At 34.0% G+C, this 144,179-nt stretch overlaps 5 protein-coding genes and 1 long non-coding RNA gene across 20 annotated transcripts; 3 read left to right on the top strand and 3 right to left on the bottom strand.

Annotated features, from left to right (window-relative positions):
* The first annotated feature begins 57,094 nt into the window (after positions 1-57,094).
* LOC127856944 (uncharacterized) lies at positions 57,095-66,427 on the top strand. 2 transcript variants are annotated; one of them, XR_008038246.1, is made up of 5 exons: positions 57,095-57,381; positions 60,889-61,041; positions 62,779-62,958; positions 63,140-63,246; positions 66,340-66,427. It is a non-coding gene; the product is annotated as an uncharacterized LOC127856944 (long non-coding RNA). The 2 variants fall into 2 exon arrangements; XR_008038247.1 differs by having other exon boundaries at positions 57,096-57,263.
* A 763-nt stretch (positions 66,428-67,190) lies between these two features.
* On the bottom strand, positions 67,191-69,550 carry LOC127857389 (uncharacterized). The gene is made up of 3 exons (XM_052393784.1): positions 69,398-69,550; positions 68,579-68,977; positions 67,191-67,211 (listed from the first exon to the last, which is right to left on the bottom strand). The coding sequence occupies exons 1-3, from the start codon at positions 69,548-69,550 to the stop codon at positions 67,191-67,193; spliced, it is 573 nt and encodes a 190-aa protein (XP_052249744.1).
* A 1,819-nt stretch (positions 69,551-71,369) lies between these two features.
* LOC127856927 (uncharacterized) lies at positions 71,370-86,827 on the bottom strand. Of its 5 annotated transcripts, XM_052393132.1 has the most exons (14): positions 86,105-86,827; positions 84,662-84,773; positions 83,864-84,073; positions 83,539-83,625; positions 82,996-83,055; positions 81,521-81,543; positions 79,939-80,026; positions 77,534-77,611; positions 76,980-77,102; positions 76,362-76,574; positions 75,710-75,887; positions 75,380-75,481; positions 74,907-75,003; positions 71,370-72,578 (listed from the first exon to the last, which is right to left on the bottom strand). In XM_052393132.1, exons 1-10 carry the CDS (start codon positions 86,305-86,307, stop codon positions 76,449-76,451), a joined length of 1,110 nt encoding a protein of 369 aa, XP_052249092.1. In that variant the 5' UTR covers positions 86,308-86,827; the 3' UTR covers positions 71,370-72,578; positions 74,907-75,003; positions 75,380-75,481; positions 75,710-75,887; positions 76,362-76,448. The 5 variants fall into 5 exon arrangements, with proteins under 5 accessions (XP_052249092.1, XP_052249094.1, XP_052249093.1 ...); XM_052393134.1 differs by having other exon boundaries at positions 71,370-75,003; positions 84,662-84,892; positions 86,105-86,244; XM_052393133.1 differs by lacking the exons at positions 79,939-80,026; positions 81,521-81,543 and having other exon boundaries at positions 71,370-75,003; positions 86,105-86,825.
* Positions 86,828-90,088: 3,261 nt separating this feature from the next.
* Positions 90,089-93,349, top strand: LOC127857387 (uncharacterized). The gene is made up of 4 exons (XM_052393783.1): positions 90,089-90,161; positions 90,434-90,620; positions 91,182-91,315; positions 92,816-93,349. The coding sequence occupies exons 1-4, from the start codon at positions 90,089-90,091 to the stop codon at positions 93,085-93,087; spliced, it is 666 nt and encodes a 221-aa protein (XP_052249743.1). The 3' UTR covers positions 93,088-93,349.
* Positions 93,350-94,601: 1,252 nt separating this feature from the next.
* LOC127856937 (putative nuclease HARBI1) lies at positions 94,602-97,322 on the bottom strand. Its single transcript, XM_052393158.1, has 3 exons — positions 97,135-97,322; positions 96,011-96,149; positions 94,602-95,586 (listed from the first exon to the last, which is right to left on the bottom strand). Exons 2-3 carry the CDS (start codon positions 96,120-96,122, stop codon positions 94,949-94,951), a joined length of 750 nt encoding a protein of 249 aa, XP_052249118.1. The 5' UTR covers positions 96,123-96,149; positions 97,135-97,322; the 3' UTR covers positions 94,602-94,948.
* Positions 97,323-100,000: 2,678 nt separating this feature from the next.
* On the top strand, positions 100,001-129,694 carry LOC127856929 (galactoside 2-alpha-L-fucosyltransferase SEC1-like). Of its 10 annotated transcripts, none has more exons than XM_052393144.1 (2): positions 100,001-100,258; positions 128,337-129,694. In XM_052393144.1, exons 1-2 carry the CDS (start codon positions 100,216-100,218, stop codon positions 129,443-129,445), a joined length of 1,152 nt encoding a protein of 383 aa, XP_052249104.1. In that variant the 5' UTR covers positions 100,001-100,215; the 3' UTR covers positions 129,446-129,694. The 10 variants fall into 10 exon arrangements, with proteins under 10 accessions (XP_052249104.1, XP_052249103.1, XP_052249102.1 ...); XM_052393143.1 differs by lacking the exon at positions 100,001-100,258 and adding an exon at positions 102,429-102,686; XM_052393142.1 differs by lacking the exon at positions 100,001-100,258 and adding an exon at positions 104,843-105,100.
* Positions 129,695-144,179: the final 14,485 nt, after the last annotated feature.

Raw genomic sequence — 144,179 nt, 5'->3', positions numbered from 1 at the left:
TACACACACTAAATGTTGGCGTTAAGTACGCGATAAAACATATAATAATAAAAATTAATAATATAACAATTAATAAAAAAGATAACTATTGATTTCCTCAAGTGAAAATGTTTTCCAAAATAATCGCACCAATGCGGAATTTATTCACGACAGTTATATCGCATAAAACCTTATAACATAGGAAAGAGCTGTTTATCATTTGGAAGTCAGGTCCCAAAATGTGCTAAAATGGAAGTTAGTTCCAAAAAGGGGGGTTAACGCGTTATAATTCAGAATTAAATAAATTAAAAGACCTAAAACGCGTCGAGATAATAAAATAATCTTGATTTATTTAATAATGTCGCGTAAATCAGTATATGTTTTAATGAAATATTACAAGGCAATTAATGCAAACAATAGGAATATATTGACCCATTGAGAGAAAAAATACGTCAGATTACGACTTATGCATTGCAGTAGATGTATTTTTAAAGTGCCATACTACGATATTTGACAAGTACGTTTAAAAAATATTGGTGAGGCGGGGAAGGTGGAGGCGGGGCGTATATTAATAACCCGATAGGTAAATACATGGAAATTAATTACAAATGAAATTAAAATAAATGAAATTTAATTTTATTTAAACAAAATATTCAATTTTTAATTTAATGTGGTTTGCTTGATAAGTTTATGCAATTCTCGTTGATACCAATGTATTAATGAGAAAATTTATGTTGTACATTCTGTGTTAGTCTTATACACAGACCGGTACAGGTTTCTCTACTGAATATCTAATGAAATTCTACATTTAAATTGAGATAAACTTTGAAATATTTCAGGCCATGGTAAACTATCTTATTGAACAGTTCATATATGCCTTTGCCGTAATCTGAAATTGTTAGTATGTTTCTTAATCAAGTATCACTTTGAAATTGATACAAAAACTATAGGTTGAACAAAAATTAATTATTGATATTTAACTGTCCCTGTGATGTTCTCTCTATTCCTAAAGTTCCTAAAACTGATCTATTTGTTAATAAAATGTTCCAAATAAAATTTATAATTTTAAGATTGAACTGCAAACAGAACACACATATACTTATATGGCTTTCACTTATTATGGATAAATAATATATGAAAGACATTTTGAATTCAAATCTGCGATAGAGGCGCACACGCATTCTTTTCAAGGTGGAGATCCCCATTTGTTTATTAAAAGCGTTTACTGGTATACTTGTAACACCACATGCCGGCACATGTGTAGACAAGATTATAACGATAAGATTCGTCATCTTCATCACTTGACTGAAATAAACTGAAATGCCGCAATTACACAAATCTTTGTTGCAGCACGGTAAATATTATGTATAATCCAACGTGTACCGTGCTGCCCGGTTGTTCGCCAAAGAAATAATTGATCCAATTAGACCAGTGCGTGATGGCCAATGAAACCTTTATCATTTAATGTGCACTGGTGTGCAATTAATCAATTGTATTATGCATAAAACCGACAAAATTAAAACCTCATCTAAAAATAGTTGTCTACGCCCGCCTACTCGTTTAAGGCAGTGATTAACTCCGCCTTTTCATCCGTATTCCCTGCGGATATCGACTGCGCATGCGTAGAGATTAATTAATCGCTTGAAGAGATGAATTCATTCCTTTGGGAAGCGGACAACGACAACGAGCGAGGCATGGTATTGTAATGCGCATGGGGGGGGGGGGGTAAGAGGGTTAGGGTAAGGGTTTGGGTTAGGGGTCGGGTTAATCTTAACCCATACTAGGACTGCAACGGGTACCCGAACTATCCGATGATATCGGATCCAACTTCAGATTCACGGGTACGGATCCATCCCTGAAAATTTCGGTTCCGGATATTTATTTTCATAGTTGTATGTAACCTAGCGCTGTTTTCACAAGTATTGTTTTTTATACAGACTGGTTCTGTTTAAAAGAAAAATCATACGTTTAATAGTCGATATTTATTGACGAGTGACAGTCAAATAGCAGATCATTCGAGATCCTTCGGCTTTTATTGTCATTGGACATTCCGTCATGGGCCCCGAATGCAAAACTAATTCGAAATCATGGAGGATCTACACATTACAAATGCATTCCTAATGGCAATAAGTAATTAAGTTTTAATCCTTATTGTCTTTCTGAGTTGTATTAAAAACAACGGTATTGGATCCAGTGCGACTATAAGGTGATTCAGGTAAATTTTGCATAATTTCGCGACCTGTCAAATTGTGTTCCAGCATAATGTATTGTCTTGAAAGCATATTTGTTATATACAAAGATTAAATGCTATCTTGTGATGCAAGGAACCTCACTGCCCAGTGAGAGAATCTTCTCCAGAGCAGGAGACCCTGTCAGTGCTCAAAGGGCTTGCCTGGACCCGGGCAATGTTGATATGTTAATTTTTGTGAACACAAACATCAAACTTATGAACAGTAAAAAGTGTATTTTAACGAGCAAACTATTAAGAGAATAAGTGTTAAGGTTTCGTTTTATTTGGACATCACTGCAATGTTAAGCGAGAAATGTGTTATGTTTTTTTGTTAATACATGTTTAATGTTTTTAGTAAAATTATAATTCTTAAACATTGATTACTTTTATTTAGACAGAAAATTATAATTTTCTCTTATCTGAGGGATCCGGGTCCGAAAAACTGGAAGAAACCATATTTGGATTCGGATTCGGATTCGAACATTTTTTTTGGATTCGTTGCAGCCCTAACCCATATCTTAACCCTAACCCAACCCCTAATCCTAGCCTTAACCTAACCATAATCCAGGGTTATCTCCCCTATACAATGCCTCGCTCGTTGTAATTGTCCTTTTCCCTCATCCCTTGCGCTGAGTTGCGATTAATTCATCCCTTATAGGGCTTAATTCATCCCTTGCGATGAGTTCATCCCTTATAGAGCTTAATTCACCGTAATTTATCCTTAAAAGCCACTGGAAAAGGTTTAATACAGTTGAATTCGGATGAAACGGGGTGAAAACGGATTAATCCCTAAAATCGGTTGAAAAAGGGTTATTTTTTAGGGATTCTAAAGAGATTAATCCCGGAACAAAATCCCTAATCCCACTGTATTGTATTACAAGAAAAGAATTAAATGGTGTTGTTCTTGCCATTAAACACTGGCATCATTATTTGTATGGTCAGGAAATTATTGTTAGAACAGACCAGCAAGTCTGAAATGGTTAATGAATTTCAAGGACTTAGATGGACAGATGGTTGAATGTTCTTTCAAATTACAATTACAAAATTGTTTACCAGCCAGGGATATTGCACTCAAATTGTGATGCACTAAGTCGTAGACCTTGTTATGATAGTAACTGTTTGTACTGTGAAAGAATTGAATCAAGGTTAAAGCGGGTATATACGATTTTGTCAAATATTTATGGCTTTATATTAACTGTGTAAAAAACTTATTATATATATATTTCAACATAAATTAAAATAAAAGTTAAGAAGAACATGTGTCAAAAAATGCGAAATAGGCCAGATATTTAATTCTGAAATTGAAAACGGCTGTACAGCCGAATTCGCCAGCATGTATACCATACATGTACGATGTGCATTTAAACTTACGAGGGGTGTTCCAGAAGTTTGTGGATTTTCGCTATAACTTTCATTTGGTAACATAAATGGACAAACAAATAGCATGTTAAGAATATTTCGTCCTTTCCAAATATACTCTGCAAATATCATGGAAATACATAAAACAATAAATATAAATCAGAGATTTAAACATGTGCACAACGCGCACACCGACGCACGTGTAACGTTTCTGTTCAACGTCAATGACGTTATGAAGTTAACAACTGTCAAATCTTTTCCACATAATCGCCTCCAACGCGAATGCACTTTATATGTCGGGAAATCCACTTGTCAAAAGTGTCTCTATACCAGTCAGCGTCAAAAGACGACACGATTCGCTTTGCTGCAACTGTAAGTTCCTGTTTACTTGCAAAGCGAATACCGCGCAACTGTGATTTAACTTCCGGGAAGACGCGGAACTCCATAGGGGCCAAATCCGGGCTGTAAGGAGGACTTAGGCGCTGTAACGTGAAATTTGCCGTAAATTCTGTGTATCAACGACATTTAAACCAAATTTAAATTCGCGTAACGCTCATACTTATAATAAAATACACGCGTGCGCCGCATGTCGTTACTGAGGTCTCTATGGCAACGCGTTTCAAACGCGCTTTATGGAATTTATGCATTTTTAGCTTATATATAAAGTCCGTGATAATTGGTTTGTATAATATGTAAATTTCATTGACTTTTACCAGCAAACTAATAAGTTATAGCGAAAATCCACGAACTTCTGGAACACCCCTCGTAGTTTAACGGCTTATAATACAAAGACGAATGCTTCGATTATTGTAGGAAAATATGTACGTCACTATCGGCTCGGGGCGCTAATTTGTCTTTGCTGCATTTTATGAAATTCGGCTTTAATGTATAATTTTTCTTGCCTATTTTGTGTTTTTGTAATATATTTTATCAATATATTACAATTAAACACACATAAAAAATCGTATATACCCGCTTTAATGGAACAAGACAAGACTTGTGCTTGAATTAGCACACATTTAAAACCGAATGTGACTAAAAGTTATGTTGATTCCAAGACTAACGAGTTCGTTTTGCATAGCGTTAAGTCTTTTAGTGAGATAAAGTTGTTACCACTCATATTGGTAATATTGTGTTTGCTCATTTTGAGGAATCCGTTGGTTATGATGGTTGTGTGTATTTTTGCTTTGCTTGTAAGGAATGCTATAGAACCTAGTTCTGGTGATACAGAGACCAGTTTTGGGTCAGAGATACACCCCAAAGTTACACCAAAGCCAGACTTAGAACAGGTTAAGAGACAAAAGAAAGTGGAACACCCTGACAAGTATAAACAAAATTCATGCAGTGTTGTTGCAATGCAGGATTTATCAGATTTACAGCTGATTATATCACCAGAGTGTATTGATAACACATATTGCAAGAAAACCGATTCAAATGTGTGTAGTGTAAATGTCATCCCAGTAGAAAGTAGTAGTAATTGTAATGCACGTGAAACTATTTGTCAAACTGAATCAATTCAAGAGCATTCAGTCAATGAGAGATTTAATACTATTGACTTGGAGAATTTAGACCTAAAGGAATTGACAAGGCTACAAAAGGAGGATTCTATAGTCTGTGTTGTAAGAGACTGGTTAGTAGAGTGGTATTAAACCAGATTGGAATGATGTTAGTGATAAATGCCCTGATGTTAACTATCTGTGGTATAGATGGGATTCATTGTTCTTGGAAAATGAGTCGTTGTACAGAAAATTGGAACATCATGATAGTAGTTTGTTTGATTTACAAATAGTTGTTCCAAGTAGTTTCAAGAAATACATTTTGTATCAGTTACACGATAGTGTTACTGCAGGACATTTAGACGTTAAACGGAAACGTTTTTTTCTGGATATGATTGCGAAAAGATGTTGAAACGTGGTGTAAGAAATGTACAATTTGTGCAAGAAGGAAGTCCCCTCAAGTGAAAAATAAAGCCCCAATGAAACAGTTTAATTGCGGTGCTAGATGGGAAAGAATTTCTATAGATTTTGTTGGTCCTTTTGCACTTACGAAAAAAAGACATACAAATTTAATGGTTGTCGTTGACCAGTTTACAAAATGGACAGAATGTGTTCCATTACCAAATATAGAAACTGTTACTGTAGCAAATGCTTTGATAGAAAAGGTCTTACAAACTTTTGGTATGTCATTATCAATCATACCGACCAAGGTGTTCAGTTCGAGTCCAATTTATTTAAAAAATTGTGTAATCTCTTTGGTATTCAAAAAAACAGAACTACACCATATCGACCACAATCAAATGGTGGTACAGAAAGGACGAACAGAACGATAACTAGCATGTTGACTTCGTTTGTATCACAATTTTGTGATGATTGGGATCAATATGTACCTTTCTGCTTGATGCAATACAGGTCATCTGTTCACTGTGCTACTGGTCACACCCATATAAAATGATGTTCGGTGACGACATGAGATTGCCCATTGATCTTGTTTTTGGTCATCCTTCAGTTTCTGAAAATAGACTTAATGAAAATGACAACAAGTACATAGACAAATTAAAGGAAAGGCTCTATGATGTGCATAATTTTGCCAGAAATAAGCTCAAACTTTCAAGCGATGTAATGAAAAAGAACTACAATTTGTAAGTTAACTTACAAACATACGAAATTGGTGATAAATTTTGGTATTTTAACCCACAACGTAAAGTTGGTCTTAGTGGAAAACTGGCACAACAATGGACTGGACCATGTCTAGTTATTGAAAAAGTAAATTATGTTCTATATCGCAATCAAATTAACACAAAACCTAAAGTAGTTCACCAAGACAAGCTGAAAACGTATTTTGAAGGAAATTATTAATCAGACAATGTATCTTCAATATAGCTTTATCTTGTTCTCAATGTTTTTATTTATTTTTTTTACAGAAAAGTTATACCTGTCTGGTGTGTGCAGACATTTAGTTCCCAACCAGAATTAAGTGTTATAAACACGTCGTGGAGCAACATTCCGGCGTGTCATGGAAGTACATGAAATGCTGTAAAGTTTTTCATAGGAACACACCCAGCGATGGGCCATGCCACAACAAGAAGGAAGACTATATCCGGTTCGTCCAGACTACAGGCGCACGAGGAGCAGAAGCTGAAAAGGTCCCCAATGACTTTAAACTCAAGGTGCCTTCACTTATTAGGGGAACCGAATACGTAAGGCAGAAGAGGTCAGAAGATCTCGACGTGAAAACAGTGAAAAGGCAGTTCATTGAGGATCATGATCCAACGCGTCGGGTGGCTATGAGACCCACACCTGTAGAAAACCAGGATAACTGGAAACGAGCAAAAAAGAGCAGCTTATCGCTTTCATCCAGTTCTTCAAGTGCTGCTTTCGTCTCTTCCTCCTTCTCAGACGATTCATTCATTTCTCTGAAAGGGAAAGAACCCTGTGTTGAGATTCAGGAACCGGAAAAGGTAAAGGATCAACCAAAATAAACTACACAAGAAATTGAAGTTAGCAGGCAAGAAAAAATTGAATTTATCGAAATATATGTGGGAGGACAATTGTTTATTACAACAAAACCAACAGTTGAAAACTGTAACATCAAGTACTCGAGCTTTATTGATCGTGACCCAACTTACTTTGCCATTATTCTCAACCATCTTCGTTTCCAACAGCAAACATGCCACATCTCGTTGGATGTTCTCCCCAACACAAGGCGAGAATTGGCCTGCATCAGCCTTGAAGCAAAATTTTATGGGTTGAATTCGCTCGTAAAAATGTGCGAGGGAAAAAGGTCGAATTTGAAATTGTAATCAGTGTCAGTGGATGTTGAAAATGAAATTGAGTTGAATTTAAAGGACAGTTAATGTTTCCTTGTGTTTTTTAAGTTAATGTTGAAGAATATTTATAATATTATTAATGTATCTATAAAGTTATAATAGATCTGTCCCGGAATTAGCGCACTGGGTTTTTCCGACGTTAAGACACGTGACCCCGGTACAAATAGTCGCCATTTGTGAAATTGTGTAAACAATGAGCGTACAATTTTCGACCGATTCTGTGGCAAATTTACAGAAGTTTTTGCAGGATAGGGGTGTTGTGTTAAGTGGAGCTAGAAAACCCGCACTAGTTGAGCTGTTTGTGCTTCCCAATAGTTTGGGTTTAGAGCTAGACCCTGATGGTTTTAAGGAAGACCGAACTGAAGTGACCAGTGCTAAACTAACGTGTGAAACTGAAAGCCTGTGTTTACGAAATCCGGATCGGATTATTGAAACAGCTCACCTGTCGTTTGTGTCACATTTTTCTATTTCTGATATTTACAACTATCTTCTTGCGTTTAATGACTTCGACCATGCTAAACTGCGGGACTATCACCGTATGGAGGTTTACACCATGGCCATGGACGGTTACGTTGTGTATTTGGAATCTGTTCCGTATATACACATAGGTAGCATAATATCATACATTTTATTTTTCTTAAGATTGTACATTTATGTGTGTAACTTTGTAACACTCGATCTTTGCCTGGGACTCGAACCTGATGCATTTCAGTTTCTTTTCAGGTGTCATTTAATGAGTTATCCAGTACACTTTTACTTGTGTAGCACAAACTTAACATCATGTATCAGTGTATATGTTTCATGTGTATGTCTAGCTCCTTAAAACCACAATTAAAATGTATGTCCGTTTTAATTATATTTTATATCTGAATTGTATTAGTAAATAATCATCATTTCATTACCAATAATAATATGTTGACAAATTGTGGAGCTGTCATTACACATGTGATGTCATTCGTTACAGGTTATGTTTCCGTCAAGGCACATGTGAAACCCCGAACCAATTACAAGGACCCTGTTAATAAGAAGGGATATTACGCATGTTGTATAATCCTCAAAACATGTGATGAAGGATCCATTCATTCTGCATACTGTACATGCAAAGAAGGGTAAGAAAATGTATTTCAGCCTTTTCCTACATCATTAACAATAGTTGAGAAGGGTTATAGTAACATTTAAATTTAGAAAGTTACAAATGACTGTATTTGCATTAAAGTGCGCATACGCAGAATAATTATTAATTGCAAACTATTTAATAGTTTAATACACAATATTGGACATTCAGAAAATTCTGTGTTTAAACATGTAATAATCCTGTAGCAAACTACTGAAAACAAAATATCACCATTTATTAAATGCAAGCCTTTTTATACTGCCTCTGTGACTCAAAATATCTTACCCTTTCCCCCAAGCAAACTTTTCCAATTTATGGAACATTTTCCCAATCCAAAAAATAACAGCAGAAATTATTATTATATGGCATAAAGTAAAGTGAACAATTGCTTGGTCTGGTTTAAGGACAAGTGCCTTAAAATACTTAACACAAATGTTTGATACTGTATTCACAAACTGTTTTATTATATTTTTGGCTCATGTCTTATTTTTATACGCCCGTTTAAAAAAAAAAACGGGACGCATTATAGTTTCACCTTGGCGGCGGGCGGGCGGTCCGGCGGCGTCCACAGCAGTGTCCGCTCTCTAATTCAAATAGTTTTCATCCGATCTTCACCAAACTTGGTCAGAAGTTTTATCTAAACAATATCTAGGTCAAGTTCGAATATGGGTTATGCCGGGTCAAAAACTAGGTCACATGGTCACTTAGTGCATTTCAAGCATTTAGCATGGTATCCGCTCTCTAATTGAAGTAGTTTTCATCCGATCTTCACCAAACTTGGTCAAGAGTTGTATCTGGACAATATCTAGGTCAAATTCGAATATGGGTCATGCCGGGTCAAAAACTAGGTCAGGGGTCACTTAGTGCATTTCAAGCATTTAGCATGGTGTCCGCTCTGTAATAGAAGTAGTTTTCATCCGATAATCACCATACTTGGTTAGAAGTTGTATCTAGACAATATCTAGGTAAAGTTTGAATATGGGTCATGCAGGGTCAAAAACTAGGTCACAGGGTCACTTAGTGCATTTCAAGCATTTAGCATGGTATCCGCTCTCTAATTGAAGTACTTTTCATCCAATCTTCACCAAATTTGGTCAGAAGGTGTGTCTAGATGATATGTAGGTAACGTTCAAATATGGGTCACGCCGCCGTTGTGTCTCTAGGTCAAGTTCAAATATGGGTCATACCAGGTCAAAAACTAGATCACGAGGTCACTTAGTGCATTTCAAGCATTAAGCATGGTGTCCGCTCTCTAATTGAAGTAGTTTTCATCTGATCTTAACCAAATTTGGTCAGAAGTTGTGTCTAGATGATATGTAGGTCAAGTTCAAATATGGGTTACGGTAAAGTTATCAAGTTGTCCAAAACCTTCAAACGGGCGTATCTTGTGACAGTTTAGCACTCTTGTTTTAGAATAACATGATTGCATGTGAATTAATTTATTCCAGAATTGACGGATGCTGTAGACATATCGTAGCCACCCTATTTGAAGTACTAGATTCATTGAAGATTTTAAAAGCACCAGCTGTACATCAGGGCCGTGTTTGTGGGTACGCCGTGTATCTCAGGTGGATCAACTTGGGAAAGTTATATCTGCTGTTGAGATGGAAACTTCAGTTACTGTTAACTCAAGGTATTAAATAAAAAATGCTGGTTCAAATAAATATTTCTGATTAAGAGTATTACAAAAGAAGACATAAGCTTATTAAATAATTACATAAAAATACTAAGACCAAGCTTTAATATTAAGACCAAATTTTAATGTTTATGGCTGTTGTTTTGAATGATTTTGTTCACAAGGGTGTTCATTTACAAATTATAATGGAAATTTATTGCATGCATAAGAAACATAAAGAATACCCGGTATGAGTTGAATATAGGGAAGTTTATCTTGCAATGCTTGGATAAACTTCTCTATGTTAAACACTTATCGTTAAGAATAAGAAGTCTTTTTATCATTTTCTACGCTTTTGTCCAATTAAAGATAATAAAACACACTTAAGTCGAAAATCATTAAACGAGATTGCGACAAAAAACTTAATCACATTAATTATAATAATTATTATTATTGTTTACTTCCGGTGTAAACAGTAAGAACAACATGTAAAGCTTAACCTTAAATTATGTATGCAATCAGTGTGATAAGTGTGATTTGGAATATGGAAAGTGTAAAATTTGTGTAAATATAAAGGACTTAAAAACCTAAAAGAAGTACGTATGAAATTATGTGTAAAAAAATAAAAATTTGATAGACAGTATTGTTCAAAGCTAAATACACTGGGTGGGGTATCTTTTGCCCAAAGAATACTATTTTTGAGCCGGTTAGTGCAGGTTCAGCAAGTACCGCTCATCCACTCATCCGTCACGCTCTACGTGACAGAAAATCGTCACGCTTGAATTATTAGATTATAACTGCGAACTAAACAGTGCAACTAAATGTGTATGAGCTCCGGCATTTGCCGTTATTTATAATTATAAGCCTCAATTGACGCTCAATTCTGTAAAAATGAATACCGGTAAGCGGACACTTTCGTCTACGGCGAGCGAAACTTCTACTAATACAAGCTTACTGGAAACATCAACTAAAGGTGGCGGTCAAGGCAAAACTTCAAAGAAAAATTCAAAACCTGACTCCAAAAAACAAAAAACCATGAGTACATTCGTCACCAGTAAGCAACATGATACAGTCGATATAACAATCGAAAAACGATTGGACGAAATTAGCAGAAAGAAAAGAAAAATTCAAAACCTGAATCCAAAAAACAAAAAACCATGAGTACATTCGTCACCAGTAAGCAACATGATACAGTCGATATAACAATCGAAAAACGATTGGACGAAATTAGCAGAAATTAGCAGCAAACTTTCCCGCGTCCTTACAAAGGACGACTCAACCTTTATCAAAGACATGATAAAAGAAACCGTCGAACAGTTGAAAGAGAAGTTGTTGGGAAATGTTCTACATCGAATAGAAATTATAGAAAGCGACTTGTTTGAACAAAAACGTGAAATTACACTGCTCAAAAATGAAAACGTCGCAAAAACCAAAATAATTGAGGAGCTTAAACAGCAAAACGCGCTTTTAGAACAAAAGAAGACCAGTGATGCAGTAAACTACGATGAATTTGCCAACAACACCGAGCAATATAGTCGACGTAACAACCTGAGAATTGCTGGTGTTCCGGAAGACCAGGACCATCAATCCTCGGTTTGGGTGACTGATAAAGTCGCTGCTCTGGTCAATTCTCATCTGGGTATCTCCATCCAACCCACTGACATAGATATAGCCCATAGGCTGGGAAAATTCAAACCAGGTTCAAACCGACCAGTTATTGTTAGATTTATAAGACGTCAAACAAAGATAGACATTCTGCGTAAAGCTAAATTATTTAAAGGGTCAAGCATCTTTGCGAATGAAGACCTCACCAAACTAAACGCAGAGGTGCTGGCATCCGTCCGACTAAAGCAACCGAACGCCATTGAAAGAGCTTGGCCATTCGAGGGGAAAATATTTGCGGTTTTCAAAGGCAACGAACATGCTACGCAGATTAAATACCCCGAATTCAAAAGCTGGTTGGACAAGCCATGGCCCAAAAAGTCCTATTCTGAGACGGTAGGAAACCCTGCTCGTGCAAGAACCAGAGTGGCATCAAACAATTGAACATATTTTGTAAAAACAGTGTATATAAGAACATTTATTTCAATTACACGGCTGTACAAACTGCGCTAGTATTTTGTGTAAATGGCCATTTGTCTCTCAGCTTTCCTAACTTAAATCTTCCTTAATTAATACCTATTATAGCAATATTAATATATTCTAGACACCACTAATTAAAAAATAGAATAGTATGATATAAATGAAACACCACCTCTTCATATCAATATTCGTTAATTTTCCGGCTATGCTCATGGATTTGGAAGGTTTTCTTCTATCACGGTTACGTCCCTTTGATCAAATGCATCATTTATTCTCTACGTAAATACGACTGCATGTAGTATATCAATAATTAAATATAGCGTTTTATGTAAAATGGTTTCTCCATACAGAGGTTTGCTTTTGAACTATGATGTTGCCTATCCTTTTCATGTTTGTTATGTTTTGGCCTTGATCCTTTCAAGCTGGCTCACTAGAAATATTATTGTTTTTATGTGAAAATGTACACAAGTCTTACGATATGATTTTCATGTCAGTGTGCTCAAGTTTGTGTTTTTGTACATAGCCTGTAACACAACTCTAGTGCTTATTTAAATTTTCTTGTTTTCCCATACAGTACATTTTACTATAATATAGCTTCTTACCTTCTGTTTTTGTGTATACTTGTGTTTGCTGATGTTCATTAATATGCACATGAACTATTCACTTATGTTTGCCACTTTAATGCAAAATTAAATACTCTTTCTTCAATTCAGTTATTATTACTATAACCTAGTTGCTAACCTTCCGTTTTTGTATATTCTTGTGTATGCTAGTGATCATAAAATATTTAGTTTATGTCTGCAATTTAACAACTAAAATAACAAATTTTATGAAACTACTGTCATAATTTAACAAATAATTTATAGTTTTTTCAGATAAAAATGACCCTTCTTACAAATGTTGTATGTGTCTTCTAAAACAAATAGTACTCCTTTGTGCACATTTAAACCAACATGCACTTACTTTATATGCAAGAGAGTAGCAATAAATATATATTGATGCACTAATTTATGCATGCGTTCAAATTTAGTTTTAAATATATATGCATATAATATAATGGTTTTGTCTCCGTCCGTCCGTCCGTCACTTTTTTCTGGATCCTGCGATAACTTTAAAAGTTCTGAATATTTTTTCATGAAACTTGGAACATGGATAGATGACAATATGGACATTATGCACTTCATTTCATTTTGTTCCTACGTCAAAAATGATGGTTGCTATGGATGGTAACAAATAGACTAGAAATAGTGCGATAACTTTAAAAAGTTCCTAATATTATTTCATGAAACTTGGAACATGGATAGATGGCAATATGGACATTATGCACATCATTTCATTTTGTAAAAAATATTCTGAAAATGGTGAAATTTCTGACAATGGTGGAGCCGGTAGAAGACTTTCATTGACTTTTTTGCTAAGCAATAGACTTGTTTTACAGGTACCTGTTTTATATACATGGTAGCGGTACGATTTTATATTGATACATCACTGTATGTATGTAACATGAACATGATTAAGAATCTTTAATAGCAATAATAGTCTTTATACATGTTCTAACATATAAACAAAACTATTTATTGCTGTTTTTAATTGAAAACATGGTCATTCAGTGTTACACATTGCTAAATAATGTATCCACTAAGATACCTTCATTACATGATTTTTCTTTCTTATCTGTAAATGTTAAACAAGCTATAAATACATTTAAATAAAATATATTGTTGAAGATATTACAAGTGCTGAACTTAGGATTATCTATTTGTCTTCATTAACATTCTTAAGCTGTATTGTTTTTTTTTGTTTTTTTATGAAGGTGTTAACAGTGGAGGACTAAAATCATCCTTTTATTTTTCACTCAACACTTTATAAGTAACAATTCTTCAATAACATATTAACTCTTACTTCATTTTCGCTTTCATATGAAGTTTTTTTTAAGTGTTGAGTGAAATTTGGATGTAAAAGACAACTACACTGTCTGATTCAATATCACTGTCTTTGTAAGTATTCTCTTCCTCATATAGATCAATTACAATATTATTAAAAAAATATGCTTGTCAAATATATACCTCCCCTACATGCCGATTAAAATAAACTGATACTATAAATAAAAAAGGATTGAAAGTGATTATTTAAGTATATTTTTTCCATGTTTAATCTGAAAATATCTGGAAAAAAATCTTATTTGTTACCGCTTCTGATTGACATCTCTTGTTGCCTGCTTACTTTTAGGTAATTTTTTTAAGTATATTTTTTCCATGTTTAATCTGAAAATATCTGGAAAAAAATCTTATTTGTTACCACTTCGGATTAACATCTCTTGTTGCCTGCTTACTTGTACATAACTTAAACCATTTACATCGCCTGTTACCTACTTAATTGTACACTACTTAAACCTTTGACATCTCTTGTTGCCTACTTAATTGTACATAACTTAAACCATTGACATCTCTTGTTTCCTACCTTATTGTACATAACTTAAACCTTTGACATCTCTTGTTGCCTACTTAATTGTACATAACTTAAACCATTGACATCTCTTGTTTCCTACCTTATTGTACATAACTTAAACCAACAGTCGCATAACCACTGTTATCGATTTTTGTGTAATGCTACTATTATATGTATAATTTGTAAATAGTCAATTGTAAATGGCAATTATACGTTAATTTTTTTTTATCTTATGATCACATGAAATTAACAATAATCGTCCATAAGAACTCTAAAAGTGTTTCATTACGTGTGTTTTTTTGTTATATATAAAAACAAAATTATTTATTTCGTATTAACTTGATATTGGTTCATTTCTGCATTTAACAAATGCGTCCAATGAAATAGCATAATTTTAATACATTTTTGTTATTTTAAAAATAAATCAACTTAATAAATTTAAATAACATTATATTGATTGATATCTGCACTTAAAAATATAACAAAAAATACTTAATTTCAACATAACTGTTCGAAAGATAATGAAAAAATTTACTATCCACTTATTGCATATGTTCTTTTATTCTTTTTATCTTTGTAATGTTTAGCCAAGCTACCATTACATTCATTGTCATTTTCACCTTTATGTTTTTCTCTGTCTATTATGTTTGTTTTTTAGTTGGGACCAGTGGTTCATTGTTTTTCTTCTCACTTCTGTGATTATTTCTTTTCACTTCTTCATATCTATGGAATACATGTATTCATCTTTCGGTATCCCTATTTTTTGTTTCCTATTTTTGTTTATATGTAAGGACATCCTATGTCTTATAAGAGAAACAAACTGGATATGTTTTAAGATAGAAACTAACTGGACAAGCACACACAAACTATCATTAACATCACCCTCCACATTTTTTAAATGATTAAATTATGTACTTTTAATGTTAAAGGGCTAAACAACAAAGAAAAACGCATTAAAATCTTCAAATGGTTAGACGATAAAAAATATAGTATATGCCTTATACAAGAAAGTCACTTGACACATACTTTAGCACAAACCTCAAAAGATGAATGGGACGGAGAAATCTATCTCAGTGGAGAACATACTAATAAACAAGGCATTGCCTTTCTGATAAAAAATAATATAGGGGTCACAGCCGATAACTTAAAGGAAATAATAATTGGCAGACAAGCAAGTATAGATATCAAAATACACGAAACACAAATAACATTAATCAACGTCTACGGCCCTAACATAGACGATTCCACATTTTACGAAACATTACAATCCTTCATGATTAATAACCAAGATAAAAATATTATAATCGGTGGTGATTTCAATACTGTCCTGAACCCATTATTAGATAAAAAGAATGGAAACCTTTATACTCATACTAAAGATAGAAACATTTTAAATAACATAATTGAAAACTACAATATGATAGATATCTGGCGTACAATATACCCAAACGAAAGCAAATTCACCTGGCACTCAAACACAAAACCAACAATATTTTGTAGATTAGACTATTTTTTAATATCTGAATCTCTTAGCAATATAATTGACACATGCAACATAAAACCAGGATTCATGACTGACCACTCTCTAGTTGAACTTAAACTGCACAACATACAACCTGAAAGAGGCCCAGGATACTTTAAAATTAACAACAGCATCTTATTAGATACACAATATCAAACACAAATAAAACAGGAAATATTAAATACAGTTCAAAATAATAAAGATGCAAACCCAAACACCGTATGGGAAGTAATTAAAGGAAATATACGTAACACAACAATTAGATACACATCATTTAAACAAAAAGAAACACACACACTTGAAACTGAAACCATCAAAACCATTGAAACACTTGAAAAACAATTGCATCAAACAAACACAAATGATACCACCGACATTGAAAATGAAATAACATTAAAAAAACAAATATTAGATGGAATCTATCATACACATCTCAATGGAATGATACTAAGAGCGCGTGCACAGCATGTTGAACACAATGAAAAAAATACAAAATATTTCGCAAACATTGAAAAACGTAGAAGTGAACAAAAAACTGTACACAAATTAGTAGTCAATGGCAAAGACATAACAAACAGAACTCAAATACTAGAAGAACAACGTTTATTTTTCGAAACCCTCTATAAACGAAAAAATGTTGAAAATAACACCCTTTTTAAAAATACACATCACGCTTTAAACCAGAAGGAAACACAACTGTGCGACGGATTGCTTAATGAATATGAATGTGGATTAGCCCTAAAAGAAATGCAAAATAACAAAAGCCCAGGATCTGATGGCATCACAATCGAATTTTATAAAATATTCTGGAATGATATAAAAACACACCTAATTAATTCACTTAACTATTCATTTAACAACGAAAACTTAACTACGCTACAAAAACAAGGTATTATATCACTTATTCCAAAACCCGGAAAAAACTTAGAATCCTTATCAAACTGGCGCCGGATAAGTTTACTGAACAATGATTATAAAATTGGAACTAAAAGTATAGCAAACAGAATTAAAAAAATATTACCATCAATCATTTCAAAATCTCAATCTGGTATCATAAAAGGACGTTACATTGGTGAAAACGTTCGTCTTATCCAAGAATGCATAAACTATTTCAACGATTCAAATAATCCTGGTCTAATATTCTTTGCAGACTTTGAAAAGGCATTCGATTCGCTTGATCATTCATTTATGTTCTCTTGCTTAGAAAATATGAACTTTGGTGAAAGTCTCATTCAATGGGTCAAACTATTCTATACCGATATTAACAGTATAATCATTTACAATGGCCTTTTTTTCAAACAGTTTTTACATCGAACGAGGGGTTCGACAAGGATGTCAACTCTCATCATCGCTATTTATTATTTGCATCGAGTATCTATCACATCACATCCAATCAAATAAACACATAAAAGGCATATCACTAGAACCTGACGAAGAAATCAAACAATCCCTATTTGCTGACGATGCAACTTATTTTTTAAATGACAATTACGATTCTTTCCATTACCTAATAGAGTCGCTAACCCTTTACAGAATGACATCGGGTCTTAAACTAAACAAAAGTAAATGTACTGTGCTACGAGTAGGTAAATTAAAACAAAGTAATGTGTAATACAAAAAAGAAATGAAATTTAATTGGACATCCGATGAAGCCACAACGCTAGGAATTACTTTCACAAATAATGAAAAGGATACAATTCTTAAAAACATACTACCTAAATTAAAGAATTTTAAAAACTGCTTAAAATCATGGCATCATCGTAAACTTACACTTATCGGAAAAAACACAGTATTGTAAACGTTTGCACTTCCTAAAATCATATATGTTTTAACAGTTCTCCCAAATCCATCAAATGATGTTATTAACGATATAAAATCAGCAATATTTAATTTCATATGGGACGGTAAGCCTGATAAAATAAAAAGAACTCAAAGTTAATTCAATCTGTAGAAAATGGAGGCATCCAATTAACGAACATTGACTCATTCTTGAATGCAATCAAATGCAGCTGGGTTAAAAGATACCTAGATAATACCAATACGAGTAAATGGAAATTATTCTTCCAGAAAATCCTAAAAAAATATGGTGACTCCTTAATCTTTGAATGTAACATCAGCAATACTATCTTACATGAAATTGCAAACGAAAACATATTTCTGTCTGATGTTCTATCAGCGTGGAGTGATGTCACTCATAACTTAGAAACCCAAACCAGCAGTAAAACAATTTTATGGAACAATAAACACATTACTTCAAACAATAAGACCTTTTTCTATAAAGACTGGTTTGAACGAAGCATTAAATATGTCGACCAATTATATTACTACAGAATTAAGGATTTCTACTCTTTTGATAATATATGCTACAAATACGGAATACCTTCAAATAATTTTCTGAAGTACTACACACTAATCAAAAGCATACCCATACATATTAAATCTGAAATCAATACAAACAATACACCATGTACTCAAACAACATTTGTAGAAAACATACTTGGAAGAAAAAACAAAACAAATAAAATATTTTACACAATACAAATTAAAAACCCTACAGAAAACTCCAAAATCCAAAATAAATTGCAAGTCCTCTTTGGAGAAAATGAACTTAATTGAAAACACATATTTACCATGCCATATAAAGCAACTATTGAAAGCACACTGAGAAATTTTCAATATAAATACATCCATAGAATTATAGCTACAAATAAATATCTCTTTAAATGCAAATTATCTAACTCAAATCTGTGTGACTTCTGCAGTGAAAACATCGAAACTATAGAACATCTTTTTTGGGAGTGCAAACACATCCAGCCTATTTGGAATCAATTAATATCTTTTTTTGAACAACATCAACTAAACGTTAAACTATCTTTCTTAAATGTAAGTTTCGGAATTAACTCATTGAAATCAATAGACTGTAATAATATTGTGAATTTTATGGTCATATTGATGAAATATTTTATCTTAAACATGAAGTACAAAAAACAAGTACCAAATTTTAATTGCTTTGTCCATAGTCTTTAACTAAAAATCCAGATTGAGAAAGAAATAGCCCTCAGTAATGACACATTACAAATCTTTGAACAAAAATGGAATCGGATTAAATTCTCATAATGTTTTGTCCACTTATACACATTTTCACTCTAATGTTAGTTTATCTCTCTAAAATAGTTTTGTTTATTTTTTTAATTTTAAATTTTCAATCTGACAAGATCATTGTGAATATACAGCAAAACACACAAGTCCAGTATGCTTTCTTCCGACTTTATACAACTCATCATTTTTTCATAACTATTCCTCTGTCCTTCTTTTCTCTTCTCTCCAAAAAAAATATATATATATAAGCATATCTTGTAAAACATGTCTGAACTTTATTGCTTTGTACATTCACTATATGGTATGATCATATACATGTTTACAATGTATGTATGATAATGAATAAAAAAAAAACAAAAACAAACTTAATCACATAATTTTACTGCAAGTGTTTGCTTTATTCAACAGTGTGTATATAGCCCAGTTAATCCCATTTTGTCCAGGCTTTGTGAAGTTGGGAGGAAATATTGAATTAACTGTCAGTGACATTCTTGGTCCATTGCTGACTTTATAATTCAATGTACAACGTGCACAATTTTGTAGTCCAGGGATTTGTCATGAGAATTTGAGATGGTTGAGATCTAATATTTGTACATGTATCATAGAAAAAACTACTTTTTGGAAAAACCCACTAATCTGCTGGTACAAATAAAGCTGACCCATTTATAATCCTTTCAAAATCACACACTGTATCAACCGTTATGATTTAAAGTAAGCTGTAAGCTATCATTGGTTGATATAATGGACCAGCGTTGTTTGTACCGGGGTGATTAGTGGGTTTTTCTTAACTCGTGCTTTTCCGGGATAAGTCTATGAGCACAGTGTTTTAGCATCTTGAAGCAAAATAATATAATTTTACAGCCGAGGAACTCCAGCTCCCGTTTACTTGCCGCTACCTATGGACTTCCAAATTCCTGACCCTGATGTATTCTTCTACAAACTCAAGAAATTTTAACCTATGCATGTGCACTACGTGCCATATATGATTGCTCCAGTAGTTCCAGGCCACCACCACCACTTAAATGTGCAACTCCTACAGAGAAAGCTCGACAGTTTGTGAAGAATCATGAATGCGTTCACAGTTCTTGTAACTGTTCAACCATATTTGTTCACTACACGTTAATGTTCTCTTCTTTGGAGTGTGATGAAATTGAGAAGTCTACAAGAGGTCCGTTTCCGGGGAATAGAACCATAACTTTGTGTCTATGGGGTAAGATCTATAAAAAAAACGTGACCTCCCGATCGCTGAGGGAATACCATATCCACCTCGCCACGGGCCCATTTGAGAGGAAGTGTTCGTAAAGTTATGCTTGCAACTATCCCAAAGTTTTATGCGTTGTGCAGCTGGAAAAATCCAATAACAAAACATGTCAAAAGGGCAACAGTAGGTAATCCTGTATAGTGCAAACATTAAGAATCTTTATTTAAAATGTTGTTAATGAAATCATTATCTATAGTATTATCAGTTTGGCTACACTGGTGGTTAACAGAAGTTCCCACTGTCTTGATTAGTGAATGGTCTTGATCAGAAGCAACCAGATCATGGAAAAATGGCAAATTTTCCTGTTGGTTCAGATCATTACTGTCAGTCAAAGGTGCTGGTGGTGAGTGCTGAGCAAAATTTAATTTTGTCTTCTTGGTGGTCCCGCACTTGATTATTGGAGATGCTCTTTTAACTGGGCGCTTGCATGAAGATGATGTTGAATTAGATGCATACATGGCTGGAACAGGGTAAGTAGCACCAGGGGGAAAATGCTGAAACATAACTTAGTTAGGGCCAGGAAAACAACTAGCATTACTGGCCAATTAAGTACAGTTTAAGTTAAGTCTACAGTACAGTACAGGTTGCAGTTTATTTGTTCAAAAATTGATTACTTGTGACATACATGTAAAATAATAAAGGTTAAGAACAAGAACCATACATGTCAGTTAATGCCATGTTAGTAATTATTCATTTAAAAACATATTTACATTTACTGTAAACGTATAGAAATTCGTCGGTATGAAATTTCGTGGTTTAATAAAAAACAACTTATTCGTTGACACGTAATTTCGTGGATTTCAAATTTTCGGGGAAGATTGACAGTCATAATAATTAAACTTTTCTTAAAACAACCAGAGTAATAACGAAGAATAATCTGCTAATGTGTGTTGACAGCAAGGCTTGTGATTAATGTGCACTGAAGCATGAAAGTGTTGCCGATAATTGTCGATAAGAGCGAATAAGCGGCGATCTTGTTGGTCCCCGCTCGCTAATTGCCATAAATGTTGTTTTGACAAAATTTGCAATTCTCTGCTCAATCGGTCCCCTAGCAGTAACAATTGAGTAATAAGGCCCCCAAAATACAGTATGTGAAAACCGTTATGTCTCATTAAACTTTAATTGGCACTAATTGACATGTGTGATAAATCTGCAAACTGTTCAATTGACGACGTCAGGTAAAAGAGAACAATAGTTGATGTACAGTTTAAATTCCGTGCTTGATTTAAAAAGTATTATTACCCAAACACTTATCAAGAAAACAACATATTGTATTACCTAGCATATCTCAATCAAATATCTCAGATTACCGATAACAAAAGAGAATGTCGGCGATGACATTCGGAAAGGACCGATTTCGGATTAAAAATGTAAAAATAATCGTTGGTACTTGAATTCGTGGTTCAGCGGAACAACGAAATCCACGAAAATTCGTACCACACGAAATTTAATGGTTTTACAGTATTTTAAATTCAAATAAATGTAAATATATTGTTTAAATCCTTTAATTTCTGGTATTCAAAATTGTGTAGTTTTTTTCTACCAAAATCATAACTTTACTCTTCACAACAATAGGGTTTACATATATCTAGGTTCGAAAGCGCTTGGTACAAATACAGACATACAGAAGGCTGTAATATTTTATTTTAAATTCCGCTAAAATACAAATGACACAAATAAAACTAATTAAACTCGAACATACGAAGTGATGCGGACGAATCATGTCCACTGATAAATCTTCGTGTGGTCTGCCGCAGTTCTTGACCCACGGTTTGCATCGTTCGATGGACGTTTTTGGTTTGGGAAATGGATAGAAAAATACATCTTTCATATGTGGCCGGTTTTTTGTACCTAGTGTCACTTGTGCATTTTCCCCAGCTACATCGTTTGGTTACCATATTAAAATGGATGAGTCAGCGATTTGAAAAAAGTTAAGTGTATTAAACACTCAACAATTCGCGCCTCGCGTAGGTTTGATTGTATCGGGATCACGTGACCTTAATATTGGGAAAACCCAAATGCGGATTTCCGGGACTGACGTATTCATATGTCACAGACGCCGACAGTTCTTCTTAAAATGCTATTTGTCTTAATGGTCACTTGTGTTTATGTTTACATGTTATGAATTTATTCATTATTATATTCATATATAGTAAACTGTTTATGAAATTATTGCTTGCATGCGGATAAAAATTCGTTGTAGGAATAAGTGAAAATGCTTTAAATGAATAACCTTTTGATTTATTGGATAATTGTGCATGAATGATGAGTTTGAATGTGTGAGTGTGTTCTTTTAAACAAAGAAATGTGTCCATTGCATACAAAAAAAGCATTGCAGATGATATATTGTTTACTTACTATTCGTAGTTGATGATGATTGAAAAAAAAACATCTTCAAATAGCCGGGTTTCAATGGATATGTTGCAGCTGAAAATACTGTCGCCATTTTCTTTAAATTTGTAAAATGGAAATGCCGGAAACGGAAGTGAAAGTAGAGTAATTAACTCTAAGATGGACAATTAAAGAAAAGGTTCGGTTACATTCTATCATACAAATAGTACTTTCAACCTTCTAATTGGGAACCAATTCCTATAGAAGGGGGCAAAGCTATGACCTATGTCAAAGCCTATTATTACTTTTAAATAGTCGGTTACGATTTACACTGAGTACGAATGTCATTGTCATGAATAAATCATTGTTTATTCTATAATTATTAAATGTCATACTCTCATAATCAATATTATAATATATTGATAAGTTCTCTGCATATTTTTTATTAATTCATCATATTATAATGATTACCTTTGTCATAAATAACATTTTAGCTCCCAAGTATTTTGCGGTATTTCCTCTTTTCCGCCATTTAGTATGTTTATTATTATATGACGTCATTCATTGATTCATTGAAGATTTGCTTAGTCATGTGACGTAATTCATTGAAACATGCGTATGACGTCAGCTCACTACGAGTATAAATAAGGCCAAACTGTCGTTTGGCTTCAGATCAGTTTTGGCACTCATAGTGGAAAAGAATGGATAAAGAGGTTAGATGACTAGATTTATATTTTAGGATTAGATAATGAATAACATCAGATATGAAAATTGAGAAATGATTTTTATGTAAAAAAACACACGATATTTAATGTATGCAGTCTTTTATTTACTTTACTCAGTAGGATAATTTGTGATGTTGGCACCGTCTGAAGGCCACCAGACGGACCGGCATTACAATATCCTCTCCCAAGAGTGGATGACTGCATTGACGCACAAAGCGGTGTTAAGTTCTTCTCGTCAATGGATCTTAACAGCGGCTACTTGCAGGTAAGCATGAAAGATAGTGACAAAGAGAAGACTGCATTTGCAACGTCAATGGATTTGTTCCAGTTCACGGTCATGAGTTTTGGTCTCGCTAATGCTCCTTCTACATATGAGAGGCTGATCCTGATGTACTCAGAGGTCTGCAATGGGAAATATGTCGCTTGTACACGGATGTTAGTATTTTTCGATGCTCCAAAATATCCGATGGGCTAATTAGGTTAGAAAATGTCTTCAAGCGTCTTAAGCAAGCCAATTTGAAGCTTAAGCAATCAAAATGTATTTTCTTTCAAAAAGAAGTGAAGTTGTCCGAAGCTGGTATCCAAACAGACCCTGTAAAGATCACAGCTGTCAAGGACTGGCAAACATCCAGTACTGCAAAAGAAGTCAAGAGTTTCTTGGGTCTCTGTTCCTATAACAGACGTTTTGTCGCTATTACAAAACCCTTGAATAAGGCTTCTGATAAGTCCGTTTAAAGAAATGGGCCCCACTGAATGCGAAAGTACATTTCAAACTTTGAAATCTGCTCTTATTCCTTCTCCCATTCTTAGCTATCCCATACCAGGCGCAAAGTTCATTCTTGATATGATGCTAGTGATGTTACCACTGGAGCAGTTCTGTTTCAACTACAAAATAATGATGAAGTTGTTATTGTTTATTACAGCAAGTCTCTTAATAACCATAAACGCTCATATTGTGTTACACGCAAAGCACTTTTAGCTGTTGTATAAGCACTTAAATCGTTTCACTGTTATCTATATGTTCAGCCGACACTTTTGAGAACAGACAATGCTGCGGTCAGCTGGATGCGAAATCTCAAAAATCCGACTGGTCAAGTTGCGCGCTGGTTGGAATAGTTGGGCACATATGATTTGACAGTCACTCATCTTGCAGGTCTCACACACAGAAATGCAGACGCATTATCACGCTCCCCTTATTCTAAGTGTGATAAATAGAAAAGTAAAAAATCTGCAATAACATCCTCAATGAGTAAAAGCAGCGCCACTCACAATGATGGCATCAACCGATGTTTTAAATGGTCAATCCTGTATTCCAAGTAGAGTTGTTAAACAAGCTCCTGATTCTTCTAATTTTCTGTTGAAGTCAACTATTAGTAATAATCCAAACTGGTAAGCTGATCACATTCGAGAAAAACAACTCTTAAAACAGATCTTATAGTTATTATTCAGTTTTTAGAACAATCATCAGAGCAACCACCATGGCAAGCAGTCAGCGACAAATCATCTAACGTCAAAACAATGTGGCGCATGATGGATCGGTTGAGAACATCACAAGGTCTCCTTTGTTGTTAATGATTCGACAATTATGATTGCAAACTGAGATCATAGTTCCAAAAAGTATTTACACTGATGTTGAACATTGTTTCCAAGACATACCTTCAGGTGGTCATTTAGGTGCTGATAAAACAATTGCAAAAGTGCGTCAAATTTTATAATGGCCAGGTATGAAAGATTTTGTTTAAAAATAATGTCTGAAACGTACCAAATGTGCATCTCGTTAAACAAGCAAACCAACAACGTCGTCTCTTGGACACTCGGTAATATTGGCTCCATTCAAACGTGTTGCTGTGAATAGTTATGGGCCACTCACGAGATCAGAATCGGGTAATTCATATTTCCTTGTAATTTTTTATTGTTAACACGGTGGACGGAGGCTGTTGCATTACCCAATCAAGCAGCAGAGACAGTTTCAAAGACTTTGTAGATACGTATGTATCCAGATTTGGAGTTCCCTTGTCCAATCACTCCGACCAAGGCAATCATTTCGCTTCTTCTTTATTCAATGATATGTGTACATTACTTCACATTAATCACACGACTTCAACAGCTCTCCATAAACAATCCAATAGAATGGCTGAACGCTTTAATCCAGCACTTCGACCAATGTTAACCATTCAAATAAAGGGTCTTGACATTCTTTTCTTCCGCAGGTTATGACGGCGAACCGTTTATCAGTTAACTCCAGTACTAGACACACGCCAAATCGGATGGTTTTCGGTCGAGAAATTGTCTTTCTATTTCAAGCATGTATTTGGTCTGCTACCCCAGTGTGATGACTCGGATCAAAACTTTAAGATAATCTCACGACAAGTCAAATTTAACGAGAAAAGTTCTAAAGGGCAAATTCAGTATCGCAAGCGTTATTATGACTTACAAGCAAAAGCTATACCTTTTAATGCTGGTATGGTTCCATTATCCAACACGCCGTCCTGGTATATGCAGTAAACTGTCCCCTCTATGAAATGGTCCTTACTTAATCACTGAGTAGATGATCTAGTATACATGGTAAAATATCAGCTATGGCACCAGCTAAAGCAGTACATGTTGATCGATTTATGAGGTACAAAGGCATCCATTTACCTAAATGATGTCAGAGTTTTCAGTTACATGTCAAAGCAGAACTGTAACAGTTTATTGTTGATATCTACACACACGTGAAGATTTGTATTTGTACAGAACGTTTTTTGATGCCTTCAGACTTTATTGTAAAGAATATTGTTTTAGTTATTAGACGCCCCTATCATCGTCTGTATCAAAGTATGATAAACATACAAAAGATCGGACAAATAAGTAATATGTAATAAGTACGTATTCTAGTGTTTATCCCAGGAGGGCAAAGGGGCATGGTGCATTACTTTCAAAAAGGGCATTTTAGCGCGCAGTTTAGGCAAAAAAGGGCAAAAACGTTCCCTGAATACCTGAATTACGGGGCAACATGTAATCGCATCTGAAGCAGTTGTGGAAAAATAACATATCAACAAGCACATTTAATGGTAATTGATGTATTTAACTTACTATGATTTATATTAATATATTTACCTTGCAATGTACATTTAAGTTCCATGCTGTTTCAATAAACTGTACAGCACGACAAACATAATAGAGCAATAAATGCATATGAATCTGATTATACACAGATCCACTAACATATAAATGAAACCATGTTTGTCTTATCCCATTTTCTAACAATAATCTTGCCAGATGTTTCAAAATAACATTGCGAGTAAATTGATCGCTAACAATATGCAAACACTCGTTTCCGTGACATACATCCACCAAGTAGACGTTTTTGCTATCTAAAACAGTTTTATGCATAGTTGATTATCACAGACATTTCATTAATTCCTTCTAAATGTATAATCTCCATTGTTTATTCGATCGTTTATGACGTTATTTGCCATTTTTTCCGAGTCGCAATTTAATTCTGTATAGTCCGCCATGTTGTTCAAATGTCAAATGATGTAAGCGACAGGTGCGCATAGCAACTTTAAATCGTTTACGCGATTCGCACTTTGTTAAATTAGTATTCGTCTCAGTAATTATTTCAATAATAAGATCTAATTATCTTAAAGACGAAAGCGACGGTATTCGTGGTAGACGAGTTTGGTTCACGGTTGTCACATACAGGTGATGTACTTATTTTATATCATTGAAGGCGATCGTAATCGAGAGTTCTCTGGAGAGAATTAATTTGGCCTGATCACCCAGCTGCGATTTATTCTGTGTTGATTGTTTTTCTGCTAGAAACCAGATGTGCACCATACTTTATATCCATCAGCGCTTAGACGATATTTTGTATGTTTCAGAGTTCATCAAAGGTACCTGATGATGATGTTACTTGTCCTTTCTGCGTGTCAGACCAGGCCCGCGAATTTAAACGAGTTGGAGATCTCCGACATCATGTCAAGACGAAGCACCCAGCTGAAAAGGAGAATGCCCCAAGAGGCCTATTTTCTTCTAAAACCTGCTTTTCTTTTCCATCAATAACTGGAAGAACCCAAGACATCGAGGAGAGGACTTCCCAGTTGGAGGGAGTCCTAAGCAAACATTCTCAACGGCCAAATAAACACAACGCCACGGACTCTCTGTTCCTTTTAGCTATTGGCATCATTCTGGCCTCCATCAAGTTATTTGCCGAATCTGTTTCTGGAGTATTTCAAGTCTTGCCAGAAACATCTTCACTGATCGCCGCGCGATTGCTTATCTGAAGCAATCCCTTGTTAAGGATGCCATAGAACCAACCGACCAGTGGTCAACATTTCAAAACAATACAACCGTGTTAGAAGAATTTGTCTGTCTTCTTGGCATAAGATCGTCGTACACCCATTTCCATCCGAAAAAAGACATGGCTTATGATGAAGATGCAATATCCCTCCGTTCACTTTCTCCAATTTCTGTTTACCCTGATGAAATTACCAACACGACATTATCTTCATCCACTATCAACAAGCCACCTACAACTCGAACGTCAACACCTGTGCAAGAACCTTTCATCATTGTAAATGCTATAAAGCACAACAAGCTACTCATCCTTTACCATTATTTGCCGAACTTCTTACACCTGTTCCCGCACCCCCGTTTCAAACCGACACCTCTACTCTTCAAGATACTCAAGTATTGACACCAAACTACGCCCCACCTTCACCTCTTCAAGATGATCTCCGCAAAACATATTTTCATTCCAACATTCGACAAGATCTACCACCATCAACACCCGACTAAGAATTATACACCATTGCCACTCCCACTCCAGCTGACACGTACAAACCTTCTCCTTATGCAAAACATCTCAGATTAAAAGCAAGATACCTGCTCGTTGATGGTAACATGCCTCTATTTCCTGCTGCAAAACGTTACTGGGTAATTGTTGAAGAAGAGTCTGTATTTCTTCTTCCAAATCTTTTGTGGCCCCCACAGAACTGGAAAAGACACCCCAGACCAGCGTCTTCTATCTGTTAAATTTGCAAGCATGTCCCTCACCCCGAACGAAAGAAACTCCCTACTCCTTCTTCCACAGCGATAGTTGCTGATCAATAATTATCACTTCATGTGCTCCCTGGCTCGGCAGGCTTACCCTGAATAGCAAGGCTATTACCAGGATCTACACCTACCAGTCTCTTCTGGACATTGTCAATGGAAAGGACCAGTCCCCGTTTACTCACCAGGAAGATCTTCTCATTTCCCTAACTCCTCTATCCAAGGATTCATCAACGCAACTTGATCAAATTAATCATATCCTTGTAAGAATTTAATGTAATGTTAAAGTGAAAATTGATTGTATATGTAATTCATTTAATTGATGTAATTACATCAAGTTATTTTGTAAAACGTATTTAAATGTATTCATTACAATTAAGTTTGTACACACCAACAAGATTATACTTGCTTCGTTGGACATTTAAGTATGAAAACATAAAAAAGATACATAACTAGATAAGTACTTCAACACACTCACCATAAAATATAATATGAACATTTGTCATGAAATATGGACATTTTGTCAACAGTGGATATTGACTGGCAAAATATTAACACTATGAAGTAACTAATGATTGAATTATGTGCCATTAACTTTAAAGGTAATAATTTAAACATGGACTCTTTATGTGTAATATTGAATTGTGTTTCATGGACTTGTTTGCCTACCTTTCCACACATGGACACCAATATGAACTATTGAACGTGTTTCAATGATATTTTAATTTTAAATAATTAACATTAAAGTCTTGAAAAGTGCTTTCCATACCTGAAACAATTGTGAAAGAACAGCCTTATATTGAAACTAGGAAGCTAGTCCAACCGTCATCTTGCAATGATTCTATTGGTTATATTCATTTCATTTCAGTGACTTAACATTGTATAATTATAATAATACGACTACACGTTACTTAAAGACGCTATTTTATTGTCGTTAAATATTCATATGTGTTGTTGTTTGTGTACAATTGTCCATTCCTAAAAGCCCGTCTCAGCTGTTGCAATATTTCGGATATATTGTACCATTATATTTCTTCTGGTGTCATTATGCATTTTGTTTAGGTCAGAGAAAAATACTTATCTATTTGTTTATTGTTAGATGTAGAATCCATTGCTTATCCAAAGATATGCGTCTAAAATTTTATACTCAGTTTTGTATCTAGTAGGGATAAATATAAATTTACACAGAACAAGTTCCACTATTTTCTGACATATTTCGCCTAAATAGGTTTTTTCTAAATTTGTTTTAACAAATAAACTACTTTTTTTTCTATTTCTCAACACAGAAAAGTATGTAATGACGTCAAAAAACAAATAATCAATCAACAAACTTTGAAAAAGCCTATTAAGCCGAAATATATCAGAGAAGAGTGGAACTTGTTTTGTGTAAAATGTTTTTGTTCGTTAAAATAGTATGATATTGTTGAATGTTTGCCGCTAGAGAACTAGGATTCTTAGGGTTTAGGATTCATAAATGCATTTGATTGGTTTTTGCATTTCAAAGTCATTTTGGTTGGTTCACAGAATCCTAAGTGCTTAGCGACAGGTATAAATAGCGCCAATAAACAACTTTTGGCATCTCTCAAGATCAATTCAGATCGCTTATTAAACGTTCTCGTGAAATCTATTAATCTCTTTAGAAACCTTTAGGGCCTCATTTACCATTCCAAAGATGGTAAACGTTATTTAGTTTGACAAAATGAGTGTATCATTACGAACTCCAGAGAGCATTATGATGAAAGTTTATCGGCATTATATAAAATTATAAAACCGTGGAATGATATTTTATTTAAACGAGAACTGGTTCATATGAAATGATTTAAATATCGATTTAACATAGATTTTAAAACCTTGCAACTGTGTTATTCACATTATTGAAAGTGCCATCCTGACACGGGCACTTGGAAGACAATGAACAAATTAACATTTCCCGTGCCTAAGGGCGGGATGAACTACACTTTTTACCGATGTGGACGTTAAAATAGTTTTGCATCGGTAAATATTACTGTGAAGATTGACTTATAACTTTTCCTTAGTTGAAAGTTATTTTTCTTCTATTGGTTAATTTTAGAAACATGTTGAACAAACAGTCGTTTCAGGCAAAAACACATTTGTTCACAATGCATTATAGAAGTAAATAAAGTAAAATAATAGATTACTACTCTTAATTGTTTATCTAAAAATAACAATATAATTGGTTTCCCCTCCCACGACCGACGCATGAAAAATGAATCGATATTTTTAAGACAAATATTTTTTTAAGTAGGACGAGGATTCTCTTATGCAGAACTCGTCAAATTGTGTAATAGTATAACGAATCTCATGAATAACGCACCGAACACTGTTGAATAGCACTGAAAAAAGTGAACGAACAAATATCGAATCAAATACAGTAACGCCATATTTGTTGTAATAAAAATGCAACCAACGTACATCCACAAAATAATTATCACTGCAATGAAAGTACCGGTATTACATGTTGAATGGAAAAAAAGAAATAATAATAATGTACTGTTTCCCCTAGCTATTTGCCCTAATTAATTATGCACGGCAGTATCGGGTGTGTGTATGGGGAACAACACTACTATGACCTTATCTAAGTTGTAAAGATACATTTAAGTGACTATTTTATTCTTTTTATGTCCCCCACTATAGTAGTGGGGGACATATTGTTTTTGCCCCGTCTGTTGGTCTGTTGGTTGGTTGGTTGGTTTGCGCCAACTTTAACATTTGCAATAACTTTTGCAATATTGAAGATAGGAACTTGATATTTGGCATGCATATGTATTTCATGGAGCTGCACATTTTGAGTGATGAAAGGTCAAGGTCATCCTTCAAGGTCAAAGGTCAAATATATGGGTCAAAATCGCTCATTTAATGTAAACTTTTGCAGTATTTCAATATTCAGGATAGCAACTTTATATTTGGCATGCATGTGTATCTCATGGAGCTGCACAATTTGAGTGGTGAAAGGTCAAGGTCATCCTTCAAGGTCAGATGTCAAATATATGTGGCCAAAGTCGCTCATTTTATGAGTACTTTTGCAATATTGAAGATAGCAACTTGATATTTGGCATGCATGTGTATCTCATAGAGCTGCACATTTTGAGTGGTGAAAGGTCAAGGTCATCCTTTAAGGTCAGAGGTCAAATTTATGTGGCCCAAATCGCTAATTTTATGAATACTTTTGCAATATTGAAGATAGCAACTTGATATTTGGCATGTATGTGTATCTCTTGGAGCTGCACATTTTTAGTGGTGAAAGGTCAAGGTCATCCTTCAAGGTCAAATATATGGGTCAAAATTGCTCATGTAATGTCACTTCTGCAATATTGAAGCTAGCAATTTTAAATTTTAAATGCATGTGTATCTCATGGAGCTGCACATTTTGAGTGGTAAAGGGTCAAGGTCAAGGTCATCCTACAAGGTCAAACGTCATATAGGGGGACAAACACATCTTGTTTCTTTGTGTTGCAATAATGATATCATGTTCTATCGTTGGTTACTTTGTTGTAAAAGTACACACTTTTTCTGCCTATGGGAAATAGCCTTTTTTAATTACCCTTTTGAAAATCAAATACAAAAATCAATTAAAATGTTAATCAAATAAATTAATAATTAGACAAATCATGATATTAAAAGCAACAAAATAGTCAATCATTTCTCCATTATAACATGTTGTTATTTGCTGTTTTTGTCTGGATTTTGTTTATCTGCTTTCTAGGTCTGACTTGTAAAGGAAAATCGTCCAGTATATGACATTATGGTGTACTGATACCTTTGACGCTTTATACATTATGTCAAGATTGCCTAGGATTTCTCGAATACACGTTTTTTGTACATAGAGCCATTATACTATATAGGCGATACAATGAATGTAGACACATTGTCATAAAGGAAATTTACACATATATGATGCATTTCCTGGGATTCGCAACGAGAAACCTAGAAAAATTGATCAAATACATGTCCTTTGGGGTTTTACAAGTTTTTTAACCTCTTTTTTTTAAATAAATGTCAGCACGTGTGCCATTGTACATCATTGACTTATATGTCTTCTGTAATGCTTGTGAATATTACATTTGAAGTTGTTCATTCATTGCTTTTTAGAATTTCATGTTATGAAATATTGTTTAGCAGCATAATTTAATGCTGAAGAGTTTATCACGTGAGAGTCAAGATTGTGACGCCCATGCAGAGACAGATATTTTTGCGACTTTATACCCTTTATCACTATTGTATATTTAAAACCGATTTCGCTTGTGAACTTATTTGCTTAATATTAAAAAATCTGATTTATGCAAACAATTAGCCCTTATCAGTTTATCACTCTATCTCTTAGAAGTGTATTTTACGGTATTGCTAGTGAGCGGCGCTTATTCGTGTGTTGTATTATAAATGGTTACGAATGCGGGTAACAATTTTCACATTGCAGTGATAATTACCACATTTGGGAATCAATTGCTGTATCATTTTTTTTAAATAATTTAAACAGTCATAAAAAGTATAAGCACAATGTAAGCTATATATAAATATCTTACAGAAGTTATCTAGAACAACACAAAAATATTTTCACGAAAATGTCTCGCCTCATGAAAACTTAAACAGCTTTCTCTTATATCTGACTTATATTGCGCAACATTCCATATCGAGAATTTTCAAATAACTAAAATTCCCACTATTTACAACCTGCAACAATCAAATTCCATACAAGCAACCAATTAAATTCCACAAAAACACCCAAGTCCAAACAAGCTGTATAACTTTTTTTTCGACAATTAATTGACAGACCCCTGTCACTGGACTTTTAGCAAATATATTTAACAGTAAAATAACAATACTTTCTTTAAACAGAAATTAAAAAATATTTAACCTAAAGAACTTTTATAATGAAGGTTGTGCTCATCGTTAACCGATAATGCATTCCAATATAAAGAAGTGAAACTCCAGCTGCTGGAGCAGTATTGAATTCTCATTATAAACAATAAGTTGGTCCTTTATTTAAGTGACCGATTGCCCAAACAGAACAAAACAGCGCAATACAGCACAATACAAACCAACATAAACACAAAATATGAATAAAGCTGGAGTCACCGCCTTGGAACGGTCAATGCAAAGCATTGGGGGTTTAAACCGGTTATAGAGCGCTCAACCTCACACTTGGCCAAGCAATATTCATAATATATTTAAGTGTAAATAAAATTTAACGTCATAGCATTGTAACTCAAATTAAACAATAATCAAAGGGAATTAAAACGCATTCAATTTAATTACAATTTAATTGCTAAATGGCATTGAAGATACCAGAGCAACAGAATTACAACTTTTTGACGAACGATCAAACGAAACTACAAACAAGTGTCAACTACATTCCTTCTTTATAGAAAACAGATTTGAGAATATAGCGTCATTAAGTTAATATTTCAGATAATCATCGCGCAAATACAAGAAGAAGCAGCAATAATGGGTGTACAAATTCCATATTACATTGCTTGGTTGTTTATGTGACTGCTAAAAAATAAAATAATAATAATTAAATAAAACAAGAAACGCCTATCAGAGAGAAAATATAAATAAAATTGAACGTTATAAACCCAATGACCTATGCATGTAGATTACAACTGGAAAGTTTATCGTATGACGTCAAAAATCCATGTACCCAAGAACAGAGAAAGAGTTATGACGTAATTGACAAGCGAAGACACAATGACGTGAACAAAATCCAGGGGCAGTACTGTAAAGTAATAATACAAATATTAATGGGGGGGGGGGGGCTACTGCAAAATTGAACTACTAAGAAAACAAGTTTAGTTGATTAAATATTAAGAATTAAAAGTATAAAAATGGTAATTCCATTAAAGCGACATTATTGGAATCAAACAGTATAAAGGTGTTTTGACAACTGACGACAGAAATGATTTGATGTTCGATGTTAGACCAAATGTAGTTTTCATGCAGATTTGTGCATACGACACAAAGACACAATTTTGTTCAATAGTGAAAAATGCCTATAATATCACTAATGATTCCAAATTTTAAGAGAAGAAAGATATAGTGAATCGAAAACCATCACACACGTGTTTTTAAGTACATAAGCATCGTATCCTTTTGATAAAAACAAGTTAATTAAAATGAAAAGTTTAATAAGAACATTTCGTTTAACATATTTTAATTTGCGGACACGCTTCAAAACATCTCCATAAAATGATGGATGGGAAATTCCATTATTTAAATGCCATTTTAAAGAAACATTATATTTTGAAATTAAATCACCATATTTAGAGTAAAATTTAGCGAATTTACTTCTTAGGTTATGATACAAAAAGCCTTGTTTTAGCATTTTTTTTGTGTTAATATTAGATTACGATCATTAGAATCTTTAATACATGAACATGCTTTGGCACAACGTACCAACTGCGAAATGTAAAGACTTACGTCTTACTATTGTCGACAATAAAGTTTAAATCAGTCGAATATGGCAAACGCTATGATTTTAATTTCGATAATTTTACATTTCTCTATAGTAATATTCCTAGAGGTCCTTCTTATGACATTTTTTTTTCAAATTTAGTTTGATGCGCTTAAGTTTGTTAACGAGTTTCAATTAATGCATTCAGGCAATGACTATAACATTTTAAAGCAATGCTTCTTATAACGTGATCTTCGTAATATATTTGCCAAATTCTGAAAATTTGCACTAAATATTGCAGTTGATTGTTTTAAGGGTCCGTGTATATACCGTCTTTTCCATTTTCTTTTTGCATTAGACACAACAAAAAACAAAAATTAACGTATATTAGTTCATATTCCGATTGTCTTATAACCAGAACAAAAACAAAACAAGGGCTGTTTGTAAAACATGCATGCCCCCCTATATGGGCTGTGAGTTGTAGTGAGAGCTATTGTGTGAAGTCAGGTTTTGTCACTGAGAATTTGACGTTTGACCTAGTGACTTTGAAATCAGTAGGGGTTAAGTTATAGAGATATAAGAATAACACATAATAGAAGTATAAAATAAATGTATGTTAACGTATATGAAACTTAGTATTTGTCATAATTAAGGCCTGTGTTATGGTTATTTTAAAGGCTTTGAAAACGGCTTTGTGTTAAAGTTAATTATTTTTTATTGGTATTTCTTATATAAGCTTTATGTTAAATCATGGCTTTATTCGAATCTATAGCCTTAAATAAATTTTGTCTTTTTAACTTCAATAGTTCAGAATACATAACTCAGGTTTAAGTATGTGTGTACTATTTTTATTGTGCGCATGATCTTGCTGCATGCATATATTAACTTTTACTTTTTCATTTTCTCCTCATGAATTTTAACCTCTTTACGTGCGGTATTTTTTTCCCTTGGGATGGTCGTTACTTACATCGATGCATATGGGTCATCTTCCAGTTGATCAATGAACATATTAAGTGTCATGATCATAGGCGTATGTGTTTTTAATTATCAGTTGGAAACCATCTCGAGGATGGACTGATGGTTCACCATCAACGGATATGTGAAAAACATTATACACCCTCTTCTTTGAAGGGGGCATAAAAAGGGAAAAAGCGCAATATTGTTGTCTAGAACTATCTATTTGGCATACATTGAACCAATTGGACACAACATTCACTACTCATTCACTACTTAAAGGTTTTTTTAAATATGGGTTATCAGATGTATTGGTTATTTTGTCAATGACTGAATGTGAGCTTGAACTTAGATGTTCATTTATGGAAATCAATAGGGGTCACCTGTAGGTGATGATTAATGTGCCCATGAACTGTCATTTCTTGTGACAGCCATCTTGTTAATACGTTAGAGTATGATGGACAATTCAAAGAAGAATTGCTTACGTTACTTACTGGAGTTGCTAATGAGGGTCCGTTGGTTATTTGTTATAAACTTCAACCATATATTTTTCAGGTATCAAATAAGGACAAGTGTACATTTCTTTTTTTTAATGTAGATGCACGTAAAAGTGATCAGAAAAGTATGTAGGAAGGAATGTGTAACAGTTGTACATATTCTGAATGTCTTTCGGCAGGTAGACATGGTCAAGACAGGAGCCGTGGTTGTGGGTAGTTCCGGGATGAGTGAATTTGAATGTGAACTGCTGCATTAACTGTTTCAATGGCTGGCTTTCAGCGGCAAGAGCATCAACATTGAAATCTCCGAGAATGATCGTCTTATGCACGTTATCTATCGCTTTCAGTATTATCTGTAGGTCTCGAAGGAAATCTGCCATAGTAACTTTAGGCGGTTTGTAGATCACGATAAAAGTGAGTGTAGAATTTGGAATAATCAGTTCTACACCTAGCGTCTCTAAGGAGGTAACGTCTGGTACTGGTATTTCCCGACACTGCATGTTGCGCTTGATATAGCAGGCAAGACCATGACTGTTGTTTTTGTCTTGTGGTTGATGATATGTCGATATGTTGGTAATGAATACAGTTCTGTCTGGTTTTTGTATATATGAGATTTTGTAAAAAAAACATCTGTAGATTGTGTGAGAGGATCTGCTTGAACATCTTGGAAATGTAGCCTTAATGATCGTGCATTTAGAAGACAAATTTTCACTGTTTCACATGTTACAGGGTTGTGGAGGCAGCTGTACGGACTTGTTAATGGCATTTTTTGTTGAAGTCGACTCATTTCTTTCTTTACAAGTGAACTTTGGGTGATCTTATCAGGGGTGAAGTGAAGCAACTGTAGTCCCTGTAGTGTTCTGCAGCGACTGAGGCCAACATAAGCTTGTCCACCAGAAAATCTGTGCTCAAATGATGCAACTAGTTCATCAACTGATAACCCTTGCACTTTATGTATGGTACATGCAAAGGATAATCTGATTAGGAATTGTGTCCATGTTATTTCAAGGCCTTGTTTGTCCATAGATGTTGAGAATGAAACATCTACTCTTCCAATAGGAATGGTATCCTGAGGATATTTAGATATATTTAATGGAGAGGATGTTCTTGCTGCTTGACCAATTTTTCCTTTGTCAAATTGTACAAAAATACACTGAACATTGCTGGAGTTAGGTAAAAAGTCAATTATTTTTCCTTGGGCTCCGTTTACAAGGCCATCGTGAACATCTATATTTCTAATGATCATAATTGTAGCTCCTTTGCAGACTTCAAGTGTTTTTGAAAGTCCACCAGTATGTGTAGGGTTGTCAGAAACAACGTAATTCTTTAATGAAAGGGGTTTCTTTTCCCTTAGTGTAAGGGATATTATAGGCTGGCCCAATTCTTCAAGTCGTCTCTTATTATGTTCATCTGTTTGTTTGTTGATTTCAAATATGTGCAATGCTGTTCGTTTGTAATTTTGGTTTGAAGTGTTGACAGTTCTAGTTTGAAGAATGTTTATATCTTCATCTGTTTGATGTCCTAAACGAACTCTGTTCAGCAATGCAGCAAAATCTTCATCACCCTTTTGGCGCATTATTTGCTTTAACTCTAGTATGTGGAACAATGTTAGCCACAGTGATCCTGCTAGTCGTTGCATAACATTAGCAGGTGGTTCAAAGACGTATTTTGCAATAGGACGTAGCTGGTAGAGGTCACCAACAGCCATCACTGACACACCGCCAAATGGTTTAGTGGAATCCTTTATTTGTTGCAAACGTTGGTCAATGTAACTGAAAGCACTAGAGCTGACCATTGAAATTTCGTCAATAATAATTATATTGAGATGAGACAATTGAACTCTTAAGCGATTACAGACTGAATCTGAAAGTTTCCTGTATATGTCATTAAGTGTCTTCGGAAGTTGTAGAGCTGAATGAACTGTTGAACCATTTATATTGAATGCAGCTGTACCTGTTGGAGCCATTAACAGTATCTTTGTTTGTCCTGGGTCTTCACCGGGTTGTCTGACTTGTCTGTTCACCATGTTGTATATAGCAGTGATGAGATGGGATTTGCCTGTTCTCGCACCACCTGTCACAAATATGTACTGAGGATCTATGACTTTTGTTGCATGTGTTGTCTGTTTTGTACACCAGTTCAAAATATGTTGAAAGACTGATCTCTGGTCACAGTTTAAAGATTGAACTAAGGTTCTGTATTCTTGATCACTTAAAAGGTTTGTATTTGGATCTATGTGGGAAGTACATGAAGTTGCACCGGGTTGATCTGGATCAAGGAATAACGCGTTTTCATGAGTATCAGGATGAAGTATAGCAAAGTTCTCGTCTGAGTGGTAACCTTCTTCTATAAGGTCTGCTTCAGTGTGCTCTGTTTCTGGAGCTATGTCATCCCAAGCATGTCGTGGTGGACCCGATTTTTGGAATTGGGAGATAGCTTCTTTGACAATATCTTCATTTTTCATTAGAGTTGAGAAGGTTTGCTCTACAGCGTCTTTTTTACATTCATAGTGTTCAACATATGAGCTGAAGTTTGCCAGCAAGTTTAATTTGTTTAGCAGTCACATAAACAACCAAGCTATGTAATATGGAATTTTTACACCCATTATTGCTGCTTCTTCCTGTATTTGCGCGATGATTATCTGAGATAGTTTTATTTGATCGTTCGTCAAAAAGTTGTAATTCTGTTACTCTTGTATCTTCAATGCAATTGAGTAATTAAATAGTAATTAAATTGAATGCGTTTTAATTCCCTTTTATTATTGTTTAATTTGAGTTACAATGCTATGACGTTAAATTTTATTTACACTTGAATGTATTATGAATATTGCCGGGCCAAGTGTGAGTTTGAGCGCTCTATAACCAGGTTTAAACCCCCAATGCTTTGCATTGACCGTTCCAAGGCGGTGACCCCAGCTTTATTCATATTTTGTGTTTATGTTGGTTTGTATTGTGCTGTATTGTGCTGTTTTTTACTGTTTGGGCAATCGGTCACTTGCCTTAAATAAAGGACCAACTAATTGTTTTTAATGAAAATTCAATACTGCTCCAGCAGCTGGAGTTTCACTTCTTTATATTGTTGTTCATTTCTCCATGGCATGAACAGTAGCAACCGGTTATAAGAGTACAGTTCGGGATCTTTTTCTTGTGAGCATTGATGAGACCTTATAACAGCAGGTGACTGTCGTCGTTTCATTTTGCCACAGCCATTTAATGTTATGATTTCTTCAAAATTTTGGTCCTTAGACCTTTCTGGTGGTTGGTTGTGTGAGTCGTTTCCATCTCTTTGTTCATCAGCAATTCCTGAGGAATGATTTCCATCAACATTACTTTGTGGTATGTTTAGGGTGTAATTTAGCTGTATATTTGTATAGCTGGCATGTGAGTTTTTAGGAATGAACAGTTGTATCAGGATTTTGAAGGTCAGTGTTTGGCGGGAAAAAGTCATTGGAAGAAATATCATCATTGGTAGTAGAGACTTTTACTTTATACCACAGAACAAATTGGGCAAGGTACATTTCTGACAGTTGTAATGGTCTACCAGCATAGCGATCTATTATGTTTGTAGCAAAGATATTGTCATCTTCATCTTCAAGGGATTGTAGGAACTCCTTTGATTTCAGTATTCTGATTTTTTTTTCTGGAAATCCACTGGGTATCTATACTGTTGTGAAGTTTGAAACATGAAGGGGAAGGGATAGGATCCTGTATGCTGCTTCTTGTGCACTGACATTTCTTGCATTGGAAAATGCATTGGCGACTTTCTTCATTTGTTGACTCACATTTTGGTGTTGAATTTCTTTACTTACAGCTTGAAGAACAGTTCCTACCTCTCGTTCATCTATCGTTATGTAACTTGTGATGTATGCTATTGCTGCATATGGACTTGTCACACACTGGAGATCTGTATTAGCTTTCCATAATTTGAGAATAAATGGATTGTAATTGTTAAAACATGTTTCTGATGGATTTCGTTTCATGAAAACAGTTGGAGTTTTTGTAGCTTTTTTCAATGCTTCGTAGTTTACATCAGCGCTAATTTGACTCTTTTGAAGAAGGTCAGGAACACTAAGCATGTCATTTTTCGAATCGTCTTGTTGCAAACACTCCTTGACTTTGCTGAGGATTTTAATAGCTGCTTTTCGGGTTTAAGGATCATCATTATCGCTATCTAGTAGTGAGAGAATTATGTCCTCTGATATTGGTTTAGGGAAACCAAATCTGCATGCACCGCCTCGCTTTGTACAAGTTGCTGTATGTCTGTGTGTTTGTACTTCCTGTACAAGAGTACAAAGTTCTTCATCAGTTGATGGGAGGTTAGATTGGATGTATTTGCCAACAAAATTGCATATGTCTTCACTGGGATCATTTAACTGAGGTGCATTTTCTACCCTAAAAATAGCATGGACATGAGGGGAGCCGCGTTGTTGAAACTCTATCCGATAGAAGTAGTGAGTGATTTTTCTTAAGGGACAAGCTGGTGACAGAATAACATCTGTAAATAAAGACTGAACTCTGTGTTGAAAGTGCCTGGCAGCTGTTGTTGGATTGGATCTTAGTAAAGAACATCTGTCCTCACATGTCATTTTGTTGATTTCTTCATGTGAAAGATTCTTGCCCTGTTGCTTTGCTATTGCTTTCAATGTATCCTCCCATCTCATGTCAGCTGCAGAGAGTGTCAAGAACCAAGTAAATATTTTAAATTGCTTAATAGCAGCTAGTAGTTCGAACATGACCTTCTGCCAATATGGTGGACGTAGAAATCTGTAAGCATCATCTTTCATTAGCAATGGACGAACATTATCAGTGTTTTTGAAGTAGCCTGCAGTAAATGTTTCATCACAATTGCCAATCAGGGACTTGCGTAGTGCAATAGACATGGAAAAAATGATTTGTTGCCATTCAGATATGAACTGGGCGACAAAAAGATATTCAATATTTGAAGCAAAGTGATCACCCTTTGCAAGAATTCTTTTTTGGAAGTACTTCTTAGCTGAAAGTCGCACTTGTATGTCACATTTGTAGCCAAATTTTCCATATGGAAATAGTGTAGGAAAACTAAGCTCTTCAAAATTATTATCATGCAATATTGCAATTGGTTTTTTTGCCTTCTCACGGGGCTTTTGAAAGTACTCTGTTTGCATCAATGGACATATCAGTTGGTTGAACCCATGTTTCAAACTGGACGTTTTGAGACGGATCAGTAGAAATGGGTACAATACCTTCCTCATTGTCACTGTCTTCATCTGATGAAACGTTTTCAACTGTAGCATCTGGTGAAGTGCCTTCAACTGTAGTAGATTCAGGGTTATATTCTTCATGAATGGCATTTCCAATTAACTCATTCCATGTTTCAGTGTCATTTTCTACACAGTCTGCTTCCCATGTTCTGTTTAATTGAACATTTTTGTAAAGGGTATTATTTTCAATGAGCCAATGAAGTGCGCTTTAAATTCTGTCAGGTCTGATGTATTGGAAGGAATAGTGACCTTTATACTCAATCTTTCGTTTAAGTTTCATTGGAATGAATCCTGCTTGAGTAGGAGTTAACGGTTACTTTTCAGCAACAGTGTTTACTTGCACATGTATATTAACTACAGCTCCTTTGATAGCACTTTGTCTTCCTTTCGGTAGTGCCAGTAACTTCATGAAAGGATATCTCTGTGACAACAGTCGTTCTTCAAGAGTAGTCAAACCTTTCAATTCTTCAGGTGTAGGAGGTAATTTCAAATTGTTAGCATCTGCCTGTAGAGGCATCTTGTTTTGTTGCAAGTACCGTGCACATGTGTTACAAATCCATTCTGTGTTGTCAGCAGAAATAGTTTGCTGTTTGCAATGATTTAACATTTCGGTGTGTGTTGTCTTCAAAGTTAGAATTGGCACTACTGATTTTTTATACATCATTCTGCTGCAGCAGGTACATATATATTCGGGAAATTGATTTATGTTGTTAAAAAAATTGTTGGAAGCAGTTTGTAAGTTATGGCCTTTCTGGCGTAACTTGTGTTGTTCTTCTGCTCGTAAACGCTTTGTAGCCTTAATATCAGCCTGACTTTGTTTTTCTGTTGTGTTTGTTTTCTTCTTGCCGTGTCAGGATCTGTTTGTCTGTGTTTTTCACGGACATTTTTTTGCTCATCTGCTCTAACGCGTCGTGCTGCGTCAAGATCAGTTTGTCTGTGTTTCTCACGTACTTTTGTTTGCTCATCTGCTCTAACGCGTCGTGCTGCGTCAAGATCAGTTTGTCTGTGTTTATGCCTGACTTTGATTTTCTGTTGTGTTTGTTTTCATCTTGCCGTGTCAGGACCTGTTTGTATGTGTTTTTCACGGACATTTTTTGCTCATCTGCTCTAACGCGTCGTGCTGCGTCAAGATCAGTTTGTCTGTGTTTCTCACGTACTTTTGTTTACTCATCTGCTCTAACGCGTCGTGCTGCGTCAAGATCAGTTTGTCTGTGTTTATGCCTCACTTTGTTTTTCTGTTGTGTTTGTTTTATTCTTGCCGTGTCAGGATCTGTTTGTCTGTGTTTTTCACGGACATTTTTTGCTCATCTGCTCAAACGCGTCGTGCTGCGTCAAGATCAGTTTGTCTGTGTTTTTCACGTACTTTTGTTTGCTCATCTGCTCTAAGGCGTCGTGCTGCGTCATGATCAGTTTGTCTGTGTTTATGCCTGACTTTGTTTTTTTCTGTTGTGTTTGTTTTCTTCTTGCCGTGTCAGGATCTGTTTGTCTGTGTTTTTCACGGACTTTTTTTTGCACATCAGCTCTAACGCGTCTTGCTGCATCAAGATCAGTTTGTTTGTGTTTTTCACGTACTTTTGTTTGCTCATCTGCTCTAACTGCGTCAAGATCCATAAGTTTGTGTTTAGCTCTGACTGTTCTTTTGTGTTGTGTTTCTTTTTGTTTCACAGCGTTCAAGTCCATGCTTCATTGTATCGCTCTCCATTTTTGTTTTTTCTCCTTTTCTTTTTGTCTTTTAGTTTTTTTCTCATCTGCTGCGTGTTTTAGCGGACTTTCACACAAGTCAATTAACAGTTCTTTCTTACGAGCAGCTTTTTCTGCTTGATCTCGGAAATATTGTTTTTGCAACTCACTTGAATCTTTCATTGTTTCCAGAGTTCGCTGTAGTGTGGCACTGTCCAAATGTGATTGCGTATTTTCGTGTGGGAGTTGCATTTTTGTTCTTTTTGATGTAGCTTTCTCATTATGTGATTCGTTTTGATTATGTCTCATGTCACACATGACTTCTGCTTCCTTTTCACTCAAAGCACACAAGTTTATGCTTGCCTGTTTTTTTTTCAAACTGTATTTCATTGTTTGTGTCATTTGGAATCGGAGTTTGTATTTTAACTGCATTCTTTTCTGCATCTTTGTCAATGGGTTTCCAATTTTGCATGTGTGGGAAGACAGTGATTAAAACCGTTTTGTAAACACAGTTGTAGATGAGATCTTAATTGTCTTTGATTTATGACAATACATTCGGGATCCATTCCTTTTAGTAAAAAGTAGGCATTCGCAGCAGCAAATGCTCCACAATCAACAGTTGTACCCTGACTTTGAGCTACAATATATCTTCTTCTGTACTTTGAAATATCTCCATAAATATACTGTAGCTGTTTATGTAGTGACGACATTCTAGAAGAGTTGTAGAGGGAGTCATAGACATAAATAGTTTCACTTGATTTATAACTTACATTATAGTGGTTGTCAATGAAGTGTATTTGTAGTGAATTCTGATATCTTGGAATTACTTCTGCAACACCAACTTGTTGTGTTGATATTTGTTGCTGGTAAATAATGGAAGGTGGTGAAAGTCCGTACTGCAATCCTAAATGTGTTTTCAGTAACACGGAGTAGTAGTCTAATACTTACACATCTACAGAACCGTTTAGGACGTCATTTGGATCCAGTCCATAGAAAATGTCCTCATGTAAAGCAGAACAGCCAGAGTTAGGATGAACCTGCAAATTAAATAAATGCGTTAGTTCGGCATAAAATGGAATTATGCATATTATAAGGGACTCATGTGAAAGTTTGTTTTTTTTATCAAAGAGGTGGACACACTGAGGCAATACAAACACACATTTGTGAGGTAAGTAGTGACAGAAGTGTTGTACATGGTTTTTTGTCTTTAGTTTATTTTATGATTGCGTTAATGTGTGTAAATTACAAGGTTTGCTATGGAAACACTTATTATTTAATTGGTTTACATAAAAGTTGTCAGTGTATCTGTTTTTTGTTCAGACTTGCGAAATAAGTATAGGATTTGCATGAGTGGTTGTTTTGTATCGAATTTATAAAACAAGTTATGAAAATGAAAATGAAAACCAGGCTTGCTGTGGTTGTATGTTTAGTACACTTATTATTTAATTGGCTTTACATAAAAGTTGTCAGTGTATCTGTTTTTTGTTCATTCATGAAGACATGAGATTCAAGCAAGTGGGTTAAATCGAAAGACGTAAGCATTGTGCAATGAAATGCAAATTTGTCATTTACTTACTGACTCATGTACCTCTTCTCTTGTATTAACATCAGTGCAAATTGGATCACTTGTGTCAGTAATCAGTGGTATCTCTTCATCAGGCAGAGGAAGGTGTACAATCTGCAGTACAAGAAAAGAAATAAATTTAAGACTTGCGAAATAAGTATAGGATTTGCATAAGTGGTTGTTTTGTGTCGAATATATAAAACAAGTTATCAAAATGAAAATGAAAACCAGGCTTGCTGTGGTTGTATGTTTAGTTTGATGACAAGTGGCTCATGACAGTATATTTCAGATTGCTGACTCAAACTGCAGCCAAACTGCAGCAGTGGAACATTATAACAATATTTGAATACATCATGGTAAATTAAACATGTTTGACTTTCCCTACTTGATTTTGTGGTCCATTAATGAGTTATGGATTGGACAGAAAGAGCAACAAACAAACAAAGCGTATTATTACGTCTCTCTTTTCTTGTTAAGAGATATTCATGTAGAGTTTATTGGTATGAGCTGTTGTTTTTAAAGTTTTGAAAACATGAAACTGAACTTGAGAATACAGAAAAGTGTGCAGAGTGATGAAGAATTGTACCTTAAGGGCATTGGAAGAATGTACATCTGTTCCAACATTGTAGCTATGTATCACAGATGATTCTTTGGGGGGGGGGCTGCTTTGAATAGTCACAGGTGGCTGAAACAAATGAAATACAGACTGTTAAAATAGGACAAACCCTGAAAATGTACCATTGGAAGTGAAAATGTTGCTGTCATTAGTTAGAAATGCATGTTAATGCGAAGTTTATGAATTTAGGGTATCATTGAGTAGTATCTGATAATGATTACTGTCAGAAGGAAGCTGAAGGTCAAGTGTACACTTGTAATAAAAAAAATGACTTGGTGGTGCTTTAATGAGTTATGGATTGGACAGTAAGAGCAACAAACAAACAGAGCGTATTATTACCTCTCTCTTTTCTTGTTAAGATATTTTCATGTAGAGTTTATTAGTATGTGCTGTTGATTTTAAAGTTTTGAAAAAATGAAACTGAACTTGAGAATACAGAAAAGTGTGCAGAGTGATGAAGAATTGTACCTTAAGGGCATTGGAAGAATGTACATCTGTTCCAACATTGTAGCTATGTATCACAGATGATTCTTTGGGGGGCTGCTTTGAATAGTCACAGGTGGCTGAAACAAATGAAATACAGACTGTTAAAATATGAAAAACCCTGAAAATGTACCAATGGAAGTGAAAATGTTGCTGTCATTATTTAGAAATGCATGTTCATGCAACGTTTATGAATTAAGGGATCATTGAGTAGTATGGAATATTTTGAAAAATATTTAAAAATGATAATTATTACTGTTAGGAGGAAGCTGAAGGTCAAGTGTACACTTGTATTATATGATGTTATGAACTGTCAACCGAAGAAGGTAAAGAAAGGAAGTGAAATTCGTAACTAACATTTCTTCTTCGTTGCTTGACTTCTTGTCTGAGTGTCCTCAGTGACTTTCTTTTTGTTCTCGGCATGTTTCAATTACCAACATCTGGAATACAATTCATTATGTATTTAAGTGATGGCACCAGAAACGCCAATCAAAAGGAAATTAGGTACATGTTATTATACAGTGCTCCAGCTAGGCCATATTGAAGGCGAACTGCCCTACCCACCCTAACTTTTACCCTTTCTAGGGCCCCTTCTGTCCATAAAAAAGGAAGGTAATAAAGAAAATGTACATATGATTATTAGTAAATATTATATGACATTGTAATTAATATGTTTTTATGTGTATGTAATATTTATGAATGCTTTAATAATTATGGGAATAATGTATTCTAACAATGATTAAAAAGATATGAATTAACATGCAACAGAAAGCATTCCTGCATGGAACGACTGTCCGCTTGAAAGTGCCCTTTTGACAAAATACCGTGTATTGAAAGAGCCGTTTGGGCAAAGAAAACCCTGTGCCCATTGTAAAGCCCATTGTAAAGCCTAGTTAGTGCACTGAGCCACTGATAATAGTTGATATTAAAATAAACTGGAAAGTGACTCCTTTGGAATCACTAATTGCAGGTAATAGTAGAATAGCAATTCTGCTTTGGCGTGTTATCCATATTTCAAACAGAAAGACAAAATCATTCAGTCGCATGCGCACCTTGTTAAGGCATTTTTGTCATAACAGTATCATATACACCTAATTTGCTTAAGACCTAGGAAATATAACGACACTGAGTGAAAGGCATAGAGCGATTTGATGCAAAGTGACCATGTATTACTGTGTTTCAAGGAATTTCGCACCTCATGGTATGACAGTAAAGAACACAAAGATAAACAGTTAGTTAACATGGTATACGCGTTTTGAAGCGAGAAAATTAAAAAAGGCTCGTTTTTGACGCATCCCCTTTTTCTGCCGTGCCTCATTTTGACGCATCGAAAATTTGACCCGTGGGTCAATCGGTTAACATCTCGAGTTCCATGCTTATAAATCCCACTATGCTCCTAATTGAAATTAATGTTTCAGTATTTGAAACTCGGTCTGTAATCGAGAGAATACCCCGGGCGTTGTTTATCTTATCTCATCTCCTCCAATACACATGTCACCTTCTAAATAGTGAGTGCGCACTAACTGGGTAATTAGCAGCAGCGATTACGTGATAATTGAGGGACCATCCGATAATTGCAGGTTTTTTTGCAGACTTGCAGACGGCACGTTTTTTTGTTCTGCACAAGTGAAAAACAGTTTTTGACGTAACGACGTATTTAGCGTAATCACATCAATACACTTTGCTGCGTTTACATAGGGCTGAACAGCACCAAATGTCACCGTTAAAACAATAAGGAAGGACATACAATTTAACAAAATTGCATTCATGTCTTTTGACATAGATTTTTATTGTGTCTGCTATGAATTGTATTTTCACATGCTCCACTGTAATGCAAGCAGTTTGTCATAAATGACAACGCTTTTGTGTAATTTCAATTGTGTCATGGAAAACGCAAAAAAATATATTGAATCAAACATTATTAGGACTACAAGGATTCGTAAACGGGTCTTGGTCACTGCACTTTTCCCAGTTACCATCTGTTTATATATATCATACTGTGCCAAAAAACTTCCCAATGAGATGTGGAAAATAATATGTCTTGCACTCATTTTCACTCACACCATATTTAAGCCAATAAAACTTATTGAGAATTTCTTACACTACATTGTGGGAGAGTCATCCACGAAGGAGATTAGTATTTTTTGTTAGTAGAATTTACTGACTCATTCTACAGCTTAACGTGGAGATTTGCAAAATTGACTCACTAAAACTACAACTTAATACATGAGGTTAGCCAATAAAACATATTGCATGCCCTAGAGAGAATTTCTTACACTACGTTGTGGGAGAGTCATCCACGAAGGAGGTTAGTATTTTGTGTTAGTAGTCTCCCTAAGGAGATTTGGAAAAATGCTTGACTAATTCTACAACCTAACACATGCAGCTAAAATTGACTGACTAATTCTACAGCTTCATACATCCACCTAAATATATTAAACTTAGCCAATAAAACTTATTGCATGCCCTAGAGAGAATTACTTACACTACGTTGTGGAAGAGTCATCCACGAATGAGGTTAGCATTTTGTGTTAGTAGTCTCCCTAAGGTGATAAAGAAAATTGACTCACTTAAACTATAACTTAATAATGCAGCTAAACATGCTAAACATGCTAAATTTAGCCAATAAAACTTATCGCATGCCCTAGAGAGAAGTTCTTACACTACGTTGTGGGAGAGTCATCCACGAAAGAGGTTAGTATTTTGTGTTAGTTGTCTCCCTAAGGAGATTTGGAAAATTGACTGACTAATTCTACAGCTTAAAACATGCATCTAAATATATTAAACTTAGCCAATATAAGTTATTGCGTGCCCTTGAGAGAATTTCTTACACTACATTGTGGGAGAGTCATCCACGAAGGAGGTTAGTATTTTGTGTTAGTGGACTCCTAAAGGAGATTTGGAAAATTGACTCACTAATACTACAACTTCATACATGCAGCTTAAGATGCTAAACTAATCCAATAAAATTTATCACATGCCCTAGAGAGAATTTCTTACACTACGTTGTGGGAGAGTCATCCACGAAGTAGGTTAGCATTTTGTGTTAGTAGTCTCCCTAAGGAGATTTTGAAAATGGAATCACTAATACTACAACTTCATACATGCAGCTAGACAATAAAACTTATCGCATGCCCTAGAGAGAATTTCTTACACTACGTTGTGGGAGAGTCATCCACGAAGGAGGTTAGTATTTTGTGTTAATAGTCTCCCTAAAGAGATTTGGAAAATTGACTTACTATTTCTACAACTTCGCATGCAAATGCATAAAAGCTATAAACTTAACAAATACAACCCACCACATGCCTTAAAACTAACCACAGGACCCCGCAGGGTGTTCTGTGTCTGTAAAGAGAACGTTTGATTATAGTAACACGAACGAAAAAAAGTTAGAAATTTATATTTATGTTGAACTTGAAAATGCTATTAAATGTTCATAGATGACACAACTAATGAGTGTGTGTTTATTAATTCTTATTCATACACTGTTACATACATGATAGATCTTTAATATTATTACTAAATTGTATTTGAAACAGAAATAAATAAATGAGTCGCATTTTTAGAAAACTGGACTTAATTCATGTGCATAAAATGTCCCAGATTAGCCAGTGCAGTCCGCAGGTTCGAGTTGCTGAAAAAAAAATTAACAAGTGCTAAGAGAATGGCTTACTATATTCACATTCTAACATATTGTTTCTGCAATGAATTTAAATAGGAAACTTAAAAAAGCTACAACATATCGTCCCCTCCCCGCGAAAATGAACAACCTTAATATTTACAAGAAGGAAAAAACTTCTTTTCTTTTAAATTACAGAATGAAGCTAAAATTTTGCATGATGACTTTTCCAATAACCCTACATGTGTCATAATATTTTAAGTAACGTGTGATTTTCTTCTGTAAAAATATGAGAAAATTGTCTAACTCAAGCTTTCAAAGCTTGAGTTAGACAATTTTGTCATATTTTATCATCTGCCGCATTTACTTTGGAAATGTTCGCATTTTCTATGGAAATTTTTGCACACATTTACATGGGTATAACTTTGAAAGCCGATTGGATAGGACCTTGAAATTCTTCGCGGAACAAGCAGGTCGTTTTCATAATTGCGAACATGTAAAAACCCATTTTCTGGCCAAAACTGAGATTGGCCATGTTCTTAATGATCTAAATAATGTTGTTTTTGGGTACTTTGTACTAATGTAAGAAAAAAAGGTTTTGTAATATTTACTAGTAGTATGTACATTAAAAGTATATGTGCATGCATACAGTACCATTGATAATTGTCTGTAGTGGAAACTTCATTACAAGTGCAGGATTGTTCTAGGTGCATATTGAAATCCCAATAGTGATTTTTACCAAACATTATTTTTCAAGGGTGGGTATACAACGCAGATTTTAGGCCAGCAAATACAGAGAAACGAACATGGATCTACCAGGATTTCACAATCTTTGATGATTATTTATTACAAATCATGAAAAAAAGGTTGAAATGAATATAATAAAAATATTGGTTAATATAAATATTTATTTGAATTAAGAAAATTGAAACATTAAAAGATGGCAAATAATACATTGATTCTGAAGTGAATATTGTTATTGCATGGTTTACTTCTCATACTTGTAAAATATTCAGTCATTTCATAATAAGTTGAAATGATATTTAAGAATATAATTATACCAAAAATAATAACAAGAATTGTGAACAGAATAGGTTATTTTTTTAGGCATTTGATTTTTTTTAGTTTTTCAGCTCATATTTTTCATTGATTAATTGTATTTAGTATCTTGATGAGTTTCTGTTTGTAAATAAAACTACCATTTATATACAATGTAGTATCAACAAATATTGAATAGACACATGTAATAAGTTCAAGTGCATGGGTAAAAAAACAAAAAAAAAAACACATTAAGACAATGTATGTAGTTTCATATAAAATCATTCAAAAACAAGAACATCCACACTTTCAAGTAATACATGTTAACATAAATTGTAGATAAGAAAAAGTCAAATATATCATATTTAATATTTGTTTTTTCAGTCTCCTATTGTGTAACAATAGTAAAAGGAGGTATCACATTAAGAGCCCAATAAACAGGAAATTGTGGTCTGACACCATGACAACAATTACCCTGCTGAAGACAGTATTACACAAGCAATTTGGAACGAGATGTCATAAAGTACCCAAGATACTGATCCTGTTACTGATAATTATTGTTCAAAATCAGAATCTGCATATAAATAACGTAAAATACCCATCAGTATCAAACAAACAAAAACATTTTGTAAACATACTTTATCAACCAATGTTGATTGTTTTCGTTGTTGCAACAGCCAAATCTGTTTACATTTGACTGGAAGTCACCAACTCGTCTAGCCGCAAGGAGTTATGGTCTACTGGAATATAGCGAATTGATAGGAGATGAATCGAGTATTTGACCCTTACTGTAGTAAATTCAATCTTATGCAAAATCTATTCATCCGATTTTATTGGTTTATACGTTATCGTGTTGCTTATTAATTCCTCATTCAACAAAATATAACTTTTAGTATATTCCCGTTGTTTTTAATGGATTTATAGCGAGTTAAACACAAGAAATACACATTTAATGTTTTACCACCGCGCGTTTTAAATAACGTGTTGTGGCTATCGATCTTTTACAATTAGCGTACAGCGAAGCGCCGAGGTTATACATTTTGATGTACCCAATCACGTTTTTTGTTAAATTATAGTTTCATTTCTCGGCCAATTTTGACAAATTATATATCATTAGAAAGCTTACGTTACGTAGTAAACAGATATATAAATATATATTAAGTTTTTCTTCTGATTTCGACAGCCCGGCGAGTTATAACACTAACTTATGCAAATATCATACCGTTTTGGAGTTTTAGAATCTAGATTTACGGTTGACATGTTCGTACTAAATACCAATTTGTAGCGTTTATATTTGGAGTTCAGTTTTAAAAATTACATCTTGCTTAGGAGAATAGAATTCTGTATACGATAGAGAAAAAAAATGTTTAAAAACGAAAGTAATTAAGGAATGAAGGCGGAAGAAAGTAGCGCGCGTTCCTAACGCACTGAACTGATGCTACGGTCTTGGCGATTATGCTTTTGTTTAGAAACCGGCCATTAAATTTCCTTTGCCATTTTATTATATTTTTATGGAATATATTGTAGTATTTTGTTCACGAAACATATCAATAAAGCTTATTATAAATGAATCTTAATAAATTAACGATTTCAGCTCTTGTTTATAACACAGAAAGGGTGTTAAATTTATGATGAAACAGCGTATATAGCGTACCCTCTCGATATTATTCGGCTTTGCATGCATACTTGAAATAAAATGGGTGTCAAAAACATTCATCGTTTGCTGTTTATAATCAACGAGGTAATTATGTATATTTATATGAAATGTTATTTACCTTAAATTATCAATTTATTAAAGATTCTTGAAAATCACGGTCGGTGTTACGCGGGTCATTTCGTATAATGACATCAGGGCATCATGTCCAACTATTCAAAATCAGATTTTTTTCACTGGGACGATGACGGCTTAGATTTAGACAGGCGGACAGATAGTTTATTCAGACTTATACAACAGTACATCGTCTTCAACTCAAATATATAAATTATTTTTAGACGAATTGTTAGCTGATTACACATATAGCAGTGATGATTCTGAGAATGTTGCCATGTTTTTTATCCGTGTAATCTAGAGTCCGTGGTTTGAGCATTTTTGTCGCGGTGTTCAATAATTTAAAAAGATATCTCAATAATCTTGTTGATTGATAGATCTGTGGTTTTATTGCCCCTGTGTTCAGCACAAACCAATTATTTCGTTATGATCAGATACTGTGCCGACCAATACTAAATAACACTATGGTGTCATACGCCACAGCAGGGACCTATTCTTGTATATTGGTCCCTAACCACAGGTGGCAATGTCTGGTCAGTTTACACTTTTTATGATACCTCCATGTCTTCTCGTGGTATTAGTGGTCATTTCTTGGAGTAATGTAACGCCAAATACTCAATTTTGCGTTTATAAGATATGTAGCGTATTAAAAACATTTATAGTCATCTGCCCATACAGATTGCCATAAACTAAATACTGTATAGATGTCAGCCAGCTTAATCATAATAATTACAAGTGCTTAATACCTACACATGTACATTTTAAACATTAAAAAAATCTAATACTTAACATTTAACGTATTTAGCGGGTACCGGTAAAAAACTCCGTCATTTCGTAGTCCTATAAAGAGTGTATGGTAGTGTACGGAACAACATGATTAAAAACAGCATTCTCATTTGACCACAACAAGGTTGAATAATCTTTCCGAAAAATACAAATAATACAGAGTTATAATTTAGAATTCTATATATTTATAACTCTGATAACTTACAAAGATATTTCAATATAAATGCATAGACAGTTGACCGTGATTTTCAAGAATCTTTAAATAATTTTAATTAATTGATAATTTATGGTTAATAACCTTTCATATAATTTTACATAATTACCTTTTTGATAATAAACAACAAACGATGAATGTTTTGACACCCATTATATTTGAAGTATGCAAAGCCGAAAAATATCAAGAGGGTCCGCTATTTACGCTGTTTCATCATAAAATTAACACCCTTTCTGTGTTATAATCAAGAGCTGAAATCGTTAATTTATTAAGCTTCATTAATACTTAGCTTTTTGTATAATGACCCCATACTTATGTTGTCATTGCATATATTTTTATTAATGGGTTTCGGCCCGTAGCCTTGTGTTCGCCCTATATCATGTTCGCCTTGGGTTCTGTTAACCCTTCGATTCAGTGAAAGTATATCTATATCTACATTTTTTTTTAAATTGTATTATTCATAACAGTAACACAATTGTATTGGTTGTGTCTTGTACATATTTAATATCTGATACGCAAACATATTCTTGAAGTGAAATATTTTGCCAGCAATAGTTCTTCCCCATGGTAAATACTGGAAACCATACACTATTGCATACATGCATCTAGTCCAAATTTTTGACGCTCTTAAATATTAATTTAAGCTATCCTACCGTAACCCAAATTCGACGACACCTAAATTCGACGATGTTCTATTTGTATCGATTAAATGGATGATTATTGTCTTGGAATCATTTCAAAGTAATACATCAGAGTTTAAAATTATTATTTTGTGCTATTAAACATTTCATTATTTCTTTAATTATTTGCTAAATATTGCTTCATGTAATCGTTACATCGTCGAATTCGGGTCACACTGGGATACTTTTTATATGGGTAAAGTATCTCTAAATTCTTTGCGCGTCTTATAAATAAGACTAACATGCATCATGCAGAGATCACCCTCTGGTTTAGTTCAAACCTGTATATTTTAGTTTGATTGCATAGGGTTTATTTGAAAAAGCTGTAAATTTTGTTTCCTGTGCCTAGAACCAGTACTTAGTGTCTATAGGGAAGATCTAAAGAACGCTTCCACAGTGGGGATCGAACCCGTGACCTTCTGGTCGCTAGGCGGACACCATATCCTTTACGCCACGGCTACCTCAGGGTTTGGGGTAACGGTACAGTTTGTCAAGGTATTCCGAATCATTAGGCATTCTGAATCAACATTTTCATTTAAAAATCTTAACGTTTGGTATGCAATTCGAAAGGTTATTGTTGTTTCTAAAAATTTATTACCCCAGCCTGTAAAGAATGAAGAATCATTGTTTTTGATGAAAATGTTGATTCAGAATGCCTTATGATACCTGTACCCTGAGGCGGGGGAAATAGGGCATCATTAAAAAAAAATCGGACTTTAAACCAAACATGAGAAACAATATAATATGTTTTTTTAATCAATTGATTACGGTAGTCTTTATTACCGCCAAATTAAATACATAACAATTCTATTTAGTTTTAAACATTTTAAACTTGACAATTCTGGGTCTAGGGCAATCAATTCGCTTGAGTGTCGGGTGAATTTTTATCTGGGGAAAAATTAATAATTTTTTGTTGAGGGAATGGGGCCTTATTTTGGCCAAGTCTTGAATCGTTATAAGACGGTATATAATATTATAATTACCTGTCAATAATATCTGCAAGGGGAGTTAGACAGTATAGATTGATATATACATGTACATGGTCACTGTTAATGTCACTCAAATAGATAAAGTAATCAGTATTGACATTTAATGGTATGTTTTTTCATGAGAATAAACTTAAGGTTAATAGTGATTACTTTGTATAATAAAACAAAGCATGTGCATATATTGCAATAAAATATTCATTTTTAACACCATTAAAAAAAGTTAATATCTATACACATTCCTTGGTATTTTACCCTAGCATAACTGCTTCAATCACATAATCATTATTTCAATCAATTAACTGGGTCCGTTATCTCATCATCTCTTAATAAATAATATATATTGATAACCACCTGCTTCGTACACATTTCAAACTAATATTTAAGACACCAAACGCAAAGCCTATCCCAAGGCAATGCCCCATTTGCGTGGTAAAGGGCAAGACGACTATGTACCTCCGGGTAACAGACCACGTTCGCTGGGTGCAAGCACTGACGGCACACCCCATGAAGCCGTTAATGTCAGAGGCACGTGCTAAGACCGGGCGGAAAGTGAAGAAGACAAAGCCGAGGAATTACTACTCTTGCTGGCTGTGCGACCGGTCAGTGATTGACCAGCTGCGTCATCTAGAACAGGAGCACAAAATGGAGGCTGGGACATTCAATTTCGTTTACACAAGAGGACCGTTTCCGGAAGGTAAGTGTTAAATTGTGTTTGTGTGTTTTTTGTATTTAATTTCTCATATTTCTATCAATGTCTAATACAAAACCATACCAAACGATTTGTAACTTTTACATTTAAACGTCATTTACAGGTCGCGAAAACTTCAGGAAAGGTGACCAGCTGACTCGCCACTCATGATGACTCGGCATAGGAGGATGAGAAGGTGGATGATGAGGAGGAGGAGGAAGAGGACTTTTCGTTCCTAACGCGGAAATACTGCCTGAGCCTGGAACCCAATGCAAGGGTGATGCATGGTCGGAGAAGCTGCAAGTAACAATATGGATTGCTTATATAGTGTAAAGTCTCGAGTCCGTTTACGGGGTAGAACCAGTACTTGGTGCATTAAGCCCTGTTTTCCCAGATTTTTTTTAATTATATACATTTCAATTGATAGTCATTATTATTGCAACATGTATATATATTAAAAACAGTGAGGAAATATATATAAGTACATTAAAATTTAAGATAAATATTATTTATTTATAATACTTTGGAATTACTGGTTGTGAGTTAATTATATGCGATTTCACCATCTAGCATAGAATATCATCCAATAATACTTGTTACAGTTTCAATCGTTGACTCATATGTAGACTACATGTTCCTGCTGAGCAGGCCAGGTGGGTTGGCAAACGAGTCGAAAACACAAGAGGTCAACATGAAGATCAACCGGTTCCTGGCCCTGTCTGGCTACTTGGAAGGAGCGGTGTTGAGTGACGTGCTGTTGTGGAAGGGCCATATGGAGGTCCACGACAGTTCCTCAACACCAATCACCAGCTGAAGACGGTGCAGACTGCACTAACGGCAATCAAGAACTTCCTGAAGTGGTGCAAGGGAATGGTCTAGCGGACGCCCGCTCATTGAACAATGTAAGCGTAAACATAGGATTTGATTTATGTTAATTATTCATTCTTCTTGGACATCTACTTATTAATGTTTTGGCGTTGTCCGTCTTTCTGTCTGTTCTTCCGTCCGTCTTTCCGTCCGTCCAGCACTTTTGTGTCAAGATGCCATATCTTGGAAGTGCTTTGGCCGATTTCATTGAAACTTGGTATCAGTATATATATGGATAAGAGGATGATGCACGCCAAATGGCATTGTACACAGTTTGTTAATGACGGAGTTTTGGCCCTTTGTATCTTGAAAAAATGCTTTTTTGAGTGTCAAATATAACACTTTTGTGTCCAGAAGCAAATTGGCGGGGGATATCAATTCAACAAATTTGCTTGTTTAGCTTTATTTTTTCAGGCCGATCTCCTTCTCACAGGCTGCCTGACCTCAACCCGCCTGGATATGAGCCGTCGCGAGGTTGTTCGGAGGGTAGAGGAGAGTGTGGCCATCCTGACGGACGCAAACCTGGAGCGCCACTTCACTGAGAGTGAGCATGTAGTGAAAACGATCAAGGTGATCCAGGAGACCCCGCTGGCACACCTGAAAGATATTCGGGGAATAATTATTAAACTGATAGCGCTCTATAACGCCTCCTGAACCGGCAGGTATACAAACATGAGGGTATGTTATATAAATAAGCCTAGTATTGATTCGAAAAGATAACCCTAAATTACTTTTCAGACCAGAGTTGTTTTTCAGTAGCAATTGCATAGAATTGAATGAAACTTGAAGTTAATAGGCGTTAAAATTGGGTTTATTTAAGTATACAACAAAGCTGTTCGCCTGTTAATTGACCGACTTGTCATATGTATAATATTTTTACCAGATTGTTACCTTGAAGCCAGATAAACTATAATGCAAAAGTTCATTTTGACATTCCAAATTGGGGAAAGGCCTTGAAGCCATTGTAAAATTAAACTGTTATGGCCCCTTAATTGATTGAAAATGTCAAATTCCTGTCTGCATATGTTGGTGTATGAATTTAGTGAAATTCAAATTAAATCAAATTTGTTATCATTTTTCAGTGGTTCTTGCTTAAGTGTCATCAGGATGATTTGGTCATTTCAGAGATGTACCCTTTATAGCTCAACTTGAGTTATTGTTGCTGGTCTTTGTCTGTTTTGCGATGTGTGTCTATATGTCAACATTTTTACTTTAACAATATCTCCTACTAAACCTTTGGGCAAAGCTTGATGAAACTGGCAGGAATATTCCTGGCATGAAGCTCCTTCAATGTTGCTCCAAGAATTGTATTCCATGAAATCCTTGTTGCCGTGGCAACCAAAAGGAAAAACTTAAAAAAATCTACTCTGAATCTGCAAGGCCTTGGGCTGAGATATTTAGCATGAAACATTGTGTGGTGGACCTTTACCCGTGGGCAAGTCGATTTTTTGTCGAGCCCACTTATGGAGAGCTCGACATATTTGTCACAGTTGGCGGTTTGGTGTATGTGGATCAGTCCGTCAGTATGAAAGTCCGGGTTAGGCTTGTCTGGAGCGTAAGTCTGTTAATGAATGGAGGAATTTCAAATAACTTACAATAAATGTTCACAATCATGACACGGCCGGTCACTGCTCAAGAAAACGTCAATATCTAAAAGGTCAAGGTCACACTTTCAGTTCAAATGTCAAAAATGGCCATAAATGACCTTGTGTGGGCCATTATTATGTCATTCATTGTCAGAATTAAATTCAATTGAAAATCATGTGTTCACCATAATTTGACGGTGTTGCATGGGAAGGAATAATGTCGAAATCTCGAAGGTCAAGGTCACACTTTTAGTTCAAAGGTAAAAATGGCCATAAAAGAGCTTGTCCGGGCCATAAATGTGTCATTCATTGTAAGATTTTAAAATCATTAAGCACATTTGTTCACCATCACTCGACGGTGTGTCATAAGAAAGAATTACGTCAAAATCTCCAAACTCGAGATTACACTTAAGAGTTCAAAGGTTAATTGGTGGGACTTGTACCATGATTGTTCAAACTATGTTCCTGGGGTCAAAATTGCCCTACTGGGGAGGGAAATGTTATTTCCTTATTAGTATATTGTAAAAACTTCAAAAACAATTTTTTTTCTCATAAACCACAAGGCCTAGAGCAAAGATATTTGGCATGAAACTTCATCTTGTGGACCTTCGCCAAGATTGTTCAAGTATCATTGGATCATATTTGCCCCACCCTCGGATCAAATTTGTTTTCCTTATATAAAATATATTATAATGAACACTTTAAAATATTCTTCTCAAAAACTGCAGTGCGAACATACATATTTTGCATAAAACATCATATGGTGAACTTCTATACAGATTTTTAAAATTATCGGCTGGGGGGACCAATGATAAATTCATTGAATTTACCTGCTAAGATTCATTTGCTTTGTGGATATGCAATAACTTGCAATGTTTTTAAAGTGATTGAATGGTTCAACATTAACATTAAATTAAAAAGAAAAAAACTATTTCATGCATCATATTATGCTTATAAAAAGCCATAATTGTAATGCTTTCATGGAAAAAATGAATGTTTGCTTAATTTTCAAAAATATTAATAAATCTTTAATGTTAAGGATTCCTTATAAAGGTTTTACGTGTGCACAGAATGGTATGGTAATCTCCAAAGCATTCCCATTACATTATACATCAGATGTCTATGGATAAGTTATTTTTATGCCCCCTTTCGACAAAAAGGGGGTATATAGTTTTCGCACTGTCCGTCCGTCGATCTTTACCAAACTTGGTTAGAAGTTGTGTCTAGACAATATCTAGGTCAAGTACGAATATGGGTCATGCCGGGTCAAAAACAAGGTCACGGGGTCACTTAGTGCATTTCAAGGATTTAGCATGGTGTCTGCTCTCTAATTGAAGTAGTTTGCATCAACATTCATGCGCCTGTCAAGTATCGGGCATTCAGCGTGAGAGTCGCGCATTTACGCAGCAAAACAGCCTCTCACACATCCAAATCTCATGCTCTCCTTTTTTAATACGCCCGTTTTAAAAAACGGGACGTATTATAGTTTCACCCTTGGCGGGCGGCGTCCATAGCAGTGTCCGCTCTCTAATTCAAATAGTTTTCATCCGATCTTCACCAAACTTGGTCAGAGGTTGTGTCTAGTCAATATCTAGGTCAAGTTCGAATATGGGTCATGCCGGGTCAAAAACTAGGTCACGAGGTCACTTAGTGCATTTCAAGGATTTAGCATGGTGTCTGCTTTCTAATTGAAGTAGATTTCACCCGATCTTCACCAAATTTGGTCAGAAGTTGTGTCTAGATGATATTTAGGTCAAGTTCAAATATGGGTCATGCCGGATCAAAAACTAGGTCATGTGGTTACTTAGTGCATTTCAAGCATTGAGCATGGTGTCCGCTCTCTAATTGAAGTAGTTTTCATCTGCTCTTCACCTAATTTGGTCCGAAGTTGTGTCTAGATGATATGTAGGTCAAGTTGGAATATGGGTCATGCAGGGTCAAAAACGAGGTCACAAGGTCACAGTGCATTTCAAGTATTTAGCATGGTGTCCGCTCTCTTATTGAAGTAGTTTTTATATGATCTTCACCAAATTTAGTCAGATGTTATACTAAATGATATCTAGGTCAAGTTTAAATATGGGTCATGCCGGGTCATTAACTAGGTCTCGAGGTCACTTAGTGCATTTCAAGCATTGAGCATGGTGTCCAAAACCTTCGAACGGGCGTATCTTGTGACAGTTTTGCACTCTTGTTTAAAACTGACAAATGCCAAAATTTAGAAATGCATATGAATGGGAAACGAAACTGTTAGTAAGTAAATAGTGTAACAGTTACTGTACAAACAACCGATTTTTCAAAAGAAGCGTTGTTTTTTTGTAAACTGTACTGATGGTTTTGCTAGTTATTCCATAGGTTGTTGATAACTCGCGTTTGTTCAGCTAATTTCATTATTTCTTTTATAGCCATTATTGTGTTATCATGGCCATTGATGTGAACAAAAGCAAACTGTTATTTTTACAGCATCCAGTAAAAATAACCATATTGTAAATCTCACGGGTACTACTGCTCTAATGTTTGATCAAGAATGCATCTATAATGATAATCAAACTAGTGGTGTCACTCAATTGATTTTTGCATATATAGGTAGGAGTACCTAGAGATTGAGCTGGAGACAGTGAAGGTGCTGACCTTTGTGTGGAACACTAAGAAGCTGGCAAGTTTTCATATTGAAGGGCATGGTTCCCAACCGCCCATCACACACAGAATGTAGCTTGTCCTCTTCCGCAGTAAAAACTGGTTAGTGCTCCACAATGCGAGACCTGGTTCATATGTATGTTGCTGGAGTATTAATTATTATTATCAAGATTATCTTGTTTTATGTTTCTTGATTATTTGCTATTATATCCCCAAAAACGAAGTATAGTGGGGTATTTAGGAGTGACCTTGTCTGTCTGTCGATGGCTCTGTATTAAGTGTCCCCTCTCTAATTCAAGGTGTTTATCGGATCTTCACCAAACTTGGTCAGAAGTTGTATGTAGATGATGTCTAGGTCAAGTTTGAATATGGGTCATGCCGGGTCAAAAACTAGGTAACTGGGTCACTTAGTGCGTTTAAAACATTCATCATGCTGTCCGCTCTCTAATTTAAGTAGTTTTCATCTAATCTTCACCAAACTTGGTCAGAATTTTATCTAGATGATCTCTAGGCCAAGTTTTAACATGTGCAATGCCGGGCCAAAAACTAGGTCACATGGTCACTTTGTGCGTTTTTTAGCATTCAGTATGGTATCTGCTCTCTAATTCAAGTAGTTTTCATCCGATCAGAAGTTTAATCTAGATGATCTCTAGGCCAACTTCAAACGTGGACCATGCCGGGCCGAAAATTAGTTCACATGGATTTTCATTTTAGGTCCTATAACACTGGCTTGCGACACCTGTCGACAGGCTTTCAACACAATTTTTTGGAATAAATAGTGGACTGAATATCTATCTAAGTTTGGTTGTGAGCTTATCTGGGCCATAACTATGTCATTCATTGTGAGATTAAACAAAAAAATTGCACATTTGTTCACCATCATTGGACGTTGTGTCATTCCAAAGAATTGTCGATATCTCTGAGGTCAAGGTCACAATTGCATAATAACTCTTAAAATCGCCAAACATGTAAATATGTTTTTCTTATTTTGTGAAGACAGCATGCAAAATATTCTGTGTCAATGTGGTATGTGGGGTTATTCCCGGTATATTGGAGTCTGTATGTTGGTTGATCTGTTGGGGATTTGTCTTTTCATTCAAACTTGTAAATATGTGATCAGCATGAAAAGAATATTTTCAAAACACAATTTTTATTTGCATTGATTTCACATCCAAGAGTAATGGTCTTGATTCCTTGATCCTCGCTCATATACCTTCACAGGGACAGCAGGGGTATTTATTATTGTTTATGACCAAGTTTGTATTATATTTGTTTTGAAAGTGTGAACATTTTAATGAATAAATAGATAGATTGAACAAAATTAATTTATTATGCCCTCCTTCGAAGAAGAGGGGGTTTATTGTTTTGCACATGTCGGTCAGACCGTTCATCAAATGGTTTCCGGATGATAACTCAAGAACGCATAGGTACATTAATCACGACTGGCAAATGACCCCTTCAATTTTCAGTTCACTAGGTCAAAGGTCAAGGCCACAGTGACTCGAAACGGTAAAATGGTTTGCGGATGATAACTCAAGAAAGTTTAAGCCTAGGATCATGAAACTTCATAGGTATATTGATCATGACTGGTAGAAGACCCCTTTTGATTTCCAGGTCTCTAGGTCAAAGATCAAGGTCACAGTGACCTGAAGCAGTAAAATGGTTTCCGGATGATATATATATATATATATATATATATATATATATAATTAGCTATAAAGTGAGAGTGATTACATGAGTATTCACACAATGGCTGCCACTACAACTGACATCCCATTTGGGGGGGGGCATGCATGTTTTACAAACAGTCCTTGTTAACATTAAGTTATCTGTATCCAGTACCATTTTAAAATGGAGGGGATGGTGTTGGAGATGCTACGGAGACTAAAGGGCAACATGACTTGCAAGAACTTCACCATAATATCCTGAAGAGGAACATTAGCTTGTCCAGGACCACTTCGCAAGCAATGACCCACAAGTACTGGACATTGCTAGAACTGCTCTGCGGGTATGTTGCTGGTATGTTGCTGGAGGTGATGTTTTTGTTTGAGATTGAAAGAGTGTTGCTTGTGTGCGCTGGTAATCACAAACTTGTTTAAAAGTTGAAATGATAAAGAATTAGTAACTAAACATAATAAGTACAAAAGAATGACACTCACAGTTCTCATCATAAACCCCAATACTCTTCTCTCCATAACAGGGTGCTGCAAGATGCTTTCTGCTATATTGACTGCTTCCGAGCGCTTCCTGGACCTAAAACTTATCTCCCAGCAGCAACCTCCCCAAGGTGTGACGAGAGTCTTCAAGGTAATTGAAAGAGGGTGCAACGTGAAGTATAAATGCATAACGAGCCAAAATGGAAAGCTTAGGTTTGGAATAACTCGTCTCATGGTCAAAGTCACACTTAAAACTCAATTTTCACATACCATTATATATGCAAGAAAGCTCATTCAACAACTCGCCACAATTAGGTTATATGCTGAATTCATACTTTCAGGTCAAAGGTCCTAGGCCACTAAGTAATGGTCAAGATACTTTGTGTCTGCTCTGTAAATCCTATACCCATTTAAATATTTCTTTTAAATCTCACTCAAATGGTGACCATATTGTTTCAATATGCAGAGTTTGGATTTGGCATCACACTTGAAGATAAATATTCATTTGCCACATTATGATTTTGATTCTTCTTAGTAAATCACATATCCCGTTTCATTGTTCCAAGGAACAAAACACCAATGCTCACCACAATTAATTAATGCGATTTGCAAAACCAATCAGGTTCAAACAAGATAAAAGGTTGGAACATTCAGTTCTATCCATTAAATTTGTATCCGCTCATTATTGTCCTCTACCGGTTTCATCGGAGGGGACTTATGGTTTGCGCTCTGTCTGTCAGTCTGTCTGTCTGTCAGTCTGTCTGTCACACTTTTCTGGATCCTGTGATAACTTTAAAAGTTCTTAATATTTTTTCATGAAACTTGCAACATGGATAGATGGCAATATGGACATTATGCACTTCATTTCATTTTGTTCCTACGTCAAAAATTGTGGTTGCTATGGCAACCAAAAAAAATAAAAATCTGAAAATTGTGGAATTTCGGACAATGGTGGAGCCGGTAGGGAACCATATTGCTTGACAATAGCCTTGTTTACTATAAATCTAGTTGGCCCATCTGTTGGTAGACCTAAGCTTGTCCGATTGATAACTGAACTTCAAAGGTCAAGGTCACATTAACTTTTTCCTTATTTAACAGCCTGGTCCAAGTGATAGCTTAAGCTATGTTTGTTCCTCAGTCTTCAGTATTTGGTTCCATTGTTTCTTACCTTAAGAAAAAGAACCATATTCATTTTTACATAGATACCATTAAGTTCAAGGTCACAAAGTCAGGTAAAAAGTATTTTTATATATATGCTAGCTTTGTCCGAGTCATACCATAAGTTCTTTTTGTCTTCACATTGGGTTTAATGTTTGTTTATGACAGGACAAAAAATCTGATACTCCACTGGTCAAGGTTGCTAGGAATTGGATATAATGTCATGTAAAGAGGACATTGGTGTTTCACAAACATTTCTCGTTGTAAAACTTGAATTGAATGTTCACTGTCTAGAGATGTACAGAAACCACGAGCCCACACTCACCCAGTTAATTCTGGATTTTATTGACTTTTATAAAGCTTTTTGGAATGCTTCTTACCTGTTCAGCATGTCCTAAATAGAATAAATACCACCTCAAATATTTCCTTTGACATATTGCTTTCATATTTTGCATACTGCTTTACCAACATGACCACAATCTATAAACAAGAGCAGACAACTGTATCAAGCATTTTGACAGAATTATAGCCCCTTTTATACTTTGGTAGTTGAACATTTGGTTAAGTTTTGTGTTTTGGTCTATTTTATTCCTAAAGTATCTTAGCTATTGCTTTTTAGACTTGGAAAACTCACTAACTATCGTAAGGGGACTGTACAGGGCAAGTTGCATAACTCTGGTTGGCTTTTTAATGGAATTATGGCCCTTTTTTTGTCTTTGTAACTTTGAATATTTTGTTTAATAGTGTGTATTTAGATCTACTTTACTTCTAAAGAATCAATGCTATATATTTCAAACTTCAAATACTTTCTTACTATCATGATGTTACTGTACCTGGAAAGTTGAATTTGACCTTGACCTTTCAATGACCTTGACTCTCAAGGTCAAATTAACAAATTTTGCTTAAATTGCGATAACTTCTTTGTTTATGATCACATTTGATTCATACTTTGACAAAACAACACTTACCTGACATACCACAATGGACTTCACCCAAACCATCACCCATGCCCCACCCCAGAACCCGCCCTCCCACCTAAAAAAAGACAACAATTTTTTTTCTTTTTTTTTGAAATATCATCTATTAAATGACCACACACCCACATTATACCCCCTATCCATGATGGCTTACGTTATACTGTCAAGCACTCGAATAGTTGAGCGCGCTGTCCTCTGACAGCTCTTGTTGCCTTAAATTTTCATTGTTCTTTGAAATTAAATTAATAATGGCCAATTTTTTTCACTGCTCTTTGTTATTATTTGTTTTTGGTTTACAACTTTTTCTGCAATCAATTTAAGGGGGCATTTCAATGGTATTTCTCTATGCAATGGCAATTATTCAACATTCCACATGTCCGATTTTTATGAAAAATAAAAGTACATGTATAAGGAACATTGATGAAATCGTTTAAAAAGATTAGTGAAGGGCCAAAAAAATATTATTACATAATGGTCTTAGTGCTTATGGGGATCGAAATCTTGCCCACAACATTCACAATCTTAATGAATATTTTCTACACAAAACTACTGTTCCATTATTCATTATGGTCAATGTTTATTAACACATACATTGACAAAGCGCATCATCTTCAAACTTCAAATACTTTCTTACTATCATGATGGTACTGTATCTGGCACGTTGAATTTGACCTTGACATTTGAATGATCTTGACTCCCCCCCCCCCCTCAATTTTTTTTTTGAAATATCATCTATTAAATGACCACACACACACACACACACACACATTATACCCCCTCTCCATGATGGCTTACGTTACACCGTCAAGCACTCGAAAAGTCGAGCGCTCTGTCCTCTGACAGCTCTTGTTAATTCGTAATGTACATATTTACAATATATAAAGCAAGGTCTGTGCTTTAAGAAACATTCAAATAAGTTCTTATTAACGCATACATTTAATTCAGAGAATAAAATTCAGTTTTAGCTGTCGATATGCCCTTTAACAAATCTTATTTGATTCAAGAATCAAATTTTTAATGTGAGCCTTGTTAATTTATTTTTGTACAGAAAATGCAAATAATTTGTTTTTCACCATAACTTAACAGAGTATCCATTGCCTTTTTTTCAGTGTTCCAGACGGCTGGTGATGCATTTCAAGAAAAGCCATCAGAATCTTGCAATGATCTGTATACTTAATAAATGACAAAACAACAACACTGTATTGTTATTATTATTTAATACATAACTTCCATATTTGCCAAAAAGGTATATGATGGAAGTTCAACGTTGTTGTCGATGTGATTTGATTGCCTTGCTTTTTATGTCCCCCACTATTGTAGTGGGGGACATATTGTTTTTGCCCTGTCTGTTGGTTGGTCTGTTGGTTGGTTGGTTTGCGCCAACTTTATCATTTTGCAATAACTTTTGCTATATTGAATATAGCAACTTGATATTTGGCATGCATGTGTATCTAATGGAGCTGCACATTTTGAGTGGTGAAGGGTCAAGGTCATCCTTCAAGGTCAAACGTCATATAGGGGGACATTGTGTTTCACAAACCCATCTTGTTATTTCTATGTCCCCCTCCATTATGGGGGGGGACATATTGTTTTTGCACGGTTGGTTGGTTGGTTGGTTTGTTTGCTCCAACTTTAACATTTTGCCATAACTTTTGCAATATTGAAGATAGCAACTTCATATTTGGCATGCATGTGTATCTCATGGAGCTGCACATTTTGAGTGGTGAAAGGTCAAGGTCAAATATATAGCTTCAAAGCCGCGCAGAAGGGGACATACTGATAGTGTTTCTGACAAACACATATCTTGTTGTTTCATGAATTTCACACTAAAGTGTTAAAAAAATACGACGTTTACATCAAAATGACTCTTTATGAATCATCAAAACTATGTATTTTATGAAACCAGAAATTAAACGAATAAGGATTTTTGTAAATCTGAATGTTGAAGGAAGTACTGGCGTCAACATTGATCCTCATGAACCTAAAATTATTCCAATCAGATAGTTGGCGAAATGAATTTTGCTCTGTGTTAGACTGGGACTTTAGAAAGGCAATGGAAAAGCGTTTGACCTATTAGGTATTCTTATCGTAAAACAATCGCATTCAATATACGGAGAACTAGACAGAGAACACTTCATTATTTAAACATAATTTGATACCTACAGAATTTTTTTTTTGCTTGTAAAATATAAGTACGAGTCTATTATTTCAACTTGAAATGTAGGTGAAAATGTGCTCTGGTCTTAAATTACTTCAAATCCGGGATACATAATAAGATTATTTAATTTAAAGTACACTATTGTACGAATATTAAGAAGAGCTGTGGTTTTAAAGTACTCGTACACGCCTGTAGATATAGAGTTTAAGGATGTGTCTGTATGCATACAGTCATTGCTTGGCAGCATGAAGTATCAATGCAAAAATAGCGTCATTAACCGTTTCTGACGAACTTCCTACATACCCAAACGCTTGACACCGTATAGAAAACTAAGTTTTCGTAGCTGATGATACATCCACAAGAAAATTGAAATGCAAATGGTACTACACAGTCTAAAGTATACCAATGGAAAGATCTAGGATCCCAAAAGGTGCCTGGTACTGCTAAAGAAATGAGCAGTGTGGAAATTCGGAACAGACGATGACATTTTCAGATTATGTGTTATATCAAGGGTATTTGTAAGTAAAATGTATTTAATTACAGGTGTAAGCACATGTGCTTCGTGAGTGTTGTTATCGAATACTTGACAAAATTAATTAAAGTTTGGAGGATATTTATCATTTCAATGTTGATGCCCTAAAGGGACAGGAGCGATGAACCAAAAAAAAGGAGCTGGGTGAAGCTACCTCCTATTTTGCTCTACGTATTCCCTAAGTATTCCAAGTTTGTTTGAGCCTATACATTGTGAAATATGTTTTGTTATTATGAAACCGGTTAACGTCGAATAGACGCGATTTATATGGGTAATGATTTTAGATAGAAACGAATTGAGCAAATTACAAGGCCCGGTCGGACCGACTAACGAATATGCAACGGAGAAAAAACGCACAAAAATGAAGATTTTGGTTATCCTGTGATTAAATTTACCTGCTCTGTCGCTCAAGACTCTCGCAAGCGGTGTGTAAAGCGTAGGAAACACACAATGACCGCACAAGTACCGGTGCTATAACGGGAAAAAACGAACGTTTAACGGATATGTACCTGATAATTAACGGTCGGCTAACGGATATGACTGTGCGAGTAAAGGACTTCTACCGGATAAAACGGCAGTGAAATGCATTAGTACCGGACAAAACGTTCGCCCAACGTGAGAGAAATGGAAAAGTATCGAACACCAACGTACAACGTACAACGATGAAAAAGTAGGGCACATCCTCAGAATCATGTGGCAAAACTTCAGGTTCTGGCAGGTTAAGGTCTCCGTTCTCAGCTGCTGCCTTCAGGTCGGACTCGTTCCACAACTGTGCATCTGATGCAGCAACACGGCCTCCAATGTCAGCCCAGACGAACTTGTAGTCAAAATCCTTCAGGGCTAGCAGGACAACGGTTAAGTACTTCTTGTAGTTAAAATACGTAGACCCGGATCTTGGTGGACATTTGCAGGCAATATGTTCGCCATCATTAGCACCAAGAGTATGGGGGATATTCCAGCTGTCCCTGAAGCCGTCCGCTATTCGCGTGCAATCGGCAGCTGTTGTTGGCAACGGCATCACCTCGTCAGCATACTCATCTATGACTGCTCTACAGACCTGACGCGTAAAAGATAACAGTATAATAAGCTAGCGTGGATTATAAGTGTGTGACACATGTCGTAGATAATCCATGACTTTTAGCGAGTGGATGATAAGGTAAAAACATACTACTTCATAAAATGTGCTTATAACTGTGTGCATTTCAAGATATGCGCACAAGACAGTACTAATGACAATATACAATTTAGAAGGTTAGTGTTGTAGTGCGCGCACTCATCTATTTGCCTTTCATCCTATACCAATAACTTAACACAATGCAATTCATATAAACTGATGCGAGACGTAGACATTAAAATACATGTATATAAATATATTTAAATGACTAACAGAAACCTTTTTTAAAATTGATTTTAACACTATAGTAAATTAAGCGGTACTTATTTTTAGCACGAGAAGAGAAATAGTGTTGTGGGGTACCCTCCAGCCGAATCGCATATCACGGTACTTTGAACCAGGCACAAGATGCCGCAGCGCAATTGATAGCTTCATCCCTGGTTCAAATGGAAGTCTGTAGTTGTTGCGCTGTTTCGTTATCCTTTGGCCCACTCGTGCGAGAATCTCATCAAACATATCGGTTGGCACTCTCATGAAGTTGACAAATGCGAAATGGATCTCTTGAACAATGCTATACAAACTACCGGTACATGTACCGCTTGTAATTGATATATCACGTGTGTTATGTATCTTGAACACGGGTATACAAACTACTGGTGCACGTGGCGCTTGTCATTAATATCACGCAGGCGACATGGATCTCTTGAGCATGCGTATGTCAACTAACGGTACACGTGACGCTTGCCATTAATATCACGCAGGCGACATGGATCTCTTGAGCATGCGTATGTCAACTAACGGTACACGTGACGCTTGCCATTAATATCACGCAGGCGACATGGATCTCTTGAGCATGCGTATGTCAACTAACGGTACACGTGACGCTTGCCATTAATATCACGCAGGCGACATGGATCTCTTGAGCATTCGTTTGTCAACTAACGGTACACGTGACGCTTGCCATCAACATCACGCAGGCGACATGGATCACTTGATAATGCGTATGTCAACTACCCCTACACAGGAAGATTGCCATTAATATCACGCAGGCGACATCGATCTCATTAACATGCGCATGTCAACTAACGGTACACGTGACGCTTTATATTAATATCACGTATGTGACATGGATGTCTTGAACAAGGGTACGCCAACTAAAGGTATACCTGACGCTTGATATTACTATCACACAGGCGACATGGATCTCTTGAAAAAGGTAACACCAACTTCCGGTACACGTGACGCTTGATATATCGCGTATGTGACATGGATCTCTTGAACAAAGGTACGCCAACTAAAGGTACACGTAGCGCTTGATATTACTATCACACAGGCGACATCGATCTCTTGAACAAGGCTATATATGTACCGCTTGTAATTGATATAACACGCGTGTTATGTATCTTGAACACGGGTATACAAACTACTGGTACACGTGGCGCTTGTCATTAATATCACGCAGGCGACATCGATCTCTTGAGCATGCGTATGTCAACTAACGGTACACGTGACGCTTGCCATTAATATCACGCATGCGACATGTATCTCTTGAGCATGCGTATGTCAACTAACGGTACACGTGACGCTTGCCATGAACATCACGCAGGCGACATGGATCTCTTGGGCATGCGTATGTCAACTAACGGTACACGTGACGCTTGCCATGAACATCACTCATGCGACATTGATATCTTGGGCATGCGTATGTCAACCGCCGTTACAAGTGACGCTCGTCATTAATATCAAAGTACTAGTACATGTACCGCTTGTAATTGATATCACACTTGCGTTATGTATCTTAAACATGGGTATACAACCTACTGGTACACGTGGCGCTTGTTATGTCACGCATGCGACATGGATCTCTTGAATATGCGTATATAAACCACCGGTACACGTGACGCTTGAGTGATATCACGCATGCGATTGTTCACTTGAACATGACTATGCCAACTAAGGTACAATTGCCTCTTGTAATAGATATTGCTTGAACATGGGTATGCGAACTATCGATGTACGTGCCGCTAGTACTTGATATGGCACATGAATTTATGTAACATATGTATGCAACTACCGGTAAATGTACCGTTTGTAATCGTGTCACCAGTTATAACAATGTTTAACCGTATAGTAAAGTTCATTGTCATTTTTAAAACCTAGATATGCCCGATACACCAGTCACTCGTGTCAACCTGTACACTTGAAGGAAAGTTGTAAATTGTATTGATATGGCTCCTTTGAGGTAAGAATCATAACACACTGTATGCATAATAGTTATAATGATCAAAAAGTGAAACAACACGATACAACCATACATCACATTACAAAAACTGTATACAAATACGAATATTTATTTGCAGTCAGGCCACAGGGCCATAATACATACAGTTTAATTTCATAATTATATAAAATAACCTGAATAGTTAAAGAATACAAAGTCATATGATGCAACACACGCATGCACTTTCGTAGAACAAATGCTGCTATACATTATAATACCACCAAAACAAGGATTACCTAATAATTAAATACCTATTACATGTAAGCATGCAAAATAGTAACATACTTATAAAGTAACCTAAGAATCAGTATTTTTTATCAGATATAAATAAACAATGCAATACAAGCATGCAGTATTAAAATGACAGCTAATTTGTATGATAATTACGTAGTTGTTATATATTATCATGCACATACACACATTTTGCAATCAAAAATATGTGCTTGTAATTTTCATCGGCCATTAACATATTGAACAAACCTAACAGTTTCCATTTCATTCAACCACTGCGGAATAAACAAATCATATCTGTGTTATACAATGGGCACTGCATAAACACAGGGTACTCATCTTCTACATTATAAACATGTCGCATAAGACAAAATTTACAGTATCTATGATCACGTATATAACATACAACAAGAATATCAGTGAAACTGATGGATGCTCCCCGATGATGCGCTATGTCAATCTATGTGTTAATAACCACCTGAAAAAATCTATTATTAGCCTCAGTGACATTGACCCCAGTGACCTCAAACCTCATCAAACGGTAGAGGTCCATGCAAGGTATCTACATGCCAAATATGAAAGAGATCAGTAAAGTATTGAAGGTGCTATGAGAAACTGTAACAAAAGTGTGACGGAAAAATCTATTATAAGCCTTGGTGACCTTGACCCCAGTGACCTCATCAAAAGGTAAAGGTCCATGCAAGGTACCTACATGCCAAATATGAAAGATATCGGTAAAGTATTGAAGGTGCTATGGGAAACTAGTAAGGAAGGACAAACTGGCAACTATATGCTCCGCCGACATTACATGTATACAATCTAAGTCCCCTTCATCCCAAAGAATTCTGCATGGCTTACTAATTGAATTATAGCATTCACGTATATGAATGTCACATTTTACAGGTGCAAAATTTGTGTAAATAGTTAATGTCCTTTGTCTTTCGTGTATGGTCAGTCCATTTTCACTGTAATTATCGTCATCTTCTCGCTTGAGCCAACCGCTTCCACAGGGACAGGTATTGTCTGGAATATCTGGAAATAATACAGGTCCTTTTAGGCAGCCATCTGAACATCGAACAAGGTTAGAATCATTCCACTGATCACGTTTAATGATATTTTTCCTTAACTCATTATTGTCTTTAAGTCTGGGAGAATGTTTACTTCTACACTTAAAATTCCAAAGTCCAGATTCCTCATTGAAGTTATTGTATGCAGCAGTACTTAATGTAACCGAAACAGGCATTTCATCATCAATATTGTCATCAAATAACTGCTGTTCTTCATCATCATTGTTATCATTAGTTGTATGAATTAAATCTTCCCACACGTGAGTATATGATTTAAATAAGTTTAAGTGCCTACAAACCTTCGAATTTAGTAAAGTACTTATATTTCTCTTATAACTCTTTTGAGAAGTCATCTACCAGCAGTGCATGACACAGTGCATTTACCAAGCCTTTTGTTCATGCTAAAATGAACAAAAGCTGGATACTCGTCACCTTCTATAAGAACAGAATATTTCTAATTTCTGGTTTTCTAGATATTTCAACTATTTCCTGATTGTTAAAACACAAAGCCTTTTCAACAAAGTGTTGGATTCTTGACAATGATTCATGACACTGTACATGGTCCAGTGCTAAACAAGGTAATACATGCAATTTAACAAACTTACAATCCATGCAAGTTACACAGTTATCTCCTGAAGAGTCTAAAACTAGAAATTCTTCGTTCCTAATATTAAATTCCTTCACATTAAGCAGAGTTTTGTATATTTTACATGTGCAGTCAAGATAGTCACCAGTTTCTTGACAAAACCTAGTAGTGAAAATAAAATCATTTGCTTTAAATGAACCATCCATTTCGCAGTAATCATTAAGGCAACAAACTAGATTGCCACTGTCATCATGCATTTGTATAACTAAAGTGCCATGATCTAGAAGGGAACAACAGTAGTTTTTAAATATTGACAGGTTTCCGAAATGCTCAGAAATATCCGTTTCAGTGTCTTTATTAGAAATGCCAACTCTTTTCTCTAATTCTGATCTACAAATATTTATTGGCTTTAAATGCTTTATGGTCTTTCTTTTTTTCAAAACTGGTTCTGACGTTTCAACAGTGGTTTCATTGCATTCATTTAACTCTGGAAAATACTTCTTATAAAAGGAAAATAAGTTAACATAATCCTTTTTCAAAAAGAGCTGAATCGTTTTGTTTCTTAATGATGTACCCAAAGAAATGTTGCCTGATTCAACAAAATTAGATTCATAACGTGCTGATTTAACAAATAAATCTGGCTTTGCTTTGATGTTTTCAGACAAGCAATTCAAAACAAATGACTGATGTAGGAGAGTACCATTCACAACTCCTGGTACTGTTATTATATCTTTTGAACAACGACTTTTGGTCACAAGTTGATTTATTTTAAAGTCATAAACTAGTTTCAGTAAACTTTCATGCAAATCCTGCGGTTTCATTTTAAAAAACATCTTTTCAGGCTTGTCTACAGATGCTTTTGATTCGAATGGCGAAAAAAGTACTACGTAAGACAGTAGTTGAACACTATCACAATTTTCATTGTCATTCAGTTCATTTACATATGATGGCAAAATTTTATCAACACAATGACTAAATATTTTATCTGGGCGATTCCTTTTTATATTATGTTTATTTTCATCGATTTTCATTTGATTTATATCTTCCAATGTAATAACTTGATGCAACAAAACATTATCATCTGCAACATTAAAATGCTCCTTAAGGAAATATAAGTACTTCTGTTCCATGAATCCACTGTAAACTCCAGATTCAACATACCTTACATAATAAAATTCATTGTCTTCAATTTTATTTTTAAAAACTGAACATACAAAGGTTCCAGTTGTACAGTTGTTATGTGCAGATAATCTACTAGCTTCTTGTTCTAATTTAAAAAAAGATTGCTTCTTTGATGTAACAAAACCCTTTTCTGCTAAAGTTTGTAATACAAGATTTTGCAATTTTAAAGCGTTTGAACAGATTGTTAAATTTTCAATCAATATATCTGACCACAATTTATTGTCAACATTAAATTGAACATTCTCATTTGATTTTATTCTTTTCCGCATTCCTTTGTTTAAAGTTGTTCCTGAGAAGTATGTATTGCACAACTCTGGTCTAGATGTAGAGACAAACACATTATTTTCATAATAACTAGCTACAGTATATATATCTTTACTTTAAGAGTAGGACTATAGTCAGCAGCAGTATTAAACTGTACAGTTGGACACTTTCCCTCATCATTTTCCCAGTTTTCACATAAATATTTTCTTTTAAGTAAGAAGTTATTTTTAATTTTTTCATAATCAGAAGGAAGACGTATACTTAGTAATTCCAGGTATTTGTAGTGTTCCTCTATTGTGTAATAACCCGTTGGAATGGAGAAATCTTCATCAAATAAGAGCAGCATCAGTTTGGACCTCTGAAATTTTTAATTCAATAATGACAAATAATTTTGTCATTTTCAAATAAGGCATATAAGTAATTTTCATATACGATCTTTAAAAGTATACAACTGAATCCTCTTATCTTCAAATGAGCGGGATCGCCAGACAAACTTCAACAGTGCGACATATTTGAAACCAATTGAGAAACAATTTCATGCCCATATCTTGATTTGTTCATTTAGTATCAGCAGTATGTTGTAATCGAACAAAAGTGTTGACACTTAGAGATAAACAAACAATTGAACATCTGTAATAATGGTAGGAAATGAAAAACACATTGACTTGTTAGATATTAAATAAAATTTCGAGATAAATGAAAATGCTTTATATAACATGAACAAGACAATTTACCAGATGAAGCGGACACATATTCAGATCTGTTGTCTGTTCATTGATCTTCCCATCAGGTAGCGTGTTTTTCCATTCATCAATTGTTTTGAATATCTCGCTGTTCTGTGGGCACAAATATGTGAGCAGTGCAATGAAAAGTACTAAAACGGCATGCCTTAAAAGAATATCTCTTTGGAATGAATATGTTTTACATAAAAATGCATTTCAAAATGTATAAGCGACAACTTTACAACACATTGCCAATTCTTTTCTCGTAACAGTTAAAAAAACACCAATTACCAATGATTAACACATCTGTACAGTTTATACTGAAAATATACAAATGATTACCTTCATCATACAAATTTCTCAACAGATGCAGCTCAAATCTTCTTACAGCTGAAAAACATTCATGGCAGTCTTCCCATTGGCATCTATTTGTTCCCTCTATGTGACATACTATATGGGCACTAAGTTCACCATAATTAATAAATTTCTTGAAGCATGATGTCCACTTGCAACTGAAAGTCTGTGGAAGTAAACATTTGTATTGTTATTAAATTGCTTATTAAATATATAAGATATATATGAGTATAAAAACAAGCAATCATATGGTTTTTTATTTTTAAATATACAACTATGGTAGTAGTATTTGAGAAAATGAAAACAAATATCAGAATGGATTAACATCATTTTTTACATTAATTGACTACCTAAATTACAGAGGAAACATAATGGATTAACATCATTTTTTACATTAATTGACTACCTAAATTACAGAGGAAACAAGAGATGTGTTTGTGAAACCCAATGCCCCCTACTGCGCTTTTATGCCGCACAGCAGCTATATATATATATATATATATATATATATATATATATATATATATATATATATATATATATTTATTTATTTATTTATAGAACATTAACAAGGTTAAAATTCCTCTGCTTAAGGAACTTGCCCACTAATATTGTTTATTATAAGGCAGGAATATCTCACCGTTCCAGGGTTAAGTTCAACGTCATTTGAAAGAATAAGAAGAAGCTGTGAAGTGTCTACATCTTGTTGGGGCGTCTCGTCAGTGTCTTATTGGAAAAAGAAGTGGGATGGCACATTCACTTGATCTTCATTTGCGGCGTTGTCATCTTGTTGGGGCGTCTCTTCAGTGTCTCGGTGGCAATGGATGTTGTATGGCACGTTGATTTCATCTTCCTATAATAGAATAACCCTTCCTTTAATACAATACTTACTAGAAAAACAAGACTATTGCCAAGCAATGTATGTCCCCTACAGGCTCCACCATTATCAGATTTTTTTTCATTATATATATTTGTTGCCATAGCAACCAGAAATTTTGACGTGGGAACAAAATGAAATGACGTTCATAATGTCCATATTGCCATATATCCAAGAAAAAATATGAAGAACTTTTAAAGTTATCGCAGGATCCAGAAAAAGTGACAGACTCACAGAATGACGGACACACAGAGCGCAAACCATAAGTCCCCTCAGGTTTAATTGTTAGGGGAGAAAAAGTATTATATTTTTTCATTCAAAATCATAGAGTATATTTACATAACATAAAGCTATACAACAATATGTGTTCCATTTAAAAACCTGATTGTAAAGTGTGTCAGGCCTATCAACTTTCCACGATGAATGCTTCCTTATAAAATGGTCGAGCAGGGCATCTTCAGATGAACAGCACACCCTGCAGTTTGGGCAATTGTAGCAAGGGACCTAAAATATACCACTCAGCCTGAGGATTCTAAAATCGCATCTAAGTAGTATTTGTTAAAAACTCATGGAAATTGAAACAAAACAAAAACATGTACCACAATTGGTTCATACTTTAGAACATCTTTACATTATAATGAATTCAATACAGGCCCAGGACTGGTCCTGAAAAGCTTGCACATGGAAGACTTACATACACCAAAACCCCGCTTAACAGGTTATTGGTGATAATCAATTATACCTGAATTGTAAGAATACCAACTATTTAGACTAATTTTATAGGGTCCTTTGTGACGTCTTTAAAGCTTGGTTTTACTGTATTTGTAGAACATCTAAATGACCATACATAAAAGGATGAATGTGTGTTTTAAAGGATCTTCTTGAACAATTTTTGTTTATCTGACAAGAAAGAATACTTTCTGTCATTGATTTACCTGTTTATTCTTCTTTTTCGTCATGGTAGGTTTCTCCCTTTTAACCTTACCAGTCTTGACTTCCATTTTCTTGTGTTTCTGAAAAGTTATTATGCTATCAGTCCATATTACCAGTACAAATGCTACAAATTACTACCGGTTATATAATTTGAAAAGCGTATACCTTTGGAGATGATTTGAAATAATGTGAATACATCCCTTTCATTAAATTCATTCTTTTTAATGAAAACATAAACTTTGTTTATAGCATTGTGCCATGCTATCAGATCAATTGGCATGCTACACATATAGTGTCATATAAGCAGGGCAATCATTGTCTTTCATGCTTGAACCAATTACTATATTATGATACATAACAAGAGGGCCATGATGGCCCTGAATCGCTCACCTGACTCATTAAGATCAGATTAAAACTATGACCTCTATTGTCTACACAATGTGTTTCTATGATTTGACCTAGTGACCTAGTTCCTGACTCTAGATGACCCAAATACAATCCCAATCCAGATTTCATCAAGATAAACATTCTGACCACAGTTCATAAATATTGGATGAAAACTGTGACCTCTATTGTCAACACAAGGTTTTTCTATTTATTTAACCTAGATGTTTACCCCAGATGACCCAAATACAATCCCACCCAGATTTCATCAAGAATTCTGACCAAATTTCATAAAGGTTGGATGAAAACTGTGATCTCTAATGCCTACACAAGGTTTTTCTATTATTTGACCTAGTGACCTAGTTTTTGACCCCAGATGACCCAAATAAAATCCCAACCCAGATTTCATCAAGATAAACATTCTGACCAAATTTCATAAAGATTGGATGAAAACTGTGACCTCTATTGTCTACAGAAGGTTGTTCTATTATTTGACCTAGTGACCTTGTTTTTGACCCCAGATGACCCAAATACAATCCCAAACCGGATTTCATCAAGATAAACATTTTGACCAAATTTCATCAAGATTGGATGCAAACTGTGACCTCTACTGTCTACACAAACAAATTGTTGACGGACGGACGCACGGACACACGCAGGCACGCACAACGGACGCCGGACATCACACGATCACATAAGCTCACCGTGTCACTTCATGACAGGTGACCTAAAAATATGTGTCGGAGATAAACATGAACGGTTGTGGTTAAAATCCCATAGAAACAAGGGCTGTTTGTAAAACATGCATGCCCCCCTATATGGGCTATAAGTTGTAGTAGCAGCCATTGTGTGAATACGTTTTTTGTCACTGTGAATGGTGGTGGTGGTGGTGTAGTAGTAGTAGTAGTAGTAGTAGTAGTAGTAATTGTAGTTGAAGTAGTAGTAGTAGTAGTAGAAGTAGTAGTAGTAGTAGTAGTAGTACTAATAAGTAGTAGTAGTAGTAGTAGTAGTAGTAGTAGTAGTAGCAGTAGCAGTAGCAGAAGCAGTAGCAGAAGCAGTAGCAGCATTACAAGACCAATACTTAAGAATGATCAAATGGGAAAAGGTAACCTAGCACTGGCAGTAAATATGGGGCTCATTTACAGGTCAGATTTGGAATCTCTGCTGTATGTGAGATTTTGAGTGAATTAAAGGGAGGCAAATCTGTAATAAAAAGAACATGCATAAACCGTAGTTGTTTCCCTTGTTTGAACCATGCTAAATCCTTACAAGTTTGGAAAGAATTGGATGAAAAATTTGGACTTTATTGCATAAACACCGTTTTCTCAATTCAAGGGGAGGTAATTCTGTACTTCATGGACCAATAATGCTCATTTTTTGTAGGGTTCGTGTCCTCATTGATATAAAGACACTGCAAATTTGGAAAGGATCGGACAAAAAAGGTGGAAGATTTTTGAAAGTTTTCACAAAATAGGCAAAAACGAATAAACATGCAAAGTTCAACAAGCTCCTGCGGCCATGATTTTTGACGAATCAAATTTCTTTGAACAACTTTTTCAGGGGAGCCTTCAAAGGTCATCCCTGTGAAATTTTTTGAAAATCTGACGAGCGGTTTTTGACAAGAAGATTTTTTAAGGTTTTTACCATACATGGTCATGGCGGCCATCTTGGTTATGTGATCAAATTTTTTTTTAACAATTCTTTTGTCCCATGACCTAGGGATGCTCCACATGAAATTTAGTTGAAATTGGCTCAATGGTTTAGTAGAAGAAGATGTTTACAAATTGTTTACAGACAGACAGACGGACGGACGGACGGACGCCGGATGCTGAGTGATCACAATAGCTCACCCCGAGCTATCGCTCAGGTGAGCTAAAAATAGGACACAGATGAATCAAACACACATTCTGCTGATTTATATTAAAATCAAAGTAATGAAAATACCTATGAAAGAAATATTTATGTAACTTGTCAAGATGGAAAGTGTTAAAAAGTATGGAGCATATTGTCATAGAATCAGTACCAAGCATAAGCCATTCAACTTGTATGCAGGCAGGAAAACAGCCGCATCTTCAGTAATGTCAAGGTAAACAAATCCACTGCAGCATGACCTTTAATGCATGACGAAAAAACAGGATCATTAATGCAGTGTCTGTGAATGCACAATCATGTAAAATTAATATTCATTCAGGCTAAAAATTGCCATCCAGTAAAAAAGGGAAACTATGTCTGAACTATATTTTTGTTGTCCCGGACAATATTGGACGACCACTAATTCCAATGACCGTCAATATAAAACTAACAAAACGATTAAACCTATTTGACATGAAACTAACAAGAGAGTTACTGCAGTAATAGCATTCATGCAGCAAGTTTTAATATAAAACAAGAGCACCGCATAACGGGTGCTACGCTCGGCAGCGAAAGCTTGTCAGATTTTGTTTAAAGGTCACAGTGACCTTGACCTTTGACCTAGTGACCCAAAATGGGTGTGGTGTGTAGAACTCATCTAGGTGCATATGCATATGAAGTTTCAAAGTTGAAGGTGGAAGCACTTTGATTTTAGAGCCAATGATAAGGTTTTAGCACGACGCCGGCGGACGACGAGCAGGCTATGACAATACCTCGGGGGTTTTCTCCGAAAACAGCCTCGCTAATAAATATTGTTCGGGTGTCTAAAAATAAAGCAACAATGAGTGCCTTATGTTGTCATATGTTTATGTTGTATGTAATTCCATTAAGAAAGGTGATTTTATGTAACTAGTTAAGAATGCATTACATTTATGTATATATAGGTAAACAACAGCTGTCACCAAAGGATGACTTATGCCCCCTATAAACGCTTGATATAAGTTATGAGCTTTTTTCGAAACCTAAACACAGATTTCGAAACCTAAACGCAGACCCTTAGTTCAAGGTCAAGGTCACAGGGGTCAAAATTTGTGTGCGCATGGAAAGGCTTTGTCCATATACACGTGCATGCCAAATATGAAGTTGCTATCTGAAGCGACATAGAAGTTATCAGCATTTTTCGAAACCTAAACGTAAAGTGCGACAGACAGACAGTCCGATCACTATATGCCCTCCTTCGGCGGCATAAAAAGATGTGCCAGAAATTAATGACTTAAAGGATATAATACATGTAATTGTTAACAAATAGATTTTTTCAACGAAAGCAAAATCAACAAAACAAAATGCACCAAACAAGCTTCCTATTCCTTGATAACATTTATAAATCTGCATTTATTTACTGTGCTTTCCCTATCGGTATTTTATGGCAATTTATTTCACACAGATTTCACTACCAGTTACATGATGATGAATAAAAACAAGAGCACCGCATAGCAGGTGCCAACGCTCGGCTGCAGGTGCAGTTTCTTTTTTTTAAGAGTTCACAGTGATCTTGACCTTTGACCTAGTGACACAAAAAGGGTGTGGCATGTATAACTCATCAAGTTGCAGCTACATATGAAGTTTCAAAGTTATAGGTAGAAGCACATAAAACATTGTGGCATTTATTTGCCAACTGAAACAATTAACACATGCATGTACATGCAAACAAAAAATGTCAACAATAACAAATGCACCAATCAAGCTTTATATACCTTGTGTGGCATTTCTTTGCCAACTGAAACAATTTACACATGCATGTACAGGCATGGCATAAGTGCAAAACCTCATCCACCAAAGTTAACCATTTTGAAAAATAACAACAATTATATAATAATATGCAGAATACAACAGAAAGGAAATATGTCCTCAAAATAATAACACTAATATGGTCTTTTACTTATATTTTACTTTCAAAATAGGTTTGGTTGTTGGTTTTTTTTCAACAAAAAAAACCTAGTTTTAAGACAGGGGTTCTGAAATATTTTAAGAGTCTAATTGTCCACGGACAAGTTGGACCCTCAAATTCACTTGTCCGTACCATAGAAGTACTTGTCCGTACTTTTAAGATAGATAAAGGAAAAGGTCATTACTAATTAAGCAAATAATACAACCATACACTTTTGTTAACTTCTATTTTAAATTATAAATATAGTTAACTAGATAATTGAACAAAAATTCAAGCAGGATGTGCATATAATAAGATCACGTTTAAGTCACACATGATACTAGTCTTATTTATAAGACGCGCAAAAAATTTAGAGATACTTTTTATGTGGGCTAAATTCTTTGGAACTCCAAATATTACCAATATAAAAAGTAGCTTAATATTTGAGAGCGTCAACAAGTTCGACTAACATGATACCATCTCGGATATTTAATAATCTCAACATGACTAGACAATTCATTTGAAATAAAATAATCTCCATTAATTATAAGTATATAATTATCCGCTAATAAAAGAAACTCCTTACGAAGTTTACATTTACACACATCAGCAACGTTTCAAGCCAAGGAAAATCAATTAGCCAAGACTCAAAAATTTCTCGTTTCCGCTTGGCGTCGTGTGTTTATCATATTCATACTTGGCTTTTCTCTTCTTTTCCGACGCCGAACTGATTTTATCATTGGTCTGATTAGCGTCATGGCTAGACGTTGAAGTGGTTTTATTATATAAAAATCGAATGCAGGTCGTTAGAACATGTATGCGGCCATTTGCGATGTACGAAAAGTGTTATCTTAAAATTCTTATGCGTGATTGGCTGTTGCTATACACATGTGTGCTGGTTTCTCTATTAAAACAGGGACATAGGTCCCTGATAAAAATTGTTTTCTTATGCGTGATTGGCTGTTGCTATATATATACTCGTGGACTGGTTTACCACATTAAATAATTATTATCGGAAAATAACATACCTCCAGTTAAAAAAGTGTGCTAGTCTGCAGATTAATCATAAGCTATTTATATAAACTTCGTTTTTTATTTTCGAAAAAAATTGAAGTTTTGTTCTCGAAACAAATTTTACCACAGAAATTTCACTTGTCCAGCTTTCAAAAACTGCTTGCCCGGAAGAGTAATTGACGACTCGGACAACTCGGACAGCATATTTCAGAACCCCTGTTTAAGAACCAGTAGGACATTTCCACAATAAAACAGTGAGGGTTATCTGAAATCAACGGTATTTTGTACCTTCTTTCCATATCTTTTGGTATTTCTGGTTGCAGACCTCTTAGCTCTGGCTGTGACAACCTGAGAATAAATTGTGTGTGTGAAAATATGGAAAAAAAATTATATAAACTAACTAGTTTATCTTTTATACAATTACAGAATGTTATGTTCTGATATAACTGAATGGTTATGACATCAACTCTGTGGTCTGGCTTTCACACAAAGACATCTGTTGAACTTTTTATGTTTACCACTTAATGACAAACAATGCCTTAGATGATTAAAGGCATTGCTTTAGAAGTATAGGACCTGCAGTCCAACTATTGCCTTACAGCTACCAATAATTAAGGGCATTTATTATTATGGTGCTGATCAGGGGCAAAGAGGCGAGGCTAAAAAGAGACATGACAGGGTGCTCAGCTTAACGGCTTTAGACATAACATTAATTTATAGGCTGTAACAAGCCATATGAGCAATCAATACTGGATTGCAATCACTTTAAGTTTATAAATGTTCATTAAAAATGATGAAATATCTGTACGATTAAATGCATAGAAAAGTTACCGTTATTTTATGTGTCTGAGGCTTAATGTCCCTGGGAACTGGTACTTCACTTGCATCCACCTTGTCTTGAATCTCTGGTTGAGCTCCCTACAATTTATTTAACCATAATACAGGTATTATACTTTTTTTAAAAACGACTTATTTTATTCAAAAATATAAACATTACAGCAAAATCAAATTGTTATGAATATTTGTAGGTGGAAGCGCTTTGATTTTAGAGCCAATGTTAAGGTTTTAGCCTGACGCGGAATTGCAGTTTTGTGCATAAATCACATTTGCTTATGGCTCATAAATGCAGTCCACTTTGTTGTAACACTAAACTCACAGTCTGCACAATATCCGAAAAGAGTGCTATGGTGCTATCATGCTCCTGAACCGGTACTTCCGTGGCTGAGAGAGCTGGCCATTCTGTAGGATCTTGAACCGCAGCCTCCACACACAGCTGGTTTGGCAGGTCGTCCTGTATGGATGCTAAACACCTCCTAGCCCCTTCAGCACTCAGATGTAGTCCATCATGGGACAAGTACAGGGACTTCTTAAAATTAAATTTTGATTATAGATAGTTACCGTTCCAATTTGTTTTAAACATAACTAAGATATTAAAGCAGCAAATTCAATGAACTGGTTTCCCTCAACGAATGAAAAAATATTTTAGTTTCAATCAATTAGAGTGTACTACTCTGAACTGACCAAAATGATCATCCTGACGAAACTTATGCAAGAACTACTAAAGAAATGATAATACATGTTTATTTTTTAATTTCATTAACTTCCAGATTACACCACAGACAGATATCTTTAATTATGGGGCTTTACGTCTAGAGCTGAAACCAACAAAACGTGCAAGTGTACCACCACAAAGTAATACATCTATTTTAAAATTCATGATATTTCATGTAAAAGTTATTAAGAAACCAGTAATTGCAACAAAACTGCTCAATGAGTCAATTTTCACTAATTAAGGGGGCATATCTCTTGAGTAAAGAAGGATGTCTGAACAGAATTTGGGATTGGTCCACCGCAGTATAATGATGCATATATTTATTTTAAATTTCATGATGATGAAATTCCATGCAACAGTTTCTGAGAAACTTCCTATTTCACTCTAGATCTTTCCCTATACCTGTTTAGTTGCTCCATAGTCCATGTATCTCACAGAAGGCACATGTGACTCAGTTCCCACAGCATGCTGTTTGCGCTCCTTATCCACTGGCAGTAGTTCCTCAACTGTGCCCCTGAGAGTGGCTATCGGGGAAACATTCTCACATCAAAATCGCGTGGAAGAATCTCGCAAAGCACCACGTGTATTTCAGTGCACACACTGAATACAACATCAAGGATCTCTGTCACACAACTAAAAATAACAAGCAAATTCATTGAATTGATATACCCTGCCAATATGCTTCTGGACACAAAAGTGTTATATTTGACACTAAAGAAGCATTTTTTAAGAAACAAAGGGCCATAACTCTGCTATTAACAGATTGTGTACGATGCCATTGGGCGTGCATCATCCTCTTATCCATATATATACTCATACCAAGTTTCAATGAAATTCGCCAAAGCACTTCCAAGATATGGCTCCGGACACAAAAGTGCTGGACGGACAGATGGAAAGACGGACGGACAGACAACCCCAAAACAATATCCCTCCTCCTATGGCGAGGGATAATAAGTTAATGGTATTAGTTGCTCATTGTATTATCTTCCCATCACAAACAATTATTAAAAAGAGATGTGTTCGTCAGAAACACAATGCCCTCTATTGCGCCGCTTTGTTTTGTTTTTTTTACCTTTGACCTTGAAGGATGACCTTGAACTTCCACCACTCAAAATGTGCAGCTTCATGAGATACACGTGCACACCAAATATCAAGTTGCTATCTTCAATATTGAAAAAGTTATGGCCAATGTTAAAGTTTTCGGACGGACAGACGTCATATATTTGACATTTGACCTTGAAGGATGACCTTGACCTTTCACCACTCAAAATGTTCAGCTCCATGAGGTACACATGCATGCCAAATATCAAGTTTCTATCTTCAATATTGCAAAAGTTATGGCCAACGTTGAAGTTTTTTTTCCCGACGGACGGACAGACTGACACACATACTGACTGACGGGCAGTTCAACTTCTATGTGCCACCCTACCGGGGACATAAAAAGTTACAAACAACTACAAAAATATTTGAGAAACTAACTTATTTTATTTCATTATAATGCCAATCCAAAAAAATCTAATAAGAAAATGATACTAAGTTGATCAAGCTCATTTTTATTCATGCTGCTAAGCTGTTCAGTGGCGGATCCAGGGTTTCTAATTAGGGGGTTGGTGTGGACATTCAATAATACAGGCCAATGTTAAAGCATAATGGTGTAGTGAATGCGGTGTCCGCCTAGTGATAGGGAGTTAGGAGGTTCTCATTATCTTCTCCATAAACACCAAGTTCTGGTTCTTCCCAGGAACAGACTCGAGTGTCTCAATAAGCATAGTGCGTTCGCTGCAATAAAGCTAAGGTAAATAGGTTAAATAAAAACTAAAACTGAAAAATTACTGTTCAACATACCGGTAGAAATCGCTATCCTTGCAGCAAACATCGTTAGAGCCAAGATGCAGGTACAGTATGTCGTAACAACCTGACATCAGCTCTTGATGCAGCAGCTTTCTAAAGCCCTTCCGGTCAGACACATACTTTGCACCTGCATAGTAAAATAAGATCTTCCATTTGGAATTGGTTTTCATTTGCAATAATTTTTCTTGAGTTGTCATTTGTTATTGAATATTATGTAAAATAGTCATCATTGCTATGTTCGAGACAAGCAAGCTTATCTTTGTTAATATTTATCTCACTTGTTCTATGTTGCGTCAAATTTCTGGATTTGCAATCCTTTTTCCCATTTTGGTTACAGCAGAAAGAGTATTTTTCTTGATTCCATAATACATGTTTTATCAGTGTAATAATATACATGACGTGTACATGTAAATACCATGAAACTGTCAGGGTAAAATATCTTTTTGGGTATTAAAGCAGTATTCAGTGGAGTTTTAAGCATTTCTTTAAAAACAAGAGATGCGTTTGTTGGAAACACAATGCCCCCTATTGCACCGCTTGGAAGCCATCTACATGTATTCAAACTTTGACCTTGAAGGATGACATTGACCTTTCACCACTCAAAATTGTGCAGCTCCATGAGATACACATGCATGCCAAATATCTAGTTGCTATCAAGGATGACCTTGACCTTTCATCACTCAAAATGTGCAGCTCCATGAGATATACATGCATGCCAAATATCAAGTTGCTATCTTCAATATTTAAAATGTTATGGCCAATGTAAAAAAATTTCAGACAGACGGAATATTTGACATTTGACCTTGAGGAATGACCTTGATTTTCACCTTTTACCACTCAAAATATTCAGCTCCAAGAGATACACATGCATAATTTTTTTTTCAAGTTGCTATCTTCAATATTTAAAAAGTTATGGCCAATGTTAAAGTTTTCGGACGGACGGAATATTTGACATTTGACCTTTACCTTTCATCACTCAAAATGTTCAGCTCCAGGAGATACCCATGCATGCCAAATATCAAGTTGCTATCATCAATAGTGAACAAGTTATGGCCAATGTTAAAGTTTTCGGATGGACGGACAGACGCCATATATTAGACATTTGACCTTCACCTTTCACCACTCAAAATGTTAAGCTCCAGGAGATACACATACATGCCAAATATCAAATTGCTATCATCAATAGTGAAAAAGTTATGGCCAATGTCATACATGCCATAGGTCCCGGATTGTCCGGGACAGTCCCGGAAATGAAGAACTTGTCCCGCTGTCCCGGAAATCTGTCAAATGTCCCGGAATTTACAAAATCCATATATACATGTACCTTATCTTAGGCTTAAATGCACCTCGAATCCGTGTATATCTGCAGCGTCTCCATGACAATGCCTACCCGAATAGGCAAACTACGCTACGTGTCAAAATCGATCAATTAACAGGGGTCCTGTTATCATATCGATTGTCTCACGTTCGCGGTCAAACCGAAAAGGCTGCATTGTTTAATGTGGTTGTTAATTGACTTAAATCTACTATGTCATTATTTCCCGCTGCGTAAGGGCAAAGGATAGTTGTTCACACATCTGAAGTCCAACATCGCTGAGTAAAATATTAAAAGCAGTTTATGTTCGCACGTTTAACCGACAAAGAAGTAGAGTAAAAAAGTAAGCATATAAAAACGTGTGATTAGTTGTATGTATTGTGAATTTATTTGAGTTGACGAGCTAACGGTACTGTATTGTTGTATTTTTTATTATATAAATGTTATAAATGAATAAAGGCGTACCAACAACTACGCGTTACACACCGGTCTTAATAACAATAACGCAGTGACGTCACCATCTATGTTTAGAACGCTTACACTGAAAACACGTGGCTTGTATCTATTAACGGAAGTAGTAATGTTTAATTTGACGTAAATAGATCCTGGGCCCGTATTCACCAACCGATTCTTAGACTTAAGAATAAAGAATAGACTTAGAACCAAGAACAAGATGTGTTTGTGAAACACAATGTCCCCCTATATGATGTTTGACCTTGTAGGATGACCTTGACCTTGTGAAGGATGACCTTGACCTTTCACCACTCAAAATGTGCAGCTCCATGAGATACACATGCATGCCAAATATCAAGTTGCTATCTTCAATATTGCAAAAGTATTAATAAAATAAGCGATTTGGGCCACATATATTTGACCTCTGACCTTGAAGGATGACCTTGACCTTGACCTTTCACCACTCAAAATGTGCAGCTCCATGAGATGCACATGCATGCCAAATATCAAGTTGCTATCTTCAATATTGCAAAAGTATTCATAAAATAAGCGATTTGGGCCACATATATTTGACCTCTGACCTTGAAGGATGACCTTGACTTTTCACCACTCAAAATGTGCAGCTCCATGAGATACACATGCATGCCAAATATCAAGTTGCTATCTTCAATATTAAAAAAGTATTCATAAAATGAGTGATTTTGGCCACATATATTTGACCTCTGACCTTGAAGGATGACATTGACCTTTCACCACTCAAAATGTGCAGCTCCATGAGATACACATGCATGCCAAATATGAAGTTGCTATCTTCAATATAGCAAAAGTTATTGCAAAATGTTAAAGTTGGCGCAAACAGACCAACAGACAGACCAACAGACAGACAGGGCAAAAACAATATGTCCCCCACTACTATAGTGGGGGACATAAAAAGGTGTTCAGTGTTTGAATATATACAGGCCTCCACTGGTGATTATCTCATTAACAAAATGTTCTTAATGAAGAATAATATAGATAGAAATGTTTACCGCAGAGTTTGACTCAAAATTAAAGAAATTATTGAATATTCTAATTTAAAGAATTTTCTTTATTCTTAGACTTAAGTCTAAGAATTGTTTGGTGAATACGGGCCTATGTGTATTTCGGATAGGCTTTCGAACTTTTGCAATTAACGATGCGAAACAAAAAAAAACGTACCAAAAATGCATATGTCTGTAGATATCGCTACATTTTATACATGTCCCAGAAAATCGGCAAAAGTCCCGGACAATTTAACTCAATGTCCCGGAATTGGTCTGAAAAATTATGGCATGTATGGCCAATGTTAAAGTTTTCGGACGGATGGACAGATGCCATATATTAGACATTTGACCTTGAAGGATGACCTTGACCTTCATCTTTCACCACTCAAAATGTGCAGCTCAATGAGATGCACATGCATGCCAAATATCACGGTGTTATGTTAAATATTAAAAAAGTTATGACCATTAAAGTGTTCGGACGGACGGACAGACAGACTGACAGTTCAACTGCTATATGCCACCCTACTGTAAGTAAGTAAGGGTCAAATACTCGATTCATCTCCTAACAATATACACTCCGTGATACAACTGGTAGTTTTAACACACACATATAGGTTCCATTTAATTAAAGAGTACAGAAAGCTAAAAAGTGATGTGGTTTGTTGTACAACAACAATTGGTTATGTGTAACCTATTCAAAAAATAATTTGGTTCAAGATAATTCAATGTAATTCTATAAACGACAAACACACTTCGTGTGTTGTGTATGTTTATTTTTAAAAATGTACATAAGTGGTTTAAAAGCACAATTTTTACACATTTAAGAGGTACTCGCTCACATTTATGTCTAATTAATTATAATTTTATGCATTAGCAAAGATTTAACGAGAAAAACTGAAGTTTAAGTTGAACTCAAATTGCTATAGGAAAACGACGGTAGCCGTTTAGACGTAAGCGGGGTAGCTTACTAGTTCTTCTTGAATGCTCTGCGCTTTTACGAGTACATACGTATTATTTGCAAAAGTTAAAGTTATAACTCGCCGGGCTGCCGAAATCAGAAGTAAAACTTAATATATATTTATATATCTGAAAACTACGTTACGTAAGCGTTCTAATGATATATAATTTGTCAAAATCGGCCTAGAAATGAAACTATAATTTAACAAAATACGTGAGTGATACATCAAAATGTATAACCTCGGCGCTTCGCGTTCAGTAAGCGGAACGTTTTACGAACGTTCGGAACAGTTCGCGCGTTTCCGTAACTGAACGGACCGTTCGGCGAGAACGTTCCGCAACGAAACGAAACGCATTTGTTAATATGGCGTTGATCTTAAGACTGATTAGAGGCAGTTACTGCAATAATACACTGATCAGAAAGTTTCAGATGCCCCTCGGACACTGATTTCGAAATTCAAGGGTCCCGACGAGGGATCATTTAATGGCATGTGGAAAGCACTGTTACTTTTGTATACACATATGGTAAAATGACTTAAAAGCTTAAAATATGATGGCTGGTTGATCTGTTTTTAGGTGTTCGATGGACCCATGAAGGGATATTGTTGATGCTGTCTCTTTATGAAGAACATAAACAGAAATTTGATTCCGCATCTTTCAAAAACAAAAACGTGTGGAGATTGATAGCAGAAGAGATGGCACACAAAGGAGTTACTGTCACAGGTGAAGCCTGTGACAGTAAATTCCGGTTGATGAAGTTAAAGTAAGTCTTTAATTTGTATTATAGAAGAGGGGAAATATGGTTTTTGGCCTGTCAGTCATTCTGTCTGTCCCAAACCTTTAACATTGCGCATAAATTTTGCAATATTGAACAATATTGTGTATTCATGGAGCTGCACATTTTGAGTAGTGAAAGGTCAAGGTCATCCTTCAAAGTCAAATATATGGGTTCAAAGCGCAGTAGGGGCATTGTGTTTCTGACGAACACATCTCTTGTTATTGTTAGTACAAAGGAAATCCTGTAACAGGTGAGGCATGTGACAGTAAATTCCGGCTGATGAAGTTCAAGTAATATGCAATCCATTTTATGCAACTTTTTCTATTATTCATCTTTCTATAGATACTGTTATTTTGTTTTTGTTTAAATGTCTTGCTTGGATTGGTTGAATGACACGAAAAACACATAGAACTGGAAAAGTGATTATTGAGTTCAATGTCATGTCTAAAAATGAAGTGTTTCATTCATTTTATGTCAACTAAAAACAAAATATATTCAATAATTGCATAAATCACTTTATTAAGCCTGATGAGTGTGTTTTTTCAGGTACAAGAAGATAGTGGACCAGCATGCCCCTAGTGGGAGCGGGCGAAAAAACTGGGAATACTTCCAATGGATGGATGAGCTATTTGCTGGAGATCCATCTGTAAGACCAGCGATGGTTGTGTCGTCAATGCCAGGTTAGTTTTTTTTATTAAACCCCCCTTCGAAGAAGAGGGGGTATATTGCTTTGCTCATGTCGGTCGGTCTGAAGGTCCGTCCACCAGGTGGTTGTCAGACGATAACTCAAGAACGCTTGGGCCTAGGATCATAAAACTTCAAAGGTACATTGATCATGACTTGCAGATGACCCCTATTGATTTTGAGGTCACTAGGTCAAAGGTCAAGGTCACGGTGACCAAAAATAGTAAAATGTTTTTTTAATGAAAACTCAAAAACGCATACGCCTAGGATCATGAAACTTCATGGGTAGATTGATCATGACTTGCAGATGACCCCTATTGATTTTGAGGTCACTAGGTCAAAGGTCAGTATGACCCGAAATAGTAAAATGGTTTCCGGATGATAACTCAAGAACGCATACGCCTAGGATCATGAAACTTCATGGGTAGATTAATCATGACTTGCAGATGACCCCTATTGATTTTGAGGTCACTAGGTCAAAGGTCAGTATGACCCGAAATAGTAAAATGGTTTCCGGATGATAACTCAAGAACGCATACGCCTAGGATCATGAAACTTCATGGGTAGATTGATCATGACTTGCAGATGACCCCTATTGATTTTGAGGTCACTAGGTCAAAGGTCAAGGTCACTGTGACCCGAAATAGTAAAATGGTTTTCGGATGATAACTCAAGAACGCATACGCCTTGGATCATGAAACTTCATAGGTAGATTGATCATGACTTGCAGATGATTCCTATTGATTTTGAGGTCACAATGTCAAAGGTCAAGGTCACGGTGACCCGAAATAGTAAAATGATTTTCGGATAATAACTCAAGAACGCTTTTGCCTAGGATCATGACATTTCATAGGTACATTGATCGTGACTCGCAGATGACCCCTATTGATTTTCAGGTCACATGGTCAAAGGTCAAGGTCACAGTGACAAAAATCGTATTCACACAATGGCTGCCACTACAACGGACAGCCCATATGGGGGGCATGCATGTTTTACAAACAGCCCTTGTTTATTTTTTTATTATAATTAAGGGTTAACTGTTAAAAAAGGTTGTGATACAATTTATGAGATTTCCTGTGTAGTAAATATTCACTGAGACAATTTTCTAATAAAATAATGTATTGTTTTAGTTTATGTTCTTGTAAGCAAATAAGTTTTTATGTCCCCCTCCTCGAAGAAGAGGGGGTATATTGTTTTTGGCCTGTAGGTCTGTCATTCTGTCCCATCAATTTGACCTTGGTCATAATTTTTGCAATATTGAACATAGAAACTTGATATTTGGCAAGCATGTGTATCTCCGTGTATCTCATCATCGACATGGGTCTGCAGATTTTGAGTGGTGAAAGGTCGCGGTCGGTCATTCTTTAAGGTCAAAGGTCAAATATATGGATAAAAATCGCTCAAAAGGGGGCATAGTGTTTCTTAAACATATCACTTGTTATTTAAAACATGCATATACCATCTCACTTGTAACCATGCTGTTTGTTTTGTTGCAGTTCAGCAAGATGTTACTGTAACTGTAACTGCAAAGCCGCCACCTGGGCCACGTAGACCCACGGTTCATAAAGCTACAACTCCCCCACCAATTGACCAGCCAGCAGGAAGGGCAACCACCCCTTCTACAGAGGGGACTGATGAGCTTGTTGCTACCCCTCTCATCAGAAAAAGAAAAAGAAGTGGGAGCCAAGACCCTCAAGAATGGTTCCGGAGCTACATGCTAGAACTTTGCAAAGACTTGACCGCTTGGATGCCCATAACGAGCGTTTGACTGCTTTGGCAGAACAAAAATATCGTCTACTGGAGCGACTTGTTGAGGCTCTGACCTCCAATAAAAGTTGAACTGTCTAGAGATTTGCATTACTCCTGCAAACAGCGAGTGTAAATATGTTGAGTTGTGTTTCGTCATTGTCTCATTGTAAAGTATCCAGTTATTTTATGCCAAGATGAACTTGCATTATGGAGAATTCAGAGCTGATCTTTTATCTATGTATATAATAAATTATTATAATTGTCATTGTGTTATTATTAAATTCTCTTTGTTTACGATTTTCTTTGGTTAATTGAACATATATGTATCATTTAGCGCACTCATATAATACACTTTAAATCTGAATAATTTATTTTGTTGCCAAACCAGTTAAGCTTAAAATGTTTGACGGTTCTTGTGAAAACACAAACTTTAAATCAAAGTAGCATATTAATGTGTGTTAGTAATAATTACACTTTAAATTAGCTTCCACTTTATTATGTTGGTAATTTTGTCATTGCTTTTATTGCGAATTCATTCAACATAAAGTGTCACCTAGGTTTACTCAAGGAATCGTATTTTACTAGCCGTAGACTCGCATATGCAATTGTTCATGAGAAGTCGTTTTCTCCTTAAGGTGGAAAACCTCCCCATAAAGTTAAAAACAATACCTTCTTGTGCTAATGATAGGGCTAACGCGTGTATCACCCACCGCACATTATTAAAGGGGCCTTTTCACAGATTTTTGCATATTTTGAAGTTAGTCATTAAATGCTTTATTTTTGATAAATGCAAACTTTGGATCTTAAAAGCTTCAGTGAAAAATCAAGAATAAAATTTAAAAAAAGGAAAAAATGTAACTCGCACCGGGGCTCGAACCAGTGACCCCCGGAGTCCTGGAGTAAAAACGCATGAGCCCTCTCGGCTATTCTGCCGAGTGTTAATGTATGCTGTATTTAATACCTTATATAAGCAATCTTCGTAGTTTTGTAAATTTAAACGACAACAACAGAACTCTCCAAATTATTCAATCGTTTCGCTTTGCAACGCTTTATAATATTTAGGTTTTTAAATCGTCAAAAGATGCATATAATGGCTATATTAGACTATGGTAAATGTTCAATATTACTATATCCTCACAAATATCATAACTAAAACGAATATTTGCGAATCTGATCAACTTTTTTCAATTTACCGAACCGTGAAAAGATCCCTTTAAATATACATAAGATTTCATTAATGTGATGTCTGGATGTTTGAACACCTGTGACAAAATAAATAAATTTATTATTTGTTTACATCTCAGTTCTCATAAAGGTGTTTGATACTGTTTCTCCAACTTTTTGTCAGTGAAAGCACTGAATGTAATGGACAGACTGCAATTAATTATATGGGCGTATTATTGTTATTTAAAAATGTTCATATTGCGCCAAAGTGTTGTAAACGCCATTGTTCATGACACAGAATATGACATTACAGGAAACAGCATTTTGTACTGTATCAAACATTTATGTTGCAAAAAAACTATACAATACTCAAATTATTGATCTTTTATTCTGCTCATAATCTTTCCAACAATACAAAACAATAAAGCATGCTTAATAATAGCAATACTCTTTGAATTTAAATAATATTTTCCAGGCGTTTTACCTTCACAAACTCATAAGTCCACCACAAAAAAACATCATCCTACAAAACAGGTATTGGCTTCCAATTGTTAATAACACATTAAGCATGAACATATGCACACATATCGAAGTAGGGATATCTCATCACAATTCCAGGGCAATGGCACGTCTCTTCTCCTCTGCTTCTGGGCGGGCCTGACCCGTCTCCCACTGCCTCAGAGGCATCCATGCCTATATCATCAAATGTGTCCACTTCAGGTTCTGTGTCTGACTCTCTGCAGAATGAAGTTGTGAAGGACACAACAAGCAGAGATCACGACGGGTATCTCCAGCTCCATGAGCATGTCCAAGTATTTCAGCCGCCGGAATTTACATTTCAATAGACCAATGGCACGTTCCACATCAACTCTTGTCGACGAATGGCATTTGTTAAATTTTTTTTGTAATTGATCCAAATGTCCATTTTCTCTATATGGAACAAGGAGATGTCTTGTCAGGGGGTACGCTGAATCCCCGAGCACATGGAACTCATCTGGGAGATTTTCAATTTTTTGTGCCACTGGACTGTTCCTATATACACGGGCATCGTGAACAGAACCTGGCCATCCTGTGTATATGTCCAAAAATTTCAAATTGCTGTCGCATACTACTTGGAGAACTAAACTGGCGAACCCTTTCCTGTTGAAAAATGAGGACCTATGCTCCGATATTGGAGCAGGACATGCAATGTGAGTCCCGTCAACAGCCCCTACAACACCAGGCATTCCACATCGTTGCTGAAATCCATCGGCAATTGTCTTAAGCTCATGCCGAGATTCCGGAAATTTGATGTGCTGCTCCATCATCGCAGACAATACTCTACATGTTGCAATGACTGTAAGATGTAAAGTTCCTGTAATTGAAATGGAATAATTCATGCTAGTGTTTAGCCTTTTTAAATGTAGCTTGATTACATTACGCTTATTTTGAGACTCACAAGTTCATTTTCTGGAAGAATCAAAAGTTGGTGTTTATGGAGAAGAAAATTAGAACGCTCAAAAATAGGGTGGAACCCAAAAGGTCCCCATCACTAGGACACCGTATCCACTATGCCAGCTTGACAAATTATTGAGTAAATCATTAAATGAAGTGCAGCTTCTAAGTTAAGTCTCATTTTATTGTAAATACTGTTACAGTAACACATTTCATTAAAGGATCTTTCATAAACACTCATTTATTTGTTTATATACATATGAATGCTAGAGCCCTTTCCTGCAAACCGAGGAAAAAACTAACCATATTTGCAGTTGAGAAGGCATCAATTTTCTTTTGCTTACCTTTACTTATCCCAAATCGGTCAGCCACGCTCCTGTACGATTCTTGGTTCCCAAGCATCCACAAAGTTGCCAATATTCTTTTGTCCACAGACATTGATCGCTCACGTACCATAAAAGGTGCCACAGCTTCACAGAGTTCCTACAAAATAAATGAAACATACATTTACAATAAAAATTTCTTGCAAAAGAATATGTAATTAATTTAATTCCCCATAAATAACTTTTATTATAATATAAACTTCCAAATATTAATACATATTGAACAGAAATAAACTTAGCTAAATTAATCATAAATAAACAATTCAGTAATCGATACTAAAGGGTCTTGTACGCCCCAGACAGATTTTCCATCACTTAACACTTTCTCGGAGAAGTTTGGAAGTAACATACACCCAGTTTTTGTCACAAAAACTTAAAACATACAACACGTTCAAGTGGAGAATTTGGTTATTTGCACGATTATTGATTAAGAAACATGCATGATGTAAATAAATAGAGGTACATGTAAGTAGTACTCCAGCCGACAATGACCAATCTAGCATACTATGACATAGCAGCAGGAATAACTGGATAACTGAAATTAATAGCTATAATTGAATATTTTAGTTATCCAGTTATTCCTGCTGCTATGTCATAGTATGCTTGATTGGTCATTGTCGGCTGGGGTACTACTTACCTGTACCCCGGGTACTCTAAAGTTTACTTACTTGTACCCTGGGTACGGTAAATATGCTAAAATGTACCCGGGAATTTTAACGCTAAATCGCTCGTAGGCTATTTATTTTTTTATCAATCATGTCAATTTTCTGTTTAATGGGCTCTATATTATCAGAACTCATACTCAAAAAGCATGTTGATGCTTTTTTTAAAGAAAAGTATGTTTAAGGTAAACAATATCGTTTCATGCTAATGGGTAGCATATTTTACGACATCGGATTTTGGACAGGAATACAGCTTGGGTACAGTCTAATATCGACCAGGTACATATAAGTATATTTACCGTACCCGGGGTACATGTTTGTATACTTACAAGTACCCGGGGTACATGTAAGTAGTATGCGAGCAGACAATGACCAATCAAGCCATAGTATGTGGATAAGAATACAAACCAATAGCTGACAAACCTGATAGGTTGACCTTTGTAGTCGGAAATGTGACCTGAAATCTATGTCTGTATAGAGTGGAACAATTTGCTCAGCATAGCCTTCCACCCTAACTGGCTCATTTTTCTCATGGAACAACACACCTAAAAATGAATAAACTATAAATTTCACCCCCAAGACGTTTCCTCCCCTAGACGTTTCTCCCCCAAGACGTTTCCTCCCCAGACGTTTCTCCCCCACTTTGGTTTAAGTGCAGACGTTTCCCCCCCAATAAATGTATGATTGTTTGGTTGAAGTTTATTCTTGATTTATTATCAAAATAATTATTTTGTTTATGAAGTTTTCAATTAACTTTATTTATGAAGCAGCTTGTTTGATTATTTGTTTGGTTTAACTGTGAATGGAATGCATGTAAATCATAAGTGTTGAGGAACTGTAGTTGTTTGTTGTTTTTAATCCAATTAATCCAATTAAAAAGGGTCAATTGGTGAATTGATTAAATGGTTAAATCACATTTATATTAATTTCAAAACTGTTTTCATTGTAACAGTTAAATATGATAAATAAATAAACTATATAATTGTCAACAATTATATTTTTTTCATGCATTTATATGTATGTATATAATAAAATGATTGGATGTCACTGTGAAATACAACAGATGCATCTATGACTACCATAGTTTGGATTCAAAACCAATTATAGCACTGTGGATGCTATTTTCCTACTAAAGGCTTTTATAGATAAACATTCAGTTCTAAAAAGAAACTATACTGTTGCTATATCGACCTTATGAAATGTTATGATTCAATATATTGAAACGGACTATGGTACAAGCTTATTAAGAGCGAAATAAACGGTAGATTGTTAAAAATTATTCGGTCTATGTATGATGAAGTGAAATTATGTGTAAGACATATGGGGACGTTGTCGGATTTCTTTTATTGCGAAGAGTTCACAGAAGATTTTTTAAACGAATACTGGGTGTCAAAATGAGTACCGCTAATTCAGCTGTATACGGGGAACTAGGGCGATACCCATTATATATAAATCGCTATGTACGAATAATAAAATATTTCATAAATTGTATACTGTTAAACAAACTAATTGTATATTATATTTAACACCTTTTAATGTACTAGTTTGGTTACTTTCGCAGTACTATGCATGTGCTTATTGCTTATTATATTGTCAGTTTTGTATATGTAACGATGAACTGTAAATGTTCAAGTTATATGAATAAACTATCTGTTCTGTTCTGTTCCATATATAAAACTATCAATTAAGTCAAATCAAATCTATTCATTAATAGTATTTAATTCAGTGATAAACTATTTAAAAACGTTTTTTTTTGCATAATAATGTGCTAATCTCATCTAATCCCCCTGTCACCTAATCTCATCAATGCTGATTAAAGGGCCTGTATATTGCACCCATAATCTAGCTGTTATCTGTTGTACTACACTTGCTAATCTAATCAATGCTTGTTTATTGCACCCTAAGTGCCTAATATCTTGTATAATGGTAGGTGTGGTTGTTATTTAATATTAGCCAAATGATGAAAATGCTGTCACATTTTTTTGGCTTCAAATTAAATTAATTTTTAAATTGGAAGGTAAATGGTATTAATAAAGATCTATGACACACTGATAGTTATTTATCAAAATTATTTTTGAGAACTACAATTCAATATTGGCTGTAATAAATTATAATTTTAATGTCATATAACAACTTTATTTACTCAAAATAAAAATATGTTATAGTTATTATTCATTCTTAAAAATCATAACTTATGGCTTATTTTCATTATAACACTGCATTATGTGAATTGGGAATAAAACATCAATTTGGAAATAAATTGTGTTTTATCAAAAGTGCATAATATGCAGTTTTATATGTTGTATTTATCTAATTTTACAAATTATAATTAAAACATATCGCCTACTGAATGTAATAAGTCATGTAACTGACATTTTTATACATTTTATTCATTTTTACTTTTTTCCAATTTTGTGTTTATTAAGGTGACATACATCAACTGATAAAATATTAAGTCAACCTTTTTGGTAAAAATAATGTTTTTATCCAATTTTCGAAATTGACATAACAAACGCATGTCATTTTCTGAATGTAAAAAGTAGCGTAAGTGACATTTTGTTAAATTTTCACGAGAAGCACAAAGATGCTTTATTAAAAAAAATTCAATCACTGTTAATGAACAAGTAATGGAAAATATCTTATTAAACTTAAATTATAGATTTGTTTGTAGCAACATGAATTCATTAATTCAATAATAGTAATTCTTTACTTTGTAACATACCATTCCACTTAAAATGATCATCAAAAAAAAGGTGTTTGTTTACTCAATTGATTTATACAATAGTTATAATTGTTTAGTTTGTAGCATACCATTCCACTTACAATGACCATCAATGACCATCAAAGAACATCAAAGGTGTGCTTTTACTCAATTGATTAATACAATAGTTATAATTATTTTAATTTGTAACATACTTTTCCATTTAAAATGACCATCAAAGAACATCAAAGCTTTGATTTTACTCAATTTTTCAATGAGCTTAAATAATGCAAGAACAATTTAAGGCACTTATAAAATCAAGTATTAAATTTGTTAGAGGCTTTCCTAAACAACCATATAAAATCATTAATTAATATTTCAATTAGTCAGGACTCAACTAACATCATTTTTTTACACATAAAATGCACTCAATTAAAATACTAATACTTTATTTTCACTTTATTACAAATAACTGTTGCTAATATACATTTACATATTATGCAGACGTTTCACCCCCATTTTGAAACTGTTGCAATCGAACGGGTCGTTCAACAGACTGCGTTCCATTAATAAACAGAAAACCGGAAACGTTCCGCTTACTGAACGCACAAACCTCGGCGCTTCGATAAAAGATCGATAGTTACGACACGGTCACGTGACTTAGACACAACAAGATATTTGGCGTTACGGTCCCGTTTCTTATCCGTGTAATCTAGAGTCCGTGCAATAATTCAATACAGTCAAATCGTCAAATCGATGTACTAGTAAACTGAGTAGAAATTTAGATCATAAAGTGACATATTATGGATATAATCATGAGACTAGAGTTGGCGTGTAAAACTAAAGGTATTTCATGCTTTCTGTTAATTGTATTATAAAGGGCGTATGCTGCCGTTTTAATGAAATTTTTGGTTTATCTAGAATTTGATAATTTTTGGTATTGAGCTAGAACCATCTGTTGTAAATAGAAAAGAACAAACATGGTGGGTTACCAGTGTTCTATTCGGTCTATGTATGATGAAGTGAAATTATGTGTAAGACATATGGGGACGTTGTCGGATTTCTTTTATTGCGAAGAGTTCACAGAAGATTTTTTAAACGAATACTGGGTGTCAAAATGAGTACCGCTAATTCAGCTGTATACGGGGAACTAGGGCGATACCCATTATATATAAATCGCTATGTACGAATAATAAAATATTTCATAAATTTTATACTGTTAAACAAACTAATTGTATATTATATTTAACACCTTTTAATGTACTAGTTTGGTCACTTTCGCATTACTATGCATGTGCTTATTGCTTATTATATTGTCAGTTTTGTATATGTAACGATGAACTGTAAATGTTCAAGTTATATGAATAAACTATCTGTTCTGTTCTGTTCCATATATAAAACTATCAATTAAGTCAAATCAAATCTATTCATTAATAGTATTTAATACAGTGATAAACTATTTAAAAACGTTTTTTTTTGCATAATAATGTGCTAATCTCATCTAATCCCCCTGTCACCTAATCTCATCAATGCTGATTAAAGGGCCTGTATATTGCACCCATAATCTAGCTGTTATCTGTTGTACTACACTTGCTAATCTAATCAATGCTTGTTTATTGCACCCTAAGTGCCTAATATCTTGTATAATGGTAGGTGTGGTTGTTATTTAATATTAGCCAAATGATGAAAATGCTGTCACATTTTTTTGGCTTCAAATTAAATTAATTTTTAAATTGGAAGGTAAATGGTATTAATAAAGATCTATGACACACTGATAGTTATTTATCAAAATTATTTTTGAGAACTACAATTCAATATTGGCTGTAATAAATTATAATTTTAATGTCATATAACAACTTTATTTACTCAAAATAAAAATATGTTATAGTTATTATTCATTCTTAAAAATCATAACTTATGGCTTATTTTCATTATAACACTGCATTATGTGAATTGGGAATAAAACATCAATTTGGGAATAAATTGTGTTTTATCAAAAGTGCATAATATGCAGTTTTATATGTTGTATTTATCTAATTTTACAAATTATAATTAAAACATATCGCCTACTGAATGTAATAAGTCATGTAACTGACATTTTTATACATTTTATACATTTTTACTTTTTTCCAATTTTGTGTTTATCAAGGTGACATACATCAACTGATAAAATATTAAGTCAACCTTTTTGGTAAAAATAATGTTTTTATCCAATTTTCGAAATTGACATAACAAACGCATGTCATTTTCTGAATGTAAAAAGTAGCGTAAGTGACATTTTGTTAAATTTTCACGAGAAGCACAAAGATGCTTTATTAAAAAAAAAATCAATCACTGTTAATGAACAAGTAATGGAAAATATCTTATTAAACTTAAATTATAGATTTGTTTGTAGCAACATGAATTCATTAATTCAATAATAGTAATTCTTTACTTTGTAACATACCATTCCACTTAAAATGATCATCAAAAAAAGGTGTTTGTTTACTCAATTGATTTATACAATAGTTATAATTGTTTAATTTGTAGCATACCATTCCACTTACAATGACCATCAATGACCATCAAAGAACATCAAAGGTGTGCTTTTACTCAATTGATTAATACAATAGTTATAATTATTTTAATTTGTAACATACTTTTCCATTTAAAATGACCATCAAAGAACATCAAAGCTTTCATTTTACTCAATTTTTCAATGAGCTTAATTAATGCAAGAACAATTTAACATTTTAATTTATAAAATCAAGTATTAAATTTGTTAGAGGCTTTCCTAAACAACCATATAAAATCATTAATTAATATTTCAATTAGTCAGGACTCAACTAACATCATTTTTTTACACATAAAATGCACTCAATTAAAATACTAATACTTTATTTTCACTTTATTACAAATAACTGTTGCTAATATACATTTACATATTATGCAGACGTTTCACCCCCATTTTGAAACTGTTGCAATCGAACGGGTCGTTCAACAGACTGCGTTCCATTAATAAACAGAAAACCGGAAACGTTCCGCTTACTGAACGCACAAACCTCGGCGCTTCGATAAAAGATCGATAGTTACGACACGGTCACGTGACTTAGACACAACAAGATATTTGGCGTTACGGTCCCGTTTCTTATCCGTGTAATCTAGAGTCCGTGCAATAATTCAATACAGTCAAATCGTCAAATCGATGTACTAGTAAACTGAGTAGAAATTTAGATCATAAAGTGACATATTATGGATATAATCATGAGACTAGAGTTGGCGTGTAAAACTAAAGGTATTTCATGCTTTCTGTTAATTGTATTATAAAGGGCGTATGCTGCCGTTTTAATGAAATTTTTGGTTTATCTAGAATTTGATAATTTTTGGTATTGAGCTAGAACCATCTGTTGTAAATAGAAAAGAACAAACATGGTGGGTTACCAGTGTTCTATTCGGTCTATGTATGATGAAGTGAAATTATGTGTAAGACATATGGGGACGTTGTCGGATTTCTTTTATTGCGAAGAGTTCACAGAAGATTTTTTAAACGAATACTGGGTGTCAAAATGAGTACCGCTAATTCAGCTGTATACGGGGAACTAGGGCGATACCCATTATATATAAATCGCTATGTACGAATAATAAAATATTTCATAAATTGTATACTGTTAAACAAACTAATTGTATATTATATTTAACACCTTTTAATGTACTAGTTTGGTTACTTTCGCAGTACTATGCATGTGCTTATTGCTTATTATATTGTCAGTTTTGTATATGTAACGATGAACTGTAAATGTTCAAGTTATATGAATAAACTATCTGTTCTGTTCTGTTCCATATATAAAACTATCAATTAAGTCAAATCAAATCTATTCATTAATAGTATTTAATACAGTGATAAACTATTTAAAAACGTTTTTTTTTGCATAATAATGTGCTAATCTCATCTAATCCCCCTGTCACCTAATCTCATCAATGCTGATTAAAGGGCCTGTATATTGCACCCATAATCTAGCTGTTATCTGTTGTACTACACTTGCTAATCTAATCAATGCTTGTTTATTGCACCCTAAGTGCCTAATATCTTGTATAATGGTAGGTGTGGTTGTTATTTAATATTAGCCAAATGATGAAAATGCTGTCACATTTTTTTGGCTTCAAATTAAATTAATTTTTAAATTGGAAGGTAAATGGTATTAATAAAGATCTATGACACACTGATAGTTATTTATCAAAATTATTTTTGAGAACTACAATTCAATATTGGCTGTAATAAATTATAATTTTAATGTCATATAACAACTTTATTTACTCAAAATAAAAATATGTTATAGTTATTATTCATTCTTAAAAATCATAACTTATGGCTTATTTTCATTATAACACTGCATTATGTGAATTGGGAATAAAACATCAATTTGGGAATAAATTGTGTTTTATCAAAAGTGCATAATATGCAGTTTTATATGTTGTATTTATCTAATTTTACAAATTATAATTAAAACATATCGCCTACTGAATGTAATAAGTCATGTAACTGACATTTTTATACATTTTTACTTTTTTCCAATTTTGTGTTTATTAAGGTGACATTCATCAACTGATAAAATATTAAGTCAACCTTTTTGGTAAAAATAATGTTTTTATCCAATTTTCGAAATTGACATAACAAACGCATGTCATTTTCTGAATGTAAAAAGTAGCGTAAGTGACATTTTGTTAAATTTTCACGAGAAGCACAAAGATGCTTTATTAAAAAAAAATCAATCACTGTTAATGAACAAGTAATGGAAAATATCTTATTAAACTTAAATTATAGATTTGTTTGTAGCAACATGAATTCATTAATTCAATAATAGTAATTCTTTACTTTGTAACATACCATTCCACTTAAAATGATCATCAAAAAAAGGTGTTTGTTTACTCAATAGATTTATACAATAGTTATAATTGTTTAATTTGTAGCATTCCATTCCACTTACAATGACCATCAATGACCATCAAAGAACATCAAAGGTGTGCTTTTACTCAATTGATTAATACAATAGTTATAATTATTTTAATTTGTAACATACTTTTCCATTTAAAATGACCATCAAAGAACATCAAAGCTTTCATTTTACTCAATTTTTCAATGAGCTTAATTAATGCAAGAACAATTTAAGGCACTTATAAAATCAAGTATTAAATTTGTTAGAGGCTTTCCTAAACAACCATATAAAATCATTAATTAATATTTCAATTAGTCAGGACTCAACTAACATCATTTTTTTACACATAAAATGCACTCAATTAAAATACTAATACTTTATTTTCACTTTATTACAAATAACTGTTGCTAATATACATTTACATATTATGCAGACGTTTCACCCCCATTTTGAAACTGTTGCAATCGAACGGGTCGTTCAACAGACTGCGTTCCATTAATAAACAGAAAACCGGAAACGTTCCGCTTACTGAACGCACAAACCTCGGCGCTTCGATAAAAGATCGATAGTTACGACACGGTCACGTGACTTAGACACAACAAGATATTTGGCGTTACGGTCCCGTTTCTTATCCGTGTAATCTAGAGTCCGTGCAATAATTCAATACAGTCAAATCGTCAAATCGATGTACTAGTAAACTGAGTAGAAATTTAGATCATAAAGTGACATATTATGGATATAATCATGAGACTAGAGTTGGCGTGTAAAACTAAAGGTATTTCATGCTTTCTGTTAATTGTATTATAAAGGGCGTATGCTGCCGTTTTAATGAAATTTTTGGTTTATCTAGAATTTGATAATTTTTGGTATTGAGCTAGAACCATCTGTTGTAAATAGAAAAGAACAAACATGGTGGGTTACCAGTGTTCTATTCGGTCTATGTATGATGAAGTGAAATTATGTGTAAGACATATGGGGACGTTGTCGGATTTCTTTTATTGCGAAGAGTTCACAGAAGATTTTTTAAACGAATACTGGGTGTCAAAATGAGTACCGCTAATTCAGCTGTATACGGGGAACTAGGGCGATACCCATTATATATAAATCGCTATGTACGAATAATAAAATATTTCATAAATTGTATACTGTTAAACAAACTAATTGTATATTATATTTAACACCATTTAATGTACTAGTTTGGTTACTTTCGCAGTACTATGCATGTGCTTATTGCTTATTATATTGTCAGTTTTGTATATGTAACGATGAACTGTAAATGTTCAAGTTATATGAATAAACTATCTGTTCTGTTCTGTTCCATATATAAAACTATCAATTAAGTCAAATCAAATCTATTCATTAATAGTATTTAATACAGTGATAAACTATTTAAAAACGTTTTTTTTTGCATAATAATGTGCTAATCTCATCTAATCCCCCTGTCACCTAATCTCATCAATGCTGATTAAAGGGCCTGTATATTGCACCCATAATCTAGCTGTTATCTGTTGTACTACACTTGCTAATCTAATCAATGCTTGTTTATTGCACCCTAAGTGCCTAATATCTTGTATAATGGTAGGTGTGGTTGTTATTTAATATTAGCCAAATGATGAAAATGCTGTCACATTTTTTTGGCTTCAAATTAAATTAATTTTTAAATTGGAAGGTAAATGGTATTAATAAAGATCTATGACACACTGATAGTTATTTATCAAAATTATTTTTGAGAACTACAATTCAATATTGGCTGTAATAAATTATAATTTTAATGTCATATAACAACTTTATTTACTCAAAATAAAAATATGTTATAGTTATTATTCATTCTTAAAAATCATAACTTATGGCTTATTTTCATTATAACACTGCATTATGTGAATTGGGAATAAAACATCAATTTGGGAATAAATTGTGTTTTATCAAAAGTGCATAATATGCAGTTTTATATGTTGTATTTATCTAATTTTACAAATTATAATTAAAACATATCGCCTACTGAATGTAATAAGTCATGTAACTGACATTTTTATACATTTTATACATTTTTACTTTTTTCCAATTTTGTGTTTATTAAGGTGACATACATCAACTGATAAAATATTAAGTCAACCTTTTTGGTAAAAATAATGTTTTTATCCAATTTTCGAAATTGACATAACAAACGCATGTCATTTTCTGAATGTAAAAAGTAGCGTAAGTGACATTTTGTTAAATTTTCACGAGAAGCACAAAGATGTTTTATTAAAAAAAATTCAATCACTGTTAATGAACAAGTAATGGAAAATATCTTATTAAACTTAAATTATAGATTTGTTTGTAGCAACATGAATTCATTAATTCAATAATAGTAATTCTTTACTTTGTAACATACCATTCCACTTAAAATGATCATCAAAAAAAGGTGTTTGTTTACTCAATTGATTTATACAATAGTTATAATTGTTTAATTTGTAGCATACCATTCCACTTACAATGACCATCAATGACCATCAAAGAACATCAAAGGTGTGCTTTTACTCAATTGATTAATACAATAGTTATAATTATTTTAATTTGTAACATACTTTTCCATTTAAAATGACCATCAAAGAACATCAAAGCTTTCATTTTACTCAATTTTTCAATGAGCTTAATTAATGCAAGAACAATTTAAGGCACTTATAAAATCAAGTATTAAATTTGTTAGAGGCTTTCCTAAACAACCATATAAAATCATTAATTAATATTTCAATTAGTCAGGACTCAACTAACATCATTTTTTTACACATAAAATGCACTCAATTAAAATACTAATACTTTATTTTCACTTTATTACAAATAACTGTTGCTAATATACATTTACATATTATGCAGACGTTTCACCCCCATTTTGAAACTGTTGCAATCGAACGGGTCGTTCAACAGACTGCGTTCCTATTAATAAACAGAAAACCGGAAACGTTCCGCTTACTGAACGCACAAACCTCGGCGCTTCGATAAAAGATCGATAGTTACGACACGGTCACGTGACTTAGACACAACAAGATATTTGGCGTTACGGTCCCGTTTCTTATCCGTGTAATCTAGAGTCCGTGCTAATAATTCAATACAGTCAAATCGTCAAATCGATGTACTAGTAAACTGAGTAGAAATTTAGATCATAAAGTGACATATTATGGATATAATCATGAGACTAGAGTTGGCGTGTAAAACTAAAGGTATTTCATGCTTTCTGTTAATTGTATTATAAAGGGCGTATGCTGCCGTTTTAATGAAATTTTTGGTTTATCTAGAATTTGATAATTTTTGGTATTGAGCTAGAACCATCTGTTGTAAATAGAAAAGAACAAACATGGTGGGTTACCAGTGTTCTATTCGGTCTATGTATGATGAAGTGAAATTATGTGTAAGACATATGGGGACGTTGTCGGATTTCTTTTATTGCGAAGAGTTCACAGAAGATTTTTTAAACGAATACTGGGTGTCAAAATGAGTACCGCTAATTCAGCTGTATACGGGGAACTAGGGCGATACCCATTATATATAAATCGCTATGTACGAATAATAAAATATTTCATAAATTGTATACTGTTAAACAAACTAATTGTATATTATATTTAACACCTTTTAATGTACTAGTTTGGTCACTTTCGCATTACTATGCATGTGCTTATTGCTTATTATATTGTCAGTTTTGTATATGTAACGATGAACTGTAAATGTTCAAGTTATATGAATAAACTATCTGTTCTGTTCTGTTCCATATATAAAACTATCAATTAAGTCAAATCAAATCTATTCATTAATAGTATTTAATACAGTGATAAACTATTTAAAAACGTTTTTTTTTGCATAATAATGTGCTAATCTCATCTAATCCCCCTGTCACCTAATCTCATCAATGCTGATTAAAGGGCCTGTATATTGCACCCATAATCTAGCTGTTATCTGTTGTACTACACTTGCTAATCTAATCAATGCTTGTTTATTGCACCCTAAGTGCCTAATATCTTGTATAATGGTAGGTGTGGTTGTTATTTAATATTAGCCAAATGATGAAAATGCTGTCACATTTTTTTGGCTTCAAATTAAATTAATTTTTAAATTGGAAGGTAAATGGTATTAATAAAGATCTATGACACACTGATAGTTATTTATCAAAATTATTTTTGAGAACTACAATTCAATATTGGCTGTAATAAATTATAATTTTAATGTCATATAACAACTTTATTTACTCAAAATAAAAATATGTTATAGTTATTATTCATTCTTAAAAATCATAACTTATGGCTTATTTTCATTATAACACTGCATTATGTGAATTGGGAATAAAACATCAATTTGGGAATAAATTGTGTTTTATCAAAAGTGCATAATATGCAGTTTTATATGTTGTATTTATCTAATTTTACAAATTATAATTAAAACATATCGCCTACTGAATGTAATAAGTCATGTAACTGACATTTTTATACATTTTATACATTTTTACTTTTTTCCAATTTTGTGTTTATTAAGGTGACATACATCAACTGATAAAATATTAAGTCAACCTTTTTGGTAAAAATAATGTTTTTATCCAATTTTCGAAATTGACATAACAAACGCATGTCATTTTCTGAATGTAAAAAGTAGCGTAAGTGACATTTTGTTAAATTTTCACGAGAAGCACAAAGATGTTTTATTAAAAAAAATTCAATCACTGTTAATGAACAAGTAATGGAAAATATCTTATTAAACTTAAATTATAGATTTGTTTGTAGCAACATGAATTCTTTAATTCAATAATAGTAATTCTTTACTTTGTAACATACCATTTCACTTAAAATGATCATCAAAAAAAGGTGTTTGTTTACTCAATTGATTTATACAATAGTTATAATTGTTTAATTTGTAGCATACCATTCCACTTACAATGACCATCAATGACCATCAAAGAACATCAAAGGTGTGCTTTTACTCAATTGATTAATACAATAGTTATAATTATTTTAATTTGTAACATACTTTTCCATTTAAAATGACCATCAAAGAACATCAAAGCTTTCATTTTACTCAATTTTTCAATGAGCTTAATTAATGCAAGAACAATTTAAGGCACTTATAAAATCAAGTATTAAATTTGTTAGAGGCTTTCCTAAACAACCATATAAAATCATTAATTAATATTTCAATTAGTCAGGACTCAACTAACATCATTTTTTTACACATAAAATGCACTCAATTAAAATACTAATACTTTATTTTCACTTTATTACAAATAACTGTTGCTAATATACATTTACATATTATGCAGACGTTTCACCCCCATTTTGAAACTGTTGCAATCGAACGGGTCGTTCAACAGACTGCGTTCTATTAATAAACAGAAAACCGGAAACGTTCCGCTTACTGAACGCACAAACCTCGGCGCTTCGATAAAAGATCGATAGTTACGACACGGTCACGTGACTTAGACACAACAAGATATTTGGCGTTACGGTCCCGTTTCTTATCCGTGTAATCTAGAGTCCGTGCTATAATTCAATACAGTCAAATCGTCAAATCGATGTACTAGTAAACTGAGTAGAAATTTAGATCATAAAGTGACATATTATGGATATAATCATGAGACTAGAGTTGGCGTGTAAAACTAAAGGTATTTCATGCTTTCTGTTAATTGTATTATAAAGGGCGTATGCTGCCGTTTTAATGAAATTTTTGGTTTATCTAGAATTTGATAATTTTTGGTATTGAGCTAGAACCATCTGTTGTAAATAGAAAAGAACAAACATGGTGGGTTACCAGTGTTCTATTCGGTCTATGTATGATGAAGTGAAATTATGTGTAAGACATATGGGGACGTTGTCGGATTTCTTTTATTGCGAAGAGTTCACAGAAGATTTTTTAAACGAATACTGGGTGTCAAAATGAGTACCGCTAATTCAGCTGTATACGGGGAACTAGGGCGATACCCATTATATATAAATCGCTATGTACGAATAATAAAATATTTCATAAATTGTATACTGTTAAACAAACTAATTGTATATTATATTTAACACCTTTTAATGTACTAGTTTGGTCACTTTCGCATTACTATGCATGTGCTTATTGCTTATTATATTGTCAGTTTTGTATATGTAACGATGAACTGTAAATGTTCAAGTTATATGAATAAACTATCTGTTCTGTTCTGTTCCATATATAAAACTATCAATTAAGTCAAATCAAATCTATTCATTAATAGTATTTAATACAGTGATAAACTATTTAAAAACGTTTTTTTTTGCATAATAATGTGCTAATCTCATCTAATCCCCCTGTCACCTAATCTCATCAATGCTGATTAAAGGGCCTGTATATTGCACCCATAATCTAGCTGTTATCTGTTGTACTACACTTGCTAATCTAATCAATGCTTGTTTATTGCACCCTAAGTGCCTAATATCTTGTATAATGGTAGGTGTGGTTGTTATTTAATATTAGCCAAATGATGAAAATGCTGTCACATTTTTTTGGCTTCAAATTAAATTAATTTTTAAATTGGAAGGTAAATGGTATTAATAAAGATCTATGACACACTGATAGTTATTTATCAAAATTATTTTTGAGAACTACAATTCAATATTGGCTGTAATAAATTATAATTTTAATGTCATATAACAACTTTATTTACTCAAAATAAAAATATGTTATAGTTATTATTCATTCTTAAAAATCATAACTTATGGCTTATTTTCATTATAACACTGCATTATGTGAATTGGGAATAAAACATCAATTTGGGAATAAATTGTGTTTTATCAAAAGTGCATAATATGCAGTTTTATATGTTGTATTTATCTAATTTTACAAATTATAATTAAAACATATCGCCTACTGAATGTAATAAGTCATGTAACTGACATTTTTATACATTTTATACATTTTTACTTTTTTCCAATTTTGTGTTTATTAAGGTGACATACATCAACTGATAAAATATTAAGTCAACCTTTTTGGTAAAAATAATGTTTTTATCCAATTTTCGAAATTGACATAACAAACGCATGTCATTTTCTGAATGTAAAAAGTAGCGTAAGTGACATTTTGTTAAATTTTCACGAGAAGCACAAAGATGTTTTATTAAAAAAAATTCAATCACTGTTAATGAACAAGTAATGGAAAATATCTTATTAAACTTAAATTATAGATTTGTTTGTAGCAACATGAATTCTTTAATTCAATAATAGTAATTCTTTACTTTGTAACATACCATTTCACTTAAAATGATCATCAAAAAAAGGTGTTTGTTTACTCAATTGATTTATACAATAGTTATAATTGTTTAATTTGTAGCATACCATTCCACTTACAATGACCATCAATGACCATCAAAGAACATCAAAGGTGTGCTTTTACTCAATTGATTAATACAATAGTTATAATTATTTTAATTTGTAACATACTTTTCCATTTAAAATGACCATCAAAGAACATCAAAGCTTTCATTTTACTCAATTTTTCAATGAGCTTAATTAATGCAAGAACAATTTAAGGCACTTATAAAATCAAGTATTAAATTTGTTAGAGGCTTTCCTAAACAACCATATAAAATCATTAATTAATATTTCAATTAGTCAGGACTCAACTAACATCATTTTTTTACACATAAAATGCACTCAATTAAAATACTAATACTTTATTTTCACTTTATTACAAATAACTGTTGCTAATATACATTTACATATTATGCAGACGTTTCACCCCCATTTTGAAACTGTTGCAATCGAACGGGTCGTTCAACAGACTGCGTTCTATTAATAAACAGAAAACCGGAAACGTTCCGCTTACTGAACGCACAAACCTCGGCGCTTCGATAAAAGATCGATAGTTACGACACGGTCACGTGACTTAGACACAACAAGATATTTGGCGTTACGGTCCCGTTTCTTATCCGTGTAATCTAGAGTCCGTGCTATAATTCAATACAGTCAAATCGTCAAATCGATGTACTAGTAAACTGAGTAGAAATTTAGATCATAAAGTGACATATTATGGATATAATCATGAGACTAGAGTTGGCGTGTAAAACTAAAGGTATTTCATGCTTTCTGTTAATTGTATTATAAAGGGCGTATGCTGCCGTTTTAATGAAATTTTTGGTTTATCTAGAATTTGATAATTTTTGGTATTGAGCTAGAACCATCTGTTGTAAATAGAAAAGAACAAACATGGTGGGTTACCAGTGTTCTATTCGGTCTATGTATGATGAAGTGAAATTATGTGTAAGACATATGGGGACGTTGTCGGATTTCTTTTATTGCGAAGAGTTCACAGAAGATTTTTTAAACGAATACTGGGTGTCAAAATGAGTACCGCTAATTCAGCTGTATACGGGGAACTAGGGCGATACCCATTATATATAAATCGCTATGTACGAATAATAAAATATTTCATAAATTGTATACTGTTAAACAAACTAATTGTATATTATATTTAACACCTTTTAATGTACTAGTTTGGTCACTTTCGCATTACTATGCATGTGCTTATTGCTTATTATATTGTCAGTTTTGTATATGTAACGATGAACTGTAAATGTTCAAGTTATATGAATAAACTATCTGTTCTGTTCTGTTCCATATATAAAACTATCAATTAAGTCAAATCAAATCTATTCATTAATAGTATTTAATACAGTGATAAACTATTTAAAAACGTTTTTTTTTGCATAATAATGTGCTAATCTCATCTAATCCCCCTGTCACCTAATCTCATCAATGCTGATTAAAGGGCCTGTATATTGCACCCATAATCTAGCTGTTATCTGTTGTACTACACTTGCTAATCTAATCAATGCTTGTTTATTGCACCCTAAGTGCCTAATATCTTGTATAATGGTAGGTGTGGTTGTTATTTAATATTAGCCAAATGATGAAAATGCTGTCACATTTTTTTGGCTTCAAATTAAATTAATTTTTAAATTGGAAGGTAAATGGTATTAATAAAGATCTATGACACACTGATAGTTATTTATCAAAATTATTTTTGAGAACTACAATTCAATATTGGCTGTAATAAATTATAATTTTAATGTCATATAACAACTTTATTTACTCAAAATAAAAATATGTTATAGTTATTATTCATTCTTAAAAATCATAACTTATGGCTTATTTTCATTATAACACTGCATTATGTGAATTGGGAATAAAACATCAATTTGGGAATAAATTGTGTTTTATCAAAAGTGCATAATATGCAGTTTTATATGTTGTATTTATCTAATTTTACAAATTATAATTAAAACATATCGCCTACTGAATGTAATAAGTCATGTAACTGACATTTTTATACATTTTATACATTTTTACTTTTTTCCAATTTTGTGTTTATTAAGGTGACATACATCAACTGATAAAATATTAAGTCAACCTTTTTGGTAAAAATAATGTTTTTATCCAATTTTCGAAATTGACATAACAAACGCATGTCATTTTCTGAATGTAAAAAGTAGCGTAAGTGACATTTTGTTAAATTTTCACGAGAAGCACAAAGATGTTTTATTAAAAAAAATTCAATCACTGTTAATGAACAAGTAATGGAAAATATCTTATTAAACTTAAATTATAGATTTGTTTGTAGCAACATGAATTCTTTAATTCAATAATAGTAATTCTTTACTTTGTAACATACCATTTCACTTAAAATGATCATCAAAAAAAGGTGTTTGTTTACTCAATTGATTTATACAATAGTTATAATTGTTTAATTTGTAGCATACCATTCCACTTACAATGACCATCAATGACCATCAAAGAACATCAAAGGTGTGCTTTTACTCAATTGATTAATACAATAGTTATAATTATTTTAATTTGTAACATACTTTTCCATTTAAAATGACCATCAAAGAACATCAAAGCTTTCATTTTACTCAATTTTTCAATGAGCTTAATTAATGCAAGAACAATTTAAGGCACTTATAAAATCAAGTATTAAATTTGTTAGAGGCTTTCCTAAACAACCATATAAAATCATTAATTAATATTTCAATTAGTCAGGACTCAACTAACATCATTTTTTTACACATAAAATGCACTCAATTAAAATACTAATACTTTATTTTCACTTTATTACAAATAACTGTTGCTAATATACATTTACATATTATGCAGACGTTTCACCCCCATTTTGAAACTGTTGCAATCGAACGGGTCGTTCAACAGACTGCGTTCTATTAATAAACAGAAAACCGGAAACGTTCCGCTTACTGAACGCACAAACCTCGGCGCTTCGATAAAAGATCGATAGTTACGACACGGTCACGTGACTTAGACACAACAAGATATTTGGCGTTACGGTCCCGTTTCTTATCCGTGTAATCTAGAGTCCGTGCTATAATTCAATACAGTCAAATCGTCAAATCGATGTACTAGTAAACTGAGTAGAAATTTAGATCATAAAGTGACATATTATGGATATAATCATGAGACTAGAGTTGGCGTGTAAAACTAAAGGTATTTCATGCTTTCTGTTAATTGTATTATAAAGGGCGTATGCTGCCGTTTTAATGAAATTTTTGGTTTATCTAGAATTTGATAATTTTTGGTATTGAGCTAGAACCATCTGTTGTAAATAGAAAAGAACAAACATGGTGGGTTACCAGTGTTCTATTCGGTCTATGTATGATGAAGTGAAATTATGTGTAAGACATATGGGGACGTTGTCGGATTTCTTTTATTGCGAAGAGTTCACAGAAGATTTTTTAAACGAATACTGGGTGTCAAAATGAGTACCGCTAATTCAGCTGTATACGGGGAACTAGGGCGATACCCATTATATATAAATCGCTATGTACGAATAATAAAATATTTCATAAATTGTATACTGTTAAACAAACTAATTGTATATTATATTTAACACCTTTTAATGTACTAGTTTGGTCACTTTCGCATTACTATGCATGTGCTTATTGCTTATTATATTGTCAGTTTTGTATATGTAACGATGAACTGTAAATGTTCAAGTTATATGAATAAACTATCTGTTCTGTTCTGTTCCATATATAAAACTATCAATTAAGTCAAATCAAATCTATTCATTAATAGTATTTAATACAGTGATAAACTATTTAAAAACGTTTTTTTTTGCATAATAATGTGCTAATCTCATCTAATCCCCCTGTCACCTAATCTCATCAATGCTGATTAAAGGGCCTGTATATTGCACCCATAATCTAGCTGTTATCTGTTGTACTACACTTGCTAATCTAATCAATGCTTGTTTATTGCACCCTAAGTGCCTAATATCTTGTATAATGGTAGGTGTGGTTGTTATTTAATATTAGCCAAATGATGAAAATGCTGTCACATTTTTTTGGCTTCAAATTAAATTAATTTTTAAATTGGAAGGTAAATGGTATTAATAAAGATCTATGACACACTGATAGTTATTTATCAAAATTATTTTTGAGAACTACAATTCAATATTGGCTGTAATAAATTATAATTTTAATGTCATATAACAACTTTATTTACTCAAAATAAAAATATGTTATAGTTATTATTCATTCTTAAAAATCATAACTTATGGCTTATTTTCATTATAACACTGCATTATGTGAATTGGGAATAAAACATCAATTTGGGAATAAATTGTGTTTTATCAAAAGTGCATAATATGCAGTTTTATATGTTGTATTTATCTAATTTTACAAATTATAATTAAAACATATCGCCTACTGAATGTAATAAGTCATGTAACTGACATTTTTATACATTTTATACATTTTTACTTTTTTCCAATTTTGTGTTTATTAAGGTGACATACATCAACTGATAAAATATTAAGTCAACCTTTTTGGTAAAAATAATGTTTTTATCCAATTTTCGAAATTGACATAACAAACGCATGTCATTTTCTGAATGTAAAAAGTAGCGTAAGTGACATTTTGTTAAATTTTCACGAGAAGCACAAAGATGTTTTATTAAAAAAAATTCAATCACTGTTAATGAACAAGTAATGGAAAATATCTTATTAAACTTAAATTATAGATTTGTTTGTAGCAACATGAATTCTTTAATTCAATAATAGTAATTCTTTACTTTGTAACATACCATTTCACTTAAAATGATCATCAAAAAAAGGTGTTTGTTTACTCAATTGATTTATACAATAGTTATAATTGTTTAATTTGTAGCATACCATTCCACTTACAATGACCATCAATGACCATCAAAGAACATCAAAGGTGTGCTTTTACTCAATTGATTAATACAATAGTTATAATTATTTTAATTTGTAACATACTTTTCCATTTAAAATGACCATCAAAGAACATCAAAGCTTTCATTTTACTCAATTTTTCAATGAGCTTAATTAATGCAAGAACAATTTAAGGCACTTATAAAATCAAGTATTAAATTTGTTAGAGGCTTTCCTAAACAACCATATAAAATCATTAATTAATATTTCAATTAGTCAGGACTCAACTAACATCATTTTTTTACACATAAAATGCACTCAATTAAAATACTAATACTTTATTTTCACTTTATTACAAATAACTGTTGCTAATATACATTTACATATTATGCAGACGTTTCACCCCCATTTTGAAACTGTTGCAATCGAACGGGTCGTTCAACAGACTGCGTTCTATTAATAAACAGAAAACCGGAAACGTTCCGCTTACTGAACGCACAAACCTCGGCGCTTCGATAAAAGATCGATAGTTACGACACGGTCACGTGACTTAGACACAACAAGATATTTGGCGTTACGGTCCCGTTTCTTATCCGTGTAATCTAGAGTCCGTGCTATAATTCAATACAGTCAAATCGTCAAATCGATGTACTAGTAAACTGAGTAGAAATTTAGATCATAAAGTGACATATTATGGATATAATCATGAGACTAGAGTTGGCGTGTAAAACTAAAGGTATTTCATGCTTTCTGTTAATTGTATTATAAAGGGCGTATGCTGCCGTTTTAATGAAATTTTTGGTTTATCTAGAATTTGATAATTTTTGGTATTGAGCTAGAACCATCTGTTGTAAATAGAAAAGAACAAACATGGTGGGTTACCAGTGTTCTATTCGGTCTATGTATGATGAAGTGAAATTATGTGTAAGACATATGGGGACGTTGTCGGATTTCTTTTATTGCGAAGAGTTCACAGAAGATTTTTTAAACGAATACTGGGTGTCAAAATGAGTACCGCTAATTCAGCTGTATACGGGGAACTAGGGCGATACCCATTATATATAAATCGCTATGTACGAATAATAAAATATTTCATAAATTGTATACTGTTAAACAAACTAATTGTATATTATATTTAACACCTTTTAATGTACTAGTTTGGTCACTTTCGCATTACTATGCATGTGCTCATTGCTTATTATATTGTCAGTTTTGTATATGTAACGATGAACTGTAAATGTTCAAGTTATATGAATAAACTATCTGTTCTGTTCTGTTCCATATATAAAACTATCAATTAAGTCAAATCAAATCTATTCATTAATAGTATTTAATACAGTGATAAACTATTTAAAAACGTTTTTTTTTGCATAATAATGTGCTAATCTCATCTAATCCCCCTGTCACCTAATCTCATCAATGCTGATTAAAGGGCCTGTATATTGCACCCATAATCTAGCTGTTATCTGTTGTACTACACTTGCTAATCTAATCAATGCTTGTTTATTGCACCCTAAGTGCCTAATATCTTGTATAATGGTAGGTGTGGTTGTTATTTAATATTAGCCAAATGATGAAAATGCTGTCACATTTTTTTGGCTTCAAATTAAATTAATTTTTAAATTGGAAGGTAAATGGTATTAATAAAGATCTATGACACACTGATAGTTATTTATCAAAATTATTTTTGAGAACTACAATTCAATATTGGCTGTAATAAATTATAATTTTAATGTCATATAACAACTTTATTTACTCAAAATAAAAATATGTTATAGTTATTATTCATTCTTAAAAATCATAACTTATGGCTTATTTTCATTATAACACTGCATTATGTGAATTGGGAATAAAACATCAATTTGGGAATAAATTGTGTTTTATCAAAAGTGCATAATATGCAGTTTTATATGTTGTATTTATCTAATTTTACAAATTATAATTAAAACATATCGCCTACTGAATGTAATAAGTCATGTAACTGACATTTTTATACATTTTATACATTTTTACTTTTTTCCAATTTTGTGTTTATTAAGGTGACATACATCAACTGATAAAATATTAAGTCAACCTTTTTGGTAAAAATAATGTTTTTATCCAATTTTCGAAATTGACATAACAAACGCATGTCATTTTCTGAATGTAAAAAGTAGCGTAAGTGACATTTTGTTAAATTTTCACGAGAAGCACAAAGATGTTTTATTAAAAAAAATTCAATCACTGTTATTGAACAAGTAATGGAAAATATCTTATTAAACTTAAATTATAGATTTGTTTGTAGCAACATGAATTCTTTAATTCAATAATAGTAATTCTTTACTTTGTAACATACCATTTCACTTAAAATGATCATCAAAAAAAGGTGTTTGTTTACTCAATTGATTTATACAATAGTTATAATTGTTTAATTTGTAGCATACCATTCCACTTACAATGACCATCAATGACCATCAAAGAACATCAAAGGTGTGCTTTTGCTCAATTGATTAATACAATAGTTATAATTATTTTAATTTGTAACATACTTTTCCATTTAAAATGACCATCAAAGAACATCAAAGCTTTCATTTTACTCAATTTTTCAATGAGCTTAATTAATGCAAGAACAATTTAAGGCACTTATAAAATCAAGAATTAAATTTGTTAGAGGCTTTCCTAAACAACCATATAAAATCATTAATTAATATTTCAATTAGTCAGGACTCAACTAACATCATTTTTTTACACATAAAATGCACTCAATTAAAATACTAATACTTTATTTTCACTTTATTACAAATAACTGTTGCTAATATACATTTACATATTATGCAGACGTTTCACCCCCATTTTGAAACTGTTGCATTCGAACGGGTCGTTCAACAGACTGCGTTCTATTAATAAACAGAAAACCGGAAACGTTCCGCTTACTGAACGCACAAACCTCGGCGCTTCGATAAAAGATCGATAGTTACGACACGGTCACGTGACTTAGACACAACAAGATATTTGGCGTTACGGTCCCGTTTCTTATCCGTGTAATCTAGAGTCCGTGCTATAATTCAATACAGTCAAATCGTCAAATCGATGTACTAGTAAACTGAGTAGAAATTTAGATCATAAAGTGACATATTATGGATATAATCATGAGACTAGAGTTGGCGTGTAAAACTAAAGGTATTTCATGCTTTCTGTTAATTGTATTATAAAGGGCGTATGCTGCCGTTTTAATGAAATTTTTGGTTTATCTAGAATTTGATAATTTTTGGTATTGAGCTAGAACCATCTGTTGTAAATAGAAAAGAACAAACATGGTGGGTTACCAGTGTTCTATTCGGTCTATGTATGATGAAGTGAAATTATGTGTAAGACATATGGGGACGTTGTCGGATTTCTTTTATTGCGAAGAGTTCACAGAAGATTTTTTAAACGAATACTGGGTGTCAAAATGAGTACCGCTAATTCAGCTGTATACGGGGAACTAGGGCGATACCCATTATATATAAATCGCTATGTACGAATAATAAAATATTTCATAAATTGTATACTGTTAAACAAACTAATTGTATATTATATTTAACACCTTTTAATGTACTAGTTTGGTCACTTTCGCATTACTATGCATGTGCTTATTGCTTATTATATTGTCAGTTTTGTATATGTAACGATGAACTGTAAATGTTCAAGTTATATGAATAAACTATCTGTTCTGTTCTGTTCCATATATAAAACTATCAATTAAGTCAAATCAAATCTATTCATTAATAGTATTTAATACAGTGATAAACTATTTAAAAACGTTTTTTTTTTGCATAATAATGTGCTAATCTCATCTAATCCCCCTGTCACCTAATCTCATCAATGCTGATTAAAGGGCCTGTATATTGCACCCATAATCTAGCTGTTATCTGTTGTACTACACTTGCTAATCTAATCAATGCTTGTTTATTGCACCCTAAGTGCCTAATATCTTGTATAATGGTAGGTGTGGTTGTTATTTAATATTAGCCAAATGATGAAAATGCTGTCACATTTTTTTGGCTCCAAATTAAATTAATTTTTAAATTGGAAGGTAAATGGTATTAATAAAGATCTATGACACACTGATAGTTATTTATCAAAATTATTTTTGAGAACTACAATTCAATATTGGCTGTAATAAATTATAATTTTAATGTCATATAACAACTTTATTTACTCAAAATAAAAATATGTTATAGTTATTATTCATTCTTAAAAATCATAACTTATGGCTTATTTTCATTATAACACTGCATTATGTGAATTGGGAATAAAACATCAATTTGGGAATAAATTGTGTTTTATCAAAAGTGCATAATATGCAGTTTTATATGTTGTATTTATCTAATTTTACAAATTATAATTAAAACATCGCCTACTGAATGTAATAAGTCATGTAACTGACATTTGTATACATTTTTACTTTTTTCCAATTTTGTGTTTATTAAGGTGACATACATCAACTGATAAAATATTAAGTCAACCTTTTTGGTAAAAATAATGTTTTTATCCAATTTTCGAAATTGACATAACAAACGCATGTCATTTTCTGAATGTAAAAAGTAGCGCAAGTGACATTTTGTTAAATTTTCACGAGAAGCACAAAGATGTTTTATTAAAAAAAATTCAATCACTGTTAATGAACAAGTAATGGAAAATATCTTATTAAACTTAAATTATAGATTTGTTTGTAGCAACATGAATTCATTAATTCAATAATAGTAATTCTTTACTTTGTAACATACCATTCCACTTAAAATGATCATCAAAAAAAAGGTGTTTGTTTACTCAATTGATTTATACAATAGTTATAATTGTTTAATTTGTAGCATACCATTCCACTAACAATGACCATCAAAGAACATCAAAGGTGTGCTTTTACTCAATTGATTAATACAATAGTTATAATTATTTTAATTTGTAACATACTTTTCCATTTAAAATGACCATCAAAGAACATCAAAGCTTTCATTTTACTCAATTTTTCAATGAGCTTAATTAATGCAAGAACAATTTAAGGCACTTATAAAATCAAGTATTAAATTTGTTAGAGGCTTTCCTAAACAACCATATAAAATCATTAATTAATATTTCAATTAGTCAGGACTCATTTAACATCATTTTTTTACACATAAAATGCACTAAATTAAAATACTAATACTTTATTTTCACTTTATTTCAAATAACTGTTGCTAATATACATTTACATATTATGCAGACGTTTCACCCCCATTTTGGGGGTGAAACGTCTGGGGAGGAAACGTCTTGGGGGAGAAACGTCTGCCACCCAGAAACTTATTTATTTGTATAAAGAAAACGCTTATATTAATATATATGTTTGGGTCTACATCAGCTTTAACAAGATTGAACAATGAATAACGGATTCGGAACATTACTTGTTCATTGCCATTTTAAACAATAGCCTGAATATGTTGACAAAATATACTTGCATAACAATAACTTTAACGATGATCAGCATTATAATCCCATAGTTTTACACAATTTAACAAAATAGTACACATAAATACACATAAATACCTGGTATGACTTGAATATGATCATATGCAATCGAGTTATTTATCTGAATCTGTTCTATTTCCGAATTATCGGCGAATTCATCGAGTAAAAACGACAGTAATGCGATACGCTCCGCCATCTTGAAACTGTTGCAATCGAACGGGTCGTTCAACAGACTGCGTTCTATTAATAAACAGAAAACCGGAAACGTTCCGCTTACTGAACGCACAAACCTCGGCGCTTCGATAAAAGATCGATAGTTACGACACGGTCACGTGACTTAGACACAACAAGATATTTGGCGTTACGGTCCCGTTTCTTATCCGTGTAATCTAGAGTCCGTGCAATAATTCAATACAGTCAAATCGTCAAATCGATGTACTAGTAAACTGAGTAGAAATTTAGATCATAAAGTGACATATTATGGATATAATCATGAGACTAGAGTTGGCGTGTAAAACTAAAGGTATTTCATGCTTTCTGTTAATTGTATTATAAAGGGCGTATGCTGCCGTTTTAATGAAATTTTTGGTTTATCTAGAATTTGATAATTTTCGGTATTGAGCTAGAACCATCTGTTGTAAATAGAAAAGAACAAACATGGTGGGTTACCAGTGTTCTAACTTTTTTTTATTACAATTCAATTCACCAATAAGGTAATAACATAACAACTTGAATAAATTAATAAGAAAACTGTTGAAAACAACCTATATTTCTCACAAAATATATAATACTGATTTAATTTGACAACACGTTAATTTTTTTTAAACATGATCGATTGATTCATGTTTTTATCAATTTTTAAACAAAAACAAAAACAACAAAATTTCACACATGAAAATTAATACAATGCTTACAAGTCATGTTTGGTTTTTACATGCTTTCCTGTTTCTATATTTTGTCCAAATTTACCTAAATGTTTTATGAGTTATAACCTTATAAAGATATAAAAAGAAGAACATAGGTCAACGGGGTCGTTTGTTCACAACAGAAGTTTTACTGCATGAAGTAAAATACACTTAAAAAAATCAGGTCAAAACACATACTTGAATATGTATTGAAATATGCCAATGAAAATGTAGATCAAAATGTAGATGAAATCATGCATTATGTGTAGAGAGATAAGTAAAAGTAGGTAAAAAGAGCATCCAACTGAAAACAAGATGTATATCATTCATTTAAATGGGCAATACGGCGATATTAATAGTAATTCTTGACCAAATATTGCGGTATGCCAATGCAAAAGTAGGTTTTAATTTAAATGAAAACACAAATTATGTGAAGCAAAATTGGTAGAACTAGGATTATACAGACACCCCCACCCCCCTCTCTAACAAAAGAAAACAAAAAAAATGTATAGAATACATGCACATGTAAAGGGGCATATCAACGTAATTTAATTGTAATTCTTGGCTTGACATATTCAATGTATTACTGTTTGCATATGCACATGCAGATTTTAATTTTATGCTTTCCGGTGGTTTATAGAGAAATATCAGTGAATTAAAACTGATAATTTCACTGTTTCAAACAGTGAAAATTATCAGTGAAAATTATCGATAATTTTCATTGTTTACTGTGAAATGACGTCATTTTTTTTTGACGAAATGACGTCATTATCCCAGCGAAATTCTTTAGTTAAACTCTTTAACAATATATATAAACTGCGAAAAAAAGCATAAAATAAAAAGAAAATGTGTTGGAATCGGTGGATTATCGAGTTTTATTCACTCGTGATCATAGAAAATATATATTTTCACTTGTGGCTGCGCCACTCGTGAAAATATCATTTTCTATGATCACTCGTGAATTAAAATCGATAATCCACCGAATCCAACAAATATCCTCTATATATTTAAATAAAAGCACATATTATTAATTATGTGTATCGAGATGATTAAAGTTAGGTTTATTACGTATCCAACTTAAAACAGGACGTACACACAAACTTAAAGGGGCATATCAACGGAATGAGTTTTAATTCTTGGCAAGACTTGACCAATTCACGGCATTCCATGCGTATGCATAGATATATTTATAGCAGTAACAGATTATTGAAATTGCTACGAACATATGTATGCAAAACATTTTTATGTTCACAGTTCGTGTACGATAAAAACACAATCCAACACAAGTATTGCATTTTTATGAAATATTTTACATACTTCAAATATATTTTCAAGTGAAAAAAGATGTTGCAGAAGACAATTGTAACGTACATGTAAAACAGCCGTTCACTACCTACATGAACATCGTTATCTATAATACTTGTTTGAAATTATAATAATCTATAAGTTTTTGATTGTAATGTAATATTACTTTCATTAATATTGATTTGTTTAATCCACATTGACTCGCATTTTCTTAAGCAATGAATGCATTTGAAGGATGTGCGCGGAAGTTTACATTTTCTTTTGACATAAGGAATTTGATAGATTTTTAGTTTGTTAGAACCATCTTTTGCTGATATAAAAATGAAATAAAAATCGTGGGTGACTGGTGTTGTTATTTTGTATTGGGTCTTACATAAAAAGATTATTTCAACGTGAGGGTTCATCTCACAAATATTCCTTAAAGGATTTAATTGAGCACAAAAGTGAGAAAATTGTTGGAAATAGCGTAATTCTCTGTGTATATATATATATATAAATATGATTAACATTTGATTTCAAACATCAAATGGATATCAACAACTGATACGTTTTGGGATAAAATAAAATAACAAAATTATCAATTTCACCTTTAAAGCGGGTATATACGATTTTTTATATGTGTTTAATTGTAATATATTGATAAAATATGTTACTATTACACAAAATAGGCAAGAAAAATTATACATTAAAGCCGAAATTCATAAAATGCAGCATAGACAAATTAGCGCCCCGGGCCGATAGTGACGTACATATTTTCCTACAATAACCGAAGCATTCGTCTTTGTATTAGGATCGGAGATAGTGTTCGTGTGTCGTATGAATAGATATCGTTGCAGAAATTCAAATAAACCGTTAAACTAAGTTTAGATGCACATCGTACATGTATGGTATACAAGCTGGCGAATTAAATATCTGGCTTATTTCGCATTTTTCGACATATGTTCTTCTTAACTTTTATTTTAATTTATATTGAAATATATATATAATACGTTTTTTACACAGTTTATATACATTCATAAATATTTGACAAAATCGTATATACCCGCTTTAAATACCTTCCCGCAAATAGATTTCATCCAAACTTGAACACATTTATAGGTTATCATTAAATAAGAAAACAGAGATAAAAAAAAACTTGGTCACTAGGTCCGTTTGTTCAAAATAACAATTCTAAACAAAACTCGCAGACAAACAATAAATGCTAAGTTCCAACAGTTTATCACATTTGAGAATGCACTTAATGGTGTTTCTAATTCCAGAACACAAGCCTTATCAAGTTCCCGTATGCTATATGTACACGTTGTTGCATGGCGCGTCTTAAGAAGTTCAACGTGTTACAAAAAAGGCAGAAACATTTTATGTTTCTTTTAATCAATTGCTAACAAATTGATTTTTCTAATCAAATTGGTCTGAGGGGAAACATATGCGAGCAAAAATCAATTATATTTGCATATGTATCTATTTGCACCTGCATCAAGATGCACCCCCGCCCGCAGATGGTCCAGACGTCGTGGATAAATGATTTTAATTCATCAGGATTTCAATGATCTCAAACAACACTTCATGGAAGTTGATATCTTAACCTGTTTTCTGAGAAATTGAAAATGACAAAAGTATTCCGATTTATTTTTAAGCAAAACATTAAATGAATATAATCATTATTTATGTGTAATCAAATATATGTTTAAACATATGATGATTCAATACCAATTCACTTAATTTAAGGAAAGCTATCTGTTTTAAACAAGTATTACTTGCGACACAAAGATTTTCAATTGTAAGGATGTATCGACTTTTTTCCATAAATAGACACATGCTCGCCGTTACAATAACGTCATAAAAAAGGTATATGTTGTCTTAGGGATGATGGTTGATTGGTATTGTGTAGTTTAGGAGCTACACATTGTTTATCAATTTGTGTTGCTTCATCATACTTTATTTCATGATAGTATTCCCTGTTTGACATACATCCCGTTAAACAACTGTCCGAAAAAGCATAATAATATTACGCAACCAGTGTAAGAGTAAAACAAATTTGCGTGAAACTAAACTGCCGCGTACGTCCTAAACACGTTTTTTAAACAAGAAAACCCATGTTTAAATGACCCATTTGTACGTAATGATTGGGCAACAACGCTCGATTGTCGGTTCGGGTATTACTTAAATGTACCCTGGAAACGGAAAATATACTTAAACGTACTCGGTCAATTAAGACTGTACACGAGTTTTATATTCCATCGGTAAATCCGATGTCGGAAAACGCGCTACGGAATACGGAACAAAATTCTCATTAAACAAAACCTGCCCCAGCTTTCTTTTTTGAGTATGATTTTTGGTTATATAGAGGACATTTTACAAAATATTTAAAGAGTAAAGAGTACCCGCGGTACATTTAACTAGTAACCGAGCCGACAATGACCGATCGAGCGGCAACAACATGTTGAAAGTTTAGTGGTGTTCTGATATTTTTTCAACTTATTTGCATTTGAATGTTTAAGGAATTAAAAAGAAAAACTGTCATTACAAGATCGTTTGATAATGTTATTAAATCAAACATGGATTTTTTTTATAGAATCGTAAGACCTTTGCAATAGTTGCTGTAGCACTTAACAATCATCTTTCTGCACAAGTTGAGAAAAACATGGCACAGCATTTAACTTAAACAGATAAAGTTGTCATATGTTAACAGAACTTACTTCTCCTGATGATTATTTTTTCTTTATTGCACGAGAAATATAATGTTAGCGTGTTTTGTTTCAAACTAAATGTGCCCAAGGAAATTCTAAAACGAAAAAAAGCTTAAAATTAATTGAAGAAACTTCGAGAAAAAAGTTCAACGGCAATGCCTAAACCTATGCGAAGTAGAAAACATATATTAAGCTATAGTTATAGCTGGTTACCAGACCTTATTGAAATTAAAGCAGATTTCGTCCAGTGAGATCACGACTCGGTTAACACTTTGTGAGACTCTTACATTTGTTTGCAATATACCGGTATAAAACAGAACTTAAATACCTATTCTTATAAGAAGACCAATTTGATTAATAAAAAAACATCATTTGTGAATTATGTATACATTGTTTAAGTACAGTTCACGGGTAGATAAGGTAAGAACTGAATAAGAGAACAATTTGATTTATGTACGCAAACACGGAAAAGTATATTGCTTTAAACAAAGCATTGTCGCATTGAAGCAAATGCCTATTTTGGGAGCAGAATGTAACTAAGCGTAACCCACATTCCACGCCTCCATAATGTGCGTACTTTACCTAGACTGCATGGGAGTCGATAACACAGTTTTTAGATAATGCCATTAAATGTATTTACTGACAAATCAATAATACTTTTAATCCTCCGTTTTATATATTCGAAAGAAAACAAAAACATTATGATATTGATTGCATTAATAAATGCAAATAAAAAGTGATGTTATTTTATTAGATATCAACATATCAACGTTTTGTTTAAACAATATGTTTTTTTCTTTTGCCATCTGCCTGCTATTTTCCAAAAAGTAAGGTAACGGCAGTTGTTTCGCAAATTTCGAAACAGTTAATTTATTTCCTGGTTTAGTTTATAAATACAATACTTGACAGAATCTTTTCTTCAACGATAAAATATTCTTCATAAATTTGTGAACGATAATTTTTCGGATGTTGTTTTACAATATGATGTCATAGCCATTCCTGCACAAGGATATAGCTACAGCGTTAAGATACGGTCGACAGAGGTTTAAGGCAAATTTGAAGAACTAACACCATGTTACATATTATATATTTAAAGGCACGCAAAGTGTCAAACAGTTACAAACTTCAAATCAATGCTGTGGCAAGAACTCGAGCCATCACTTTTCCGCATTTTTTTTAAAAGTCAAATGTATATTTTTACAAACCATGTGCTTTTTTCTGCTCCGAGTCTAATAAATACTTATCAACCATACTAGTTTAGAATAAACCGCCCACGATATAGTCACGGGATCTTCACGTTTTACAGACTTAGCACTTGTTTATAAAGATAATATATTTACTACCTGTCGGTACTTCCAATTATCCGATGACCTTTGTCAAATGTTCCGTACCGCTGTGCCTTAACCCTGTAACCCTAATGCAGGGGGGAGTAATCGCAAATCCGCTGATTTCAGAGTAAATTACACATTTAATATTCCACATTGTGTCGTTTCAGGCTCACGCAAACTAGCAAACATAGTGTGCTGTATAACTACTGGTTTTCTGCTGATATTATTATATATATTCTACAAGAAGGTATTTTTGCTTGATTACCGAAAGCACGAAATGCACCAATCCGAGCCAACTCCTAAACAATACGGCGGGGCCCTTGGATTGCAACTCAGAGGTCGCCTTGGTAACCAGAACGAATCATCGCCAGGATATCGAATGTCCCAAATAGAGCAATCAAAACCAACTCATAAACTACACGGTGGTGCTCTAGGAATAAAACTCAGAGGTCGCCTTGGTAATCAGATGTTTCAATATGCATCCCTGCTGGGTCTGGCATCTATGATGAAGTTTGAAAGAGTTATAATTGAAGGAGGTGATCAACTGAGGGACACATTCAAGTTTGAAAACGACAGGGTTGAGTTCGGAAAGGTCCCGCCACATTGGAAAGTAGTCAGATCGAATAAAACTAGAATGTTTGACGAAACTTTAACCCACTTTAATAATCATAGTGAATTACGAATTAAAGCTCATTTAGCATCATGGAAGTACTTTAAAACGATTGAAAGTACTGTCAAAAAGGATTTTACATTCAAATCAACTGTTATGTTAAATGCAGAAAAAATATTGAACGCAATCAAAGTCAAACAGGAGATCAACATGTCATTTACAAATGTCACGTACGTTGGTGTGCATATTAGACGAGGGGACTTTCTTAGTCCCGTGTTAGTGCAGAGAGGATTTATGGTCGCACCGTTGGAATACGTATTCAAAGCAATGGACATTATGCGTATTATATATGGTCCCGATATAATTTTCATCATTTGTTCAAACGACATCCCGTGGGTGAAGAAAGCTTTCTCTGACCAAGGACATATTTCCAGTTACAGCTACCCGTATGTATTCATGGAGAACAATCCGCCAAATGTGGACCTGGCGGTACTAAGTCTGTGCAACCAAACCATCGCTACAACTGGGACATTTAGTTGGTGGGCTGCTTGGCTCGCCGGTGGAACAACCATCTTTTATAAACATCAAGCCAGACAGGGCTCCGTGACCAGACAAAATCTCAACTATGACGATTTCTTTTATCCACATTGGATATTACTGGAATAGTATAAACCCAGTTGATTGTTAATATTATCCAATGCTAACAAGCCTATTAGTTTACTAGAAGACCTGTCATGTAAACGAACGAAGCATAAGTTTGCGATCCTAAATCACCAATCATACGTGTCAGTTTCAGTGAAACACACTTGCTTGAGTGAATCGATGCACATTCAGTTTTAAACGTGTTTAATCATATTAATAAACATTACTTATACGTACGTTCACGCTTTTCATGTATTATAAGTCCTTTGATAATTTTGGTTATATAATATTATCTGAACTGTTAAATATGCAAATAAGAACGAAAACTGCTTGAAGAAAATTAAAGATTTTATATAAGCTTTCAAGGCATCGCTGACAACTACATCCTTCTTTCATTTAACATTTAACTTTTTACAATAATAAACAAATCATATAATAATAATACTATATGCCTGAATTAAAACAATCTAAATTAATGCATCTTAAAACATTTTTCAGAATTCAGTCAGTTGACATTTTTTATTTAATTTGTTCGAATAGCAACATTAAAAATACAAATGATACAGCCATCATTTCTCATTAGCAAACAGTTAAAACACGCATGTAAATATTCTTTATTTAAAATTGCAGTCCTCCCCTAAAAGTTTGACGAGTGGGAATCGGCTATAATGACATATAACTATAGTTAGGCCGTTCGGTAAATGTTTGGTAAAAAGAGATGAATGAAGCTAGATTCTTAGTTATTATTTTAAATGCCAGTACTTATTTAAAAAAAACTTTGCCGAACGACTTCTGTTTATGTCTATTTATATCTATGAATGCTTTACAGGCTATTGATATTATTATTTGAAGAAATTAATCGCATATATCATACGTACTTAAGGCAGCCTTTTATTGTTTTGGTGAAACTATGTTTACTAATTTAAAAATAATCAAGAAATACGTCTATGCCAGTATGTACAACAAATTCATGTATGGTAATAAAAATTAATTTGCAATAACTTGACGAAGATTACCATGTTAAGTCTGCAATAAACACGTGATATGTTATACAAAATGTCAATCACATCACAATATAAACACCATATATTGTCTGCATTAATATCCACGCGCAGTCAAACTATCAGTGTGATATAAACATAGTACACCCAGGTGGAACAAGGAGCGGACAAACTTATGTGTAAACATTTCAAATGATTAAACAAACATATAAGCAATCGTCTACAAACACATCAAGAACAAATAAGTACAGTTGTGTCCACAGCCTTCCCAACACTTTATTGAAATTAAAATCTATCTAACACGTTACATTTTTCGACATGTATCTCATTCCTTATTCAACCAAATCTTTTTTACATTTACAAAACTAGTTCTAATAAATTTATTTAGTGTTTTTCCCAGGCCATTTTAGCGTGGCGAAAAGCCACGCCGCCCTCCCGGATCGCCACGCTGCCCTTTTCAAAGGCAAATTTCTCCACGCGCCCTTTTTTTAAAAGCAAATTTCGCCACGCGCCCTTATCGATAACATTTTTATTGCCTTACGATATAACTTGGTCCGCAAAATCAGCTTCCTTGATTTTGTGACGCTCCGACTGTGCTTGATTTACTCGAGAGACGTCAACGTCTAATCGACTATATTTAATTGAGCAGATTTAATCTATAACATAGCTCGATTTATAGGTAGGTCTTACTGACAGCTCCAAAGCTGTGAATTAGTCATGCGTGAATAACCCCGTGTCAGTATCAATCGATAATGCCGGAGGCTATGTTACACCAAGCGCACTTTTCGCTCGGCAATGTATACTCCTCCACGATATAATCATTACTTCGGAGACTTTTGATGAAAAACTCGATGTAATTCTCGTGGCAATTGTGCTTTGCATGCATTATTCAGTTATATCAAAACATATATTTTTACGCATAATAACATTTAAATTCACAAACAAATTTATTCTTTATCGTTTTCGTCTTTAAGATAATTAGATCTAATTATTGAAATAATTACTGAGACGTATACCAATTTAACAAAATGGGAATCGCGTATACGATTTAACGTTGCTATGCGCACTTGTCGCTTACAACATTTGACATTTTATCAACATGGCGGAACGGGACTATACAGAATTAAATTGTGACTCGGCAAAAATGGCAAATAACGTCGTAAACGATCGAATTAACGACGGGGATAATACATTAAGAAGGAATTAATGAAATGTATGTGATAATCAACGATGCATAAAAATGTTTTAGATAGCAACAACATTATTTATATATTTGTAATCTACTCGGCGGATGTACGTCACGGAAACGAGTGTTTGCATATTGTTAGCGATCAATTTACTCGCAATGTTATTTTAAACATCTGTCAAGATTATTGTTAGAAAATGGGATAAGACAAACATGGTTTCATTTATATGTTAGTGGATCTGTGTAGTCAGATTCATATGCATATATTGCTTTATTATGTTTGTCGTGCTGTACAGTTTATTGAAACAGCATGGAACTTAATGTACATTGCAAGGTAAATATATTAATATAAATCATAGTAAGTTAACTACATGTATTACCATTAAATGTGCTTGTTATATATTATTTTTTCCACAACTGCTTCTGATGCGATTACATGTTTCCCCGTAATTCAGGTATTCAGGGAACGTTTTTGCCCTTTTTTGCTTAAACTGCGCGCTTAAATGCCCTTTTTGAAAGTAATGCGCCATGCCCCTTTGCCCTCCTGGGAAAAACACTATTATTTATTAAATTGAATTATAAAGGTGAACAAATATTATTGTTTTGTACTTTATTTACTCTGAACCTTCCAGGTATGCACAGTGAACAAAGTCAATGTTTTATATTAAAACAATAGTTTAATGTTTGATTCTTAATTATTACTTTACCACGTATGTATTTAATTACCGGCACCATAGTATTGAACACAAGGATGAACTATGTTGGTTACACGGCAATGTCTTCACTAAACCGATTGCTTCGTCAAGAGCGTAAAATGTTTTATATAACATGACACATTTTTCTTTTTATACAAGATTTAGTGTGTTTTTTTATCGAAATATTCTCATACGTTTTCTCAACAAAATCGTGTTCTTTTATAATAATAATAAGCCAAAATATTATAAATACTACACAATTTGATAATAATTATCAGCATATATTTTGGTGTTCCACTATGAAATTTTACACAATCTATATCTCAATATGGGGACTTGATTGAGCGCTTATCCCTATATCATTGAAGTTTATCCTGACAACTATAAAATAAAGTACAATCCTTTGAACATAAAAAATTAAAATGTTCTGAATATAACATTATTGTCAATAAAAATAATCAACTTATCAAATGTCATATTTTGCTAATTGCTATTAGAATACTACAGACTTGTTACTGAGTTTCTTGATGGTTTAGGTATAAGACACCATAACAGTTTTATTGTTACTCTAAACAAATCAGTTATCAAATCTCCATGAAACATCAGTAAAATAAGACTAACCTTACAAGATACAAAATGTCATAATACGACACACTTAATACACATTTTACAGATTTAAAATACGTTTATGTCGAAATGCAATTAACACGAAGTTATTTTATTCATAACGTTCAGCGTCCGCATCTATTCAGTGTATAAGAGCTTGTGGTATATATTTTTGCAATTGTTACCAAAACATTATTTCATACATTTTAAGCGCTGAAATGTATGTTGTTAATGTATAAGTCCTTATTTAAAGTATAAATCTTTAAGAAGACTCAATGATTTTGTTATATTGCGTTGTTATCTTAAACACAATTAAGGATGGTCGGAATTCCTTCAGCTTCATGTCAAGGTGTCAACTTTCTGATAACTTTCTGTATCCAACATTGGTACATTCTTTTCGTGGTCACTGTGTTCGTGTTATTTATTTGCAATTTATGTGGGACTTAAAGCGAAAATGAAAAGTAAAATTTGATCTATGAGTCTTTCAAACTCACTTTTGTACTTTTATTGATTGCTTCCCGAAAATAATGACTAACCAAACATGTTTTAGTACTGTTGCATTATTTAGTTTATTTAAAATACACTTAATACTTTTGTTACTTTAATACTTATGTTACTATGACACAATTTACTCGAATGCATGTGATTATCGGTCAAAGCAAAATGATTATCACGTTTGGCCCTGCAGGACCAAAGGTTGATAATCGATAATCTGCCCCGGGGCTAAAGCACGTGACGTTACGGCCAACGCGTTACGTAATAACAAAATGGCGTCCACATTCAGTCTCAGCCAACGGTGATCAATACAATTAACCACAACTCAACGAAAGAATCGAACATAATGTTAACGACACGTAGCACGCAGTTTGGATAAAACAAATATCGATTGAAACTGAAACTCTTCTGTACATTAGATATATGCCTCTATTTAAGCTTTAACACGATTCATCGAACAGCAAAATTTATAGTTAAAGAAACACTTACCTCGACAACTTAAATCCGAAGTTTTTAATAATAAAATAACAGCGTTGTGCTATTCCGTCCTTTTTTGTTATTCCATCCGTTATTTTATATTGATTTTACGTCACATTTTTTTAACGATTGTACCCAATGCTAATAACCTCTTTCACCAAACACACGATTTACGAAATCGAATGACTTGTCGGAGCGATTACACAAAATTGATTCCTAATAATGCATGACAAACGCAAAATCCGAAAAAAGGTTTGGATTCGTTAGATGCTAAAAAATATTTAACTGTTAAATATTAATCTTCCACGAAAAATTTGTGTCCCTAAAATCCAGAGAGTCTAGCTAAAACTGTGTATCGTCACAGAAATTACGTCACACGAGATAAGTCATAAATTGCGTGATCAATTGAATGAAAATTAATGTACGGAAAGCTGGTTCTGTAATAAATAGTACAGTTAACGTGGATTAAGTATTACAGACGTTAATACCATCGTTGCTTGAGGGCCAGAAGTGATAATCAGCCCTGGAGTGAATAATCGCCCTCAGGCCTACGGCATTCGGGGTAATTATTCACTCTTCGGGCCGATTATCACTTCTGGCCCTCAAGCAACGAGGTATTAACCCACAAATAATACATACATAGTTGATGTTTGGTTGGTTTTGGAAAAAAAACATAGCATATTTTTGTGAGTAAAGTTAGAACATAAAACGACTTAAATCTTATTGAAAATATATTTTACGGTATTGATCCGAAAACAAAGACATTTTCTTTGAATGGAATCCTTTTAATTATTTCTAATTAAACTAATTTGAAGGCATTTAATAAAAGCACTATTGTTAATAAATTAATATTTAATTAGGCGAAGAAATAAGGTTAATATTTGAACACCCCAGCGCAATAACAATAAATGATAGGGAATGAGGAATTCTTACAAGTAATTGAACTGCAAATCGAATAAAATTTTTTTTAAAAGTAGTCATCAAGCTAGCGGTAACTTCGCGAATCACAATACAAAATATGAAAATTCTAATAATGGTGTACCCGATGTTCCTAGCCGCGAACACGACATTTGTGTCATTAAATATATTAATGTAGGATGTTATCCTAATTGGTATTGGACATGTATGAAAGTTTCATTTACTTCCAATGCTCTCATAACATTTTGAGTATTTGCATCCATATGAATATTTTGTTGAAAAAAACAGCTTTTGAACAAACATCGAAATAGCACAAATAAGTACACAGACAGTGTGAATTGAAACTGTATGCAATACATTATATACGCGTTTTATGTTTATAAGTTAACTAATGACATATAAGCAAGAATAAAACATCAAAAAGAAAATGAATGGAGCAGCATAAATGACTAACATTTCAGGTAATGAATTACATAATCAAATTAATAAAGAATGATAATTATAATGTACAACTGGTTACGATACGAAAACAAACCACTTTCTAAGGTAGATATATTGACTTGGAATAAAAAACTCTCGTGTGACAAAATTAACAGGAATGTTAATTACGTCTGTTTTCTGGCAAGTGTTCTTATGCGAACTTGTTAAGAAATGCTTTAAAAAAGACTCGATCTAGCGCCAAAGTCGAGAAACGAAAGTACGCGGTACTCACACATGAAAGGGGACTTTTCAGTCCTACCCAGTTACTCCTTTCTCCATAGTTTCATAACATAACATAACATAACATTTATTAGGCATAAAACAGCATATTGCAAATTTATAGCCTATACAGGTATGTGTTTGTGAGAAAGCAAAGACATGGTACATGTATTTGAGAAGTACAACACAAAACGAATAGTTAGGTAAAACAAAAGAGAAAAAAAAGACATGTCAAAATAATTCAAAGAATAGAATCAATAATAATACAATGATAATTGCTTTATCCAAATATATATACATTAGGCAAATGGAAACAATAATCATAGTTAATACGGTTAACTTATTATTACATCTGTTCTAATAAATATACTAAATTGAAGGCATATATTTTATATTACGTTACATTTGACCTTAGTTTTTGGGCAAAATAAACATATTTTGATAGGTTATTTAATACCTTTGTTGATTTTGATGACATTAGAATTTCGAATTTGTTCAATGTTGGCCAATGACGAAAGTACGGTTTTAGGTATTGTTGTCTAATTCCGTTATATAGGGTGCATACTAATAAAAAGTGGAATTCGCTTTCTATAGCATTCATATTACAGTAAATACACTTCCTATTTTCTTTTGGTATGTTTTCATGACGACCTTTTTCTATCGCTAGATTATGTGCAGAGATTCTGAATTGTGTAAGTGATATTCTAAATTTATTGTTATTAATACATTTTAAATATTTTTCCGTTTCAAAGTCATATTTGAAATATCGGTATGCAGCCAGTCTATTTGAGTTATTTATATTTGTGAACCAAGTCTGTTTATATATATCCAAAATTCGGTTTGTTATTATTTTTAGGTCGTACTCGTTTGGGATATGCGTATTTTGTTGTATCCATATAGAAGCTAATCCTATGTGTTCGAGAAGTTCTTTAATCTGATAAGCCCAGTTCCTACCGGCATATGTATTATTACTTTCAGCATCGCTCTTAAGCAAATTATAAATAGATTTTGTCAGTAGGTTGTTGTTCGGATCAATGATTTTTAACCAGTATTTAACTTATGTCAATTGTCGTTTTACATACATTGGGTGTCTACCTAATTCCCCGTAAAGTCCGTCTAGATTTGTGGATTTTCTGACTTTTAGTATCTTACGTAGGAATTTACAATGTATGCGTTCGATATCTTTTCCTTCATGAAAGCCCCATGTTTCGGCCGCGTAATTTAATTTGGACCCAACTAGACTGTCAAACAGTCTACTTTTTTCGTCTATGTTTAATTCAAGTTGATTAAATACTGTAAACAAATTGTGTAATGCGAATTGTGAATGTTGAGCGATATGTTTTTGCGTACGGTTCCAGTCTCCGTTTTTGTAAAGATTTACCCCCAGATATTTAAATGAATCGACAATATCTAATATTGTGTTATTTAATGAAAAATTATATCGTGTATGTCTACCTTTTTCAAAAATCATTATTTTGGTCTTTTTTGTATTAACTGTTAATTTCCACTCGCTGTAGTAATATTCTAAATCTTTAAGTAGCGATTGTAGTGCGTTAGGCGAGTGAGCGAATATGACCGCGTCATCAGCGAAAAGAAGTATGAATAATTTAGTATTCTCAAGAGTGAAAAGGTCATCCATATTATCATTAAAACTTGAAACAATATCATTTATGAAAAATAAAAATAATAACGTTGAGCTTTGGTCGCCTTGTTTTGCCCCAATATTCGACTCAAATAGTGATGTATATGTTCTTTCATGCCGGACACATGCTTTGACAGAGTTATACATGCTCCGTATGGCGTTTACGAATTTTGTGCTTATGTTTTCATTAATAAGTTTTTGGAATATAAAGGTTCGGTCTAATTTATCGAAACATTTTTCGAAATCTACGAAGGCACAATATAGCTTTTTCCGTTGGCTAAGTGTTTTTTGTATAACAGTTTGCAATACGAATATGCAGTCTACTGTAGACTTTCCTTTCTGAAAGCCGAATTGGTTTTGTATCAAGTTTTTATGTTTAGTTGACCAGTTTGTCAATCGATTTAGAAGTACTGTTGAATAAATTTTTGCCAGAATATTAATAAGGGTGATACCTCTATAGTTTTTTGCATCCTCTGTATCCCCTCCCTTGAATATAGGTATAATAATTCCTTCACCCCAGGATTTTGGATATTCACCATTTTTATACATTGTGTTAAAAAGTGCTAATATAAATGATGATAATTCCGGTATAGTATTTTTATATATTTCTGCGCATATCTTGTCGATACCGCTGCTTTTGTTATTTTTTTGTTCGTGGATAGCAATTGTAACCTCTTCTAGCGAAATGTCCTTATCTAAGTCTGGATCTGACCTTGAGGGATTATTTTCGCGCGTGCTATTTTCGGTATTACTCCTATTGTCAGAGTATAATTGTTTAAAGTGTTCATAGAGTGCCGTTGTGTTTAAATTGGTGGGGCTGTTGTCTTTATTTAAATACTGTTTTTTAATTGTTTTCCAGAATTCTCGTGGCTTATGTTTACTAAGATTTGTGAGATTATTTTTTTCTGTATGCATGAATTTGCTTAAATCGGCGTTTAGTGCGTATATATTTATTTTTCGATTTGATAAATAATTTTCGGTTATGTTCATTGGATCGGTCCTTTAGAAATGTATTCCTATGTTTATTAAATTCCGCTCTGGAAATATAACATTCCTTGTTAAACCATGGTTTTTTATTGTTGTGAATTTTATTATGTTTTTTATTATTTATTTCGTTTTTTCCAAACACCTCTATTGCACTCTGTTTTAAAATATTTATAAAGTCGTTTGCTACCTCGTCAATGTCGCGCTCGTTTAAAATGGACAGTTCGAGTGAACACAATTGCGCTTTGTATTGCGATAAGACATTCTTAAACGAGTCTATTTTTAAGTCGTCCCATTTTATTGTGTAATCATATGAGGCTTCGGATTTGCTGCCTTCCTCGTCGGCAGCGTGTCTTGACGCGAGACTAAAGAGTATGCCCGAGTGGTCAGATAGCTCATTTGGTTGAAGTATTTTAAAGTTACTTATAAGAAAAATATCTTTTGGTTCTAAAAGTAGATAATCCACCAGGCTGCTACCCCTATGTGAGTGAAAAGTGAACTCTCCTACATTTAGGTCATCGTGTAATCGCCCGTTACCAATAATGAACGAAGTCGATTGGCAGAGCTCAATCAAGCGTTTACCATTTGTATCAATCACGTGGTCTTTGCTAGCACGTGGTGGGATGTAAACACGATTTGACAACTCTTCATCGTCAATGTACATGTCAAAATCTAGCACGTCGCATACATTTGAACATCTACTATTTAAATCTCCTGTGATAAAAACTTTGCCCAGATTTTTATATCGCTCAATGTTACATTCTAGGGTTTCGAAAAAATCTATATTATTTGTATTAAGGCTCGAATTTTTTGGAGGAATATAGATATGACCTATGTAAACATCAATGCCTATGTTGAAGAGGGATTTACAACATTTTATCCAAATAATACCTGCTTGATTTTTTTCTATTACTGTAATTTTGTTTTTTAAGTGATGTTTAAAATATACAGAAATACCTCCGCTATAACGTCCTCTACTTGTGTTCGCACTCTTATTTCCATATAAATGATCACAAATAAATCCATCAATATCAGAGTTGATGAAGCTGTTGTTATGTAACCAAGTCTCTGATAGAAATAAAATATCACATTGAGTTACAGTGTTCAGAAAGTCTGTGTCGTCGATTTTTCGCCTTAGCCCATTTATGTTCCATGACAATATTGTGATGTCCTTCTCACGGCTATCCTAGTTGATGTCGACTACCCGTCCGTTTACAAATTTCTTTCGCGCCACGTTGTTCACGAACATCTTGTTGCCTACGATTCGCACGCGCTCGTGTTGTGCTTCCGCTTCCTTTGAGTGCGGGAATAGGGCCTGTCTAGCTCCTCTATGTAGCTGTGGTCGTTGGATACCGACACCCATTTTACGTCTGGAGAGTTCCGTTTTTATGGCGTCGACGTAAGCCTGTTTACGCACTCGTTCGCGGTCGTTGTAGTCGTGGAACTTGGCCACTATCGGTCGTGTTTTACTGTTGGAATATGGACCTATGCGATGCACTCTGTCTAACTTGATGTCGTGGGCCTCAATCTGTAGAATATCTTTGATAAATGTTTTCACGATCACTTCGCAGTCTTCTTCCTTCGATTCATCGAACCCATAGAACATTAAGTTTTCTTGCATTGGACGGCTTTCGAGGTCTGACAGTTTGTCGTTTATATACTCCTCCCGTGTGCTATAATCTTCCAGCTGCCTTTCCATCTTCGTACGTTGGGTTTCAAGGGATGTTATCTCTTTTTGGATATTGCTGAGGTGAGCCTTTTGGGATTCAAATTCAGTACTTATAAAAGCACAAGAATTTTCGACCGATGTTACACGCTTGTCAATGCATGTTAGTTTAACTTCCAATTCTGAAACTTTTACACTGATGATGTTTAACGTTTTCTCTATATTTTGTGAAGACGATCGTATGGTTCGTATGTCGTCCATTATACCTAACGCCCAGGGCGGTGGTGTGTTCTGTATATGTTGGCTTTGCGTTGGCGACGTAGGTGTGGACATGTAGAATTGTGGGTGCCCGAAATTGGGTTGCGCAAAGCTCATGGGAAGTGGTGATTGATTCTGTTGGCTCATGACTTGATTAACGTAATCTTGACTCAATCGAAAATCGAAGTACTCACTGTGCCTATTGTTTACATTTGCTGGTACACTTGGTGGACTCGACTTACTCGTGCTCGTTGTTCCCGTGCTTGCTAAACCGGTTTCGTTGTGAGTGTCCTCGCCAGACAATGGAGAATTCGCTTTTCGTTTTTCTTTTCTGGCCTTTTTCGCTTGTCTTCTATTCGAACTGCTATTATTTTTGGTTGGCATCGAACTCATAGGTTTTCCCTTCGACACATGCACTCAAATCCACTGAGAACGCTTTATTATCCGAGTTTTTTATCAAAATTGTAGGAGCAGGTTTTCCCATGTCTTTACAATCTCACGCATGCGCAATATCGCAAGAATAGGGCTAATCTATTTAACTGTTCAGGGGTCATTAGCAAAGTGGTGTGAAACGCTGATCACTGTTGGAAGTGATAACATGAGGGGATTTATTGGCCATATCTACTTACAAGATACTGGTGTAAAATGCTGAGAATTCAGAGGGTTAAACAATGCTCACACACTATAAAATGAATAATTAGATTGTAGAAAAATACAGGGGCATGCATTTTAATAGGTATCAAAGAGTTAATATTAAAGCACATTTTAATAAAGAGCATCGTGCTTGTATTTGAATGATGGATTAAAATATAAAGAACAGATCAAAACATGTACATAGTTTATTATTGAATTGAACAACATATTAATGATTGTTAATTAAACTATGTTATGGAAAGTAAATATATATATAGAGGTGCCCCCTAATTTTAAGGGGGCAGAGAGGTGCCCTCCAAGCAAATCTGGAGGGACGGATAAGTGCCCCATGTCAGAATTTAGAAGCCGGATATCTGCCCCCTCACAATAATTAATATGGCGGATAAGTGCCCCCATTGGGACTTTCGTCTGTTCCAATTTGCAATCAACCCAGACACTTACCGTAAGAACAATTCGCAATTTATCGCACCACCTGGTGCTCTTCCATGTGCAATGGCGCCAAGATGTACGAGGCGAACAGAACAACTGCGGCAGAGAAGAGGCAAGCCCGAAAGGCCCGTGTTGCAAGCCCAACTGGAGACGTCCCACTCCTCCCCTTTGTACAAGAATATTCCGTGCCAGGGGCCCGTATTCACCAAACAATTCTTAGACTTAAGTCTAAGAATAAAGAAAATTCTTTAAATTAAAATATTCAAGCATTTCTTTAATTTTTAGTCAAACTCTGCAGTAAACATCTCTGTCTATATTATTCTTCATATAGAACAGTTTATTCATGACATAATCACCAGTTGAGGCCTGTATATATTCAAACACTGAACACATTTTTCTTGGTTCCAAGTCTATTCTTTATTCATAAGTCTAAGAATCGGTTGGTGAATACGGGCCCAGATCGGCCTCAGCAGCCATTTGCGCACATACAGACAAAGCCAGTCCCAGACCCACAGATGACTTGAGTGGTCCTAGTCGAGTCGACGGACGAACGAATGAACAATCCAAATTGTTAACGGAATAATTTAGAAACAAATAAATGTATTTATGTACAATAATTTCTATCGTAGGACTTGGTGGATTGTAATAAATATCAATGTTAATGGATAGTACTTAATGTGTTTACTTCTATCCTTATAGCAATATTTGATGAATGAGCAATGTCATTATCAATTGAAGTATGCTTCTTATCATTATATTCTTTGTTAACTTCTGTCATCACCTTATTTTCATCATACTTAATCTATGTATTTTACTTATGTTATTTTGTATTTTGCTTCAGATGAGGGATGAAGTAATACGTGAATGGCGCTCTGAGAAACAAACCTTTATTGGTTAATCACATAACAAGTGACATATGAGTCATTAGTAAGTTACCGTTCGCGAACTGTAGATTGCATTTTTGTGCAAATAAAAAAAAAAGTATGGACATGACATGATAACTTGACATTGCACATGTTCACGCTATTTCCGCGTGTTGTTGTAGCAGAAAAGCATCGAATATATGCATTTTCAGTTGAGCTCAATGTTAGGATTTGATAGTAATAGTTTACCGGGACTGAATGAGCATTTTCACATGTTGTATGCCAATGTTCAATTAGTTTCATTTAATTAAAATCTCGACTATACCGATTTTTTAATAGACGCCGCAGACGGCAAATGTTTAGATTCTCAATCAAAACTTTTTCAATGCGGCGAGAAATCTCTTCACATTTTGCCGTTCTCATAATAAAAGTATTTATCCTAGTATTTAACATAGTTGAGTTGTCATAACACTGGTATTAATGGTATGACTTCAATAGAGTGGTCCGATCTTATGAAATGTAATTTGTTTGACCTAGGTATTAAAGTATCGGTGGATTAATTGTTGACAAAATCGATCGTGATTGTGTTTAACTTGTTATACAACTAAGACAGATTTTAACAAACCCTTTGGATAAATACAGTATTTATCCAAAGGGTTTGTTAAAATCTGTCTTAGTTTTACAACAGCATTTCAAAATGGAATAAACGCTTAAGCTATTATAATAATAGCATTACTGCAGGGCGTCCATCTGAACCAAACAATTACGCAGTTTCTGCATGACTTATACGTTCGGTCAAGTTTCTCGATGGATCAGTTAGAAAAAACAGCACATACATGTGTATCATTTAAAAGGATATTAACGAATGGTCGGATATACAACTCCACACACACGAACACACTTACACACACTGTGATTTAGTATACGAATACTCGTAGGGAAAAAAACAACACACACACACAATTTTCCTCGTTTACAAGGCACCACCTGAATAGACAAATCCTGCAGGATCAATCTGCTCAGGGGTGTACTTCAAGGGGAAGACAAAATTTAGGGGGCACTTATCCGGGTCATCAATTCTGACAAGACGATATTACTTCGCCCCCTAATTTTTAGCAAGAGGGAAGTTCTCCGCCAAATAAAAAACATTGAGGGGTCATATATCCGCCCAGTGAAAATTATTTGAGGTGGCACCTCTCCGGGGGATATCTATCCTAGAGTCAGAGTTTTGTAGTACATTTAATAGAACCCGAGCCGACAATGACCAATCGAACTATAACAACCGTTTTCAGGAGGTTTTTTACGCAACTCTTTCAAATGTAGAGCTGATGTTTATGCTCCCGGTAGGATTGCATATAGCAGTCGGACTGTCCGTCCGTCCGTCTGTCCATCCGTCCGGCATTTCATTTTCCGGCTTTTTTTTCCAAATAGCTTTAAGATATTGACCCAATAGTTGGTGTGTGAGTCTAGCTACATGACTTACAGATGAAGTATCAGTTTCGTTCCGGTTCATTTTTTTTTACGAAGTTATGGGCCTTGGACTTAGACAAAGACGATTATCAACATCACCGCCTTATTGCTTCCAACATTATTTGTTTTTCACAAATTATTAATGTCCAGACCTACGATCTCCTGCGGTAGTTGTTTACATTCGCTGCTTCTCTTTCCTTGGCCAATCAAAAGACCTGTTTAATCAAGCATTCAAGATCCCAAGGGGTAATTGACTGAGCGGGGATGTGGGTACATGGAGATAAAAAACATTGCCTTAGGGCTTGTCTCCACCGGCGAGTAAATTAGCGCTAATCCTTTTGTTTAACAGGGACAAGAAAACACGTCTGCTCTTTTGTATTGAGTGAAAGTGTACTGTGTTTCAGGAGAGAAAATTTGCAATAGGCCCATTATTTAAAAACAAATCATAACTCAACAGCCAGCTGGGAGGGCCCGGGCCCCTGGGCCCACCCCCTGGGTACGGGCCTGTGTATTGGCGCGTATTAATTATTTTATTATAGTTTTGATCGATGTGTATCAATATTATAATCGGATTAATTCAAATGTGCGTTATGTAAGAAACTCCCCGATAATATTCTTATTTTGGAATATTCCGGACCAGCCTCAGTGGCTGTACTTCTTTGATCTTATAATAGGAATATTATCAAGAAGAAGTGACTCTTTTTCTTCTTTAAAT

Source organism: Dreissena polymorpha, chromosome 14, assembly GCF_020536995.1.
Source record: "Dreissena polymorpha isolate Duluth1 chromosome 14, UMN_Dpol_1.0, whole genome shotgun sequence".
In the NCBI taxonomy this organism is placed as follows: domain Eukaryota; kingdom Metazoa; phylum Mollusca; class Bivalvia; order Myida; family Dreissenidae; genus Dreissena; species Dreissena polymorpha.
Note: the sequence above shows the minus strand (reverse complement) of the source record. Positions and strands in the feature narration are given on the sequence as shown.

Bases quoted from the DNA above. Each gene is read 5' to 3' on its own strand.
- LOC127857389 (XM_052393784.1), bottom strand. From the start codon at position 69,550: ATGTTTGATGAGATTCTCGCACGAGTGGGCCAAAGGATAACGAAACAG. The intron at 68,978-69,397 runs GTACCCCACAAC...TTTACGCGTCAG, and splicing joins ATATGCGATTCGGCTGGAGG to GTCTGTAGAGCAGTCATAGA. The intron at 67,212-68,578 runs GTACGTTGTACG...GAATAATTTTAG, and splicing joins TGCCCTACTTTTTCATCGTT to GTTCATGAGGATCAATGTTG.
- LOC127856927 (XM_052393130.1), bottom strand. From the start codon at position 74,650: ATGCGGAAAAGAATAAAATCAAATGAGAATGTTCAATTTAATGTTGAC.
- LOC127857387 (XM_052393783.1), top strand. From the start codon at position 90,089: ATGTATAACCTCGGCGCTTCGCGTTCAGTAAGCGGAACGTTTTACGAA. The intron at 90,162-90,433 runs GTAACTGAACGG...ATCTGTTTTTAG, and splicing joins GGAACAGTTCGCGCGTTTCC to GTGTTCGATGGACCCATGAA. The intron at 90,621-91,181 runs GTAAGTCTTTAA...GTGTTTTTTCAG, and splicing joins TTCCGGTTGATGAAGTTAAA to GTACAAGAAGATAGTGGACC.
- LOC127856937 (XM_052393158.1), bottom strand. From the start codon at position 96,122: ATGGTACGTGAGCGATCAATGTCTGTGGACAAAAGAATATTGGCAACT. The intron at 95,587-96,010 runs GTAAGCAAAAGA...TTTCAATTACAG, and splicing joins CCGATTTGGGATAAGTAAAG to GAACTTTACATCTTACAGTC.
- LOC127856929 (XM_052393144.1), top strand. From the start codon at position 100,216: ATGGATATAATCATGAGACTAGAGTTGGCGTGTAAAACTAAAG. The intron at 100,259-128,336 runs GTATTTCATGCT...GTGTCGTTTCAG, and splicing joins GTTGGCGTGTAAAACTAAAG to GCTCACGCAAACTAGCAAAC.